Genomic DNA, 117,953 nt, shown 5'->3' with positions numbered 1-117,953 from the left:
CCTTAGCTCTGCTGAGCCCAATTCGCAGGTGGAAAAACTGAGGCACAGAGAACAAGTGATTTGTCCGAGGCCTCCCAGCCAGGATGGGGCAGGCAGTCCTTGGTAAAAGGGTCTTGGGGACATCTATTCTCCCTGACTGCCTTTGGTGCGGAAAAGGAGCCAGGTCCACTTCTGGGCTCCAGATGTGGACACGTGACTAGATCTGGCCACTTAGAGCTTTTTGTCACCCCAGATGCAGCCATTGATTCAAGGTTAGGCATATGACTCTGGCTGACCCAATCATCCTGGGAGTTTGGGGGCTCCCTGGCAGTGAGGATAGGAGCCATCTTGCCACCATGGCAAGGACAGCAGAACAAAGTCCAAAGGATTTTGTTGTGGAGTCCACAGACACCCCCAGCCCTGTGGAGTCAGGCCACCCTGAGAGTCAGGCCAGGGGGAAGGATGGGGGCACTGGAGGGTCCTGAGACAGCTTCCAGGAAGAGAGGACATTGGTGTTGGGGCTTTGATGGATGAAGAGGAGTTCTCCAGATTGCTAAGGAAAGGTATTCTAGGCAGAGGGAATAGCCTGTGCAACCACAGCAGGCAAGAGAGAGTCAGATGTGTCCTCGGCTATCCCAAGGGGTTCTGTGGAGCACAGATGAGGCAGCTACAGCCATGTTTGTTTATTTACCCCTAGGGCTAGGTGCTCCTCCCACCACCAGCCCCCTGAGGGTGGGACTGGGTCTTTTTTGTTGGCAGCTGACACTCCATTAATATTTGTGATGTAGGTGGCCCTTCTTCTGGGAACATGAAGGGTAGGTTGGGTGGGATGGGTAGGGGGATGGTGAATAAGGGGAGGTGGCATCCATGAGGCAGGAGAGTTTGGGGCTGTGTGGAAGTGGCCTCTGGACCCTGGGAGCCACGGTCCAGGCAGTAAGGGCAATTCCTCATCTGTGAACCCCTGATCCCAGGCATGGTGCTCCAGAGGGAGGTAGGTTAGAGCTCAGGGTCTGGACTCCGGGTATCACCTCTTCCTTCCTTTGTGACCCTGGGCTAGTGGCAGCACCTCTCTGAACCTCAGTTTTCTTTTCTGGAACCTGACCTCTCTGTAGGACAGGGTCAGTAATGGACACAGAGAAGGTGCAGCATCTGTGGGGCTGGATAGGGGGCGCTGAGGCAGTGAGGGGGGTGGGGGCAGACTTGTCCAGAACATTCTGTCAGCAGTTCCTGGCTTCTTTGAAAACAGGAAGCCAGCTCTCAGGGGAGCCCCCAGCAGCATTTCCTGAGCCTCCTCGTGATGTGACTCCGTGCTAGTCTGCGTGTGTTTGCAGCCGGCCAGGAAAGAGGAGGGGCCACCAGTGTGCATGTGTGTGTTTGTGTGTCAGCCTTGTCGGTGGAGGCTGACTTCAACCCAGGTGTGAACCCAGAGGTGTGTGCACACATTTTACATATACTTGCATGTAGATTTACACATCTCAGACAATGCAAGAAGCAGACGAGCGCTGGTTGGTGCATTGATAAGTCTGGATTTGGTGTTGGCATGGGTGTCTGTCAGCAGTGGGTAGTGGTGTGTGCTGGCCCGCGTAGGCCTATGACATGGGCTGGTGTGTGCTGTTGGTTGCTGGCAGACAGTGGCCGCCCCCAGGCCTCTGAATCCCCAGGTCTGCCCTGATTCAGCTACTGATGGTCACCCTAGATTCCATCTCTTCTCTGCCCCAAACCCACCATGGCTCCTCTTGGTCCCCAAGGCCCTGCGTGGCCCCTGCAACCACCCCTCATCCTTTCCATCCATCTCCCATTGCTTATCAGCCTCCATCCACCTGCCTTCTTCCTGTCCTTGGAGGCTGCCAAATAGGTTCCTACCTCAGTGCCTTTGCACCTGCTATGTCGACGGGCTAGGCTGCTCTTCCCTCCTCTCCTCTCCTCTCCATCTCTCCGGCCTCAGAATGAATAATGGCCTTGGGTGAGTCACCCACTCCTGCCCCCTGTCCTGCCCCTAGTCCTGACCACAGGCCCCAGCTTTGACCCCTTCCCTCTGCATCCTAAGATGGGTGACCTCCCTCTATAAACCTCAGTTTATACTCCTGTAAACTGGACCGATTTTGGTGTGGCCTCACTTGCCCAGAGTCACCCAGAAAGTGGAAAAGCCTGGATTCAACCCTGGGCTGGCCTGGTCCCAGAGCCTTTGTCCTTGTCCCATCAAATGGGGGAGACACTTGAGGGTCAGAGACAGTCTGGGGTCACTGAGCCACAGGGGCCAGATGGGACCAAATTGTGGCCTCCTGTAAGTCACATTCCTGAGATGCCTGTCTCTTGCTGGCAAGCTTCTACTCAACCTTCAAAATCCCACCTCCAATATCCGTTTTCTCTGACCCAGTCCTGATCCCATGGGCTGAGGGCATCTGTATCTGTCTGTCAGCACCGAGGCCTCTCAGGAGCCCAGCAACACCCAGCCAGAAACACGAGACTGTGTTTCTCACATGCTGCCTTTCTGGAGCTGACCCAGTTGCCCCTGCCAGGCCTGACCCGCCTGCTGGCGTTATTATCCTCAGGACCTGCCGAGCTTGTGGTTTAGAAGGGCAGACAAGACATTTCACTTGACCCAGAGGCCCATGTGGTCTGGAAACTTCCCTGAGCAGGCCCATGGCCCCCCTGGCCTCAGATCACATCAGCTTCATGCCAGCTGATTTCCCTGTGAAACGGACCAGAGACATTCTAAGACCCAGGCAGTGCAGTGAGGTTTCTTGCTGGGGTCTCAGTGTCCCTGCCCCGGGGAAGCCACGGGACGCTGTGAAACAAGGCTTAGATCTCATCCCTTATACACCCTCCCTGAAGCCCATGAGGTCTCATGTGGCCCAGCCCCCACAGCCTCCATCACAAGTTCGGTCCCACCTCAAGGCCTTTGCACATGCTGTTTCTTCTGTCTGGATGGCCCTGCCCTCACTCCCCACAAGGCCTCCACTTTTTCCTCCATCAGGTCTATGTTCAAATGTCTCCTCAGAGGCCCCTCGGCCACCCTGACCAAAGCGGCCTCATTCTCAGCCCTTCCCCTGTGCTTCTAGGATTCATAATTAGGATGTGTTGGTGGGTTCACAGCCATCCTCTGCCTTCCTCTGTAATGGGAGCTCCAAGAGGGCAGAGCCGTAGCACGCAGTGAGTGTGTAATGAATGCACCATAACAAATGAGATTGCGGGAACCAAGAACACGTCTCCCAAAGGCAGTGTCCCAGCCTGACCCCTGGTCCCCAGATCCTTGCCATCTCCTTCCCTCAGAGACTGCTTGGTGCTTGAGTGGCAGGGGGGAGGGTAACAGAAAGCCCTGTTCAGTTATTCATGCACTGGCCTCTCCCATGAAACCTAGAAAGGTCCGTATTCTGGCCACCTCAGCCCACCGCATGGATGGGAAGTCCAAGGCCACGAGTGGTTCTGTCTCTGCGTCCATGCTCTGCTCCAACTCCAGCCATAGCTCCCCATCACCCTCAGGAGAAAGTCCAGCTTTTCAGCTCAGAGTTCATGGTCCTGTCCGAGTGGGGAGAGAGCCTTCCTTTCTCCTTTGCCTAATTTTCAGTCACCCTTTACCTCTCATCTTGGTTGGTTTCCCAATAGTGACTGTTGACACTCTCAGGACACATTAGCTGCTGTCAGAGACCAAATATTCACTGCACGGAGCCGGTCAGCACATCGGACTGAATGTGACTCTTACAAAGTAAAGGGACTCACTGTTTGCACAATACATCCGCATCATGGACCACTGAGTTCATTGCTTGCACCGTGTACAAGTATGAACACCATGGACCTTTGACCACTAACAGGACACTAAGTACAATATAGGTGACAGTGACAGCCTAAGAGCTTAGAGTGGGAATCAACAAACTTTTTCTATAAATGGCCAGATAATTCATATTTGAGGCTTTGTAGCCCGTACAGTCTCTGATTGTAACTATTCAACTCTGCTGGCTTGAAACAGCCACAAATAATACACAAGTGACTGGACATGGCTGCATCCCAATAAAACTTTATTTGTAGATGCTGAAATTTGGATGTCATATAGTTTTACTTCATTTCACAAAATATTCTTCTTTTGGTCTGTTTCAGTCATTTAAAAGTGCAAAAGCCATGACTAGGTTGTGAGCAGAGGTGTAGTTGGCCAGCCCCTGGGTGAGGTAACAAAGTATCAGGATTCATTGTTACAAAGAATTGGAAGGCTGTTTAAATACCTTCCAGGTTGCCCGCTTGCCCACTGAGAAATATTAGGGCAAGTTGATGACTAACAGGGACCACTGACAAGTAACAGGTATCTGGACTCGATGTTTACAAAGTATCAGAACAAAACAAGTGCTGACTGCTGTTGGGGGTCAGGACCTGGGTTGAAGTTAGACCCGGCTGCTGGCCCCGCACAGCACAGACCAGACAGGGTGCTGGTACCCATTCTCCGAATGCTGTTTACCAAGTATCAAGTGACAGGGGCCAGTGGCAGGGTATCGAGTCACAGGGAAATCACACTGAGACTTGGGCACTGTGACAACTCTAGACACCAGCTCTTTACAGTGACATGAGACCGGCTGTTTACAGGGGACTGGCCGCCCTGCTTTCAGGTGCTGGAGTCTAGATGGTCAGTGAGATGGGCTCTCCTGCTGTTGTTCCCAGAAGCCCTGGTCCTGGGACCCCTCTCCTGCGGCTGTCTCCAGCACCAGGAGTGGGAATGAGGAAGGGGCTTCTGACTTAGACCAGGTGGGACCTTTGCTCACTCAAAACACCTATACTCAGTCTTGGGCTCTTTAGAGGCAGAAATTGAGTGCTAAAGGCATTGGGTCCCCTGGTCCAGCTTCTGTCCTCCTTCTGCTCATCCCTGGCTGTGCCACCAATCTGGGCCTCTGCTTCTTTATCTGTAAAATGGGCACAATGACCAATCAGCGTTGCCAGACAAAATACAGGATACCCAGTTAACTTTACATTTCAGATAAACAATGAAAAACAATTGTTTTAGTATATCTCATGCAACATTGCGGATAGACTTATACTGAAAAAAAATGTATTGGTTGTTTATGCGAAATTCAAAGTGAATTGGGGGCCTAGATGTTTATTTGCTAATTCTGACCTCCCCCTAGGCTAAAGCCCCCCCCTGCCCCCCTCCAGGAGGTTGTGAAGATCCTGAGGCCAGGCACAGAGAAAGTACCTGATACCTCGTAGTCCTGGGGTTCACTGTCCTTGTCTTTCCTAGGATGGGAAAACTGGGCTCGAGTAAGTTCTGACAATTGGCTCATAAATGCATCAACTGTCTCTGAGGAACAGGACAAGAATGGCACCATTATTCAAGAATTTCATTAGAACATCAGCAAGAGACTCCAGATCACAGGGGTCCCACGGGAGGGGACAATTCACAGCATGTCCCCAGCACCCAGAGCCTGGTCTGGTATCCTGCAGGGCTCAGTAAAGAGTTGTTGAATGAATGAACGATTGGATTCAATGAATAGTTATTGAATACAGTGATTGATTGATTCCACCACTCTTTATTGAATACTTACTGTACGTACCTGTGCCTGCCCACAGCTTCCCATCAACAAAGGAGGTGATATTAATCCAGTCATCACCATAAATGCAAAATTATAACTTGGACCAGATCTGCCAAAGGGAGACACTCAATGCCAGGACTCCTGCATGCGATCCAGGAGGGCTTCCTGGAGAAGGTGACATTTGACAGAGACCTGGAAGAGGAGATTTGTAGGTACCAACAAGGCACAGCGAGTGCCAGGCAGAAGGCACGCCATGTGCAAAGACCATGGGGTGGGAGGGAACACAATGATTTCAGGGGGTGTCTTCATGCCCCCACCCCCAGCTTCCTTTGATAGTTTGTAGGCTCCAGCAGATAATCAACTAGGCTAAGTTTAGGATATCCAGGGTCGCCTGGCAAGTCAGGCAGGATGTGGCATCCTTAATCGCCGACAGGGGGAGGGAAAAAAAGCCATGGCACATCCTGGGCCCATGTGGGGGTGAGAAGAGCAGTGCCTGGCACCACCTCTACCCTGGAATTTCCCGAGCCACCTGCCTACCTAGTACACTCTCCAGCCCACATTGCTGTGGCCACCTCGGGGGACACAGAGCAGAAGGCGTGGGACGTGGCTGCAGGCTGCTGGGTGGGGTCAGAGAAAACATCTTTGGACTACCCAGCTGGGAACTCTCAGGACCAAGAACCAGAGCTGGGATGGCCACGAGAGCCACCACATAATAATAGCTAACACCTACGAGTGCCCAGCTGAGACTTGATGGGAGAGATCTCATTTAATAGCCATAAAAGTCCCACAAGGCTGTTTCTATAAGTCTCCCCATTTTATAGACAGGGAAACTGAGGTTTAGGGGGATGAAACTGCTGGCTAAGGACTTGTGGTGACCCCAGGATACAGTGGGTCTTAGTCAGTTCGGGCTGCTATGACAAAAATACCAAAAGCTGGGTGTCTTTAACAACAGACATGTATTTCATGTATTTCCACAGTTCTGGAAGCAGGAAGTCGAAGATCAAGACTCCGAGTGTCAGCTGACTGTCTTCTTGCTGTGTCTTCCCATATCGAAAGGGGCATGTGGTCTCTTTCAAAAGAGCATTAATCTCATCATGGGGCTCCACCCTCGTGACCTAAGCACTTCCCAAAGGCCCCACCTCCAAACACCATCACATTGGAATCAGGGTTTCAATTTATGAAATTCTGGGGGACACAAACATTCTATCTCTAGCAACACCCACCTTTTACTTTTGAGGTGAGAAGATGGAGGCCCAGCATCTGGGGCCAAAATGGGGGCCACTGACCCTACTGTTCCATTTGTCTCTAAACTCAGTAGTACTGGCTGCAAAATGGGACTTTGGACAACAGCAGAAGGCCACGGGCAGACCCTCCCCCAGGCTCCTGGGGGATTGTGGCAGGAGTCCCCTGCTCCCTGCCCACTGCATCTGTGACTCACTGTATCCAGTCAGCAAAGACAAATGTTCTCATCCAGTATTCATCACTTACTGTATACCTGGGGTGGAGGGCTGATTGGCTGCAGAGGGTCCCTTGTGGAACTTTCTGAACAATGGGAACATTATATCCAGTTTGATAGTTCAGGACTGGATGCGTCCAACTGTACTCTGTTGTGAGTTATACCCTGACTGACCTGACCTTAAAAAGAGTTCTAGGATATTTTATTTCAACCCTGGGGAAAAGGCAACATAAGAGCAAAATCTAAGTGCTTTATACAAAGTCTTCTGTTTTGGAAACTGGTGCTTTTGGTTGTAGCTCTGGAAGGATGAAAAGGGATATCTTATTCTATACTCTAACATCAGACTGCCTATGGATGTTCTTTTTTTCACTTCAAAAGAAAACACATCTGTATTTTAAATTTTGTAAATATGAACATGCTATATATGAAGCATTATATAAACACAGAAAAAAACATAAAAGCAGTTGATTTAGAAGTGGAGGTAGTACAGCTATCGTAGCTGTGCCTGCAGATGCTGCCTCAGTTTCCCCATCTGTACATGGGGGTGATGACCCCCATGCTATGGGGCTGAAGTGACGACCTGGTGGGATGGCTGGTGCGGTAGGTGCCATCAGGCTGGGATAAGTAAATCCTGGGGTGAAGTTGGTATATTTCGTCCCTTGGCTGTTTATTTGTTTTATGCCGATATAAGTCATTATCCAAATGCTGGGGTTGTTCATTTACAGGGCAGGAGAGTTTCACCGGGGTCACCCAATGAGTAAACAGCTCCATTCAGGCCATGCATGGCTGTCCCTTGACAAGGTCCAGTCCCGGGGCTACTTCTATTCTAGGATAATCTTGGGGGTGGTGAGGAACCCAGGCTTGTGTCCTGACACCCTGGAGTCTGTGGTCACCAATGTTGGACTCAGGGTGACCAATGGGTAACTCATGGCCTGGCAAGGAGACCTGGGGTGGAGGGCATTCTGGGGACACAGTAATGTGGGCCCCAGGTGGGGGATGAATTGGGTGAGGCAAGGAGGCCAGGCCAGGCGGGGCCTGGTGTGTACGACTTTGGCCTCATCTGAAAGTCCAGCCCATTAGCCATTCGTTGAAGGTTCAACAGTGGCTCATCCCACTCTGAGTGGAGGCCTGGGGGTCGGTGCAGGAGTCAGGAGGAGGTCAGAGAGGGGGCCTAGTCCACCCAGGAAAGAGATGGATAGACAGTGGGAGACAGAAGATATGGAAAGACAGGGAGAGACACGGGGAGACAGAGACAGAGAAAGAGAAATAGAGGGTCAAGAGACAGAGGGAGACACAGAAAGACAGGGAGAGAGATAGAGAGATAAGGAGAGACAGAGACAGAGGGGGAGAAATACAGAGAAATAGACAAAGAGGGAGACAGAGACAGAGAGATAGACAGACAGACAGAGAGAGGGGGAGGCAGAGAGGCTCCTGGGCCATTAATCCCACCCCCCACGTCTGGTCCACGAACTCTTTCCTGGCCCCCAAACAGATGGGAACCCCCTCCTGCATACAGGTGGGGAAACTGAGGCCCAGAGTGGCCAACCTGCAGCTCCCAAGGCTGTGACACCGGCAGGGCCCCAAAGGCTGGGGGGGGGTGGGATGAGAAATGATAGGGACCCCAATTCCTGATGGGCTTCCGGGGTGATTTGGGTTTGGGAGCCAGCTTGTCCTGTGAGAAGCATCTGGGGTCTCCGGTGACCCTGGGATTGGCAGGAGCCTAACAAGGTCAGTGCTGCCTGGGTCTCTGTGAATTGGGGACAGCCCATGGGTCACTGTGCTCCACTCAGGGCACATCTGAAATTTTCCATGACACCCAGCATTTTAAAATGACCTCTGTGCTCCTGAGGCTGATCCCAGGCCCGGATGTCCAGGATAGAGGGAAATTTCAGCTCCTCCTGGAGGCCAGCCCAGAGTGGGGGATGCCGAGAAAACTCCGAGAATGTCCTGAGCCTGAGAAGAAGGCGCCAAGCCGCCTCGAGGGGGCGGCTGGGAATTCTGCTTTTGGCAACCCCCCCTGCCATTTTGGGAACACACAGTGCACACACCCACATCTGCCAGCACCCAGGCTGGAATGACCGGAGCAGGGACCATCCCTTCTCACCCCTGGCGGAGGCACTTGCAATACACTGGCCCAGGAGCTGCCTCCCCAGGAGATGCTGGGGGAAGCCCAGACAGGGAGAGTGAGAGGCGGTAGCCTGAGGTTTTAGGGCAACTGCAGTCTCACCCCATTCCCTGAGACTGGGGCACTAGGACTGGCTTTCTCATTGACGTCCTTGCAGAAATAGGCTGGAATCCAAATGATCAGATCTGGAGAAACCCATCATTTGTAGTTCAGGAAAAATCCCTGAACTACAGCTTCCACCAAGAGCAGGAACAGGGAGGACAGGTATGCTCCAAATGAACTTGACACACATTCCAAAACGGGCAGGGGAAGATGCCAGCTGTGTGAAAGTGGGTCCACCCAAAAACCTCAGAAAAAGACTTCATGGTAGAATCAGGAACGCAATGGGAAAGGAATGACCTGGTGAAACAGGAGATCAGATGGAGGCTCCCCGGCTTCAATAAAGAGGAAGAAATGAGGCAGATGGTGTTCTCAGCCCTTCAGGGAAACGGACATGGCTGTATTCATGCCGCAACAGCGATGGTGGATGTACCATATTCATGGAGAGAGAGGTTCAAAGACTGATTCTCCTCATCTGATGTTTTAACACAATACCAATCAAAGACACAACAGACTTTTGTTTTCCCCTGGGACTTGATAAGATGATTCAAAAATTTACCTGGAAGAGCAGAGAGCTGCAAATAGCCAGGACACTTCTGTAGAACAGGGTGGTGTTACCTGTCCTACCAGATATTAGGACCCATTACAAAGACTGTAATTGAGTCAGAGAGATATTAGCACAGTGACAGACACATGGATCAATGGATTGGAATTAAACGCCCACAGACACCAAAGGTGGGTCAGGAATTTTATTCTGAGATGGACAGTGTCTGTCCCAGCAACTGGGATGGGAGACTATTCCATAAAAGGATCTGGGAAGTGTGCGTCCATGTTGAAACCAATTAAATTAGATTCTATGTCCTATCATACACAAAAAACTCAACTCCAACAGGGTAAAAAAGGTTATGTGCAAAAATATAATACATAAAACTTTAATGTCTTGATAGAAAATGTAGGCGATCTTAGGGGTCAACAAGAGCCAATAGGCATCGTCTGTATAAGAAAAGACGGATCAATTTGCATGCATTAAGATTAGGATTTTTTTCGTTCATCAAAAGATACCTTGACAAAAGTTACAAACTAGGGGGAGATATTTGCAATATACTCGACTGACGGAGAAATAGTATCAAAAATCTATAAAGAGCTCCTCTAACTCATGAAGAGCATGAAGAACCTACAGGAGGAAACGCATGTGGTGAGACGATGTTTAGCATCAATTGGAAATAAGGAAGATGCAAATCAAAACACCAGTTAGATGTCATTTGAGTGTTAAATGCTACAAAATCCAACACCAATGTTTTTCAAGTTGTAGATTCACAAGAAACTCACTCACTGCCGGGGAAGGGTGAATGGTTCCAACACTTTAGAAAAGTGTCTGGAGTTCCTGAGCCCATCAGAATCCACAATCCCCCTGAAATCCTCAAAAGTAAAATGTACACCTTGTTCCTCCTGGCCAGAGTGCCCAGTTGTAGGCACTGCCCTCTCCAGGCTGGGATGGGGGGATACAGGAGTGGCTTAAGGCTGCCAGAATAAAGTACCATGAACTGGGTGGCTCAACACAACAAAAATTTATTCTCTCACAGCTCTGGAGGCCACAAGTCCAAGATCAAGGTGTGAGCAGGGCTGGCTCCTTCTGGCGGCTCTGAGGGAGAGTCCCGTCCCAGGCCCCTCTCCCGGCTTCTGGGGAATTCTTAGCATTCCTTGGCTTGTGGCAGCATCACTCCCATCCCTGCTTCTGTCATCACCTGGCCTTCTCTTCTATCTCAGATCTCTTCTTCCTTTCTCTTATCTTAATGACACTTGTCACTGGAGTTAGGACCCTAAATCCAGGATGATCTCACCTCAAGATCCTTACCATAATGACATCTGCAAAGATCCTATTTCCAAACAAGGTCACCGTCACAGGTTCCTGGTGGACATGTTTTTGGAGGACACCACGCAGCCCGCTACAGGGGGACTCTTGATCCTAATCCACGGAGCACCCAGCAGCCTGAGGTTCAAAGGCCACGGTCCTCATGCTGCAACTCTTGTTCTCCTCTGTGTCCCCAGCTCTTGGCAAGGACCTGGCACACAGGTGGAGCAGTGATGTGAGTTAATCCAAACTCCAGACGGCTGGGGTTTAAGTCCTAGGCCCTCAGATCAGTGACTTGACCTCTCTGTGCCGCTGTTTCCTGGCCTAGTAAGTAGAGCTGATAATAACTGCCAGGGGAATTGTGCCCGCCCCCCCAAAGATATGTCTACTCAGAGCCTTAGAACATGACCTTACAGGGTCACTACAGATGTAATTAGTTACAGATCGTGAGACAAGATCATCCTGGATTATGATGATTCTAAATCCAGGGACAGGTATTCCTTATAAGAGAGAGAAAAGGAAACAGACAGGAAGTTGGCCATTTGGAGACAGAGGCAGACGGGAGAGATGCAGCCACAAACCAAGGATGGCTGGCAGCCCCCAGAAACTGGAAGACAGGCCTGGGACAGACTCTCCCTCAGAGCCTCCAGAAGGATCCATCTCTGCCCACACCTTGATTCCAGACTTCTGGTCCCCTGAATTGGGAGAAAAGTTTTTGTTGTTCTAAGCACAAGGTTATGGTCATTTATCACAGCAGCCCCAGGAAAACACACTCACTGCCTTGTAGGACTGTTGGGATGATTAAATGAGGGAACACCTGGTACACAGTAGGCACTTAATATGTGCTCCCCGGGAGAATAAAATGTGCTAAATCAACAAAGCATGAAGTAAGCATCAGCTGTGGATTGAATGAGTGATCAAGGCTGACTGGGGATGAGGGCTCAGGGCAGCTCCTGCCCTAGATCCCAATCGCCCCTGGGCCCCGGGCACCCTCCCTGCCCTGACAGCAGGCTGTTGGCAGATTTCCCTCATGCACAGATACCAACCAGCCCCCAGGCAGTGGCCCCAGCAAACCTCCCTGGGCTGTAGCAGGCAGTTGGAGCCAGCTATTTGCAAACTGAAACCCAGGGCTGCGGCTTTGGCCACCCACTTGTGAAACTGACTGTGCTATTTCGTCCCTGTGAGAAAGTTCTTCAGTGAGGCTGCGTGGGAAAGGGACAGGGAGTGGGGCAGGGGATGAAGGGCAGCCAATTCCATTCCCAGGGGACTTGGGGAATTACCATACCTCTGTGCCTCAGTTTCCTTTTCTGTAATTGGACCTCATGGGAGTGGGGGGAGGGTATCACAAGTTCCTGGTTGGGTAAGTGACTTCACCTCTCTAAGCCTCAGTTTCCCCATCTGTGAACTAGTGGGAAACGTAGTCACCAGAGTGACCAACTGAAGTCATGTCTTTCCTTTGGGAGACACGTGTCAAACCATATCACCCGCCTTGAGAACCTCCCTGGGTGCCCCACTGCTTTTAAGATGAAGACCAAGACCCTCCTGGCAGTCCCCAAGGCCCCATAGGGTGCAGCCCTGCTGCTGTCCCCACGTCATCTCCCTTCACTGCCTCCTCCGAGTCTCAGCCCCAATGCCACCTCTTCCAGGAGGCCCTCCATGGCTATCCAATTTGGAAAGACCCTCTGCCACATCTAGCCATGTGTCCCACATTATTTATACTGTACATCACCTTCCCTGCACCTAGGCCATGACTCCCACTGTCTCAATTGTCCGCAGTGGTGTCCCCAAACCCCCAGTCCAGGGCCTGGCACACAGGAGGCATCTGGTAAATGACTCTTATTATCAGAATGATTATTTTGTGTACATTGATTTGACACTGTTGAGAACAAAATACAGATTCCTGATGGCAGGAAAGGAAGAAAGGGCATGTGGGCGTGTATGACATTTGAGCTGAGTCCTGAACGACGTGGGAGAGATATCTGGGCATCTTGGTAAAACTGGCCCCAGGCGGAGGCATAGCCTGTGCAAAGATCCTGAGGTAGGAGAGTGCTTGACTTGTTGGAGGAGCTTCAAGGAGGTCTGAGTGGAGTGAGCGGACGGCGGGGGAGAAGTAGGAGCAAGACCAGCAGAGCGGGGCCTTGTGGCCAAGGAGAGGACTTTGGCTTTTACCATGAGGGAGGTGGGAGCCACAGAAGGTTCTGGAGAGAGGAAGGATGAATCTGACTCCAGCCACCATGGAGAAAAGAGCATGTGGGGGAAGAGAACGGAAGTGAGGAGACCAAGGAGGTGATACTTGTGCTGGACCAGGTGGTGAGAGGGGATTTGGGAGCAATTTCATTGGTAGATGGGATGGAGGATAGAGAATAGAGTCAAGGACGCTCGTTTGGTCCCATTTCATGGGGCGGATGACAAACTGAGGCTCTGGGGGCAGAGGGATCTGAGTAAAAGTAGAGGCTAAAAGGTCGGGAAGGGAGCCTCAGGCCCCACCCTGAGTCACCAAGCAGGGCGGTCAGCTTCTTTTTGATGCAACCACCATCCTCTATCTCTCTTTGATGTTATCTCTATAATTTCAATCCTTGTTAAAAGTAGAAGACTTGCAACTCACAGTTGATGATAGGCCTGACCCAGCTTCACGCAGACTCATTTGTTCCCCCGGCAACACTGAGACTGGGGCGCCATGTCTGTTTTATAGATGGGGAAACTGAGGCTTGGGGAGGGAAAGTAGTTGTCCAGGTCAAGGAGGTGAGATTCAAACCCTGGAGGTCGGGATCTTGACGAGTTCCTGGGACCGCACTTTGCCTGGGGGGATGTGCGTCATCATATGTCCCACCCTGGAATGTATTAGTCAGTTCCAGGCTTCAGATGGGGGCTGGGATGAGAGCCCCTGGGTGTGCTAAGAATTCCAGTTTCAGTATTTTTGGCCTTACGTTTTGTGGGTCTAGGATGGCATGCCATGTGTTTGTTGATCCATTTGTCCATACATTCCCCCCTTCAGGGCCTTCCTTGTGTGGGGTGTTGTCTCACCTTTGGAGGGTGTGAGTCCAGCAGTTTCATAGAGTCCAAGCTGGGTCAGAGGGAGGTACCCAGAGCTGGGGGTCTCCAGGAGTCTGGGAGGTAGGGGGGCTTTCTCAGCCTGAGAAGCTCTGCAGGTCCCTCGCTGCCCCACCCCCTACCCCCACACACACACCATGATGAAAGCCAGGAAGGGTGGGGACACCATGAGGCTTTCTGACCCCAGAGTCTTCCTGGCCCTGCCTCGGACCTCACCCTCTAGTCCCCTTCTTGGCTGGCACTAGAAAGCCACCAATGCCACTAGGATAAGGCCTGGGTTACCTGCTAGACTGGCCACTGGGAAACCGCTTCCAGGAGGTGGGGTTGTCATTGCCCAGAGCAGAAACACCTGTGCTGACCATTCATAGGCAGGCCGCAAGGCAACTGGAGAGCCCCAGAGCCTGGTGGCCGGACGAGGGGGACCAGTGATGGGTCTTCATGATGCAGTCCTCAGTTTCCCTATCTAAAGACTGCAGCGTAGGGGGAACCCTGTGTCTGGAGACTGTGGGTGTTGAGCTGCTGGACTTCCAGCGTTAGAGAGGGAATCTTATATGGTTTGGGTCTTCCAGGCAGCACGTGAGGGTCCCAGGCTCCTTGGAGCTGGCCCCAGTGGGGACAGTTGTGGGGGAGATTAGAATCTGGACTCGTTGTGGGAGGCCTGGGCCAGACACTGTTCAGTCCTGGGCTGACCTGGCTGGTGCAGGGCTGGTCTGGGAGCTCTTGAGAGGGTTGAGGGAAAGAGAGAGGCAGAGAGAAACAGAGGCAGAGAGAGAGAGAGAGAGAGAGAGAGAGAGAGAGAGAGAGAGAGAGAGAGAAGGAGAGAGAGAAGGAGAGAAAAACAGAGAAACAGGAATGAGAGAAAAGGGGAGCGATGAGACAGAGACACATACAGAGAGACAGTAGAGACAGAAAGACAGATAGGGAGAGAGAGGGGAGGGGCAGTCAGGAAAGACATAGGACCCCACCTAGCAAATTTTGGGGTGCAGGACTAGCCACCTGGTAGGATGGACCAGAGGAGCCCCTGAGTGAAACGAATTTCTGTCCTAAATAAACCATGGCTTTAATATCGAGGATATTAGCAACATCTCCTATGTGGACTCCCTCTCACCTCTCACCTCTCACAACCCTCAAGGAGGGTTAACGATCCTCATTTCTTCCACGAGGAAACCAAGGCTCCGAAACTGTGCAGCTAACTGGAGGCAGAGCCAGGGTCCGTCCTGAAGCTGCCAGAGGGTTGTCGACTGACTATGTGACCTCCCCAACCTGTAAGTACAGGGAGACTTACAGAGGAGAAACCTGCCCCTCCCCTTCCCCCACCCCCACAGTGTGTTTTTTTTTCCCCTCCGCCTGGGTGTTTTTGGTTTCAGCAGGAACCGGGTGCAGGAGCAAGAGCAGGCGGTTCTCACTGGGCAGGGTTGGCCCAGGGCGGGACAGGAGCCAGGAGTGGCTCCACGCCAGAACACAAACAGTGACCTCTGCTGTTGTCCCGACACCAGGACCAGGCAGGTCTAGTTTCCCACTCAGCCCCCGCCCCATGCCTCAGCTTCCCCACCTGGAAAGTGGGGCCCTGCGTGGGTGCTGGGGGCACTTCGCTGGCTTCTGGCCAAAGGGCAGATGGCTCCAGGAGCAGTTTCCCACGTCCCTGCCAAGGTTTCGTGTGCTCCGTTATTAAATATTGATGGAGGCTGCTTGGTGCTGCCCCAAAGCCTCCCGTGGGGGGACAGAGGTGGATGCAGATGCCCCAACCCCAGTGGGGGAGAGTTCGGGGTGGGGCTAGAGAGAGGAGGACAGGATAAGTGCCTGCAGAAACCAGGAAAATTCTTAGCTATGACATCTAAAGCACAAGCGATACATAAGTTGGACTCCATCAAATTTACAACTTTTCTTCCACAAATGACACTCTTAGGAAAATGAAAAGACAACCCGCAGAAAGGGAGAAAATATTTGCAAGTCGTATATCCGACAAGGGATTAATATCCAGAATAGATAAAGAACTCTCACAACTCAATAATAAAAAGATAAAAAACCCAATGTAAAATAAACAAAGGATTCGAATAGACATTTCTCAGAGGATATACCAACGGCTGATTTGCATATGAAAAGGTGCTCAACATCACTAGTCATCAGGGAAACGCAAATCAAGCCACAATGAGATACCACCTCACACCCACTAGGCTGGCTAGACTGAAAAACCAAAAGGAAAACAACTGTGTTGAGGACATGGGGAAATCGGAGCTCTTGTATGCATTGCTGATGGAATGTAACTGTGTAGCCGCTTTGGAAAACAACTGGTGGCTGCTCGATCAGTTAAACATAGAATCACCATATGACCCAGCAGTTCCACTCCTAGGTATAGACCAAGAGAAATGAAAACGTGTTCACATCAAGACTTGTACACAATATTCACAGGAGTACTAATTACAGTCACTAAGAGGTAGAAATATCCCAATTGTCCATCAACGAATGAATGGATTAAATAAATAGTAACACACCCACACAGTGCAATATTACTCAACCATAAAAAGGAATGAAGCACGAACACGCTACAATGTGGATGAACCTAGAAAACATCGTGCTGAATTTCTTTCCCAAAAGAACAGACACAAAATGTGACACAGTGTGTGATCCCATGTGTATGAAATGGTACAACAGACAAATCCACAGAGACAAGAATTAGGTTGGTGGTTGTCAGGGGCTCGGTGATTGGGATGGGAAGTGACTGCTCATGAAGACAGTCTCCTTTGGGGTGATGGAATGTTCTGGAACTAGAAAGAGATGATGATTGCACCACATTGTGAATGTCTTAATGCCACTTACCTGTTTACTTTAAAAGGGTGATTTGTATGGGCTACTTTTTCAAAAAACCACCAAAAAACAAGGAAAGAATGGGTAAAGGTGCCCAAATGGGGGAGGACATTCCTGGCATTTGGGGCCAGGACATGAGAAGGGGCCAGAAATGAAGCATGAGAGGCCAGGTCAGTTCTATGCCATCTCCTGCAGCCCATGGTCCCCAGAGGGCCCTGACACCCTAGCCCCATTCTGGCTTGAGGGCAGAGATAGAGACGATTTCTCTTTTTGACCAAACCCAGAAGCCACCAGAGAGACAGAGGGGGGAGGTATCTGGGGAGGTAAACTGAGGCAGCTTGTCTCCCTGATGAAGACAAGCTTCCTGACTCACGTTGGGAGCCAGGGTGAAAGGGAAAGTCAGCCCAAGACGGAAATAGAGAAGAGGAAGTGAGGAAGGCGCAAGGGCTCTGGAAACGTCACTTTACCCATCTTACAGCTAGAACACTAGGGCCAGCAAAACTGAATCACCTGCTCTGTGCCGAACCACAGCAGGAAGACTCTGGACAAGTCACGAATCCGGTCTCGACTCCTCTGCTCCAGGATACGCCCACCCCCAGACTCAGAATAAACCCATATGACACCAGCCCCATGGGCTGTGACCTCTATCTCTCCCTCACCCATTCCCCCAATCACACCTGCTTCAGGACTTTGCTCTTGCTGTTCTAGCTTCTCTTCACCGTCTTGGCCCTAGCACACCTCTTGCAGGAAGTCCTCCCTCACCCCCATTTTTCACACTTTAACTTGTCACTCTCCTAAGGTATATTATAATTCTGTATGATTACCATCTGCCTTCCCCACCCAACCCAGAGCCCCTCATGATGGGACCTGTGCAGGACAGGGCTTGGCAGGCAGTAGGCGCTCAACACTGACTTCCTGACTCAATGAATGAATGAAGCTGTGAAATGAGGTCTACCTTAATCTTGACTCCTAGAGCTGCTGAGAGGAGCTGAGGAATCAACACTCAGAGGAACCCAGGGTAATGAGTACACAGCAGGCACTCAATAAACACTGGGGCAAGGCTCTGTTAAATAGGGTTGCCTGACCCATTAAGGTAGAGACAGCAACCAGTGCCCCGAACTCCTTCGTATTATACAGACGGGCAAGCAGAGGCCCAGAGAGAAACCTCCTGTGGGCCATTTTCTAGCAGCAGAAACAGAACTCAAATTGGCTTTAACGAAAAGGGAACCTGATGAAAAAAAAAGAAAAGAAAAGAAATCCCAGTGTGGTGGATTTCAGGCATGGCTGAATCCAGGGATTAAGGATCCATCTCTCTCTCTCTGTACTGCTATCCCCCTTGCAGGCTTCTCTTCGAGGAAGGCTCAGCCTTTCCCCATGGAAGCAGGGTGTCCCTTTTCCCATTCACTTCAGCAAGAGTTCCAGGTAAGGCACAATAAATATCTAACTCCTGCTTCTTGGATCCAGGGGGCTATGCCTAGGGGTAAGTGTTTAGCCAACTCTAGGGGCCACCAAACTGCGTCTTGTGCTACTGGGTAGGCCCAAGACCGGGACTGCTGGCATGGGGTCATTTAGCTCCCTGGAGTCTCCATTGTGAGGGGTGGGGATGGAGAGTTCTGGAATTGAGGGGAGTCTGGTCACTCTGGTCTTTTTCATGAGGCTCCTAACCTAGCATCCTCTCCTGTCTGTCCACTTTGCCCTGCCGCTGTCCGGGCCACCTTCTCAGGCTGGAGCCCAGCTCTAAGGTGCTTCCCACCCCGTTTTTAAAAACCTGCCTGTTTTGCAAACTCCGTGGGAGGTGGGCTGGGGCGGAGAGGGCTTGGCCTGGGAGACACGTGGCGCTGCTACCACCTGGTGGCCATGGGGGGAATCCGCGACAACTCATTTAAGGATTGGGGGGGAAAGGCGGGGAAGAGGCAGGAAGCAGCGGATTCAGGGTGTTTATAGGGGTGGGAGACATGGGTCCTGTGCCAGGATTTGGGTGTGAGAAGGAGGGAAGAACCCCAGGTCCTGGCCTGAGCCCATGGAGGACAGCCGACCGACTCCTGGGAGGGGCGGAGGGCGTGGCAGACACAGCCTCACTCTCCCTGGGGTCCCGTCCCTCCCGCTGCCCAGTCCTGACTTTGCAGAGGGATCATCCATCTGTGTCTCGCTCAGAATGGATGTTCTTGGAGGAGCCCAGAAAGGGAGATTGATAAATGCATGTGGAGTGAATGAATGAATGAATTCTCAAGCTCCTATTTGGGGATTTTCAGCAGGAATTCAGGCTTCAACCAGGGGAAAGACACCAAAGAGAAGGCTCATTTATTAAGGCTTAGACCCCCTAACAGCTCTATGAGGAGTCAACATTATCATCACCCCCATCTTACAGGGGAGGAGACTGAGGCTGGGAAGGGGCTATCGTGTCCCCAGGAATGTTAGAGCCCTAGATCCTCTGAACCTGGAAACCTGCAGGGTAGGGGAGAGCTCCCAGACTCCCCATCTAGTGCTGCTGGGATAGAATGCCCAGCTCAGGGTCCTGGGATCAGCTTAGCCTCATTTGGGCCATGCTGCAGTCTATTCCACCCCAACAGGCCAATGACGGTGTTTGTCCCTGCCCAACCTGTCAGGCCCAGCCTGGTGCAGCAGCTTGTTTCATGGCAGTTTCCAAGGTTTCCCTCACAGGACATGTTGCAACAGGTACTGGACAAAGTATGTGTGTGGGGGTGGGGGTGGGGGGGGAGGTGCAATGATGGCAGAGCCTGGGAGGCAGAAATGGGGGTCTGGGTCACTTGGCCGGAGTTTAACTCCCTCCTGTGCTGTGTGGCTTCAGGCGAGCCACTCACCCTCTCTGCACCTTGGTGGTGGTCACATCTATAAAATAGGATATCCATGTACCTCAGACTTCATGTGAGTGTCTGCGTGGAACAGGCTAGGTACGCAATACTCATGTAATCACCAGCCGCCATCATTGCGATCAGCAGTCTTCCTGTTCCCAAGATGAGGTGGATGTTCCCTTCTCTCCCTCAGGCCTCCAGGCCCACATGCTGAGGGCCACTGGGCCTGGGGCTCTGCATTAGGCCTTTTAGGAGCAGTGGCAGTCCAGCTGCCTGGGCAGGGCTGCCCTCCAGACTGTCCTGCTCCCTAGGCCCCAGAGCCCCTGCCTCAGGGTATCCGTATCCTTGCACCTGTCTGCTGTCCTCCAAGGGCAGCTCTGTGTCTAGGGCTGGCTCAGGGACACCCGGAGGCAGCTCCATCTTGTCCTTGAGAGGCCCGGATGTGTCCAGGTCAGGTCCCTCGCCTTTGTCCCAGGGCATGGTCACCACCAGGGCTTCTTCCTCTTCTTCCTCCTCCAGGAAGTCTGCTGGGCTGGTCCACTGCCAAGCCTGCAGAGGGAGGATGAGGCCGAGGCTGTGGGCGGGGCCCTATTTCCCATCCATATAAGGATGGGATGGACCAGGTCCCCACTGGCTAAATTCTCTAAAATCTCGAGACCAATTTGAGGATCCATTGGAAGGACCCCCTCCCGCATTTCTCTTTGGGAAATTGCCCCTGCTTGTCTCTAAGTTGATGTGATCAGGGCTATGACCCTAGCCCAGCCAGTCAGATCACTCCATGCCCCTGGTTTCTGCCACAGGCTCAGGGATGGGCATGTGATCCATGTTGGGCCAATCAGTGATGACCCTGAGAGTTTTGCTCCAGTCATGGAGAAAATAGACATTCTCTTCCATGGGGGAAGGCTGAGCATGACTGGGAGAGATGCCCGTAGAAAGGACAGCAACACAGAGAGATGGATTCCTAGTTCCTGCATCCAACCATGCCTAAAGCTCACCACCCTGGGATTTTTTTCCATCAGATTCCCATTGGGTTGAAGCCACTCTGAGTTCTGTTTCTGCTGCTAGGAAATGGCCCACAGGAGGTTCCTCTTTGGGCCTCTGCTTTCCTGTATGTAAAATAGGACAGGTTTTTGGAGTCCCTACCTTAGTGGGTTGGGGGAGAATAAAACAAGCTAATACATGACCATTACTCAGCAGAGCCTTGGCCCAGAGTATGGACCCAATACACAGGACTTGGGATTAGGAAAAAAAACGTCTTACCTGCTTCCCCTGGCTTCCAGGAAACTCAACAGCAGTGCTGGCATGGGGTGTGGGCAGGGGTGGGCACAGGTGCCGAAAGGCCCTGGGGAGGGAGGCAAGCCGGTCAGAGGAGCAGTGCTTCTGTCTGTTTTTTACTATTTCATTGTTCAGACTTATATTTTTCATCTTCATTAGGTTACAAAGGGAGTGAGGATATGGATTGGGGGAGGGGAGTGCAGGAATCCAACAGACTGGGGGTCACATCTCAGCTCTGCCCCCACTGCTGGATGCCCTGACCATCAGGGCCTCAGTTTCCTCATCTGTAAAATGGGCACAAATCCCTACTTGGTGTGAGCAGTTATTACTATTACTATTATTATCGCTATTGTCAGGGGATCGTGTCAAGGAGAGGGTGCAAGTTACCTGTTCAGGCTGAGGTACACAAGGGCGCCCAGGAGGAGGATGCTCAGGAAGCTCCCCAGAGATATGAGGATAATGGACAAAATGGACAACTGGAAAACCTGGATTTCTTGGGGGCAGGAGAGCTTGGGTTAGGGAAAGGATACCTCCTGCCTCTAGTCAGGGAGGGAGCTGGGTAGGCCAGACCCTCCATCAACTTGCTGCTAAACCTAGCACACCATGGGCCCCACAATGCCTCAGTTTCCTTGTCTGTGAAGTGGGAGACCAGGGGATCCACCTGCCCTGTGACTGCAGGATAAAGGCCTGGAACACAGGAAGTGCTCAGAACTCTGTAGCTCCCCTGGACACAGGGTTGCCCACCCCACACCAAACCGGACTTATTGGTTCATTCTCTTGGGAACAGAATTCATTGCAAGGGCAACAGGCAGGGACCATGGCAGGAACAGGGATCATTTCATCTCTAAATCTCTCACAGCCACACACCCTGACAATGGAACCCACCTCCTTATCTTTGTGTTGAGGATGACGGACACTCATTCATTCATATGCATTCATTCACTTATTCAAAAAACAGTCTCCCTGCTCCCTCCTCTTCTCCAGGAGCCCCCAGTTGGGGGAGGCAGAGCCAGACACAGACACCTCCATGCACTCCCAAGGTGTCAGGTGTGGAGGAGGGGCAGTCACAGTTGTGGGGAACCCAGAAGGAAGCACAGAATGCTTCCTGGAGGAGGGAGCTTTTCGGCTCTGTTTTGAAGGATGAATAAGAGTTTGACAACAAGGAGAACAAACATTCCAGGAGGAGGGGCCCTCATGATCAAGGCCACAGGAGTATGAGAGAAGGTTCAAGGGGGAAACTATAGGAGACAAGGCTGGTGGAGGCAGTAGGAGCAGATCAGGCTGGGACTTTCTCCGGAGGGCAACACATGGAGGGTGGGACTGCTCGTAGATGCAGATGCGGATGGGATGAGGCAGTGCATGCTGCATACATACTCACGCCCTGCCCCTGTCCCGCGCCTCACCCATATGGAAGTGTCGGGGCTGGCTCCAGGCGCCCTTCATTGTTGCCGTGTCTGCTCGCACCTGCACGCTGTAGTTTGCACCAGCCCCTAAGCAACCTCGAAGGATGACCTGGGTCTCTGTGGCATTCACGGACAGCTCTGCAGGGAGGAGGCAGCCATGGGTCCCTGGATCCCCTTCACTCCTAGGAAGCCAGTCTCAGGTGGTGGGTTGTCCCGAGTCCCTCCCAGCTGGGATGTCACACCATGGGAATCAAGTTGCTGATACATCTGAGGGATTGCCATCTATGCGCCTGGCATATCAGGAGCACTTGGCCAATGCCCACGGGGAGTTCTCTGGATGTCTAAAAGGGGCAGTCAAGACCCTTGAGTCCAACTCTCTTGTGTTATTTGGGGAAAACCAGGCCCAGAGAGGGGCAGTGAGGTGCCCAGGGTCACACAGCAAGGTGGAACTCAAGCCTAGACTCCTTCCTCCCCCACATACCAGACACCTGGTTGCTGTCTTTATTTTGGCAGCGAATGACATACTCCGTCAGGACGCCAGGGCAGGTGCTCAGCGGGGACGGCTTCCAGTCCACAGAGACAAAGTCCAGGCCACCTTTACTCACCAACACGTCCTGAGGGATCCCGGCCACAGAGGCTGCAGCCAGTACCATTGCCACAGTCAGCTCTAAAAGCACTGGTTGAACACTTCCAGCCCAGCACTGTCCAGGTAACCTTGGCCACAGAATCCCAGCTCCACCACTCAGGCCCTTTCACTTCCCCTCTTTGAACCTCAGTTTTCTTATCTGTGAAATGGGGCAATGCCTCTCAGGGTATCGTACGAGTCAACTGAGCTGACTCTACGTGTCCAGCTTCTGGCCAAGACCCGACACACAGTAGGTTCCTCTAAATGCTTATTCCATCCTCCTGACCCCCAAGACCACCGCTGAGTCCCCTGAGGATATCCACCTGCAGGCTTGGGTCACTTACCATTGCCCCCAAAGTGGTAAGCAGACAAGAGGGTGTACCATGAGTTGGGCTTCTCTGGGCGTGAAGAGGCGAAGATGATGATGTGGTAACATGTCGTCTGCTGCATTGCCCCAGAAGCTTGGCTCCAGTGGTGGGTTACTGGAAGAATTAGCAAGGGCCAGGCCAGTTAATAGTTTGTGTTCCCACCTCTGCACCATTGCACTGGCTGTGCCATCTGCCAGGAACTCCCAGAGCACTCCTACTCATGCTTCAAAATCCTTGCAACAATGTCCCCTCCTCTATGATCCCTTCCCTATGCCATCCCCAACCCATCCCTACCCTCTCCAACCCAGCCCGTATTCCACGGGGCAGGGGTATCTGTATCCAGCTCTCTCTCCCCAAGCTGGGAGCTCTGTGAGCGACAGGTTGAAGCTGGGGTTTCCCGCAGCCCCGGCCAGGCCCACGGCAAGAAGTGGGAGAATGAGAGCCTGCCTGGGCCATATGGCACTTCCTCTTTTCCTCCAGAGACCTCGTTAATTTGCCACCAGTATCTTGCTAGCTGCCACCTTCCCTGGCGAGGGTGAATGTTTAAGAAACACCCTGGAATGTGAGACTCATTACCCGCCTGGGAATCACCTGCCCAGGGCCTGACACCACAAGTTCCCAGCGGGAGGCTTCAGCTTGCATGGGGGTGGAGGGTCTGAGTCTTGGGCTGTCACCACCTCTTTGTGATTCAAGCAAGTGGCAAGACCTCTCTGGGCCTCAGACACCATGTACAGTCCCTGTAGGTCTGAGCTGACCCAGAACTCTAACAGAGGACGTAGAGTCAGATGGAGGGCAAGTGCCATCATGGTACCCATTCCAGTAGGGTCCTGGTCTTTGGGCGTAGTCAGGGTGCAGTTGGCAGTACTCCCGTCCTGGCCCTGCGGCTGCCACTCAATACAGTACGTCAGACCCGAGGCCTGGGCTGGCCAACGCATAGTGGTCCCACTGGTCCTGACACTGATATTCAGAGCTCTTGGTTCTGGAAGGAGACAGGGAAGCACATCAGGACAGCTGCCTCAGTCTACCCACCGCAAGGCTCTCGTAGCCCCTCTCCACCTCCTCACCCAGCTCTACCCCGTAGGGCCTGGATTGTTTCCCCACACTGAGGGCTGCAGAGTGGGGGACTGGGCACAGAGGGGACCAATGGGTGGTTTGAATGAGTTTACTCCTCCCCCAAACTGACCACAGCTTCCCTGCCAGTACAACCCCATCAATGCTCCCTGGACGGACACAATCCCTTGCTCCAGCGATGCCTGGCCACTCCCGCCCGCCTCACCCCTCAGTGGGCGGCGCCTGACTAGAGCTTAGACTCCGAGGATGCCCCCACTCAGTCCCCGGGGTGCATCTCTCCCATTCCCTAGAACAAGGGCATCTGCAGCCACCTCAGAGAGGTAGGTGCTGCTTCCAATTCTGGAGACAATAACTACCATTTACTGAACACCAACCGTACGCACCAGGCCAGTGCCGAGCACTTTACAGACACCATTTGGCTAGGCAGTGGGACTATGGTCACCCCAATAATACAGAAACTGAGGCTCAGAGAGAGAAAGACACTAGCCCAATGTCATACAGTGAGGCCATGGCCCAAACCAAGCCAGAGGCTGGCAGACTCACTGCTGTGCCACCTTGGCAAGTGGCTTCACCTGTCTGAGCCTCGGTTTTCTCAGCTCTGAAATGGGCATCATCATAGCAGCCCTGCCCTTGCAGGATTGTTGGGTGCCCAGCAGGGCTGGGACCAGGTGAGATGAGCGAGGCACTCATCTCAGGCACCAAATTCAAGGAGGCAAGGAGGAGAACTCAATCATCAAGAGAAACAATGCCTTAATGCAATTTTAAAAAAATCAAATTAATGCAAAAATATGTGATGAGCATTATTCATAATTGCAAAAATGTAGATCAGTGGATAAACAAATAAACAAAATGTGGCCCATCCTCACAATGGAATATTACTCAGTCGTAAAAAGTACTGAGGCACTGACACGCACTACAATATAGATGAACCTCGAAAATATGATGCTGAGTGAGAGAAGCCAGATTCAAAAGGCCACATAGTGTGTGATCCCATTGATATGAAATGTCCAGAATAGGCAAATCCATAGAGACGGAAAGTAGATTAGTGGTTGCCAGGGGCCGGGGAGAGGGGGAGTGGGAAGTGACTGCTAATGGGAATGAAGTTTCATTTGGGGGTGATAGAAATGTTCTGGAATTAGAGATGGTGGTTGAACATTGTGAATTCACTAAATGCCATTGGATTGCACATATTAAAATGGTAAATTTTGCTATGTGAATTTCACCTTGAAAAAAATATATGTGTGTACACAGAGTCAAAAATGTGTACACATTTTAAGAAAGGAAAAAACTACTAAAATTGTGATACTCAATATGTACCAATAATAAAGATAAATACAAGTCACGTGTGACTTCTGCAATTACAAGAGGTGCTCAGCGTGGTTACCATCAGCATCCAGACACTTCTGATTGTGGCAAACTACTGCTTGAGCAATGTTGACCAAAGTGTCCATCTGTATACATTTTTTTTGGCACCCCCGGTACATACAAGGTGTGCTCAAACAATATGGTGAATGTTTAAATTAAAAAAACAATTATTAAAAAACAAACAAACAAAAAAACACACAATTATTACAGTAAAAGACACATTGCCATTAATGCCCTCTCAAAATATTCCCCCTTGCTTGGAACACACTTATCCCACCGTTCTTGCCACTTTCTGAAGCAGTTCTGGAAATCCTCTTTCGTGAGTGTCTTCAGTTGCACTGTTGTGGCTGCCTCAATATCCTGAATCGATTCAAAACGTTCACCTTTTCATGGTCATTTTGACTTTGGGGAAGAGCAAGAAGTCATATGGTGCCAGATCCGGTGAATAACGTGGATGAGGACACACTGTAATGTTTTTATTTGACAGAAATCGCCATACCAGAAGCGTTGTGATCAAAACATATGGTGAATGCTGCTGCCGAGTGCCAGCCAATGGAAAGGCAGGGATCTTCAATACGGGAAGCGGCGCATCAAACCTTAGCAACAGTGTGTGACAAGTTTCAACTTGTTTGGTGCTGTCGGTTGAGTTTGAGCTACGGTTGAGAGAAGTTGTATTTTAAAGTGTGCCGTAAATCATCCTCCATCATGACAACGTTCTGTATCACATATTGCTTCTGGTACATGGCAATTTCTGTTAAATGAAAACATTGCAGTGTGTCCTCATCCACCTTATTCACTGGGTCTGGTACCATACAACTTCTGGCTCTTCCCCAAAGTCAAAATGATTCAGGACATCAAGGCAGCCAAGACAGAGCAACTAAAGACATGAAAGAGGACTTCCAGAACTGCTTCAGAAAGTGGCAAGAATGATGGGATAAGTGTGTTCAAAGCGAGGGACAGTATTTTGAAGGGGATTAATGGCAATGTGTCATTTAATGTAATAAATATTTTTAATTTAAACATTCACCGTAGTTTTGATCACACCTTGTACATATATACATAATTATAAATCTTTTATATTTTATATGTAAATATATGTATATATTTAATATATGTGTATATATATATATATATATATATATATATATAGAACAAAATATCAAGATTTTAAATGAAGATAGGATCAACTCTGTACTTGCGTGATCCTGCCTCACTCGCCACATCCTTTTCCTAGCCCATGTCCCAATAAAACTTTATTTATAAAACAGGCAGTTGGCCTTGGCTGTAGTTTGCAGTGAGGATTTTTCAAAATATTGCATTAAAATGTTATGTATCCTGATTACTGACTTTTGATACACCCCTAAATTAGACAGCCCCTTAAATTTTTGTGCCTCGCCCACTTCCCCCTAGTCTAGCTGAGGCTCAGAGTAGGTGCTCGCCTCTGAGGGGACCTCCCGTAGCCCTCCCCAACTGAAGGAGGCACCTGTGTATGTGTCGGCAGGAATATGCAATGACTGGTTGGGGCCTGGGCCGAAGCGATTACAGGAGAAGACAGCTAGGTCGTAGGCAGCACCCGAGAGGTGAAGCGTTTTTCTGAAGCGCATGGTCTTTGTGGCCTGGGCCTTACAGGGGCAGGACAGCATGTGCAGGTGGAGGTGGTAGGTCACCTCTGCGCCAGACTTGGGCCCACGGCAGCCTTCTGGAAGCTGGAGCTGAGGCCGCTGTCATGAATAGGAGAGATGGTTTATGGGGACCTGAACATGCTCATTGTCCCCACGGGCTGACATCAGGGCACAGCCCATGAACTCAGACTCATCCACAGGCCACAGCCAATGACAGGCACCAAAGATTTTAAAAATAATAAACCCCAGTGCTGGCAAGTGCATGCTCCAGTGCATGTTGGGGTTTTTTAGGGCTGGGCAAGGGGATGGCATAATTTTACCACAATGTAAACAAAAATCTGAAAACAACTCTTGGAGTTATTTCCCAGCAGATAGGCACTTGGGCAGGAGGAGGCCCCGCTGGCAGGGCTAGGGACAAATGCTGACAGTCACCACACCCCTCCCTCCACCTGGGCCACATCTCCACTCCGGAGCTGCCCAGGCTCCAGTTTCCTGTGTCATTCGGGAAAATATCTTCATGACACAGTCACTTTCACCTGTCAACTCCTTGTGCAGCTTGAAAAGAATAAAACCCACCAAACGAATTGGAAAAAGGAAGATTGAGAAATGTTTTCTTTTTAGATTATGGATTCACCCCAACTTACAAAGTGAAACTTTCTCACAGACACCTGTCACTAATTTTCACTGATTTCTCCTGCTGCCTTATTTTGAACACTTGTCACCTTGTTTCTATCGCTTGTTGCCTTAGTTCTACTGAGAGCCAGGAAAAAAGTTTTCCATCTTTGGATCCAGTGACTTCAATTTTTTTCTAATAAAAGGAATTCAAATGAGAGGAAACTTTGGAAGTGAAGGAGCTTCCCTGTAGACGTATTGTGATGGCCCACTGGGGACCTAGCTGGGTCAGTTATGGTGAAGCCAGTGGGTGAACTACGTCATGGTTTTACCCCTGACTCAGGCAACAAATTTTCCTTCTGTGCCTCAGTTTCCTTCTCTGTAAAATGGGTTTAATTAGACTGTACTAATGGGTTGTTTTGGGGACTTCAAAGAAATCATCTCCCATCCAGACCAACACAAATGACCCCTTCCTAGCTTTCCAGCATTCACCAGAGCCCTCCGCCCCACAGTCTGTTCCCCTGATGGTAGCCAGCGGGAGCCTGTGAACACCCGAGTCCAGCCATATCCCTCTTTTGTACACACACCCTCCATGGTTCCCCACCACCTGTAGAGTTAAACCCACAGTCCTTCCTGTCCCTGCACCTCCACGTCTTGTCTCCCTCCATCTCCCGCTTGCACTCCCCAGCTCCAGCCTCTGGCCTCTTTCCCCCCATTCCCAGGCCACGGCACAGCCTTGCCAGATAGGCCCATTACCTGCACCTGCAGGGTCACTCGCCTTGTCCCATTTGAGGCAAGCGGCTCCACCAAGAACCTCACCTCGGGCTGTGGGGGGGTTCCTGCCGTGAGACAGCAAGACAGTGACATTAGAGGGGATGGAGGTGCCCTTCCTCACAACCTCCTTCACACCTTGGGTGGGGCCTGGGGACCATTTCTTCCCTCCCATGAGACACAGGATTCCATGGGTTCTTAAATACTTTTCCAAACCTGAAAACATAGATACGTTCCACAACATGAATATACTTAATGCGATGGAACTGCACACTGAAGAATGGGTCACATGGTGCATTTTATGTTATGCGTTTTTGACCACAATGTAAAGAAAAATCTGAAAACAATTCTTGGAGTTATTTCCCAGCAGATAGGCACTTGGGCAGGAGGAGACCCCCGCTGGCAGGGCTAGGGACAAATGCTGACAGTCACCACACCCCTCCCTCCACCTGGGCCACATCTCCACTCCGGAGCTGCCCAGGCTCCAGTTTCCTGTGTCATTTGGGAAAATATCTTCATGACACAGTCACTTTCACCTGTCAACTCCTTGTGCAGCTTTAAAAGAATAAAACCCACCAAATGAATTGGAAAAAGGACGATTGAGAAATGTTTTCTTTTTAGATTATGGATTCACCCCAATTTACAAAGTGAAACTTCCTCACGGCCACCTGTCACTTATTTTCACTAATTTCTCCTGCTGCCTTATTTTGAACACCTGTCACCCTGTTTCTAACGCTTGTTCCCTTCATTCTAATACCCTCTGTCCCCATTCCCGTGGCTCTGGGCGCTCTCACCAGGGGGGACACACACAGGGCGGCTCCAGCTGCTCCAGGGACTTGCTGAGGCCCCTGGCCTGGGCCGCTGCCGTCGCCGTAGCTGGAATTCCTGCGCTGTGTCTATCTCCAAGGGGCAGAGGCATGACTCTGGGGGGGGGGAAACAGGACAAACATCAGGCCAAGGGGCTGTCCTATACTTGGGGGTGCATAGGGCATGGCACTGGTCACTTAGCTGTTGTGCATTTATTGAGTGCTAACTGTATGCATGCGCGTACTAAGAGCCAACTGTGTGTGGGCCCTGAGGACATGGCAAGAATAGGCCAGGGCATGTCCTCTTGGGGCCTCAAGGATCACTCTCTTCTTCCCCTTTCCCAGGTTTGAGTCACAACAAGGCCATCTTTTGGGATGTGACTTTAGCCTACGGCCTCTCACCCCCAAGCCTTGATTTCCTCACCTGTGAAGTGGGACTAATCCATTACTGAACGACAAGGTGGGACAATGGCTACACAAAGAATTTAGCACTGGCCTGGCACACAGTAGGTGCTCAGTTAATGCAAACTTGCCGCAGCTGTTGCTCTTACCACCGTTGTTCTCACCGAAGTCAGCATCATCCTGACGTTGGCAGTTGCCCTAGGATGAGACCATATTTATATATTGTTTTCCATTTTGGTGTTGAAAAAATCTCGGCTCTTTTGAAATGTTAAGCAATTATTTTACTAAGTGTAACATGGAATCCTGGCCTGGATCCAAGAGCAAAAGGAGGACCTTCTTGGGAAGGCGGGGGGCATCCAATAACCTCTGGAGTTTCGTTCATAGTGATGTATCCTGTTCATCTCAGTTGGGGATATAAGATGTTATTAATACTAAGAGGGAAGCTGGGGGGAAGGTGCTATGGGAGCTCTTTCTATTTCTTTGTAACTCTTCTGAAAATCTAAGGTTATTCCAAAATGAAACATTTATTTAAAAGAATTATTTTCGTAGGCAACATTTATTTTATAATTTCCTAAAAACTGATTTTAGGAGGAAAAACCTGTTTGTAATGTTAGGGATCAAGAGAGCCCAGACCCAACCTGCCCCACGCTCCCCATGTGACCCTAAGAGGTCCTGAGACTCAGTTTCCTCATCTACAAAGGGGGCTGAGAGAGTCTGTGCTTAAGGGACGGGAAATAAAACATACAGAGAGGTCCCATGTGATGGGCCACTGATTACTCTGAACCCATTCACCTGATGGGAAACTGAGACTCAGGGAGGGACCCAACATTTGGAGCAATGGAGGGGCTAAAGCTAAGGCAACTCCCTGCCCTTGTGATGCTGCCAGTCCGAGGGAGGAGGAGATTGGCCGCAATTCAGAGGCTGCGGGTCTCTCCCTCAAACCGGGGACTCCTTAGGGGCTGGGGCAAGGCTGAGGTTTCTTGCAGGTGTAGGCTTATCTGTTTGGGTGGTGGGGGAACAGAGCAGGGAAAAGACAGTAGCTGAAGAATGAATAAAGGTCCAAAGGAGACATACAGATGGCCAGCAGGTACATGAGAAGATGCTCAATATCACCAATCATTAGGGAAACGCAAATCAAAACCACAGTGAGGTACCACCTCACATCTGTTTGAATGGGTATCATCAAAGAGGCAAGCGATGATAAATGCAGGTGAGGATGTGGAGAAAAGGGAATGCTCGCACACTCTTGGTGGGATTGTAAATTTATGCAGCCACTATGGAAAACAGCATGGAGGTTCCTCAGAAAATTAAAAATAGAACTACCTTATGACCCAGTGACTCCACTCCCGGGAATTTATCTGAAGGAAGCAAAAACACTAACTCGAAAAGACATATGTACCTCTATGTTCATTGCAACATTATTTACAATAACTAAGACATGGACACAACCAAGGTGTCCATAGATGGATGAATGGATAAAGAACATGTGATATATGTACATACAATGAAATATTATTCAGCCATAAAAAGAAGGAAATCTTGCTATTTGTAACATCACGGATGAACCTGGAGGGCATTATGCTGAGGTAAGTCAAACTGACAAAGACAAATACCATATGATCTCACTTATATGTGGAATCTAAAAAAACAAAACAAACAAACAAAAATTCATAGATACAGAGAACAGATTCATTGTTGCCAGAGGCAGGGAGTTGGGGTTGGAGGATAGGCAAAATGGGTGAGGGTGGTTAAAAGATACAAACTTCCAGTTATAAATAAATAAGTCATGGGGATGTAACGCACATGGTCACTATAGTTAATAATATTGTGTTGCTATTGAAAGTTGCTACGAGAGTAGACCTTAAAGTTTTCATCACAAGAAAAAAAATCTGTAACTATGTCTGGTGTTGGAAGTTAACTAGACTTATTGTGGTGGTCATTTTGCAATATGTACAAAGATTGAATCATCATATCATACACCTGGAACTAATGTTATATGTCAATTACATCTGAATTTTAAAAAAAAGAAGGGAGGGAGGAAGGAATGGGTGAAAGGGCAGCTTCCTGGAATAGGTGGCCCTTGAGCTGGATCCTGAGGATGGGTTGTATTCACATGTGTTCAGATGGAGAAGGGGGCAAGCAGGTAGAGAGAACTTCATGTGCAAAGGCAAGGAGGCTGGAAATGGGTACGACGGCCATTCCAGGAGGGTGCCAGAGGACACATGAGTCAAGTGAGGGCCCCTAGGTCTGGCTTTGGAGGGAGAGGTCTGTGCCCACTCCGGACCTGGGGAATAAACTCACCAATTTCCACGGGCTGCCGGGTGTCCGGTGCCGGAACTGCAACTCAGCGCCATCCTGGCGGGCTGGGGTCTCCCACTCCATGAGCAGCTGCCCTGCTGACATTGACACCTTGATGTCTCCTGATGGAGGAGGGTCGTATTTAACTGGAAACAAAGATGGGGGTTGGAAGGGGAAGCCGGCATGCGTGTGAGTTTTTGGTCCTGAAAATCCCATGAAATCTGCCCATACCCCTCCCAGCCAGGGTAGGCAACTGAGTCCCCCAAACATGAATCAGGGACACCCTTGCAGGTCCCACGTAAGCCTGGGATTCTATGGGTCAAAGAGTCAAAATTTAGACACAGGATCCTGTTAGTGAAGTGATCTTTAAAACATTAATACTCATCACTGGCAAGGTTGTGGTGACAGGCACTTTTGTCAATTGCTGACAAGAGGGTAATTCATGGATTCTATTTTTCTAAAGGACTATTAGGGAAATCTTACTCATTTTTTAGCCTCACTTCAAGCAACCTGATCTAAGGAGAGACAGCTATCATTCTTTCTGCATCTTCGCATTCCATGCCTGATTCTACCTCAGGGCCTTTGCACTCGCTGTGAAACACACTTCCCCGCCTGGAACACACTTCCCCACCTTTCTTCCTGCTTTATTCATTTTGTCTTTCGGGACTCAGCTTGAGCTGGAGGCCTCCCTTGACCTCCTGGCAGTGTCTCATCATGTATAGTGATCACATCTCGTCTGTCAGCCCCACTTGAATTTGGGTTCCATGAAGGCAGAGGCAAGGCTGGGATTAGGGTGAGGTGTGTGCGGCAAGGTTGTACAAACACAGGGTCAGATCCTGTCTTTATTTAAAATGTTCATATGTTGCTCATCATGGATATTTTTGCATTAATTTTGAATTTTAAAAATATTGCCTTACAATGTTGTTTATATTGACAACTGAGGGATTTTTTGGCACCACCTTAAAATTTTGTACCCAAGGTGGTGCCTCTCTCACTTCACTCTGGTCCTACCCAGCCTTAGGCTGTGACCTCTGTTGACCTTGCCCCTGGCCCCTATGGCTCAGCATGGTACACAGGTAGTGGCTCAATGACTACACACTAAATGCATGTTGTTGACTCATAAAAACAGAGTTTAAAGACACAACAGGGTCCTGGCACCATCGCAGTGTCAGGGACAAACCAGAAGCAATCTGAGTGTCCAGCAGTAGGTGATAGGTAAGGAGACCATGAAAGACTGCCAAGTCACACAACAGTGTCTGATGTGTGAAAAGCTGGAATTTTCAAGCACTTTGCCCAGGGCTAAGAATCCCCCCAGGTCTAGGCTTGGGGACCAGAGACATCTCTGCAAGAGGAAGAGGCAGAGGGGAGGAGAAGGAAAATAGGGTGCTGACCGGAGTTGTAGAGATTCAGGGTAATCTCAGGCGACTTCTCTGTCCGGTTGGTGACCCAGGATTCCACCCAGAGCGTGACAGTGTGGAGCACAGATACACCATCCTGGTCGGAGAACTGCAGCTTGGTGGCTGAGCCTGCAGCGAAGTAGCAGCAGCGCCCAGACTTGAGGCTGAGGGAAGAAGTGGTACTGAATCTGAGGTCCTAGTGGACCCCATAATGTCTCAGCAGCCACAGCAGACAGTGTGCATCACATCCCTGTATCCTTCTTTGCCCCTTTGACTCCCCTTCCCAGCCTAGGGGTTTTTGGGGGATCAGCCTAGGACTGAGCAGCTTGGGAGACCCCAAGTCTTCCAACATGAGTGGCCACAGAGGGAAGGAAGAAATGAATGGATGAATGAATGGATGAATGAATAAGTGAGAGGGTGAGGACGAAGGAAGGACTAGAGGGACCCTGACGGCTGCCCAACCGGGATGTCCACCCATGTTGAACCTCCCACAACACAGACTTCCGCCCTCCCTGCTCACTTGAGAAACCGAGGCTCAGGAAGAGGTAAAGACCAGCCCTGGGCTGTAAAGTCAGGAGTATGGGGTCAGGAGCAACAGCGGCATGGTGGGTGAATGTTTGGGGTCTGAGAAGGGGTCCTCACCAGCACCTCAGGAAGTGGCTGACCCCGGCTGCAGGGCCATCATACTCCCAGGAGCATTCAAAACCGGCATCAAATATACGGTAGCAGCTGAGATCTCTGGGGCCCGAGGCTGAGTCTGGAGGAGATCCTGGAGGTTTGAGGACAGATCAGAATAGGGGAGGAGGCTCCGTGCTGACACATCCTTGGGATGAATCTTCGTGACACTGATGTCATCTGGTGTCACTGCAGCCTGAATGGCTCCCAGGACCCTGCTGTGCCCTTCCCACCTGTCTCTGGCCATCTCCCCTGATCCCCCTGCTGCAGCCACACCAGTCTCCTCATGGGTCCTCAAACACATCAGACTTACTCTGGCCTCAGGGCCTTTGCTCTGCCCTTCCCCCAGATCTTGACATTCTAGTTTCTTCTTCAGTGTCACCTCCCCCACCAGCAGCCAACCGGAAGTAGCCCCCTCCCTCTCCATCCTCCACCCTGCTCTGTGCATATCATGACAGGCAGTGTATGCATTTATTTATCTGTTGTCTACCTCCCGCACGCAGCTGTCACCCTAGGAGGACAGTTGAGCTTACAGCTGATTCCTTCTTGGCTAGGACTACGTGTGCACATAGTAGGTGCTCAGCAAATAGTTCTTGAACAAAAGAATGGAAGATGTGCCTGCTCAGTGGCAGACCCTTAGTAGTGCATTACAAGCCTAAATGTTCCAGCAAGGTCTGCCTGGGGGAGGGGGAATTAAAAATTCAAAATATTTAACAGCTACTTAGCCCCATGTGTTGACTAATCTGAACAGATGCAGACACCATTCCTGTGACCCTCCTAGGGAGAAGGCCAGGCTCAGAGAGGGTGACCGCTCCAGGACATAAGAGCTTGGGTGGGCGCTCCCAAGACCCTAGGTGGGCCCAAATCTTTGTCTGGGCAGGAGGAAACTGAGGGAGGAACCGCTTGGGATTCATCAATCAGAGCCCAGCACAACTCCCCCCCACACACACACACACAGTGGGGAGCTGCCCCCACCTGAGTCTGCATCCGGATATGGTGGGTCCTGAAAACAGCACCTACTGGTACCACAGGCTTCAGCTGTAAAGATAATGAAGAGATAATGACAGTCCCACCTTTCACTGCATGGGGAATGGGGCTCAGCCTGGGGATTGGTAAAGTGACCATCTACCTGCCCACCCACTTTCCCATCTATGCACCCACCTACGCATCCATCCATCCACCCATCCATCCACCCATCCTTGCATGCATGAATCCACCCAGCCAACTATCCATCCATCTACCCACATACCCACCCATCAACCTCTGGGGCTGCTCCTCCACAGCAATCCAGGGTCTACTGAACCCTTCTCTGTCACTGGTCTCCAGCCCTGCCTGACACCCAAAGGCCCTGAAACCTTGTTAATCCCCAGTTTACAGAGAGGAAAACTGAGGCACAGAGAGGCAAAAGGTTACACAGCAGGAACAGCAGAGCTGGGGTGAGAGTCCGAACCCATCCATCCACAGGAAGCGGGGCCCCTTCCACCCAATTCTACAAGATGGAGGGAGAGTATATATATATATAATACTATGTTAGATATATCTATCATATACATATGTGCTCATTATCCCTTCCTTAACGATTTCTCGTTGAACTCTGGGAGGTGGGAAAGGTTCAAAGATCCAGCCCATTCCACATGAGACAAAATCAAGACCAGAAGGGAGATGTCCAAATCTGACCCCAGAAGCCATGATCACTGATTATCCATTTGACAGAGAGAGAAAGACAAGCACAGAGACACAAAACCAACTCAGGAACCGGGTCTGGGGCCCTCCACACACATGCCCCCCAGCAAAAAAAAAAAAAAGCCATAGTGCCAGGATGGGGGACTCACCGCCCTGCTCAGGGAGCAGGAGAAGGAGGAGAGGGACCAGCCTGGCCACCAGCTGCCCCATTGGGTCCACGCAGAGGCCTGTGGCCCCAGACGAACTTCTGAGCTGCCAGTGAGGCCCCAAGTGCCCTGTCCATGCCCCAGAACACGTTGAAACTGAGCAAGAAAGAAGATCAAAGAGATCTAAAAAAAAAAAAAAAAAGTTAGGTTTCATGGCCCCTCCTGGGCAAGTCAAAGTGAAAGAGAAACCCAGGAAGTCAGCTCGGTGGGAGTCATGGCCTCATCTCAGCCACAAATGCACCCATGGGACAAGTCAGACCAAGACCCCAGGTCTGAGGTTCTGCTCTGCTGGCCCCAGACCCAAGCTGGACACCAGGAACCGGCCTCTTGGGTGGCCTGGGGCTCTGTGCTCTTGGATGAGTCTCTAGCCCTCTGAGACTCAGGAGCTCCTTGGATGTCTAAGGTCCCTCTCCCAACAAATTGTTATGAGGTGCTTGCTGTATGCTAAGCTGCACAAAATTCCCACCTCCCCATTTCCCAAACTCCAGCCTCAGGACACCCTGGGTCCTGGCTCCTAAAGAGTCTCCTGGCTTCCTTTAGACTCAAATTAGTCTGATCTCTGTTTCTCAGCCTCTGGGGGTCTCAATGTCTCACCTTCTCTCCCCACTATCAACAAAGGCCCAAAATGTCCATGGAGAAGATTCATGCTACAATGTGGATGAACCTCAAAACCATGATGCTGTGAGAGAAGCCAAATACAAAACACCACATGGTGAAATGTCCAGAACAGGCAAATCCATAGAGACAGAAAGCAGATTAGTGGTTGTTAGGGGCTGAGGGAGGAGGAATGGGGAGGGACTACTCATGAGGATGGGGGTGTCCTTTTGGGTGATGAAATGTTCTGAAACTAGACAGAAGTGCTGATTGCACAACATAGTGAATGTGCTAAATGCCACTGAATTGTACATTTTTAAATGGTTCATTTCATGTTATGCGAGTTTCACCTAAAAAAAAATGTTCCTGGGACTGAGAAGCAGGATGAAGGTCTCTGCTGGGAGAGAGCATCTGGGGAAACTGAGGCCCAGGTGGGTGGGAAGGAGGCCCCTCTTCTGAACAACTGCAGGCTCCCAGTCTCGAAGGGGTAGCTGGGCCACTCAGGGTCAGGCGTTCAGCAGGCCATGAGGTCAGAGCCACAGGAACAAAGAGGTAGTGTTCCAAGCCTGGCACAGTGGGGACGGGGACACTGTGACCCCACACAGAGTGGCCTTCACCAGCAGCACAGCAGAGCCCAGGCCAGGCCAGGGGGTGGACTAGGTTTCGGGTCTGATGTGTGAGGCCTTGGGAAAGGGCAGAGTCAGAGACAGAGATTGAGAGAAACATAAAGAAAGATGGAAGAGTTGGTTGGAGACAGGGACAAACCCATGGCCCCCTCTCAGTGATCATAAGACTTCCCACCCCAGGAGATTCTATCATGTGCCCCATTTCACAGATGGTGAAACTGAGCCCAGAGGCGCCTTGACCACTTGAGGCCTGGGCTGGAGATGAGATGAATTCAAACCCTGAGACAGCCCTCCAGTAGGGCCATGATTTGCCTCTTCAGGAATAAGGCCCCTGCCCCAGGACTACCCCCCACCTCCCACCTCACAAAGGTTGGGTTGGGAGGCCAGGCTTCAGCTTCCCTAGCTGCACAATGAGCTGTAGTGAGGATAAGGACATTGTGGATGCTGCCACTAGAGAGCCAGTCTGATAGTCACTGTTTTGGGAGCCCCCCTCAGTGGCCTCTGCTCTTGTCACACCTCTTTCCCATCCCCCCCAACATCAGAGCAGCTGCTGGAAAAACACTGAAGGAGGGAGAGAGGTAGGGGGGTGTCTCCCTGAGCTAGACATAGATGCCCCCGTCTCCTTGAGGTCAGGGTTGGGTGCAGGGAAGGGCAGAGTCTGGGGGTGTTCCAAAGGGCAGCAGGGAGGGTTGCCCAGAGAAAGGAGCTTTTGATTTATGGAATTACAAGGCTTTCCTGTCGGAAGGCACAGCAGAGGCAAAAGTCAGGGAACATGCTTTGGAGAACACCAAGATGAACATGGCAGAGCTTGGGCTCTGAGAGCAAGATGAAGGTGGTGAGGTGGGTCAGAGCCTTGAGTGCCAGGTGAAGGGCTGGGCTTTCATCCAAGGGCACGGGGGAGCTGTGGTGGGTGTGTGGGCAGGACCCCAGCCACACATGAGGTGGTGTTTCTACTCTTATCAAAATCATAGTCCAAGGCTCACCCTGAGGTTCATCCTGCAGCGGACCTACCCTGTGCAAAGTCTTTGCACACCGACCTCCCTTGCCCCGCCTGCTGCCTATGCCAGGAAGCCCCGCTGGGGCCCTTTTTGGCTCCTCCCAGCTGACCTAGAAGCACAGCCGGGATACACCCTCAGAGCTGCCCCATTTTCAGATGCCCAACAAACTGGGGGGAGGGGGAGTCAGGAAGGATCGGGTTACAGGGCCCCCCCCCCTCTGGAAATCGGAAATCGGAAATGGTGACAGGAGGAACCACAGAACTTCCCCACCCCCTCCGCCTCCGTTTTCTTCCCCAGGAGAGGGAACTTCAGTCTGAGGGCTAAGCTTACTTATCTCTGTGTGGGCAAGAAACCCTGGTGGTCCTGAGGAACATCTGAGGAGGATGTTAAAGGATGAGTAAGAGTTTGCAAGGAGAAAATCTATTCGTTTATTTAACAAACATTAATAGTAAGAACATATTTTATTCATTCAACCAGGACTTTCTGATGCCTGCAGAGAATCATTTTAGGACATTTTAAAGAATACATAGGTTACCAAGGAAAAAATTCATTCATTCTTTCAACAATCACACTCCTTTATGCCCCTTATGGAGACATCTGAGGAGAGTTTTGATAAATGTGTAGAAGTTCACAAGAAAGAAACCTATTTATTCCTTCAATAAAAGTTTTCTGATGCTTCTCAAAGAGAATATGAAGTGGATTTTGAAGGATCCATAGGATTTTGAAGGATCCACCATGGAAAAATTGCATTCATTCAGTCATTCAGTCAGTCAATAGTGCTCCCTGTTGCCCATTGAAGGGATCATTTTGGAAGGAAGTCTCCAGATGAAGCAGAGGCATTTGAGACCTCTCTAGTTACTCCCCTTTCAGTAGCTCTCCATTTGCCCAGCCCAACTACCTCTGATACAGAGAACCTCTCTTTTCCCCAGATTCCAGCCAAAGTCCCAGGGAAGACTCTGATTGGCTGAGCTTGAGTCACATGTTCACCTTGAACCAATCACGGTGGCTGAGATGAATAAAATCTCTAGGTCACATGTCCACCCCAGTCTGGACTACAGGAAACCTTTTAGGCAGAACTAGCCAGAGACAGAATATTTGGTCATTATAGAGCTTCCCATCACCTGGAGTATGCAAGCCACAATCTGAAGTCCGGTTAGTGTAGAGTCACCAGATAAAACACAGGATACCTAGTTAAGTTAGAAATTCAGATAAATAACACGTACATTTTTAGCACAACTGTTTCCCAAGTATTGCACAGGACATATACAGAAAAATTATTCATTGTTTATCTAAAATTAAATTTAACTGGTGGCTGTATTAGCTAGCTAGGGCTGACATAACAAAGTTTCAAAGACTAAGTCGCTTCAACAAAGAGATTTATTTTCTTATAGTTCTGAAGGCTGGAAGTCCAAGATCAAGGTGTTGGCAGGTCTGTTTTCGTCTGGAGTCTCTCTCCGTGGCTTGTAGACATCTGTCTTCTCCCTGTGTCTTTATATGGTCGTCCCTCTGTGCATGTCTGTATCCTAATATCCTCTTCTTATAAAGACACCAGTCATGTTGGATTAGGATACACCCGCATGACCTCATTTTACTTTGATTACCTCTTTAAAGTTCCTGTCTCCAAATACAGTCACATTCTGAGGTCCTTTGGATGAGGATTTCAACATATGAATTTTGGGGGAACACAATTCAGCCCATAACAGAGGCTGTTTTGGAAAACACACTGGTTGTTCTTGAAAAAGTTAAAAAAAAATAGAGTTACCACACAACCCAGGAATTCACTCCTAGGTATATGCCCAGGAGAATGGAAAGCAATATACCCACTACAACTTGTATATGAATGTTTATAGCAGCCAAAACAGCCAAACTAGTCACAACAGCCAAAAAGTGGAAACAACCCAAATGTCCATTAACAGATGAATGCATAAAGAAGTGGTACCTCTATACAGGAATATTATTTGGCGATAAAAAGGAATGAAGTGCTGGCACTTACTACAATGCAGATGACTCTTGAAAACATTATGCTAAGTAAAAGGAGCCAGACACAAAAGGTCACATGTTCTATGATCCCATTTATATGAAATGTCCAGATCAGGCAAATCCATAGAGACAGAAAGCAGATTGGTGGTTGCCAGGGGTTGAGGGAGGGGAAATGGGAAGTGACTGCTCATGGGTACAGAGTTTCTTTTGGGGATGATGAAAATGTTCTGGAATTAGTGATGATGGTTGCGCAACTCTGTGAATATGCTAAAAACCACTGAACTGTACACTTTAAAAGAATTTTATGTATGTGAATTTTATGTCAATTTAAAAATGTTTATGAGAAAAACAAGTTTTACCTGGCACTCTTGTGCTCAATCTGGTCACAGTAACTTGGTGGGAACTACAGGACCTCACAGGCAATTGGAGGGATGACTTTCCCTAGGGACCCCTCCAGCCTGACAGCATGCTCTAACCTCCAGGTCCAACAATGGTGTAGCTGAAGGAATCTGCAGCTGCAGAGATAGTGGGAGTCCCAGCGAAAGAGAATGTGGGTGCCAGCTTGGGACTTTGGGCTTCTCCCAGCCTCAGTTTCCCTTCTGCAAAGTGGGGCTGAACGATTATCATCAGATACCTATGGAAGGTGGTCCTCATGAGGCACTTAGCCAGATACACAATTGGCACTCAGCAAAGGCAGCCATCCTCGAAAAAGAAACTGGCAACTACAGTGGTTGCTTGTTCTTATATAAATACGTAACATTTTACTGGGTCTGGGCTCAGGATTAGGGTAAAGCAAGTGAGGCAGGGTCCTGTCTTTATTTAAAATGTTTATGTTTAGTAGATCATGCATTCTTGCATTAGTTTTGATTTTTAAAACTATTGTGTTAAAGTGTTATTTATCTTGATTACTGAGTTTGGTCGGGGGCACTTAAATTTTTCACGAAAGTGCGTCCCTCACTCACTTCACCCGAGAACCGGCCTTGTTGTGTGTCCTGGACATATAAATTAACCTCTCTGAGCCTCAGTTCCTTCATCTGCAAAATGGGGATGATAATGCTCCCTTCCTTCTTAGAGGATTCATTTAAAAATGTTTACTTCTAGGCTTCGGAGGGGTTGGGGCGGGGCCTGGAAGGGCGGGGCTGGATCGCCCAATTGGGGCGGGGCCTTCCAGGAGGGCTCCCGGGAGGGGCGGGTCAGGTCGCATCAGCTGACTGGATTGGCCAATGGTGGTGCCTGGCATGCTGGGGCGGGGCCGGGGCGGGGCCGGGGCAGGGCCGGCGGCAAGGAATAGCGGGCCATGGACGAGCCGAGCCTCCTGCGGCGCCGCGGGCTCCAGGTGAGGCCCCTGCAAGGGCGCAGCATAGTTGACCTGGCCTGAGGGTGGGGGGCGGGGCCTCGGTGTGCCAGGGGAAACTGAAGCAGAGGGGCGGGCGCTCTTCGGGCGCTCCCTATTGCCCAACCGCTTCTCAAAGTGCTTTTCTTCTGGTGGGAAGGAGGTATGCCCCGTTTGACATATGGGGACACTGAGGCTGCAAGCGCTAGCGTGAGAGAAAGAGGCTGAGGGTTTCACCTTCCCTACCAGCTGCTCTAATCATAATATGAGCAGCCCTTGAGCGCTCACCATATGTTCACCATATGTATTAATCCCATTAGAGTGATACACTAATATTAATTAATGGGTAGTAAAATCTGCCTCGTGCCTTCGCTGCACCACTGCGCCCCTGCCTCAGCTCATCCCTAAAGCGAGCCGGGGAGGTTGGGGCTGTCCAGGCGCCCATTTGTCAGATGAGGGAACTGGTCCGGGAAAGTCACTAAACCGAGGTCGCCCAGCGGGGATTTAACCCAGTGTCTTTAACTAGCTGTCTCAGGGCACCTGCCACTGGTCACTGCCTATGTGGGAGGCGGGCGGCTGGAGGCACCTTTGCTTCCCCGGGCCTCAGTTTCACCATGCGCTCTTAGGGCGCCCCTTTTCTAACTCTGGCTGGTGTTCAGGAAGCTGCGCAGAGGTCGACGTTCCAACCCATGCAGGGGCCTTGTGACCCCCGACTGTAACTCCTTTGACCACTCTGGTAATTAAGAGGATCTAGCCATTTCCCTCTGGGGCTGAGACCACACCCTCACGAAGCCACCAGGTTGCAGTTGGGAAACCTGGAATTTGTCATTGACCCAATAAACATTTATTGAGTGCCAGCTGTGTGCCTGGCTCTGCAGAGGCAGCGGGGTGTTCCCCACCCACTTGAGCCCTCCTTCTAGACCTCCCAGTGGTCAGCTCAGAGGGAAGCTCAGGCACACCTGGAGAGTGCGAGGGAACCAAGCCTTGGGGAAGAGGAGGCAGCGGCTGGTGGTGGGCAGGGGGTAGGTATTTGGAGAAATGAAAGAGGCTGAGGGCAATTAGAACCTAGAAAGGACCGAGGGAAGAGGGTGCTGAGGCTGGCCAGAGACGGGGAAGACGGGTCTTGAACCCTGGCTGCTGTGGAACTGCGAACTCTGCCAAAGGTGATGGGAGTGTGTGTGTGTGTGTGTGTGTGTGTGTGTGTGTGTGTGTGTGTGGTGTTGGGGGCATTCAGGGAGGGCTCCAGCAGAGCTGCAGGGCAGAGATGCCTGAGAGCGTGGCAGGGGATGGGGGCGGAAGGGGAGCCTGGGGATGGAGGCGGAAGGGGAGCCTAAAGGAGGGGATGGGGCAGGGCTGGTGAGCCGTGGGGTGTTGTGAAGGGACAGACCCCGCCTGAAGCCCTGTTAAGACTCCAGCCGCCTCGCCCGCGGCCTCTTAAAATAGAGAAACCGCCTTTGGGTAGGCGAGTGGGGGCGCTGCTGATGTCAGAAGTGGGGATCTGTTCCAGGGGAAGAAGGCACCCATTCCCTGATGATGCCCATGTTACAAAACGGGAAACTGAGTCTCAGAGCAGCATAGCCACTGTCCAGGTGTCACAGCGTGTAGGTGATAGAACCGGGATTTGAATCCAGGCACGTTTTGCTTTCCTTCCAGAGCAACACTGCCCTGACAGGCCGCCATCCAGGGAGGTGGAGGGATGAGGAGGGATAGCCCACATGCGTGAAAGCACAGCATGTGCAAAAAGGCCCAGAGACATGAAACTATATGTGTTTTATGAGGAAACTAGAAGCCATTTCTTAGTGCTAGAGCTGAGTGTGTGAGAGGGGACTGTTTCCAATGCCTTCAACACCGATTTTGAAGAGGTTATACCTCCCTGGAGTGATTGGGAGCTATGGAAGGTGCTGGAGTAAGGGAGGAATGCCCAGGTCTGAGATCTTGAAAGACTCCTCTGGAGATGGTGGGGGGCCAAAGGGGGAACCAGAAGCCAGGGTGACACCTGGAGCAAAAGATCGAATAGGAGACAATGGAAATAATAATGAAATAATAGTAGAATTAGAAATAACTGCTCACATTAACGGGCCCCACACATGTTAAGCACTGTACATTCGTTTAATTCTCCTAAGAGATCGAGAGATCAGTGCTGTTACTAACCTGATTTTTTCAGAGGGGAAACTGAGGCTCAAGAGGGTAAGTAACAGCCTGGAAGTCAGAGAGTTGGAATTCTAACCAGTCTGGCACCTGAGGGTGCAAAGATTTTAAGGGCCTCAGTTTGGGGCATCAGCCACAGACTCCCTTACCTGGGGCGGGGCCGGGGCGGGGCCGGGGCAGGGCCGGCGGCCTGGGGTACCAGTTAATCGTGCTGGGAACACCCCAGCCAATCAGGTAGCAGCCTGCTGATCAGAGCCAATCAGATGTCCTGGAGGTTGATCTTTGCCAAAGGCCAAAGAGTCAATTCATAAAATCTTGGGGAAGCTAGGGGACTCAAGTCAGGTGCTGATTGCCCAGCCCACACAATAATATCCTGGCCAATCTGATTGTGGCAATGTATGGCATGCGATTGGCTGTGGGCTGGGAGGTGGTAAACAGGACTGGCCTGGCCCACTGGTCACCAGTTTGCCAGCCACCAGTTTGTGGGCCACCAGTTTGGATTGGCTGTGGGTCAGGGAAAGAGGTGAGACTGGTCCTTCCTGGTTTGGGTTAAGCTCCGTCTTCTGTGTAGCATTTATAGGAGCCAGTTAACATGAGCTTTTATTATTAACCACGACTATTACTATTATTTTATCATTATTTTCATCACTTCCCACTTGGAAACCACAGAATTTTAAAACACCAGAGCATCTGGGGTACAGAAGGTGGCAAGAACCTGTGTCTGGACTTTGTCTCTGTTGCTGCTAACGAGACTCCCTGGAAGGTCCAACCTGCTTCCTTATGGCCCAGTTCCACTTATTCTCCACCAGTAACCCTTGAGCTTGTGCCATATGGTGCCTGTTGACATGTCTCCCAATTTGCCCCAGCTGAGAAATTTCCAGGGGGCTTGGTGCCCACTGGGCTGAGTCCCATCTCCAACCAACTGTTTCCCATTGGCCTGCTGGCCCAGCCTGATGCCCTTTTCCAGCCCCTTCTTTCCCTCTGGGTCCCCTCTAATGACTCAGTATGGGAATTATGCCCTGCTCTGTCTCCTCCAGACTGGGGGTTCCTCAAGGTGCAGCTGAGGCTTCTGGTGGGGAGGCATCATTGCCAAACCCAGCAAAGCATCAAAGAGGATGCTGTAAATATTATCTTTAAAGGGCGGTTCTAGGGGATCAGGGTCCCCTCCTACGCTCGCCTAGGTGGGAGCCATTCTCTGGGGAACAGCCAGCAAAGAGGGGCCTGAGGGTAGAAGCAGATGGTGCAGGGAGCACAGAGTCCGGGGGCGGTGCCGGGAGAGTTCCATGTAGGCCTGGTCTTACACAGACCCTTTGCAAGAAGGAGGCGAGGGCACGGCCCATCTTCCCTCATCTCTCTCTGCCACTTTACGTCATTTTGTATTTTGGAAGCAAGTTAATATTTGTGGTTAAATTGGTGGTTATTATTAACCTCACAGAATTATTGTTGTGGCTCTGATTTACAGAAGCTGCCCCTGAGCTTGCTCCTTGATTCCTCCCAGGACCCTATGTAACTGGGCCATTTGCCAAATAAGGAAACTGAGGCACAGAGGGGTGAAGTCGCTTGGCAGGGGTCACACAGACCAGATTGGGGGTAGCCGGACTGGGAATCCAGTATTCTCGGGGCTTTGGAAGAAAATGGCTGGGATGGGGAAGCGGGTGTGTGCAGCTGGTACCCTTGGTTCAGAACCCAGCTCCTCCCTGTTTCTCCGGTTAGTAGAAGTTGGGAGTGGGGAGCTGGCATAAGATCCCATTTCAGTTGGAGGGGGCAGAAGGAGACCCTAATGGAGATGGTGGTGATTGCTGGCTGTATGACCGCTTGCCCTGAATAGTAGTGAGTTCTCTGTTCCCAGATGTATTTAAGCAGAGGAAGACCTCAGGGTGACAGGTCAACCTTCTCCCACCTTTAATGGCTCAGTTTCCTGAGCTCAAGGTAGCTGGGGTATCCTGGGGGTGACACCGCACCCCAACAGACTCTCTTCTCCCCCTACGGACTACCCTGCCAACCTTTCCCTTGGGGTTGTCCCGCGCCCGGCAACTTCCGGCCCCCTCCAATTGGCTGCGGGGGCTGGTGATGTCACTGGTTACCATGGCAAACGCCCGGCTCTGGATGTGGGCAGCCCGGAGCCCACCTAGATAAAAATAGTCGTGTGTCCTCCACGCGACCGCCTCTGCGGGCGCGCACGCGTGTGTGTGTGTGTGTGTGTGTGTGTGTGTGTGTGTGTGTGTGTGTGTTAGGGGGCGGGTGTCCAGAAATTTGGATTCTCAGCCTTCTCCCCGCCAGGAGGCGTTAGCGATCGGCTTCTCTCCGAACCTCAGTTTCCCCGCCTGCGAAAAACGGACCTTGCTCCTGGAGCGCAGTAGGCGACTCAGTAAATGTAAAATTTGCCAGGTGTTCTGATAGTCCGCGGAGGCCCTTGCTGAGCGCAACAATAACAACAATAATAATAATGGCTGATCATTATTACCGTGGAAAACCTCCTGATCTCCAAAGTACAGACCAGAGAACATAAGCAGACGGAGTTCAAGTCACTTGCTCAACGTCCCATAGCCAGGAAGGAACAGATAATAGATCTGGACCCAAGTCTGAGTGTCCACAGATTCTAAACTTGTGCTACACAGCCTTTTGAGAATTTAAAATCCCTCTTGGGTGAGCCACATTTGAGGGTGGACTCTGGGGTCATAGTGGACCCCACGCACAGAGCTTTTTTGACTTGCATGCAAGGGCACCCAGGTTTGGGCAGGTCAGCTTGCTGAGCTCTGAAAGGGTCTTCAATAGGGAGTCACTAGTCACTCTCCCCACCAGTGCCCAGAACCTAAACCTGCATAGGCTCTGTGGAGGATGAGGGGGGAATGGCTTTCAGATCTGGAAGGGGCAGAGTGAGGTTGACTCAGGAATCTCTCTTTCCTCAACAGATTATTAGTATTTAGCCACTATTGACATGCTTCTTTATACATATAACTAATTTGTTGTTTTAAATAATGAAGTTATTTTTAATGCAAGTAGGTTATAAGCTGGGCAGGGAGATAGATTGGGAGTCTGGGAGGGCTTCCAGGAAGAAGGGCTGCTTGAGCTGAGACCTGAGGGATGAGCTGCAATTAACTAGCACCAGAGGAGAAGGAGGGTGGGCCTGGCAGAGAACACAACTGGTGCAAAGATCCTGAGGCAGAGCTGAGCCTAGTGTGTGGGGCAAGCGGACAGAAGGCATCTGTTGGAGCAGGGTGAGCATGGGGCCGATATGGAGGTGAGGTGGGTGGAGGGCCAGGGATGAGAAGGATTTGTCTCCCTGGAAATGACCCTTGTTTTCATCTCATTTCAGAAAGAGCTGAGCCTGCCGCGCCGTGGTCGTGGGTGAGTTCACCTGGGGCTGGTGGGCTGGGTGGGGCCCTGTGGTCCTGGGCATGGATATTTCAGCACCAGCCTCCGAATTGTGAATTTTTTCAATAACTACAACAAAGCTTCTCACCATGATCCTGTCCCTGGTGTTTGCAAAGTGCTTCATAAGTGCCTCACTTGGCCTTACCAGAGGATGGGAGGCGCAAGCCAGTTTGCAAATAAGGAAACTGAAGTGCAAAGGGGTTGCCTCACTGGTTCAAGGGCAAGCATCTCAGAAGGGGACAAACTTCTCTGGCATCCAGAGGCTAGACTCTAGAATTCCAACTTAGTAGTATGGAAGCAGCTTGCATGCTTCCCATGACAGGGAGCTCACTGTCTTTCAGTGAACCTGGGTAGAAAATTGTATCCTTCAGGGTCACATACATGTTCCTATAGGTTGGCATTTTGGGATTCCCTGAAGGTTCAAAGAACATTTTATTCAGTGCCTTTCTAGTTATCAGATGGGGAAAACTAAAGCCCAGCGGGGGCGTAGGGTTTTGCCTTGTGCTGGTGGTCTGGAGGTAGGTAAGTGCAGACACTCCCTCTTGGGGGTTGTGTTTGCCTGAGTTGGGGGTGCAAATTTCTTGCCCCTCAGTGAAATCGCTCACTCAACAAGCTGTTTTTTGAGTACCTACTGTGTGCCAGGTCCTGTTCCAGACACAGAGGACACAGGGACAAGTCATTGCTATACCCTGCCCACAGAGCTCAAACTCTCTTGGGGAAAGTGATGGTGAAGTGATGTTATGAGAGATGAAATAGAGACAGATGGCTGGGGGCAGCTTTAGCTCTGAAGATGTGGGCCTCTTGGAGATATTTGAGTCGAGATCTGGAACAGGAGTAAGAGACCAGGGGTAATATCTAAGGGGAACAGCATTCCAGGCAGAGGGAACAGCATGCGCAAAGGTCTTGAGGTGCGAACCAGCTTGGCATTGGAAGAACAGTTTGGAGAAGGGTAGGTGGAGTGAGTGAGCACAAGGGAGGTAGAGGGAGAGGAGCAAGGGGAGGTCCTGGGAGTTGGATGAGAGTTTGAAATCTGATGGTGGGGTATCGGGACAGAGTGACCCCCAAGCCCCGACCATCTGCTGTGTTTGCACTGAGGATAGTGCAGCTGGTGGGGAGGTGTTTGAAGGCCCTGGTAGGGGCGGGGGCTCGGACATTGCCCAGTGGGCACTGTCCCCGACCTTTGCCCAGGCTGGGGGAGGCGTGATGGACAGTGAATCAGTCAACCACGGGGAGGGCAAAGTTCTGGGCCATGGGGCAGGACAGGGACAAAGACTCCCTGAGGGTTGTCTAGTCTCCGCCAGCTGCAGTGTGCCCGACTCGGTATACCTGAGGTTTCAAGCGGGTCAGAGCCACGACCCCAGTCCTTCGGAATCTGGGCTGGAGGGAGGGTGGGGTTCGGGGTGCCCTGTGTGGTCGTGTAGGGACGGCTTCGCGGAGGAGGGGCGAAAGAGGGGCTGACGTTCCTGGCAGAGGGACCCAGTGGAGCACAGGCCTGGAAACGTCGCTGGGGCCTCGCGTGGAAGCTGAGACCTGCCGCCAGAGGTCGCCAACGTTGGGGTTGAGGGATAGGGGCGGAGCGCGCTCGGATTCTGGGTCCCGGAGACCCCTGAGAGCTGGGCGGGAGCAGAGGACGAGAACGGGCGGAACCAGCCGATCGAGCAATGATGCGGGCCGACCAGCGGTGACTGCCCTTCCTTTCCCGCCGTGCAGTCCAAGGGCCTGGGACCCAGTAGCCTCGGCGTCCCTCCCCAAGAGGGGTTGGCACCGGCAGATCCCGCCTCACGCATTCCGACCGCTCCCACTGGGCTGGGCCTGCGCACAGGTGCGGGACTCCGAGTCCCACCCCGAAGCGAAGAGATCCCGCCCCCCTACCGCCCCGCGCCCCCGGCGGCCCAGCCCCGCGCCGCGTCAGCCGCCAGGCGGGCTGTCCCTGCGTTCGCGTCTGTCCGTCTGTCCGATCGCGCCGCGAGAAGGGCTTGGGGGCCACGAAGGGGGCGTCGGTACCCGGCAGCATAGACACAACCCCGGCGTCGGCATGAAGTCCCGCAGGGACAAGCTGCCCATCCCGGCGCTGACTCTCGAGTGAGTGCTTGGCCGGGGAAGGGGACGGTGGTGGGGAGGAGCAGGCTGACAGCCACGCTTCCCCGGCTTCTCTGTTCAAGTCGCCCATAGTGGCACCGCCGCCTCCAAGGAACCCTCCCGGGTCATCGGCCTGGCCCCGCCCTCGAGGCCTGCGCTAGACCCAGAATCCCGGGCCTTGGGCCCCTTCTCCCGGAGGGAACCGCAACCCTGGTCCAGTATCCGGATTCGGCCACACGCAGGGGGCGCTGCCAGGTTCACCGTCCCCGGCCTCTTTCTTTGCAGTCTGTCTCCGAGCAGCCAGAGCCCATCCTTGCTGAGCCCCAGCAGCCCCTGCAGCCCTTGCAGCCCCTCGCTGGGCTTGCACCCCTGGAGGTAAGTGACAGTGCGCCAGGCGGGGCTCAGACCTCACCCTGGTACCCCAGAGCCTTGGAAACTGCCCAGACCCAGCTCTCTCCCCAAGGTACTGTGGGCTTCTGACCTCGCCTCTCTGGGCTTCAGTTTACCCCTCCATAAAATGGCACTATGATAGAGCTGTGATGGGGAAACTCCATTTTCAGTCATAGCCAGCAGATCCCCTATCTGACAGGTGGCCAAGGCGAGGCCAGAACTTGAGCTGTTGCCCAAGGACATCCCGAGACAGGTGCTGGGTTCCCAGCCTTCTCAGGGCCCTTCCTGTAGAATTGGCCTGGCTCCCAGGCTGTGACCTCAGGGATTCTCCCCACACCCAGCTCAATGGGAAAACGCCTCACTCTGAATGTACACAGACACAGACACACACACACACACACACACACACACTGCTGAGAGTCCACCGTTAGAGCCCCATGCACTGGCTTACCAGTCAGGGTGTCCAATGGCTTACCCAGGCAGAAAGGTATAGGCAGAAAAGAACCAGCTTGATTAAGCACTAGGCTTCCGTTCCCGCCTCAACCCTGGGAGGGAGGCACCCTTTCTGACCCCATTTCTTAGCTGAGGAAAATGAGGCTCAGAGAGGAGACACCAGTTCTCCTGGTTCAGTATGTCTACGGGCGAAGCAGCAGGGCCAGCTTGGCCACCAGGGTCTGTTGAGGGTTTGAACCACCCTCTGTGACTGGTGGGGCTCAGGGTCTTGCCCCCATACAGGAGGTAATAACAGGGTTATTATGGGCTCCTTGCACAGCTCGGGCACAAGTTCAGGGAGGGAACAGATGTGAGGGTCAGTGGTGTCTAGAATTTGGTGACCCATCAGTCCTTTACACTTTAGTATAAATGAGCTGCTCAGGTTCCTCCCACAGGCCTTTAATGGGGAGAAGAGAGAACGATTTGGAACCCATACCAGGTGCAACAGGTAGGTTGCACCTTCATTCAGTCAACAAGAACTTACTAGGGACCTACTGTTTGCCAGGTATTAAGGGAATAGCTGTGAACAAGATGAACATAATCAGTCCCTTCCTCACGGGTCTCTCAGGAAGTGGGCAATGAATAAGTGAATGGAAAAACAAGATACTTTCAGACAGGGACCTCCTGGGGGTAGGGAGGTGATGTTTGAGCCGAGGCCTGGGCAGAACTATGGAGAAGAGAGGCACCAGACAAGAGGGAACTGCATGTGTAAAGGTCCTGAGACAGAACTGAGATATTTTTTAAAGCCTCTGGGCTGCATTGCAGGGAAGAAAGGTCTGCTGGGACAGAGGAGAGGAATGGAGGTGGCAGAGGCAGGGAAGTGGCTACAGCAACATCTGGGTAGGAGATGATGGGCCTGGACCAGTCAGGGTGTCCAGTGGGATGCAGGGACTGCTGTAGTCCCCTTTTAGCAAAAGAGGAAACTCAGGATCTCAGTGGCACAAGACCTCAATTATGTTGTCCAGGGGCACATGGAAGAGAATGTCAGGCCAAAACTGACTCTGAGTTCTTGGCCTCAACCCCAGGAGAGTCCAGGATGAGGGGAGGGACCTGTTGAGAGCCCTTAGCCAGTTTTACCAGGAAGAAATGGAGGCAGTTTGGGGCTCTAGCTAAGGCCACTGGGCTCCCTCACTAGCCACCAGGGGGCAGCATAGCAACGTCACCTTGGGCCAGGCAAGGAAATGGGTCCTTGCCGCTCCTACTCCAAGCACCCTAGGAATAAGCCCACATTTGTCCCGTCAGCCTCCAAGTCCCTGTAGGTCCAGCCCCTTTGACTCCTTTGCTTCCTCCCTGTCCATCTCTCCATCATTCACCCTGCTCTAGCCAAGCGGCTTTCTGGACTGCCAGAATGCGAACTGGTCCAGCCACAGCGCCTTTGCACTTGCTACCCCTTCTGCCCAGAGCTCCATTTCCTCCTTTCTTTGTCAAATCTCCACCAAGCCCTCGGATAGGAAGTCTTCCCTGAACACCCCCATACACACACTTAAGAGCCCCTAAGCTCTGGTTACATCCATCTATTTCCCTCATTCGGATCCCATCATGGGTGTGATTTCCATGTTTTCTTGTGTGATCATTGGGTTATTTTTCTCAACCAGAGTTCTGGGAGCCCCTTGAGGGCCAGACCTGGATCTGTCCTGGTCATACTGTATACCCTCAGGGCATATAGCTATATACCTATATACCAGGTGTTCAGTTAATGCTTGTGGCATGGACAAATGGGAAGCAGCTGGGAAGGCACTGCCTGTGGTGGTGGGGAGTTGAAGAAGGTCCTGAGTTGGGCCGTCACAGACAAGGGTGTGACAAGTTGTTTCAAGCAGGAAGAGCACTGTCAGAGAAGTGTTCCCTCTGGGACCTTGAATGCCAAGGATGGGAAGAATTTGGGTTTTCTACCCAGGGTACGGGGAGCCATACAAGATACGGGGCTAGAAGAGGTGTGGACAGCATGTGGGCAGGTGGGAAGGGCTGAGGTAGTCAGACCAATGAGGGGTTGGAGGGGGGTGGTCTGTACATCCACCTGGGCTTATCCATTTACAATCACTAGCAGAAGCAGAGAGGCAAAGCCTGAGTCACAGACAGGGTTGGGATCCAAACCCTAGGAGAAGGATTTACCCAAGAGTGTGTTTTTGCTGTAAAAGCAGTAAAGAGCCATGGAGGTTGTGTGAACAGGGGAGAGACGTGATCTGGTGGGCAGTAGGCTGGCACCAGAGGTTGGTGGCTCAGGCAGCCTTCCACGGGAGGCCTTTGCCATGGCCACAGGCCCTCTGGATTGTCAGCTGCAGCCCTATACTGCAGAGGGGGAAAACTGAGGCCAGATGGGCGTAGGAGAAACAGCTACTGGGGACGCCAGTGCAGTGGGTATTGCCGGGTATGTAGGTGGTACAGAGTTCAGCCGCAGCTGGGGAGGAGGGGCAGCTGCTTTCCTAACTGTGCACACATCGGGGGAGCTCATGGGTACAGTATGTAAGCATACGGTGACACAGACCGTGGTTTCATCCCTACTTGGGTCCCCTAGACCTGGGGGACCTCAAGTTCCCTCTACACAGGAGGCTGGACACGTGAGGGCAGTAGGTGACCCCACCCATCCTCATCTCCACATCTGGACCCTCAGCAAGGCCTGTCCTTTGGAGTCAAAACAAGTTTAGAATCCACCCACTTGTCTTCACAGCCTCACCCTGATCTAAGCCTCAGTGTCCCCTTCCCAGACCCCGTCACAACCCCTCACTAGTCTCCTGCCACTTCCACTCCTGCCTCTGACAGCTCCTGTTTCCGATGGCAGACATGGGCAGGTTTACAGAATCCAGACCACACCTGTCCCCATATCCTCCATGGCTCCCCATGGCTCCTATAGTAAAACTATACTTTCCCTGCAGCCCACAAGGCCTACATGGTCAGGCCTGCTGGCATCTTCCCCTCAGTCCTGTCTCAAGACCTTTGCACCAACCATGCCCTCTGCCTGGGACACTCTTTCTCCATGGCGGGTGCCTCTTCCTTCTCAACATCTCCATTGGCTGCAGTGTTGCCTTCTCAGAGAGGCTGCCCAGCTAAAGTTGTTTTTGCCAGTGTTACTCCTGTTCTTTTGTTTTCCTTGACTTCAGTGATTGAAATTAACTTGTTCATTTAATTGTTTCCCATTTACTGTCTGCCTCCCCAGGAGACTGCGGATCCCTGAGAGGAGGGATTATTTGTGACCTCATTTTCACTGGGTCCCCAGGGTTAGGCACAGGGGCAGACACACAGTAGGTACTCAATCAGTGTGTGATGAGTGAATGAATGGCCAGATCTGAGTGTTTGAGCCCCGGTCTGGGGGACCTGTAGAGCATTCCTGGGGAGGTACCCAGTAGGTATCTGGACCACAGGGCGGGCCATCTGAGGGTGACACTGGACATGGAAGAGACAGAGTAGAGAGTCTGGGAGAGACTTGCGGAGCAAAATTGGTGGCAGGAGGGATGGGCAGGATTAGGGCTACACACTGGACAGCAGCACCCCCTCCACGCATGAGTCTCCCCTTCTCAGATGTGGGGTCTGTGGGATCTGGGTCAGTTCCCAAAGTGTTGTGTGGCCTGTGAAGGGACTGCCCTCAGAGCGACGATGTCCCTGACTTCCTAGGGCTGTCATGAGAGGAGGAAGCATTAATTCACTGCCTACTGTATGAGACATTTCTCCTTCCACAGTGAACACGAGGTACTGTATCCCCAGCCTAGTACCAGTCACTTTCTGTGCCTTCAATTCTATTCCATTTTCACCAGGAACATGTGTAGATGGGGAAACAGAGACCTGGAAGTAGCCTGTTGTTAACATTTACATCTAACTCCTGTAATCCTCTTGTCAGGCCCTTTTTCCTCCCATTTTACTGCTGAAAAGACTGAGGCTTGCGAAGTTAAATCAGGCATCTCATTCCTGACTTAGGAAGGCTGATGACCTTTTCTATCACACAGACAGGCAGAGCGTGTCAGATGCCCTGACTCAGTTTGCTAAACACGCTGTCTGTGCCATCCCAGTACTGGGAGATGCAGAGACCACAAGGATCCCAAGGGCCTGGGGAACACAGCCGAACACAAGAGAAGGCTTCCTGGAGGAGAGGGACGCTGGATTTTGCCGGGCAGGAAGGGCATTCCAAGAAGTGGAGCCAGTGTGGGCGTGGTAGCATGATCCCGGCCAGGCCTCTGGATGGGCCTTGAGTGTCGCACTCAGCAGAAGGGGTTAGAGCCGCCTGAGAAAGGGAAAGGGGGACCGAGATCAGATTTACATTTTAAGGAAAAGGAACCAGGTTCCAAGGCCCAACCTCCAGGTACCACCAACGCCCCGCCCTCACCTCCCACACCCCTGGCAACGCCCGACCCTCCGTCAGCGGCCCTGGCAACACCCCGCCCTCTCAAGAGCACCCGGGGCGGCCCGGCTCGCTTCGGCGCCGCTCGCCCCGCCCCCTCCAGGTCCCGCCTCCGCGCTCGCCTGGGCCGGGTTCTCGGTCGCGCTCCCGAGCGCGCGCTTCCTCCTCTCCCCGCCCCGCCCCCAGCCCCGCGGCGCGCCCCCCACCCCTCCCCGCGCCGCTGGGCTACCCCGGCGGATCCCGCCGCGGAGGTTCGTGCCCTGCCGCCGGCTGCTCCCCCCGCGCCTCCCGGGCCTTGGGTGGCACAAAGGGAAGGAGCAGCATGTCCGACCCCAGCTACTGGACGGCGGTGGCGGCTCCCGGCCACCGGAGCCGCTTGGCCAAGGGCGCGCTGCTGCAGCGCTCCAAGAGGTAGGGGGAACGGCGCGGGGGAAAGGCGCGGCGGCCGGCCGAGTAGACGCGAGTTGCCAGGAATGTGTCCCGGCGGCGTGGTGTGGGCCCCTGTGCGCGGCGGTAGGAGGACGGGGGAGGACTTTCTGGGATCGAGGTATCCCCTAGTTTCCCAGACATCCTTTTTGCGCCCCTCGTTACCCTCACTGGGATGTCTATCGGGGTCGCCGCTAAGGTGTTGAGGAAGTAGCAGGGAATTGAGACAGAGGCAGGATTTAAACCCGGAGCTCGAGGTCTGGGCCAACCTGGGGAGGTGCTTCTTGGAAAACCTGAGGCTGGTCTGTCCCTGGGGCCCAGTCAGCGGAAATCTTGGTTCACAAGCAAATATTTGCTACACGAGGCTGGCGTGCATGTGGGGTGTGAGGAACGCCGATCGCTGGGTTTAACCTAGAGCAAAGCCTGGCCTCTCTTGGGGGTCTCAGTTTCTCCTTTTGAAGAGCAGAGAGGCAACGTGAAGGCTATGGGCTCTACTGGACCTGGGTTCAAGTGAAAGGTCAGGTACTGCCAGGCTGTGTGAACCCAGGCAGTTCATTCACCTCTCTGTGTCTCATTGGGTGTCTCATTGGTGCTGGGTTGTGGCATTCCCAGAGGGGAGCACAGGTAGAGGCCGGGTGATGGAATCTCTAATGCCAAGTCCAAGGGCTTGGACTCTTCTTCAGACTCTGGGGAGCCACAGAGGACTTATGGGCACCTCAGAGGTTGGGTTCAGGAACTTGGCCTTAGACCCCTATTTTCTGTCATATTCTTGTTCTCTGTGGAACCACATGAGTGGTGATTGAATGACTAGGCCACTTCTCAGGGTCCTGGGCCTCCTCCAGGGAGGGCTGAACAAATAGTCAGCACTCAATAGTTGCTCAGGAAATGAACAGATAATGCCCACTTCCCGTTTGACACCTCCAACTTGGCTGTTTTCAAGAAGGCCCTGCCTGAGAGTAAGAGGGAGGTGGCCAAGTGTTTTTCCCAAATGCTGGAAATGACAAATGATGCATTGCGGTGCGAAGGGAAGGGTGTGGGGGTAAGGAACCAGGTGAGGGGCAGGGAGAGGATGTGGGACTGGTAAGTGGAGGGGGGTGGGCAGGAAGTTTTGCAGGAACCTGTGGCTTTCACTTTTGCTTCTGTACCTCAGACTAGAGGACAATCCCTGTGGTTGTTGACATCTGTAGCCTCAGTTGCCCCCACTGGGAAATAGGTGCAGCTGGTCTCCCCCACCTCCAGACTTGTTGGCATTGACAAATGGTGACTTAATTCACTGAGGAGACCATGGCTTGCGAGCACTGTCAGGAGAAAAATAACAGTACACATACCTGCCACCATGTACCCCCGCTGGTCTGAAGCTGAGCCCTGGTATATGGGTTTCATCAAATCTTTCCAGCCCCTTTCAAGGCATGCAGATGGGGCAACTGAGGCTCAGAAGGGCAGCTGTGGGTAGGCTGTTCTCCCTTCTCCCGCTCCCACCGCCTGTCTTGTCGCCTGAGTTGGAGGGTGACCATGCTCTCCCACACTTTGGCCTGCACTGCCTTCTGCCTGGGACACTGTTCCTGGCCCTGTGAGGCCCAAGGTTTCCTCTCCCTCCCTGCATCGTGTGCTGTGGCTGAGCCGCGTTGGCGGATGGGGTGTGTGGGCTGATGCACTTGCAGAGCAAGAGCAAGCAGAGCCGTTGCTGGGTGACTGCTCTGGGGGGTGGGGAGGGAGGGGGACAATGTTGCTCCCAACTTCCCTCTGCCAGGATGGGGGCTGGGGCCGAGGCACCAATGGGCACTGCCTGGGCAGGGGGCTGATGGCTAGAAGGAGCTGGGATGGAGGGAAGGAGGGAAACACTTTGGCAGAACTGGAGACAGGACTCAACTGTGCAAGATGCTGATGTTAGGGTTTTTAAGGGTCAGACTGGCATTTCGGGGGACCTTGGGGAGGGACATTGCCAAGAGACTTCGGCAGTGGCCCTGGAAAAGGGTGCGCGGAATGGGGTAGGGGATACCTCAACCCACCTGCAGGCTGCAGGGTCCTCTCCACCCTCTTCCTTATTTGCCAGAGCTCCTGGCAATGGCCACGCATGGGTAAAGGTGTGAGGGTGGGACTGTGAATACTGACGCCTGACAAGGCAGGGTAGGGGCTCCTGACTGTTCACAGCGACCACCAGGAGGCCAGCAGCACTTCATGCCACCACGGATAATATAACAACAATAGCAGGAGATTTAATAATAGTAATATGTGTCCAATATGACTCCCACTGGGCCTCAAAGGCTGGGCAAAGGAAGGGCCATGGGGGGGTCCCGCTGGAGGCAGAGTGGGAGTGGTCGTGCCCAGCTTCCTATCCTGCCCCAAAGCTGGCCTCACAGGTGCTCCTGCCTGGGCACGTGGTCCCCTGAGCCCAGAGGCCTGGGCCAGCACCTGACCTTGTCCCCACCTCCCCCCATAGCTGCCGCAGTGGGAACCGCAAGAGCCTTGTAGTGGGGACGCCCTCACCGACCCTTTCCAGGCCGCTGTCGCCCCTCTCAGTCCCAACTGGTGAGCATGAGCTTGGGAGCAAGTGGGCGGGTGCTGTGTCCTGTCTCCGGCCCCGATGACTCAGTTTCTCCTGGCCTCCTTCTCAGCAGGCAACAGCCCCCTGGATAGTCCCCGGAACTTCTCAGCGGCATCAGCTGTCAACTTCCCCTTTGCCCGGAGGTTAGTGGTCCCTGGTTTGGAAGGGGATGGTGTCCTCTTGACTGGTGAGGGGACAAGCAGGGGGCATGTACTTAGTGGACCTGCCTCCTCACTGGCCTTTTCCCCTCCCCTGACCCCTGCCCTGCCGTGATCCCTCCCTCTGGCTTCTGCCCCTGACTCGGCCTTCTGCAGCCACATCCCTCGCACAGACAGGTAATTTCAATGAGCCCTGGGGAGCAAGAGGGATCACCACCAGGTCTAAGAATCATTAATTCACTGAAAGTCATTCATTCACTTAACAAGAGTTGTGTGCCAGGCATTTAAATGTCACTTATTCATTCAATATTTATTGCTTGCCTGCTGTATTCCACGTGCTAGGGGACTGAGGAAGGGGGAGCTGGACTTTGGCCCTTGGGAAATCCTCAGTCTGGTAGAGGGGGCCAGCAATATACCCCAGCGGCTGTAACTCAGAGAGGTGGCAGCTTCAATTGGGGGGCACACTGGCAGTTGGAGTCAGGGAGGACTTCCCAGAGGAGGTGTCTGAAGGATGAGGAAGAAACACGCAGTGGACTTGCTCACCCTGAATCACTGTTCCCAGCCTTATAGAGGATCCTTCCTCTAATAGAGCCAGAATCTATATCTGTCCTTGGGCCCCACAAACCACAGGGGCTAAGCCTTCCTTCCGACTCGTCTGGTTCTCCTCTCCAGGGCTGACGGCAGAAGATGGTCCCTTGCATCCCTCCCGTCTTCTGGCTATGGAACCAACACACCCAGCTCTACCGTCTCGGTACCCACAGTCCCACTTTGGTGGGCAAACAGGCGGGTGCGAGGTTGGAGGGAAACACGCCTTTGGTTTTTTCAAGGGGTCAGATAGTTATGCAGTCAGTAAACATCCTCACTGCTCTCTCTGTGCCCCATTCTGGGTAATGTGGGGGGTCCCTGAGAGGTTCTAGCCTTAGCTCCAGGAGCTCCCAGTCTGGGTTACACAGATATCCTTAGCCTGTGGGGTCAGGGCCTAGCCATCGGGGGGGGGGTCTTAGGGCTGCCAATGGGGAGGGCTTTGGTTTTGAGGGATGCATAGGAGCCAGGCAGGTGAGGGTTACCATCAGGTGACCAGCTGGCAGCCTGGGCCTTGAAGAATAACACTGGGGGTTCTGGCTTTGGCACTGACCCTGAACCTGTGGCCCTGATAACCCCCTCCTGCCAGTCAAGCTCATCCTCCCGGGAGCGTCTCCACCAGCTTCCTTTCCAGCCTACGCCAGACGAACTGCATTTCCTGTCCAAGCATTTCCGCAGCTCAGAGAGTGTGGTTGACGAGGAGGTTGGACACCGCTCACCCCGCCTTCGGCCCCGCTCCCGAAGCCTCAGGTGGGCCTTGACCTCTGGCCGCTGCCCCAGCCACTCCCTGGGCTGGCTTTGGGATTCACACCATGGCTCGTCCTCTTCCTCTGGCCCTGACCCTGCCGGAGCCTGGCTTAGTCCCCTTCCCCTGGGCTGGGTCTCAGGTCCCATGCCACAGGCTGACCGGTCCTCCCCTTCCCCCCCTTTAGTCCAGGACGCACAACAGGCACCTTTGACAATGAGATCGTCATGATGAATCATGTGTACCGGGAGAGGTTCCCCAAGGTAAGCCTCGCCATGTGTCCGGACTGACCCCAACGCCCCTCCCTGTTGCTGTCCCTCTCTGGGTGACAGACAGGCACTCTCTGTCTTCTTGGCTATATCGCCACATCTGTCCATTTCTATTTTTCCCTCTGGGTCTCAAATCCCCCTCTACTCCCGAGCCCTCCAACCCCATTGGCTCCATCATCACATCCCCTCTCTGTCCTCAACTGTCTCCCCTGCTCCAATCTGCACGTGCTGCTCCCCAGCCCCATTCAGTGACCAGGTCGCCCATCTCCACCCAGGCCACAGCCCAGATGGAGGGTCGTCTGCAGGAGTTCCTCACGGCCTTCACGCCTGGTGCTCGGCTGGCACTGGCCGACGGCGTCCTGGGCTTCATCCACCACCAGATTATCGAGCTGGCCCGCGACTGCCTGGCCAAATCTGGAGAGGCGCTTGTCACTTCCCGCTACTTCCTGGAGATGCAAGAGAAGCTGGAGAGGCTTCTGCAGGATGTACGTGTGAAAGCTGGGGGCTGGGGATCCCTGGGAGGGGCAGAGCAGGGCCCAGGGCCTCTGGGTGATGTCCCACCAACCTGCCCGCAGGCCCATGAGCGCTCGGACAGTGAGGAGGTGAGCTTCATCGTCCAGCTGGTCCGCAAGCTGCTAATCATCATCTCACGGCCAGCAAGGCTCCTGGAGTGCCTGGTGAGTCTTCACGCACAGCCGGATATAGGGGCCCAGCAGAGCTGAGATCAGGCCCCAGAGCTACAAGACACTAGTTCCCATCGCATAAGACATGGAGAGGGGCACAGGGTGCTGCCAGGTTGGGGTGGGCTTCCTGGAGGAGGGGCCAGGAGCTAAGACCCCAGGGACAAGTTGGAGCCACTGGTCAGAGTACTCCAAGACAGAGGGCACAGCATGTGCAAAGGCCTGGAGGTAGGACCAAGCCTTGGCTGACCAGGCCTCTGCACCCCCAGGAGTTCGACCCTGAGGAGTTTTACCACCTGCTGGAGGCTGCCGAGGGCCAGGCCCGTGAGGGCCACGGCATCAAGACAGACCTGCCACAGTACATCATCGGGCAGCTGGGCCTGGCTAAGGACCCCCTTGAGGGTGAGCTGGGGTGGGGCAGGGTGGAAAGGAGAGACTAACGAGAGGCTGGGGTAGAGTTATACTATCCTCGTGTCTCTGTGTCCTGCCCTCAGCCCCCTGTGGGGCCCCCTGTGGGGAGAGTGCCTGGGATTTCGGGGTCAGGCGGCTGCACATTGGACCCCCTGACCGGCCTCAGTGTCCTCAACTGCCAAGTTTAGGTGGGCCAGGGCACCAGGGGACCACCACTGGCAATGGCATTCCTATCGTCCTGCAAATTCACAAAGCCCATTCCCAGTTTCATCTGACTGTGGCCTCAGAGGTGAACTCGGAGCCAGATCCACCCTCAGGCAAGAACTTCTCCAAACAACCAGGACAGGGGAACCAAAACAGGGCTCAAGGGGAGCATAGAACTTGGAACAGCCTGGTCTGGGGATGGTCGAGGAGGCTCTGGGAAGAGGTGGTGTTGAAGCTGAGGATGGAGAGGTGACCAGGTGGAGATCTGGGGGCAGGGGAGAACCAGGCAGGGGTATGACAGAGGCCCTGAGGTGGGACCATGTCTGGCGTGTCAGAAGAGCAGCAAGGAGGGGGTGCGGCTGAGGAGCAGAGGAAAGAGGGGAGCTGGGGGGAGGCGAGGGGGTCATCAGGGCCTGGCCGCAGTGGCCAGTGGTCACCGAGCGAGCATCATTGCTGTGTTAACCCTGGGACCGGGCTGCTATCATCCCCATTTCAAGCCGGAGAGACTGAGATTCTGGGCAGATGAGACTGAGCAGGGAATCAGACACAGGGGTGCCCAAGGCCATACCACTCTTGGATTGGCCCTGTGGCTGCGGCCATCCTCCTGTCTGTCCAGTGAAGATAACGCGGGTGGTGCTGGGGGTGGGTCTGGTGTCAAAGGATACAGGAAATGGCCAGACAGGTGACGGCTGAGGCTGTGGGGGCTGATCACCGACCCAGCATCCTACGGGGCCCACTGAGAGTGGGAGGGGCTACATTTGAACCTGGGCCTCCCTCACCCCTGAGGTTCCACCATCCCATCCCAGCCTAGCTCTGGGACCATGAGACATTCTTCAATGCCACTGTCATGGCTCATGTCCAGGGACCAGTCACTGAGGCCACTCCTCTGCCAAGCCCTGGGACTGCACTGGAGGGGGCGCCCACAGAGTCGTACCCTGAGCTGGGTGGTTATTAGGATCCCGTGTCACAGCTTGTGTTCACAGGCCAAGGCTTAGAGCCAGGGTTTGATAAAAGCTGAGTAACTGGAGCCTGGGCTACCCACTGGCCCTTCTCGATGGTTCCTCAGTTGTTGCTTAGTCCCGCCTCCTAGGTTTGGCTGAGACCTGGACACAGTATGGGCTCCTTGTCAATGTTATGAGAGTTGGTCAGGAGAAGCTCCATGTCCCCAGTCCTAGATGGACCCTGGAGGCCTCAGGAAATCTTTGGATGATGGAGGGGCAGGTGGTGAAGGCCCCATTCAAGGCTCCTTCCCCGTCTTGCAGATATGGTGCCTCTGAGTCACCTCAATGACAGAGGACAGACCCCAGCACCTGAGTCCCTGGAGGTGAGGTGCAGAGCTTTGGGGCCCCCCACCTGTCTTGTTCTTCTCAGAGCAGACCAAGCAGCCATATGAGGGGCTGGGTTTGCAGAAGTTTTGCATGCAGTAGGTGCTTAATAAATTCCTGACTTGGGAGGAAGGTGGGGGGAGGGAGACTGCTTTGCCATGAAGGTTGGGCATGGCAGGGCTGGAGGGGACGCTGGAAAGGTATTTTGGAGGATGTGTACAAGTTTTCTGGGAAGAGGGCATGACTTGAGCAAAAGCTTAGAAACTCTGACACTGAGTTGGAGAAGCTTGGGTGGGGGAGAAAGTAGCATCAGATACAAGGACTTGGGGGCTGGACGAGCCGAGCCCGCTTCTCGGGGGATCAGGACCCTGAGCCCTTTTTGCCCCCCAGAGCCGTATCCTGGTCAGCCCGTCACGGAGGAAGCCGTGTGAGAGCGACTTCGAGACCATCAAGCTCATTAGCAACGGGGCCTACGGGTGAGTCCTCGGGTCCCACATAGACCCGTTTCTCAGATGCCAGCAGGGATGACTGACGCCCAGGCAGCCCCTAAGTGTGCAGACAACTGCAGAGGAATGTGGCAGAGTATGGCCTTGTTACAGGTGTTCACTATCCAGGCCCTTACCTGCCCCAGGTATAGGGGGGTTCTGAACAGGGAAAAAGAGGACCACACGGTGGCAGGAGCATGCAGTGAGCATTATTTGTCACTTTGACAGGTTTGTGGGGGTGGGGGGGAGTGGGATGGTTGGGAGAGGTGTCCTTGACAGCATGAAATTGTCAGAGGGGGATGGGAGGGGGCCAGCAGCATAGTGGAGGGTCTCTGGGTCAGAGAGCCCCAAAGGTCAGCAGCAGCATGTGTGGGCTCCTTATAGCTCTAGCGTGTATCTGGCTGGGAGCAGTGGGGTGCAGTTTCACTGGGTACACAAAGCAAGCAGACTCTAACTGGCTAAAAAATCTGTATATTTGGAGTATATTTAAAGTACTTTGAGTTTAGTGTAGGCTTTTGAGCTAATGGGTCTCCGCCTGCTGTGAATAAGTAAACAATCTGAGGGCCAATATACTGGGGCCACGTGTAGTTCATTTATAGGACACCAGGGAGGGCGACTTAAACTCAGTACCTACTTTGGGAACGGGGCCAGGTATGGATAAATGTGTCCCAGGTGGAGGGCGCAGCACTGGCTAAAGCCTGCAGGTTGGATCCTGGGCCTGCCAGGGCCTTGAGCTCAGGCCTCAGTGAGCCCTCCCGCTCCCGCTCCCCCAGGGCCGTCTACCTGGTGCGGCACCGGGACACACGGCAGCGCTTCGCTATCAAGAAGATCAATAAGCAGAACCTGATCCTCCGTAACCAGATCCAGCAGGTCTTTGTGGAGCGCGACATCCTCACCTTCGCTGAGAACCCCTTTGTGGTCAGCATGTTCTGTTCCTTTGAGACCCGGCGCCACCTCTGCATGGTCATGGAATATGTGGAAGGTGCGGTCTCGGGGGTCTCTTGCCTCTAGCGCCGGGGAGCTCACCCCCTACTTGGGAGAATGTCCCTCTTTAGGCCAGGCTGGGGTCTGCTCTGTCCTCTAGGGTCCCAGCCTGCCTTGGGGCCCGTCAGTCTGGGATGCGGTGGTCGGGGCTGGGGCCGCCCAAAGAAGAGTGGGAGGCTGGAGGATAGGGTCCTAGGCAGGGGGAACTGGTGAGCATCAGCCTGGAGGGTGGAAGTAAGAGCAGGGAAGGACGGGGTGGACGGAGCGTCCAGGGTGAGGAGCTGCAGGTTCGAGTGTGCAGTTTAGGAAAGACTGGGGCCTTCAGGTAAGTGCAGGGACAGGCGTTTACCAGGGTGCTGTCAGGCAAGGACAGGGAGCATGCACTCTGGAGTCACCAGCTGCGTATAGGGAAGGGACCAGGTATGTACAGAGCCGCCACCCTGCCAAGGAAAAATAGGCTGGGAGTCAGGGTTGCCCCTCTCCCACCGCCTGCCTGGTTTACCACCCCGATTCAGGACTGACCCACTAGGGACCCTGCGGACCAGGCCAGGAGGGTGTGGAGGCATGGGGTGTGGCTGCTGAGCCCACAGCCACTGAGAACGTCTCCCCCTTGCAGGGGGCGACTGCGCCACGCTCCTGAAGAACATGGGCCCTCTGCCTGTGGACATGGCCCGCATGTATTTTGCGGAAACGGTGCTGGCGCTCGAATACCTGCACAACTACGGCATTGTACACCGGGACCTCAAGCCTGACAAGTGAGAGGCGGGGCCACGAGGGGGTGGGGCCCAGAGGCTTGGGGGCAGGGCCTGGCCAGCGGTGTGGGAGTGCGGCCTGGTTCTGCTCAGCAGCCGGTGTCTATCTGGCTTCTGTTGGCGTCAGGGGGCCCCTACTGGCAGAAAGGCAGGGAGCTTGCACATGTTGAGCAGTGACTTAATAGGTACTTGCTGTATGCAGGGAAAGGACTGCCCTGATGGAGGTGCGGCCCGTCACGGAGAGGGAAGGTACACTTAGGATGCACCAGCTACATGGGGACTGATCGTGCGCTCTCAGAGCTGCTGCCACACAAGGGGAAAGAACATGCCCTGCTGAGGCACCAGCTATAGAGAGGGAACAGGAACATGCATGTTGCAAGACCTTATATTTGAAGAAAGCAACTGTGCATGTCTTGGACATATGTTGTGTGTTAGTGTGGGAAAGAAAGGAAAAAATGTTTATTGAGAGCCTTGGGATGTTTATTTTATTCTAGCATCTAGGAAGCACCTACTGTGTGCTAGGTCTTCTATGGGTGACTGGGAAACACAAGCATGCATGTGAATAATCCTTTATGCTTTGTAACCTCTACATAATTTTCAAAGCACTCTCCCCTGCATTAATTGAGCACCTGCTGTGTACAAAGGAAAGAGCCACCCCTATATTGAGTCTGGATATGAGGCCAGAACCACATGTTTCTCAGGTACTTGGCTACATGGAGGTGTGAACGTAAATGTGAAGATCCTTGTGTGTTTTCAGGGCATTTTGTAGTTTGCTTAGGAAACAAAACAAATGTGTATTTAGCACCTGCTGTATACCTGGGCCTGTGCTTGCTGCCTTAAGGACTCTGTGCCCAGCAGGCCTCTCTATGATCATCCCAGGGTGGGGTAGGGTCTTCCGAGTGTCTCAGGTCAGACCCCAAGGCAGTCCCTGCCCCTTTCAGGACCCTCGTCTGCAAGATGGGGTGGGAAGGTACCCAGTCTTGAAGGGTTGAGGAAGGAATAGACACACATAGTAGGTGCTCAACAAAAATATTTCTTTTTCACTTTGGAAGATTTCAAATACACTCCAAAATCAAGAGAAGGTATGTTAGTTCCCTCAGCTATCATAATAAAATACTACAGACTGGATCACTTAACACATTGCGTATGGATCACGAGAATCTTCACGAGGGATTTTTTTTTTTTTTTATTAACTATTTTCCAAACATGTTCCAATTTAATAGCCCTTTGTAGGGACAAAAATTAAAATAGTTTATATATTTTTACATAGAAAATACATCTTGTTAATCCTTTCTAAAATAAGTACTTTCTTTCATCTCTTAGTTGTTTTGTTTGGTTTTAACCACATAGTGACTTGTTCCATTTCTTTGATTTTTTTTATTTTTATTAAATTTATTGGGGTGACAATTGTTAGTAAAATTACATAGATTTCAGGTGTACAATTCTGTATTACATCATCTATAAATCCCATTGTGTGTTCATCACCCAGAGTCAGTTCTCCTTGAGGGATTTAAACCCCACCATACGCAACGTGTTAAACAACAGAAATTTATTCTCAGTCTGGGGGCTGGAAGTTTCCGGTCAAGGTATCAGCAGGGCCGCATTCTCTCTGAACACACCAGGGAGGGATTCATTCTAGGTCTCTCTCCCAGCTTCTGGTAGTTCCTTGGCTAGTGGCAGTGTCACTCCAGTATTTGTATGGCCTCCTCCCTCTGTGCATGTCTGTGTCCAAATTTCTCCTTTTTATAAAGACACCAGTCATTGGACTGGGGGCCACCCTGTTCCAGTGTGACCTTATCTTAAGTAATCACATGTCCAGCAACCTTGTCTCCAAATAAGGTCCTATTTGTAGTTACTGGGGGTTAGGGCTTGAACATGTGGATTTGGGGGAGACACAGTTCAGCTCATAATGGAAGGGTACAGTGCCCCATGCCCCTACTCAGGTTCCACATCCACCAACACTTGCCCGATCCTGTTTCCTCCCTGTCCTCGCCGTCCCTGCCCCGCCCACCCCACTGGATGATTCGAAGGAAATCCCAGCATCGTATCATTTCATTTATAAGAAGGAAAATATTTTTAAATAGCGGATATAGTCAATGTTCAATAAATGAACGTTTTTTTAGGTAGGTGTGCCTGTAGGAGCTCAGGAAATGTTGGTTGTCTTAACAGTGGTGGCTTTAGGTCTGCTACACGGCCTCCGTGTTAGAAGGTGTGGCTATACCTGGTAGCTATTGTTTTTCCCACAACTGGTGTACACAGTAGTTGCTCAAGAAACACCCCTTATTTTAAAAAAGCAGCAGGTGCACAGAATTGTTTCTTTATAGAGGCGAGGTACACAGTAGGTGCCAAAGACACGGCTCATCCAACAACTTGGATATACACAGTGCATTTTCTAGAAATTTGTTTTTAAGCAGCAGAGGTGTGTGAAAATATGACTTTATAAAGATAGAGCATGTGAATCTATCACTTAGCAAATCATTTATATATTTAAGCAAGAAAACTTAAAACAGCAGCGTACATGGTAGGTGTGCAAGTTTAATGGATGCACTTCTGAGATACACAGAAATATTTCTGTATACAACAGGTGCTCAAGATATGTTCATTTTTCAACTTGGGATGTCAGCAACGGGTGCTTGCACAATGTTACAGTAATGGACATAGTGCAAAAATACACTGTATATCCCCCCCCAGCAGGTGATCAGGAGATGTTTTAATGCAGTTGGGAGATGCTGTGATTCTGACAAATTTTTTTTACGCAGTCGAGTATATAGTAGGTACTCAATAGCAACACGAGATACACGCGGTAGGTGCATAGAGATGTTTGCCAAATGTGTAATATTTCCCAAGACCCATTGGTTCTTGTGATAATGTGGCTGTGCAATGGAAGTGCCTTCCACTCCCCTGGGTGGCGGGGGTCTGGCCTGCCCAGAGTGGAGCCAAGTTCAAGGGCAGCAGGAAGTACCAAGTGCCGGGGCCCCCAGCCCTGAGCGTGCTGCCTGCCCGCCCACAGCCTGCTCATCACCTCGCTTGGCCACATCAAGCTGACCGACTTCGGCCTGTCCAAGATCGGGCTCATGAGCATGGCCACCAACCTCTACGAGGGCCACATCGAGAAGGACACCAGGGAGTTCGTGGATAAGCAGGTGGGCGGGTGGGCAGGAGCCCTGGGTGCTGGGCCCCCTTTGTCTGGAACCTGGCAAGACTCGGCTACGAAAAGGAGAAATGAAAACGCCCCCTGTAATTCTACCCACCCCTTATTCCCAGCCTGGCCCCGGCCTCTCAGGTTCTCCTGAGGACCCTCCCAAGCTGGGGGCTGCCTTCAGTTTCCCTGTTCTGCCTGGCCCAGGTGTGCGGGACCCCGGAGTACATCGCGCCCGAGGTGATCTTCCGCCAGGGCTACGGCAAGCCGGTGGACTGGTGGGCCATGGGCATCATCCTCTACGAGTTCCTGGTGGGCTGCGTGCCCTTCTTTGGCGATACCCCTGAGGAACTCTTTGGCCAGGTGGTCAGTGGTGCGTTCTCCATCCTCTGTCACCCCAGGTTTGAGTCTCGGCCACACGGGGGCTCTTCCCTAGCTACACTAGCGAGGGGAGCAGCCCCATGTGTGGATAGGGCACCTACGATATGCCTGGCCAAAGTTGGGCACTGGGGAGATGAGCAGGGGCAAAATAGACAGCCCTTGTGGTGCCCATGGTCCAGCAGGCAAGACAGACAGTGAGATACAGAAGCAAATTTTGGAGGAGTTAGAAGCCAAAAATGCCAAGAAGAAGTAGACCGAAGGGAGGGGGCATGGTGCTGGGGGCGCTGCATTAAATAGCAAGTTGTGGAGGCCTCCGAGATGACTTGTGAGCAAAGACCTGAAGGAGTGAGGGGGAGCCACAGACAGAGAAGAGGGGAAGGTGCTCTGGACAGAGGGTGCAGCCAGAGCAAAGGCTGTGAGGTGGGACAGATTCTGGTGTGTGAAAGGAGCAAGGGAGGCTAATGGCTTGGAGCACAGTGAGTGAGGGGCAGTAGTGGGAGGTGCTTGGCAGGACTATCCCCACCCCCCTCACTCCCTCCCCTCATTGTAGATGAGATCCTGTGGCCAGAGGGGGAGGAGGCCCTTCCAGCTGATGCCCAAGACCTCATCACCAGGCTGCTCCGGCAGAACCCACTGGACCGTCTGGGCACTGGTATGTATGGGGCCTGCGGCAAACAAAAGCTCTACTTGAAAGGCTGCATGAAGAAGGGGAACTTGGGGTTGGGGTTTTGAAAGATGCACAGGCGTTTGCCAGGCATTAACTTAAGACCTTGAAGGAAGAGCAGGTAGCTGGGTCTGGTACAGACCGGGGACACTGAGGCTGAGTGAGTATGTGTGCCTGTAAGATCACCAAGACTGTGTCCTAAGGTCCTCAAAGGCCCAGCCCCATGGTTCCCACTGTCCCAGTTTTCCCAGCCACTTAATGAATGGTTAAGGAACTATTTGATACGTGCAGCCAGCCATTACCATGGCCACTGCAGGTCATGTTCATGATGAAACTTGGCCATGGGAGAGAATGGTTGGGGCTGAGGTTGTGGAACCTTCACAGTCAGCTCTGCTCCATGGAAGCACTTGGAAAGGGCCCAGGAAGGAAGCCCTTCTAAGTCTCGGGGATTTCTGCGGATGGTGGGATCTCAACATCCAGGAGAGGGAAGAGCAGGGCCTGGGTTTGAGCCCTAGCTCAATTCTCTGGGCTCTTCAGTGGCTGCTGGCTTCCCCTCCCATCTTTCTGGTTCTGTGTTAGCCAAGTTTTGGTCCCCCATGGGCCCAGGGGGCCACGGGAGTGGGGACCCACAGAACTCTGCTGGGCGTGTCTGCAGGCGGCACCCATGAGGTGAAGCAGCACCCCTTCTTCTGGACATTGGACTGGGCTGGTCTCCTGCGACACAAGGCCGAGTTTGTGCCACAGCTCGAAGCTGAGGATGACACCAGCTACTTCGATAGTGAGTGGGGGTTCTGGGAGGGGAGGGTTGTCTGCTAGGGTCTCCGCCCAAGCTCGGCGCCTCACTCTGGACCTTGAATTTGACTTCTGGAGCTTTCTGAGAAGCTAGGGCAGGTCTGCCCTCCCCGCCTCCGCTGGGATTTCTTGTACTTCTGGGTTCACGATGCACGGTACCCCCTCAAATTGCAGGAGGGGAAACCAAGGCACTGAGTGTGGCAGACCCTTGCCTGGGGTCTTCTAGCATGTTCCACCTCCCAGCATGGAGCCCTGTATCACACAGGAGGGTGGGGCGCCTTGCTGAGCTTTTGTGGAGGGGTCCCCTCAGATACTTCTGTGGGTTCTCCTCACTCAGGGTTCTGGGCAAACACAGCAAAGGCCCTCATTGTCCAGCGTCTCCTCCAGAACTTGTTGTGTGGTCTTGGGCATGTCAGAGGTCCTCTCTGAGGGTCTGTTTCCTCTTCTGTAAAGTGAGGGACATACTTTATGTTTCAAGTACACAATTTTCCTAATTCTGGGTATCCTGTTTCAAGAGTAAGAATACTAAGGCTCAAACACAAAAATTCCCAGCAATGGTCCCAAAGCATTTAGGGACATGGCTGGGATGGATTCTCAGATACTCACTCTGCTGCCCAAGCCTCTTATAGTCCCTAAATGCAGTGGGTGTGGTCCCACCTCACAGCCTTCGGCCTTTGCCCTGGTGGTGGCTCTTGCCACACTTGCCCTCCCCCATTACCCCCCCCTACCCACACACCCCCACCCTCACAGCCACCTCACATGGCTGCATGTGCCTCTCATCCCGCAGCGCGATCAGAACGGTACCGGCATCTGGGCTCTGAGGATGATGAGACGAACGATGAGGAGTCGTCCACAGAGATCCCCCAGTTCTCCTCCTGCTCCCACCGGTTTAGTAAGGTGGGGGCCGGGCTCTGGATACAACTAGTGCTCAGGAAATATCAGGAGATGTTTTAGTTATTTGCCAGTTGTTTTATCGTGGTAAAAAACACACAACATAAACTATACTGCACTAACCATTGTAGAGTGTACAATTCAGTGACATTTAGCACTTTTAAACAATATTGTGCCATCTTCACCAGCATCATTCTGGAACAGTTCTATCACCCCCAAGGGAGACCTTGTCAACCTCATTAGCAGTCACTCCCCATTCCCCCTCCCCCAGCCCCTGACAACTACCAGTCTGCTTTCTGTCCCTATGGATTTGCCTCTTCTGAACATTTCATATAGATGGCATCCCATACTAGATGGGCTTTTATGTCTGGCTTTTCTCACTCAGCATGTTTTCTAGGTGCATCGTGTTACAGCGTGTGTTAGCACTTCATTCCTTCTTGCGGCCGAGTAACAATTCCATCATGTGGATGGACCGCACGTGTTTATCCTTCATCAGCTAGCTGATGGACATTTGGGCTGTTGCCACTTGTTGGCTATTGTAACTGGAACTCCTATGCTGGGTGTCATTTTATAGCTTCGCAAGCTGACGTTAAGTTCCTTCCTTTGTTTATAATTGGATGAAAAAACCCTCTGCACTACTTGTGGGCCTGGGCAGGGTATCGTAGTCAGCGACAGAAACCCTGGCTGTGGGCCCCTGGTGGCTGGGCCCCTCTGAGCCTCCGTTTCTCACCTGTACAGTAGGCTACAGACTCTGCTATCTTTAGGCACATGCTGAGTAAGGATTTCAGGAAGTGAATCACAGGGAAGCGGGTGGGTTGGCCTTCCTCCCCCAGCCCAGTGCATGTAGGAAGCGGGTGCGGCTTCTGTCTCCGTTGTTATTACTGTTATTTTTTATTACTTCCCAGGTCTACAGCAGCTCTGAGTTCCTAGCTGTGCAACCTACCCCTACCTTTGCTGAACGGAGCTTTAGTGAGGACCGGGAAGAAGGGTGGGAACGCAGTGAGGGGGAGTATGGCCACCGGCAGAGCACTGACGTCCGGTAGGTGGACTGGGCAGTATAAGCAGATCCAGCCTCCAAGCCTGCTAGGAGGTGGAGCCACAAAATCTAACATTGGAAAGAGCTTCCCAGTGGCCCAGTAGAAAAGGGTGAAACATATTGGCCAACCTGTCACTCCCTTTGGCTTTGCATTCCTAACCACACCCAACATAAAACAGCCATGCACCATCACACTGTTTGGCTTCTGCTCAACTGTTCCTTCTGTCCAGAATACCCTCTGCTCATGAACTTCTATTCATCTTTCAAAGTCCAGACTCAACAGAAATAATCAATGTCAGCTAGAGGATGGACATTGGAAGCTGGGTTTTAAAAGATGAATAATAATTCTCCGGATAGACACAGAGAACAGAGCAAGCAGAGAGAACTCACACTCTATTTACACATTTCCCTGACTCTAGGCTGAGAGTTAAGTTGTGGCTACTGGGGATGACTGGGTGTCCTGGAGTGAGGGCACTTAGCAAGTGTGACTTGGGCTCTTCCCTTTCAGGCTGAGGTCCTGGACGTCCTCCAGTTCCTCCTGCCACTCATCCTCTTCCCAGCCTGAGCGGGGACCCAGCCCATCTCTCCTGAGCACCATCAGCCTGGACACGATGCCCAAGTTTGCCTTCTCATCAGAGGATGAGGGAGCCAGCCTCGGCCCTGTGGGCCCCAAGAAGCCCGTCTTCATTCTGGGAGAGCCTGACCCACCCCCAGCCACCACCCCAGTGATGCCCAAGTCCTCCAGCCTCTCTGGTAGGTGGTGTCCAGGGTGGGAGGGGTGGTATCGTGGAAAGTGTCCCAGGGGAAGGGCTATTTGAGATGGATTTTGAGGATGAGTTGGAGTTCTAAAGGGAACATTGACTTTTCTAATAAAGTCTTTAAGATAGGAAAGGCCAGGGCTCTAGAGAGGCTTTAGGCCTCAGCTTGGCCCCCAAGGAGCCACCAGCTTCATTGGGTCAGGATGGGACTAGAGAGACGGACAGGGCTGAGGGCTTCCAAGAGAGTAGCTAGGGGTCTAATGGGTGGGGAGAAGGCTTCCTGGAGTAGGGGAATTGAAGAGTGGAGCTTTCCAGGGAGAGCGATGTAGGAAGGTTTTGCAGGAAGAAGGAACTGCCTGGACAAAGGCCAGGAGGCTGGACTGTGTCCACGCCGACCTTGCCTCCTGAGGACGGAGGGGCCGAGTGGTGAGATGGGAGTGCCAGACTGACCCCCTCACCCTGTAAACCCCTAGCCGATCCTGCCGCCCTCAGCCATGCACGTCTACGGAGTAACAGCACTGGTGCGCGACAGTCCACACCCAGGGCCTTGGATGCCGGCCGGGGTCGCCGCCTTGGGGGCCCACGAGAACCAGCCCCTGAGAAGTCTAGGGCTTCCCCCAGTGGGGGCCGGGTGCCCAAGTCGGCCTCAGTGTCTGCCCTGTCACTCATCATCACCACTGGTAACGCCCATGGCCCAGCCTCATCTCTGCTTAACTTAACCATGGGTGGGGTCATGTCCATTTTAACCACGAGGTGGGGTCTGCTTTGGCTGGGGTGTCTAGAGCTGGAAGGGGTCCTTCAAGGTCATGTTGGGCCTGAGCCCCAGAAAAGGGGAAGGAGTTGGGCGCAAGGAGATCTTGGGAACTGGCGTGCCTAGCACAGAGCACTATATGTGCAAAGGTCCGGCAGGGGGACCACACTTGGGGCATTGGAGCAGCAGTGAAGCAGCTGGAGTGGTTGGCGCGGTGGGAGGGGAAGGTGCCCTATGGGGAGGCGCATGAGGGAGTGACCCCTCCCCCGAACCTTCATTCCTGCAGATGATGGCAGTGGTGGCCCCCTCATGAGCCCCCTGTCCCCACGCTCATTGTCCTCAAACCCGTCGTCCCGTGACTCATCTCCCAGCCGAGACCCGTCCCCTGTGTGTGGCAGCCTGCGGCCCCCCATTATCATCCACAGCTCCGGCAAGAAGTACGGCTTCAGCCTGCGGGCCATCCGCGTCTACATGGGCGACAGTGACATCTACACTGTACACCATGTCGTCTGGGTAAGCTGGCCTGGGGAGGAGGGGGTGAAGGGGGCAGCCTGACCTGGTCTGAGGCTGGCTCTGGCCTGGTGAGGTGTGTTTTCTAGTCTGAGGTTTGGGGGCCCAGGGCAGGGAGCTCGTGCCCTCTGGGCCTCCACCATCAGTTATGGGAAGGGGTTTGGGCAAGAGGGACAAGGCCGGATAGAGACCCTAAATGGGCATGAAGCTTATGCCCCCTGCTGGCAGGCGCACAGTGGGTGAGTTGTCCTTCGGCCCCCAGCCCAGGGCTCTGCCCATCCTCTCCCCTCTGGTCAGTCTCTGAACAGCACCCAAGGTCAGGGAAACTGAGTCAGCATGAGTGGCAGCAGCTTGATGGGGTCTCCTGCTGTTGGACCCTCGCCTGGCTGCTGACCTTGCCATTTCCCCCCAGAGCGTGGAGGAGGGGAGCCCCGCCCAGGAGGCAGGACTGCAAGCCGGAGACCTCATCACGCATATCAATGGGGAGTCTGTCCTGGGGCTGGTACACATGGACGTCGTGGAGCTGCTGCTGAAGGTGCCACTTCCACTGCCCGCCCTCAGTGCTCCCAGGACCCCACCCCTGCCCTCCCTCTGGGCTTCCAGGACCCCCCACACTCCCTCTTGGCCTCTGCTGCTGATTCTCCATGGGTCTCCCCTCTACCCACACTGTTCCACACTCATGCCAACTCCAGGCCTTGCACCCCTCTCCCCTCAGCCTAGAATGTGCTTCTTTCTTTGGCCCCTAACAGCACCCCTCAGAGCCACTCCCCCAGGAAACCCTTCCTGATCTTGTGGGGTCTGTACCATCTGTGCCTCCCTCCCACCAGGAGTCCTTGGGGGCTGAGACCTGAGGGTGGGGAGACAGGTTATTGGATGGGTACACAGATGGTGGGCGTGTATCTTTGACCCAGTGAGTGGGGAGTCATTAGGTGACACCTGGATAGATAGGATTTGGGGTTTTGAAGGGTGAATAGGATGTAGGTGGGTGGGGGCTCATGGGATGGAAACACAGGGGCATCCCCTCACCATCGTGCCTACAGAGCAGCAACAAGATTGCCCTCCGGACCACGGCCCTGGAGAACACATCCATCAAGGTGGGCCCCGCCCGGAAGAATGTAACCAAGGGCCGCATGGCACGCAGGAGCAAACGGAGCCGCCGACGGGAGACACAGGACCGGTGAGCAGCCAGGGAGTGTGGAAGGGGGACCTTTCTAATCTGGGGTGGGGGGCCTCTAAGGGTGGGATCCTGAAGCACGCTGGGTTTTCACCCACAGGCGGAAGTCACTCTTCAAGAAGATCTCAAAACAGTCCTCCGTGCTACACACCAGCCGCAGCTTTTCCTCCGGCCTCCACCACTCCCTGTCATCCAACGAGAGCCTCCCAGGCTCGCCCACCCACAGCCTCTCCCCCAGCCCCACCACACCCTGCCGCAGCCCAGCTCCTGATGCCCCAGCAGGTGGGTGCACCCAGGCCTGCCCAGGAAGAGAGCAGGCAGATGGGAGGATAGAATGACGCTATGTAAGAAACAGATGACCACAGATGACTGGAAGGGCTTTTCCAGTTGTCTGGAGTCTAAGAGACAAACTGGGGGCGAGGGGGCTGGGGGGCAGAGACAGGTACAGGGAAAGGGAAGGGTATGCCCAGCAGAGGGGGAGCATCATGAGCAAAGGGTTCTAGACAGGCGGGATGGGAAAGCTGAAGAGGGGCCGTTGGGGGGTGGATCAAGCCCAAGAGCTGAGATTCAACTGGTGGGGAGGGGGCCGTGGGGAGCTATGGACGTTGTGTGAGCCAGAGAGGGCATGGCAAGATTGTTCTGGGGCAGGAAAGGATGGTGACTTGGTCCAACACTGAGGTCCTCCAGTCTGTGAGACAGGCTGCGGCAACCCAGAGGAGAGGCAAGGAAGGCCTCTTGGAGGACCGCCGGGCTACTCCCTCCCCCCCCGGGAACCCCAGCTGCTGTCTCTCCCTCTGGCCCACCCTGACCTTGTAAAGCAAGTGGGATCTGTGCCATTTCTTCCTTCCTCACACCAGGGGTCCTCTGGGACGGAGGCCTGGGAGTGGGGAGGTGAGCTTAGGTGAGGAGGCAGGGCCCTTGTTGGATACCTTTGGGGACCCAGGAGTGGATGGCTCATTGGATGGAAGGATGGACTGTGAATGGGTATCTTTGGCCCAATGAGTGGTGGGTTACTAGGTGAGAAGTGGGCGAATCAAAGCTAGGGCTTTCAGATGAACAGTAGTTCACCACATCTAAGCTAAGGGAACAGCCTGTGCAAACAGGAAGCAGGAAAAGCAGGCATGATAGGTGGCCACAGGGAACAATGTGGGCTTTGGCAGGTGCAGTCAGTCCCAAGGCCCCACTTCGAGGCTGGGGACATGAGGCCGGTGGCCCTGACCTTCTCTTGTCACCCACAGACACTGCATCCCCACCCAGTGCATCTCCGAACTCCAGCAGCCCTGCCTCTCCAGCCACTGCTAGCCACACCCGCCCCAGTTCCCTTCACGGCCTGGCTGCCAAGCTAGGGCCACCCCGTCCCAAGGCTGGCCGCCGCAAGTCCACCAGCAGCATCCCGCCCTCCCCGCTGGCCTGCCCACCCGTGCCTGCACCCCCACCCCGCTCACCGTCACCCCTGCCGGGGCACCCGCCCACACCTGCCTGGTCCCCAAGTTTGCGCCGGGGCCAGTCAGTTGACAAGCTGGGTGCAGGGGAGCGGCTGGACGGGGAGCCGGGTCGTCGCAGCCGCGGGCCAGACTCTGAGCTGGTGGTCATGCGACGGCTGCATCTGTCTGAGCGCCGAGACTCCTTCAAGAAGCAGGAGGCTGTGCAGGAGGTGAGCTTTGACGAGCCGCCAGAGGAGGCTGCTGGGTTACCTGCTGTGGTGCCGCAGATTGCAGTGGAGGGTGCCGAGGCTGTACCTGGAGCCCTGGGACCCGCAGCGAAGGACTGATCCTACCTGGCCTCCCCCTGGCCTGGAAGTCATGTGGTTTTTAGTGTGCAAGGTTTTTTGTCAAATGGCACCTGGATGAAGACTGAGCCACTAGCTTGTGTCACCCAGAAGGCAGGAAGCCATCATGGTCCTTGCTGGAAGGTGGAGTCAAGCGCCTCCCTTGTGTTCTGGTACCGATACGTCAGTGGCTATAAGGCAGGAACGGGAGGTGATGGTGGCACTGTAAATAGCAGCAAATCCCTGCGACTAATTTATTACTTTTTATAAGCGATGGCCAGACAGAGCTGCCCGTGACAGCAGCTGCCCAGGGTCTGCCCCATGCAGACCCTGCCCCCAGGGTTCTAAAGGAAGCACTTTGGACAAGTCACGTGTGTTCGTATTTTCTTGTTGTTCTGTACTTTTAAAGTTTTCTGTGTGTTACTTGATCCCATCCTTGACCCAAGACCCACCGATTTGAAGGGTTGCAGCCCAGCTCAATTGTCTGGGCCCAGTTTGGATGTGACCCAGAGAATCTGTAATTGATTCCCTTCCACCACAAAACAAAGTCATCTTCATGATGGACTGGATGCTGATGGCTGCTTCCCACCATGGTAGCCTCCATGCGTAGTCCACCCTGGCTAGAGTCTGCCTCCAGTCCTGTGGGCTTAGGGGATATGGAAACTGGGGCTTTGCTAGATGAATAGGAGTTCACCTGATCTACACAAAGGATCACCCACTCCACAGGTTGACACTAATGCCCCAGGAGGCAGAGGCCTCAAAGGGCACTGCCAGGGCAGGAGAAGAATATCCCCCTTGGACAAGATTTCACATATTTGATGCCCACCAGGGTTAGCTGTGGACCATCATGTGTCTGCAATACATCACGGTTCCCTCGATATGTTAGAGCCTCCCTGGGATGAAATTCGAGTGAGAAAACCCAACGGGGGTGGGAGGAGAGGCAGTGAGGCCCGAGTTTGAATCTTGGCTTCACTATTTGGCTCTGGGAAAATGGCTTTCCCACTCTGTGCCTGAGTTTCCTTATGTTTACAAAACTAATCCCAATGACGATTAAGCACTTACTGTGTGCCAAGCGCTTTTACTTGTGGCTTCTCCCTCAGCTGGCCTTGAGAAGCCTGGAGGTGGTGTCGTCACCCCCATTTTACAGACAAATAGCTGAGACCTGGTGTGGGTGGAGAGTCGTGCAGCCAGGCCTTCTTGTGGGCCTTTTCAAGGGCACTTGAATGCAGAGTCTGGTATCAGATACAGTTGACTCCAGCCAGCCTGTGATGTTATGTGAACCACAGGGGCATCTCAGAGCCTCCGTTTCCCATTTAGAGGTGGCTGGCAAGATTGCTGTGCCCCACATGGTAATGGCACTTTCCAAATACTGCAGCCCTATCTGTATCCCCCCCGCCCAGGCCCAGCATTGCCTGGTGTTGGAGCTAGACCAAGGCTATGCATGACTTGCTCCCTTCTTCCATCCCGGAGCTGACAGTGAATAAAATCCACATTGACAAACAGGAGGTCCAATGTCTGGATTTGTGAAGGTGACGAGAGCGGGGTGAAAACAGACCCTCGGCTGAAAGTCATTTGAAATGGGTTTTGAAGGCTGCACAGGAGTTCATCACTGAGATTCTCCCTGATGCTTTTTCTGGTCCTGGCCTCCTGCTGGCCTTCTCTCTATGAGTACCCATCCTTGGCTCTACCCTTAAAAGCTTCATCCAGACACCCATCTGGGGCTCTGGGCTGTGTTAATAAAAAATTGATAAACCATTTTTGTGTCCTTTCTATACCAGCTTGGGCTGTGTCCCTAAAAGTTCCCGGGTCCCCACCCGAACCTAGCCCAGACCGAGCGTTCTGTTACTTCCGGAGTTCTAGTTAGTGTCAGAAACCTTTGGCCACGCCCCCATTTCTGAGTGTCTTCGGCTATTTCCGGAAACAGTCGTCTGCATCTGGTCCCGAGTTGGGCGTGTTCTAGCAGTGGCAGGGCTGGAGTTCTTTCAGCTGCTTCCGGACGCTCAGGGCTGCCATGGAAACGCCTTCAACCCTGGCTCCTCGGCCATATGTTTCTGTGATAGCCTCTTTTCTACTCCGCCGCTTTCTGTTCCTTGAGTTCGGGGCCGCCTCACCCGCCCTCCGGAACCGTCCATTCTTCGGCAATTTCCGTCTCTGCGTTTGAACTCCTAGGGCCTTATTTGGAACCAAGCACACTCGGTTCCTTCCACAAACTCTTCTCAGTCTCGGGGCTCAGCCTCTGTTCCGCCAGTCGTGCTGGAGCACGCTCGGCCATTTCCGGAATCGCTCGGGTGTCTCTAATCTCAACGAGCCCAGCCGAGCCTAGCCGACTGCAGCCTCGGGAGTCATTCGTCCAACCCGATTGTGCTCGGCTATTTCCGGAAATGATCGGCTATCTCCGGGGCACCCTCTACAGTACAGTCCCGCGGGGGTACGTTTGGCTCTTTCCGGAAGCATTCATACGTCCCTAGGCTCCGCCTTGGCCTCGCTTCGTCCTCGCCGCCCGAACACGTTCGGCTATTTCCGCCGGGGGCGGGCCCGGCTGTTCGGAACGGCGGTGGCGGCGGCGGCGGCGACGGCCGCAGTGGAGCCACCGGTGGGGCTCTGCTCGGCGTGACGGCGGCCGCGGCGGCGGCGGCGGCGGCGGCCACAACCAGGTAGGTCCCTGCCGGCTGGCGGGGCTGGGGATGCGCGCAAATGCAGGGAGCCTAAGTATAGTGTGGGGACCGGGGGCCGCGGGGGGGGGGGCGGGCCACAGAGAGCAGGAGGCCTCGGTCTCTACCTGGCAGCCGTGCAGCCGCCCCGGAAGGTGGGAGCAGACCTCCAGGCAGAGATAAGGTGCTGGAGCCGCGGCCCGGAATGGAGGGAGGCCCTGCTGGGAGTGGGGCGCCGATCAGAAATGAGGAGTGCCCAGGCATTGTGTGGGCATAGTGGGGTGCTAGGGTCGGGGGTCGGCTGCACTTCCGGTCCCTGGACTGGGCTGCGGGGTCCACGCAGGCCGAGTGCACGTCTGAACACGCGTGAGCGCACAGGCCCTGAATCTAGTCATCGAGCCCCCAGCCAGGCCTGGCTACGCCAACTAGCTTCTTGGATTGGGGAGTGCTGGGTCCCCGGCCTGCGCACCGGGCATGTGCAAACGTGTGCAGGCGGTTTCCTGGACATCTCCTCTCTGGACCTCAGTTTCCCCACCTGTAGAATGTGGAGCCTCTGCTCCCTGCTCGGACACCTCCTGGGGCTTCCTGTGGTGTTTTGGGCGGCAGTAAAGCTCCAGTCCAACCCTCTGCCTGGCACTCGAGGCCCTGTGCGGTTAGTGGCTTTCTTAGAGCCGCCCTGAACTCTTGGCAATCAACTTTCCGCTGTCAAGCCTTTGCATGTGGCCAGTGCCCCCTCCTGTCTTTAGAGAGAACCTGCCCTCTAGAAAAGCATTCCCCCACCTCAGCATCTTCAGAGGACTGAACCTGCAGAGCTGAGATTGGAAATGTGTGTGTGCTGGGCTCTGCCTCCCTGAGACTGGGGGCTCCTGGGGGGTGGTCATCACTCTGCAAACAGCAGCCTCCCCCTTGGAAGCTGCACTGCCCTCCTGCCATTCACCCATCTCCCTGGAGCTAAGGTCCCCTCTGCCTCCCACCAACCCCTTCATGTTCTGAGCGCCCACGGTGGGCCCCCATGCTGAGTCTGCCAGGACCTCTGCTCACCCCTCCCCTGCAGAGATCAGAGATCCTTTTGCTTGGACTCACCCTTAGGACTCTGCCTGTATAGGTGAGCTCTGCCAGGAACTCCTGCTGCCTCCTCCTGTGCTCAGCTGGCCCGACCCCCCCTCATGGCTCCCACAGCACCCTGAGTGTCCCATATTGCCCTGCCTGCTCTGGGTCTAACTATCTGGCTGCTGCCTCTTCTCATTCATCCTGGGCCTTGAAGTTGAACAGATCTGGGTTTTTGAGTCCCAGCTTCCTAGCCCAAGAAAGACCTCACTGCCCTGAACCTCAGTTTCCCCATCTCTAACAGACCTTGTTTACCAAGTGAACATGCAGTATGCCTGGGGCAGGTACCCCAAGGGAGGGCTATTATTGCACCCACTTTACAGCTAGAGAAACAGACCCAGAGAGAGGCAGGCACTGGCTCTTGGTGACCCAATGAGTCAAGGGATTCCAACCTGGGATCTGTCTCTAAGTTGAGGGTGGGAGGAATCCCACCTGGCTTATGCTGCTCTACCATCTCCTCCTAGGTCAGCGTCCCCTGCTGAGCATGGTGACAGCCTGTGCCCTCGGCCCCCTCGTCTGGCGCAGCCGGAAGAGCCGCCAGTCTCGGGCGCCGATGGCCCCCCACATAAGGGAGTGAGTGGCCTGGCCTGACCTGGCCCTGCAGATCGAGTGGAAACACAGCAGCTGAGTGACCAGAAACCACGCTGCTGACCCCCTCCCACCAGTTGACGAATGGTGGATGGAGCAACGAGTGACCCTTTTCAGGGTCATGGAATAATGGCAGGAAGCCAGGTGTGAGCGTCCCCTGTAACTTCTTGGTGGAAACAGAGGTCTAAGTGCTTCAAGCCAACCCACTGGACCCTCCCGGCCCACCCCAGCTGATGGGGCCACTTGGGCCCTGAGCAGCTGCCTGACCTTCCAGATCACCCCCCAGCCCACCATGGCTGGCGCTGAGGGCTTCCAGTACCGTGCACTGTACCCGTTCCGCCGGGAGCGGCCAGAAGACCTGGAGCTACTGCCAGGTGACATACTGGTGGTAAGCCGGGCAGCCCTGCAGGTGCTGGGTGTGGCCGAGGGCAGTGAGCGCTGCCCACAGAATGTGGGCTGGATGCCTGGCCTCAACGAGCGCACGAGGCAGCGTGGCGATTTTCCGGGCACCTACGTTGAGTTCCTGGGGCCTGTGGCCCTGGCTCGGCCTGGCCCTCGCCCCCGCGGCCCTCGCCCACTGCCAGCCAGGCCCCGAGAAGGGCCCCCGGAGCCAGGTGAGCAGCATGCAGGGTCCCTGTTGAGGGTGGGCATGGTCCCCTCAGACCCTCAGTTTCCTCATCTTTCCAGTGAGGCAATGAAGAGGAAACTTCCAGGGGAGGAGAATAAGGACATTTGGTCAGTTGACAAGTGTCAGCCGTACTGCTGTCAAGGGCTGGGCGGTTCACAGTCCTGGGAATATGGGGTGGATACAGGCCTGATCCTGCCTTCATGGGCCGTCTGGTTCCAGAAGTGACAAGAATGTGATTAGGTGACAACAAAGGCTATGCAGAAGGAGTTGGGGGTGAAGGGTTCCAGGTAGCAGGCCCACCAGGGTAGAGGCTGTCAGGTGGGAATGTAATGGGTTCAGGGAACAGCTGGTGGGCAGGGTGGAATGAGGAAGGGGAAGTTTCCAGGGGCCATACTTTGGGACATCATGGGATTAATTTTGAAGACAATGGGGAGTGTTCAGTAGGATTCAGAGGCTCAGTGTAGCTTCATTCTGTGGTTTGCAGACAGGGTCCCTTGAGGCAACCCCTTTATTACTGATTTTACCCGGTTTCCAAAATGAAGGGAGCCGTGAAGTTCAGAAAGGGTGGGACACTCAGTCGAGGCCGTGCAGCATGGTTCTGTCTGAGGACCCCACAGCCTCCCCAAAGACCTTCAGCCATCCCCCCTTCCAAGGGGTGTGTTGGAAATGGAGACTCCAGGACACTGAGCATACTTTGAAATTGCTGTATGCTGGGCAGGGGGCGTTGGTTTTAGCCAGGGAAACAGGCTCAGGTTGTGGGGAAGACGCTGTAAGTGTTGAGTACTGGGCGTGGTCTGCTCCAACCTCACAGCAGCCCAGGGAGGCCCATGTACAGACGAGAAGACCAAGGCACAAGGGGGTCAGACCCCTCATTCAGGACCACCCAGTGAAGGCCAAGGCCATGGGAGGCACCGTGGCTCTGACCAATGACCTGCCTGGTTTTGTGCCAGAGAAACACTAATGCCCACAGTGTCCCCCAGCCTGGGGCAGAATGGGGGCCACCAAGGCAGTGTGGCGCTGGCTTGGGCCTTGCAGCATCTGGTGTCTCTAGGGCCTGGGCCTGCGTCCTGCCTTGGCCTGGGAGGAGCAGGAGGCAGCCCCATCCGGGCTCCCAGCCAAAATCTGCCTCTCTCCCTGGTAACAGCCGCCTCCCTCTGCCTGGCCTGGGTCCAGCCTCCACACACATCCCCACTCAGGGCGGCAGCCCCGCCCTCCAAATCTTCAGGGCTGGGTGGCATCGGCCAGGGGCTAACCCTCTCCAGGCCTCAGTTTCTTCATCTGGAAATGTGGAGGCTCCGTCCCTTGGTGCCTTTAGGCCCTGCCCCTCCGGGACTCTGGGACCACCAGGGAGTATGCTGTAGCTGCCTGCATTTCCTCCATTCCACCCCACACAGGGGTGCAGCCCCCGAGTGTTGCCTGGGCCTCTTCCTGGCTGTCCACCCATGGGGAGGTTGCTGCCTCTCTGAGCCTCAGTTCCTTATCCATAAAATAGGGTGACACCTGTTCTGACAGAACCTCCCTCCCCGTTTTCACAAACTGGTCGCAAACAAGTTCCAGAGTCAAGTTTCAGAACCGTGGCTGCCTACCTCCTCTCCCCTCGTACTTTCTTTCTTTCTTTTTTTTTTCATTTTCAGTGCAGTTGGGCCTTTCTCCAGCTAGAGGCACCACCTGGCCCATCACTCAGGGAGGCCCCGCAGGCCCCAGCTTGCTCCTGCTGTGTGCCAGGGCGTCGCGCCGAGGGCCAGAGCCGCATCCAATGGTGGCGATGCAGGCAGAGCTTCTGAACACAAAGGGCCTGGTGGGGCGGGAAACTCAGGGCCTGCTGAGGCTGGGCCAGGGAGGGCCCCTAGCACCTCCTGGGAAGGGTTTCAGCATTCAGCAAAAGGGGCAAGATAACATTTTCAAGCAAAAATAACTTAGAAAGTGGAGGAAGCTCCTCAGAGTGAGGTGTTCCGGCCTCGTCAGGGATATTTTCCTTTTCTTCTTTCTCAACCACTTTGTCGTTCCCACTAAGAAGAAAAAGATGATACAAGTTTCTCTGTGGAGGAAACTGAGGCACAGAGCAGGCAGGCCCTGTGCCTGAGGTTGCACAGCCATCAGTGGCAGAGGCCGACACCTGCTGTATGAGTTTCCTGGGGCTGCTGTAATGAACTCCCACAAACCAGGTGGCTTCAAACCATAGGACTTTATTCTCTCACAGTTTGGGAAGTCAGAGGTCAGAGGTCCAAGATCAAGTATCAGCAGGGCTGCACTCCCTGTGGGGAGGACCCTTCCTGCCTCTTCCAGCTTCTGGTGGTTCCAGGCATCCTTGGCTTGTGTCCACATCATCCCAGTATCTGTCTCTTTTGTTCCATGGTTTCTCTTCTTTTTTTTTTTTTTAATGTATTGGGATGACAGTTGTTAGTAAAATTACATAGATTTCAGGTGTACAATTCTGTAATACATCATCTATAAATCCCATTGTGTGTGCACCAACCAGAGTCAGTTCTCCGTCCATCACCATATATTTGATCCCCCTTACCCTCATCTCCCACCCCCCACCCCGGTTTCTCTTCTTATAAAGACACCAGTCACTGCATTTAGGGCCTTACATCCAAGATCTCAACTTGAAATCCTTCCCTTAAGTATATCTGCAAAGACCCTATTTCCAAATGAGGTCACAGTCACAGGTACCAGGGATTGGGATGTGGACATGGTTTGCAGGGGACCCTCATCAACCCACCGCACCCGATCTGAAGCGGTTGGCTCATCTCCTAACTCACAAAATTGTTTCCCCCTAACTCAGCCCTCCCAGTCCCACTTGCAGGGCTTCTGGCTTCCCCCGGGTGGTGGTCCAGATGCCAAGCCCTTGCCTGAGCTGGACCCTGCCTTCAGATGCCCCAGCTGAGATGCAGCAGGCCAAGAGAGAGGCTAGGGTCCTTTCAGGGACGCCGCCAACATGTTGTCCTCTCCTGCCAGGTCTCACCCTCCCCGACCTGCCTGATCAGTTCTCCCCACCTGACGTGGCTCCCCCTCTCCTGGTGAAGCTTGTGGAAGCCATTGAGCGGACAGGTGAGCCTTGGCCGGGCTGCAACCCCTGGATTCTGCTTGTTTACCTCTGGTGATGGGCAAGTCATCTCACAGAGCTGCTGGGCTCACTCTGCATGGGAGGAAGCTGGCCCCGATACTCTGGGCCTCCGTGTTGAACTAGGGAGGGACTAACTCCCAGGGGAAGATGGGACTGTGAACACCAGACCCACCATTGCATGTGCTGTCATCTCCCTCTCCTCCCCCTGCTCTTATCTCTGGTAGGTTGAGTAGCCACCCCAGACCCCATATGGGGTCAGGGCAGCATTTGACAGCTGGCCCACCCTTTCCCTTCCCCCCGCCCCAGGGCTAGACAGCGAATCCCTCTACAGGCCTGAGCTGCCAGCCCAGCGCACAGGTGAGGGGGAGCTTCCACGGGCAGGGGTGGGGCGGGTGACCGGGACAGCCCCCGCCACGCAGCCCTCCTGCATCCGCAGACTGGTCCCTGAGTGAGGTGGAGCAGTGGGATGCGGCGGCCCTGGCGGATGGCATCAAGGGCTTCCTACTGGCTCTTCCCGCGCCCCTCGTGACGCCGGAGGCCGCGGCCGAGGCTCGCCGGGCCCTGCATGGTGAGCCTGGTGTGGAACCTGAGATGGGAAGGGGGCCAGGGCTCGCGGGTGCCGGCTCACCCTGCCCGGCCTTCTGTCCCCAGAGGCCGTGGGACCTGTTGGGCCGGCACTGGAGCCCCCGACCCTGCCGCTGCACCGCGCACTCACACTGCGCTTCCTGATCCAGCACCTGGGCCGGATGGCCCGGCGCGCCCCAGCCCCGGGCCCCGCGGTGCGAGCCCTGGGCACTGCCTTCGGGCCACTGCTGCTGCTACACGCACCGCCTCCCTCGCCGCCACCGCCAGGGGGCGCACCCGACGGGTGAGCAGCCGGTACTTAAGGGAGCGGGGCTTTAGATGGAGGAAAGGTCAGAGGCTTGGGTGGGGGTAGGATAGGTAGCAGGCTAGAGCTGTTGTGATGAGGGTGGCTAGGAAAGATAACAAAGAGTGAACCTGGGCTCCAGGAAGGCCCCATCCCAGCAGTGGTTGGTGCCTGCACCTTCGCTTCTGCTCCCCCTACCCCAGGTGCTGGACTCTCGTTCCGTTCTTGTATGAGCATTTATTGAGCGCTTACAGCATACATACCGGTAGCAGCAGTTGGCCTCCCACACCTGCCCGCGTCATCAGCCCTTCTTACCAGCTTTCATGTGTACCCCCCAGGTGTGCAAACACATGCAGGACCATGTGCACACCGGCGGCAGACAGCCCTACCCAGTGCTTACTGCTCTCCCCTCCCCCAGGTCTGAGCCCTCCCCCGATTTCCCAGCTCTGTTGGTGGAGAAGTTGCTTCAGGAGCACCTGGAGGAACAGGAGGTCGCACCCCCAGGTGACCGCCCCCCACCTTTGTATTATTACCCTCTCATTGTTGGCGGGCCATGAGTGCTGACTCAGGGCCCCGCAGCGTCAGCAGGCTCAGTTGCAGTGGGAGTTGACCACAGTAAAGAGTTGGTGCTCAATGTGCATTTGTTTTCCTGTCTCCCAGCTCTGCCGCCCAAACCACCTAAGGCAAAGCCGGCTCCTACAGGGCTGGCCAATGAGGGGAGCCCACCCTCCCTACAGGATGCTGAGTGGTACTGGGGTGACATCTCCAGGTAGGGTTGTGGGGTAGGGCCACATGGTGGCTAGGGCCTGAAGGGCAGGGTCTTGGGCAGCCCTAATCCTGGGTGTCCCTACAGGGAGGAGGTGAACGAGAAACTCCGGGACACGCCTGATGGCACCTTCCTGGTTCGAGATGCCTCCAGCAAGATCCAGGGGGAGTACACCCTGACTCTCAGGTAGGGGCCTATCCCCTGTGGGATGACAGTTGTGAGAGGCGGGAGGAGGACATGTGTGGTGTCAGGGCCAGGAGACCTAGGTGTCACACTGGGGGTCCCACTGGGTACTGACACCCTCTCTTATCCATCCCTAGGAAAGGCGGGAACAACAAGTTGATCAAAGTCTTCCACCGTGATGGGCACTATGGCTTCTCAGAGCCACTCACCTTCTGCTCTGTCGTGGACCTCATCACCCACTACCGCCATGAGTCTCTGGCCCAGTACAATGCCAAACTGGACACGCGGCTCCTATACCCCGTGTCCAAGTACCAGCAGGTCTGGGGCCTTGGCAGGAGCTGGGGAGGGCGGCCTCGGGCCTCCGTTAACCAGCAGGTGGCTTTGCTGATTACACTGGGTGTCCTCAGGACCAGATCGTCAAGGAGGACAGTGTGGAGGCAGTGGGTGCCCAGCTCAAAGTCTACCACCAGCAATACCAGGACAAGAGCCGCGAGTATGACCAGCTCTACGAGGAGTACACACGTACCTCTCAGGTACCTCGGGCCTGTACACACAGGGAGATCAAGGCACAGAGGGGCAGTGGCAAGGCCACAGGGACAGACAATCACTTCCAGGTCACAGAGCAGGCACTTGTAGCGCTGGGGACGGCCCTAAAAACATAGAAATAAATGTACAGGGTTTAAAAAACAAAAACAGATGACAAGGTACCAACCAGCCTCTCAGGAGCAGCCAGGCCAGGAGCTGGGAGGAGCCTATGAGTCTCTCAGGACCTAAGTTTCCCCATTTGTAAACTGGAGCCCTGGGTCTTAATTCGTTCTCCATCCCCTTCAACCTGGAGGGTATTCGCAGTGATGACGATAACCTGACGAGGGGCGAAACAGTCAGTAGGTCATGGTAAAGAGCAGCGTCTTCTAAAACAGGGAAGGGGAGGTTTTATCATTGGGCCTGTGTTGATAAACTCCTTTTGCAAGTGGAAACACAACTTACTCAGATCGAATGTCTGTCACAGTCTAGGAATGGCTCGGTCTCCCCTGGGGTCCCCGAGGGAGTTCTTTCTTGTCCCCTTTTTACTGATAGGTCAGCTGAGGCTCTAAGTGGACAAGATGCCTGTCTGGGATCAGTTAGGTACATCATGACCTTGGACATGACTTAGGCCCCCTGAGCCTCAATTTCCCTGGTAACAGTTCTGAATTTGTAGGAGGTTATTGGCAGGTTTTGTGAGATGCTGTGTGGGAAGTGCTCAGTACAGCATCTGCCTCGAGAAGGAGCCCTGTGAACTGGAGCATCTAGATTTCCCCTTAACTCTCAGCAAGGCTAACAAGTCCAGGTATTTGTAAGGTGCCCAAGGGAGGTTATAAAGGAGGAGTAGGTTTGCAGAGTGGGGGGTTGAAGGTTGACGAGGAGTTCGTTTGGGGCAGCAGGAGCTAGAGAAATGACATGCCTGGTGAATGGAACTGCTTGAGCAAAGTGTCCATATCGGAATTGGGATCTGTCGTCACCCTCATGAGGGAATTGGCGGGGAGTCCCAGGAGGCGCTAAGATTCACCCCCTCCTCCAGGAACTGCAGATGAAGCGCACCGCAATTGAGGCCTTCAATGAAACCATCAAGATCTTTGAAGAACAGGGCCAGACGCAAGAGAAGTGCAGCAAGGAATATCTAGAGCGCTTCCGTCGTGAGGGCAATGAGAAAGAGATGCAGAGGTGAGTCTGGCTCCTCTGCCTTGCCCTACCCCAACCTATCTGGTGCAGTGCAAGCCGGGAAAGAAAGGAAATAGAGGGGACAGTGGGAGGGAGGATCAGTTAAAATGGACTTTGAAGGATGAATAGGAGCTGGCCAGAAAGAGAAATCACGGAAACCGCATATGCAAAGGCTTAGAGGCTGGGAACCATCCAAGGCCTCTGAGCCGCTCCTCCCCCAGGATCCTCCTGAACTCCGAGCGGCTCAAGTCTCGCATCGCCGAGATCCATGAGAGCCGCACAAAGCTGGAGCAGGAGCTGCGGGCACAGGCCTTGGACAACAGGGAGATTGACAAGCGCATGAACAGCCTGAAGCCAGACCTCATGCAGCTGCGCAAGATCCGAGACCAGTACCTGGTGTAAGTGCCCTGCGCTTGCTTGCAGCCCCATCGTGAAGACCTCAGCAAGGGCTCCCCTCCCTCCCGGACCTTAGATGCTTATGTGCACCTGCTGGATGCCAGGTACTTGTGCTGAGCAACTGTGCACATATTAGCTCATTTTGTCTTCTCCAAGTCCTTTGTAAAGTTTCCCCTTTCCAGCTGGGGAAACTGAGGAGCAGAACAGACAACTGCCCTGTGTGAAGGCCAACAGCACTGCCGTGCAGCCCCTGAGACTGAGCCTCTAGTGGTTATAGAAGATCCTGCCTGGGTAGCATGTTCTGAGGGCTCAATACGCGTTAACAGAAACAATACGTAGGCAGTTTCCTGGCGGAGCCCGCCAGGTGGCGCCCCACCTCACGCCCAAGCTGCCCTTGGCCAAGTCAAAGCTGACCCCTTGTGGCAACCGGCAGTATCACACCCAAACCTACCCTCTTAGGTCAGCCCTTTCCTCCAGCCAGGCTGGACTGACCCCCTGTGGGTTCTCCTTGTCTCTGCTGCACAACCCACCTTTCCCCTTCCTCCCAGGTGGCTCACCCAGAAAGGGGCCCGGCAGAAGAAAATCAACGAGTGGCTGGGGATCAAAAATGAGACTGAGGAGTGAGTGATTACCTGGAGTGGGGCAGGGAGGGCTTTCCAGAAGAAGGGCTGTTTTGGGTGGGATTTGAAGAATGAGTAGGAGTTCATCAAGGAGGGAGCGTTGTCCAGGTGGCAGGGGGGACTCAGGCTGGCGGGTAAGTGACCAGGTCTCCTTCCTGCCTCCCCCATAGTCAGTACTCACTGATGGAGGACGAGGACGACCTACCTCACCATGAGGAACGCACCTGGTATGTGGGCAAGATCAACCGCACGCAGGCTGAGGAAATGCTGAGTGGCAAGCGGGATGGCACCTTCCTCATCCGTGAGAGCAGTCAGCGGGGCTGCTATGCCTGCTCTGTGGTGTGAGTGCCTGTGGGGGAGGGGTGGGGAGGCCGCATGTTCCTTCCAAGAGTCTTATTGAGCACCTACTATGTGCTAGGCCTTGGGAAGACAGCTGGGAAGAAGACCCTTCCCCCTGGCTGCCACAGAGAGAAGGGGTTACGGGGGACAGGGGAGGAAGGTGGGCCAGTGTCCTGGCTGGAAATGGAGGGTCTGGACCAGGTCAGGGTCTGGGAATTGAGGGAGCGGCTGGGAGAGCCCGTGGGGGCCCTCCTGACCAGCCGTTTGCCCATCCCATAGGGTGGACGGCGACACTAAGCACTGCGTCATCTACCGCACGGCCACCGGCTTGGGCTTTGCGGAGCCCTACAACCTGTACGGGTCCCTGAAGGAGCTGGTGCTGCACTACCAACACACCTCCCTCGTGCAACACAATGACGCGCTCACCGTCACGCTGGCCCACCCCGTGCGCGCCCCTGGCCCTGGCCCCCCGCCCGCCCGCTGCGCACCGACAGGGACGGAGCAGAGCTACCTGGGCCCCAGCAACTGAGCCCATGGGCTCCATCTTTCTGTCTCTGATCTCTTTCAGGTTCTGTCCATCTGTCTCTCTTCTTTGTGAATCTCTTTCTGTCTTGATCTCTTTTTCTCTCCATTTCTTTGCAACTCTGTTTCTCTCCATCATCTCTCCTCTCTGTTTGCTTGTCTGTCTTTTGCTTTCTCTGAATCTCTCTGTTAACTCTCTTTCTATCCCCATCTGTCCTATCTCTCTTGGTCTCTGTCCCTCTAAGTCTCTTTCAAGGGGCCTGCCTCCTCCACTTCATGCCCCTTTCCCCCACAGGCACTGCCCGCCCCACAACTCTGGCTGCCCCTGCAGGTCTCCGGGGTCCCCAAAGCCCCACCTGTCTGCACCTGCCATGTTTACAGAGGCCCCCTGGGCTGCTAAGCCCCAGCCTGGGCGCCCTGATTTTTAAGCCATAGACCTGGGGTTGGGGCAGGAAGGAACTTCACTGGACTGCTTCCAGGATCCTTGGCCGTGACATGAGGGGCCGGGCAGGACCCGCCCCACAGACCCCAACTTCCCTTCCAAACCCTGAAGTGAAACCTGTCATGGGTTATCCCCATGATGGGGCTGCTACCAAGAAGCTGCCCCGGAAAAGAAAGTGATTAAAAATAACCTCAAAAGCTGGCCCTACCCAGCCCCCGCTGGCCTCCCGGGAATCGAGGCTGCCGCCATGCTGCTGGCGCAGGTGTGATGCACCGCTGCCTGCAGCGCCTCCGCTCAGTACAGTTTCATGGCTTCTCCTCGATCATGTTGGATTCTGTTTCCTTCACTGTAAAGCCCATTTCCTCTCCTCTTTTGGGACGAGAGCCCCGGTTTTCTATGCTGCCGCGGACACCCTCCTGCCTGCCTGGCTAGGCGGGAAGGCAGGTTTTGTATGGTACGTTGATACTAATGTGAATATAAAACATTGAACTCGGTGGATGCTTCTGTTGTCAGTGGGGCTTCTCTATGGCCACGGTGCTGGGGGCCTTGACATTCATGGGGTCACACAGATGGGCTTGAGTTTAACTCAGGATGCCAGTGAGGATGACAACCCCTGCTCCCCAGTTTAGTTGCTCATGTCCAGAGAAGTTGAGAAACCTGCCCAAGGTCACACAGAGGCTCAAACCCTGAGCTCTGTCTCACACCCTTGCCTGTTCGAGGGACCCCACCCAATTCAGCTCCTTACCACCACCACCCAAGCTGACTCCCTAGGTTTGAGGCCCAGCACTCAAGCCACCAGCTGTGCCCTCTGATGTGCAGTTTCCTCATTGCCAGATGGGGCCCAGTCATGACTTCTCCCATGCCACCCAGAGGGGTCCTCCATGTTCTTGATGCCCTTAGGACCAGCCCCTCTCTGCTGACTCCTCTGACCCTTTCACACCTATCCCTGACACTCAGGCTGCCAGGTCCCAGGGGATACTGGGCTGGGTCCTCCGTGTCTTTGACCTAGACTGTTCACCATCCCCTACCTCTGAGATCCCTTTCCTTTGGCCCTCCCCACACCATGTAGCACCGGTCAGGGTCCAACATACGTGGGGCATCCAGGCCACCAACCTGGTTCGCCCACTGGGCTCTCTGAGTCACAGGAACTGCCTGCCTGACCTCAGATACCGCTCCTCCCCCCCCCCCAGCCTTCCCAGGTACTGTCCCTGTTCTGTGCCCAGTCAGGAGGTACCACATAACTGCAACCTAAATGTTCTCTCCTCTGTCATTCATCCACTGCATGGGCACTCACAGAATAAAGGTGACCGCAGTCCCCTGACCCCAGCTGGTTGAACTTAGGGGTGAAAGGTAGCAGCCCAGGACGCCTCTGGCCAGTGCCTACGCTCAACTGTCAGCTGGGTTTTCCTTCGGAAAGTCACCACCCCTTTCCAATCCTGAATTTCCTCTTACCAAGTGGGGTCAATAGTTGCTACCTAGGCCCCCAACTAAATGTCTCTGAGAGTCCTATGATCAAATGGGTGGGTTACATGTATGAATCCATCCGGAATTGTAGCAATTATATTTATTATTTCTTTCATCCTACCCTGCACAGGGAGAGCTCTCCACTAGCTCCCAAAGCTTTGTTTCTTTGATTTGCAGAGGATTCAGGAAGGAAATGGATTTTGTGAAGGGTCCAGAGGGATGGTGTGGGGGGATCATCCAGCCCTGTGGACTTGAGGGAAAGCTGGGCTCCCAAACTGCTGTTGAGTGTGGATGCTCAGGCTGGGCCTTCCTCAGACTGGAGGGTGACATGGGCTGTGGTGCTGGGGATTCAGCTGTGTTCTGGTCCAGGTGTGGCCATTTCCTCCTGTGGGATCCAATCCTGTGTCCCGCCTGGCATTTGAGGTCCTGCAAAGTGTGGGGGTCTTGGTGATTCCCCCAACACCCTCATCCTCCAAGCTTTATCCAGGCTCTTCTGTCTGCGGGCACTGCCAGGCTCACAGCCCAGCTGCACCACCCCCACCCCCCGCCTGGAGCAATTCAACCTCTGCCTCTAAGCCCTCCATGTGACTTCATTCCCCAACCCTCGCTGTTCTCCCATTTTACAGACTGATAAACAGACTCCATCACTTGAGGTACCCGGCACAGTCCTGGAGCCAACCGGGTCTGGCTGACTCTGCTGGTTTAGCTCCTACACGGTCACCCCCAACCCCTTCCCCCTCCCCATGGACCTAGTACAGGCTTCTGGTAATTACTGCTCCAACCCCTGGCTTCTCTCCCCCCAAGGGAGCACGCTGGGGGCCGGGGTGTACCCCTCCCCAGCCTGGAACGGTCGGAAAGAAGATTCTCCAGCTTTCCTCTCTCCCCTCCCCCACAGGCAGGGGTTGGGGGCCAAGAGAAGTGAGCGCCCTTCCCTCTCTGGCTTCTGCTTTCTGGGCCAGCTGTGGCCAAGCCTGAGTCAGCCCTGCGGGACCAAGCGTCCCGGCTGGGGAGCAGAGAGGGGGCGGGGGCGAGGGGCAGGCGAGTTGGGTTGGGAATGAGTGGCGTCCCCGGCCAGGCCAGGGGGACCGGGCCGGGCTGTGCAGTCGGTGCCCACACCCAGACGGGAATCGCCCCGTTAGTGCACGGAGTCCCCAAGCTAGAGACGGGGGCTAGATCACCCTGACCGCCCTAAAGGTGTCGGTGGCGCGAGACCCTTCCGTCTCCTTTGGTCTCTGTGTCTCTGTCTCTGAAGTACCTGCTTCGCGTCCTCTCCAGGCGCTCTGGTCCCAGCCTCACATGACTGGGCGGGGCTGATTGCTGGGACGAGGTGTGTGTCGGGGGAGGTACCTCTGAACCGCCCGGCGGCCGGGTGATTGCTGGCCCAGCACCGGGTGGGGGTGAGGGAGTTGGAAAAGGAGACCCAGAGAGAGAAGTGCCAACACCCAGAGACGCTAGCCAGCCCCGAAGGACGTGAGCCAGGGAGGCGGGTCCGGCCTGGGGGCAGGGCCACCGCGCGGTTAAAGGCCGCTTCCTCCCCCCCGGCGCTGCTCCCGCCGTCGCCCCGGTACCCACCCCAGGATGACTTGGTCTCCACTCCTGCCGTTCCTACCGGCGCTGCTGCTGCTGATCCCCACGGCGGCAGGTACATCCCCGCTGGATACGCGCCCCGAGGGGGCGGCCCCCTGCAAGGTACGACCCGCGCCGCGGCGGGCGGGCCGGTGGGGACCACGCCGCGCGGGCAGGCGGCTCATACTCTTTCCCAGACCTAACCAAGGCTGCCGGGGGTCTGGAGGGAACGCGCGCTGTTGGTTCCAGAACCTCCCCTGTGTAACCCCAGGCACTGTGGCCACAGTCTCGGATTCCTTTCGCTTTCCCATTTGGGGCTAAGACGCTCGGCTATTCCCACCACGTCCCCACCCGCCCCGCCCGAGGGTGCATTTGAGACCTACTGTGTACCTCTGGGGTGGGAATCGGGGTCTCCTCTTGGAGGTCAGGGAAAGACCAGACAAGCCTGCCCCTGGCACCTGCTCCCATTAGGGTGCCCTTTAGCCAGGGAAGAACTTGAGTGTTTCTTTGAGGAGCAACCACAGGCCCCAGAGACTGAAAGACTTGCTCACAGATTTGGGTGCCTGCCACCCCTCAGCTGAAGCCGGAAGTCAGCACTTATTAGGTGCCACCTCCTCAGTGGGCTTGGGTGGGGTTCACGTGAGCCTGTTGAGAGGAAGAGGAGTCAGCACTGGTGTAAGGCCAAGGCTTTGGGCATGAAGTGGCAACAAATGAGCACGCATTAGTCTCCTGTGGTATGCACCTCCCAAGAAGGCAGGACTGAGGTCAGGGACCAGAAATGTGTTTGCCCTGAATCCTTACTCTATACAGTTCCCCTGATCCAGGAGTTTCACCTCACCTGGAGGAAAGCAAGAGCTGTGTCTAAATTAAGTGCCTACTGTTTGCAAGTCTGTCACATGTTTTGCTGACAAATTCAGGGACTCGGTAAAGCCTCAGAGTCAGGAGTGCGGGATAGAGCACCACCTACTATTTGTGGCCCCCTCTCTACAAGCGAACCAAGCAGGGCTGCCCTCACTTCACACCCCTTCCTCCTGCACAGGCCGGTGACCTGTGCCTAAAGGTGCCCCTCCAGAAGTTCAACTCCCCACCTGTCAATGTGAGCCTCTACTACGAGGCACTGTGCCCTGGCTGCCGGTATTTCCTGGTCCGAGAGCTCTTCCCGACGTGGCTGATGGTCCTGGAGATCCTCAATGTCACACTGGTGCCCTATGGAAATGCCAAGGTACTTGGGCAGCTGGGAAACTGAGGAACGGGCCACGGTTTGGGGGCACCCAGCAGACTGGCTAGCATCCACCCCATTGCCTTGCAGGAACAGAATGTCAGTGGCAAGTGGGAGTTCACGTGCCAGCACGGGGAAGAGGAGTGCAAGTTTAACAAGGTCGAAGTAAGTGGCCCCAGGGTCCCTCGTGGGGGCCGGGAAAGCTGCAGGTGGTAAGGAGGGTGAAATCCAGGCTCAGAGGGGATTGGAACCAGCTCCATCTCCTGCCCATGTGCCTCCATTTAATCACGACTTCATTCACTGCTTCATTAGTGGACCCCTGTGATTATTCCCAGAGTGGTCTTGGGGTGCTCTGGGCCCCCCTCACATCCTTGCTTGCCCATCCCCACCCCCAGGCCTGCCTGTTGGACCAGCTGGAGAAGAATGCGGCTTTCCTGACCATTGTCTGCATAGAGGAACTGGATGACATGGAGAACAATCTGAAGCCAGTGAGTGACGCCTCTTACTTGGCCTGGATGTGGGGACCCTGGCCTTCCCTGACCCCAGACAGACCTAGGTTGAAATCCTGGCCCTGACTGTATAGCCCCAGGAAAACGCTCTTCCCCTCATAGACTCAATCTCTGAATCAAGGAAAGGAAAATCTTTTGGGGAAGGTGTGGGTAGATGTGGGGGGGGGGGTTTCTCTAGGAGGAGCCACTGAACTGGGCTCAGATGAGCAGGGACACATAATGATCCTCCTCTGGGGTGTGGGGGTGACAGGACAGGCCTGTCTGCCTCCTTGGACAATTAGAAAAACTCCCAAAGGAGTGACTCATCTGCCCTGATCATTTAATCATTCATCAAACATTTGGGCCACCCAGGAGGCCTCATCCTGAGACATCCCCAAACCCTTCAGAGCCACAGTGGGGCTGGAGGAGGGCAGAGGAGGGAGCCCTCAGGAGATGCTGAGGAAGCTGGAGGATAGGTGTCCCTGGTGGAGGGAACAGCACTGATGGAAGCTCTGAGGAAAATGTAGGGCTCAGGAGCTGGTCATATGGGAGGTAGGAGCAGCCCGAGCCCCTGCCTCAGGAGCCTCCGCTCAGGCATCTATGAAGCACCTGCTGCCTCACTGTGTCCCCAACTGTCCCCTGTTGCCAGTGAGGCATCAGAAAGTTTGCTTGGGGGACCAGTAGGGGGTTATTGGGGAGATAGCAGGGAGGAAGTTGAGGCTCACTGGCCTCCCTCTGCCCTCAGTGCCTGCAGCTCTATGCCCCAAAAGTGTCCTCCGACACCATCATGGAATGTGCACTGGGGGACCGTGGCATGCAGCTCTTGCACATGAATGCCCAGCTTACGGATGCTCTGCAGCCACCCCACGAGTATGTTCCTTGGGTCGTCGTCAATGGGGTAAGAACCCTTGTAGCCCTCAGCTCAGCCTCTGGACAGGGACCAGGGTGATGGATGTGCCCACCAGTCTGGGACGCAGAAGGCACTGGCCATTTGCAGCCCCTTCTGGGCCAGGCAGGGGTTGGTCAGGGCAGGTAGCACTTGTGACCTCCTGTCTTGCTTTGTGCAGAAACCCTTGGAAGATATGAGCCAGCTCCTAACCCTCGTGTGTGAGTTGTACCAGGTAAGCTGGACGGGCAACAGAGGGATTCAGCGGGTGGGATAGGGTCTCCTTTCAGGATCCCAACTCATGGCTGTCTCCTCCAGGGTGAGAAACCAGATGTCTGCCCACTCCTGGCCAGATCCCGCAGGGACGTCTGCCTCAAGTGACAGCCGTTGCCCTTGGAGGGAACTGATGGAGGAAGATAGAGATCCCATCTGCCCCCATTTTTTTCTGATATCAGCTCAGCAGCTATGGCTTGTCATCTGGATAACATGCATTCTGTGAAGCCCAAACAACATTTTGCCCCAAGATCAAGAATCTTGCCTTAGTGAGAATGGTGCTACTGTGAAACTAGTTTAATAAACCCTTCTGGATGTTGTGACATCTATCTCTTCATTTCCCCAACTCCCCAGCCCCTGGCAACCGCCATTCTTCTGTTTCTGAATTTGATTTTTTTTAGATTTCACATATAAGTGAGATCGATCATCCAGTATTTGTCCTTCTCTGTCTTATTTCACTCAGCGTAATGTTCTCCAGGTTCCTCCATGTTGTCCCAAATAGCAGGATTTCCTTCCTTTTCTATAGCTGAATAATATTTACCTTGTCCTTTTTGTTAAAAAGAATCTCAGAGAAAGACCTTCCTCAGCAGGCCTCATTGAGTTTGCCCTGATAATTTACACAGGAACAGCAGGTGTTCAGTTTGCTTTGAGGGAAGTTTCTGTAAGGACTCTCAGGTTTGACTTTGAAAAGCCTCTATCAACAGAAACAGACTCATAAATACAGAGAACAAATTGATAGTTGCCAGATGGGAGGTGGATTGCGGGGGCTGGATGAAAAAAGTGAAGGGATTAAGAAGTAAAAATCGGTGTTTATAAAACAGTCACGGGGAAGTCAAGTGCAGCATAGCATAGGGAACATAGTCAATAATATTGTAATAACTGTATGGTGCCAGGTGGGTACTAGGCTTATCAGAATCAATTCATAAATGATAGAAATGACTAACCACTGTGCTGTATACCTGAAACTAATATAAAATATTATTGAATGTCAACTGTAATTGAAAAATAATTAAATAAATAAAATTTAAAAAAGAAAAGCCTTTATCATTGGCTAACTCGAAGTGAGAAACTCCACTAAATTTCACCTACAGTATCTATGCCTCTTAGCAAATTGCTCTCTTCTTGCTGTCCCCAAAAGACTCTAAGGGTCTGGTGGGCCAGGACTGACCTGGAAGACTGCCTTTAAGTCCAGTATGAGCCAGTTTTCCTGTGAGGACTCTGTAAACACTGGCTCCCAAAAATGAAACTTGGTTTCTTGAACATGGTTGTTGACAAAGTTTACCTGACTCAGTCCCATGAATCATAATTTGACTTTTTAACCATGTTGGAGGTTTTTCACCAAGATGCAGTAAAATCTAAAGTCTGAGGTACTTTACCAGGCTGAGGTACTTGACAGCAATAGGCAGTGCTGAAGGATACCTGTCCCCCAAAAAGATAAAGTCATGACTCATACAGATATAAAAATGAACACATGTTAAAAATTAGTGTTAACTCATTATTAATGATCACTGGTCAGGTGTTACCATTTCAAAGGGGATCCAAAGAACAGACAAATCAGGAATATTAAAATGAACGTGGTAAGGCAAAAAATAATTGCAGGGGAGTTTCCGCTTGGCAGAATTCATTTGCATGTCTATAGGCAAAAATTATTTTTTTGCTGTTATCAGTTATAACTACAGAGTTTATAAAAAGTTCCCATAGAAGCAGAACCAGAAAATCCTGAAAGGGGTCCTGTAATACAGGGCAAATTTTTTTTTCTTTTTTTGGTAAAGTGCCATATAATAAATAGTTTAGTTTTTGTAGGCCATAGTTTTTGTTGCAACTACTCATTGTAGTGAAAGAGTAAATGATACAGAAACAAATGGACATGGCTATGTTCCAACAAAGCTTTATTTAAGGACACAGACTTGAATTTCATAGAATTTTCACATCCCTCAGATTATTTTGTTTTTTCTTGACCAATGAAAAACTGTAAGAAACACTCTTAGCTAGTGGGCCTCACAAAAACAGGCAGTTGACAGGATTTGGCCCATTGTTTCTGTAGTTTGTGACACCCTGTTCCTAGAGGTGATGCATAGGTTTCCGTTGAAATTCACATTTTCCCTATAGGAACGCAGGAAGTAACATGGGAATATAATTATTTGAGCAGTAGCAGAGTTGCTGTGAAATAAGTTAATGTACATTGTGTGCCAAGAACAATGCCTATCATTATTATTATTATTATTATTATTATTATTCTGGAACTGAGGTCAGGTGCCCAGCTAAAGTCAGGATCAAAATCAATGTCTGGACTTGGCTCTGACGGGACTGTGCGCAGGGGAACTGTAGCCCCGCCCCCACTTCTGTGAGTTTTTGTGGGATTATGCTTGCACCCCGGTAGCTGTCACGGCCACAGGTCGGACTCCTCTCAGTAATTCCGCGAAAATTTGGAAATCTGGTGTACTTGTAGTTGGTGTTCACGTAGGGTAGAAAACAGCTGGGGAAAACAACCTTCAACTGGGGAAAACAACCTGAGCCACATCCCCTGGTCAATAAGCAACAACGAGGGGACAGAGTCATAATCGCAGGAGGGATCAGTGGGCCCAGGGAAATCTTCTAAAGTTGCGCATGCACATTAGTTAACAGAGCTGTCCTATAGTTAACTTTTCCTCACTATCACTAAAATACGCTCCCTTAGGCGGAGATTTAAGATGCTAATAAGACCTGCGATGCATGAAGCAGCAGGTAGGTACACGGCGCAGGCGCAGTGCAGGACCCACCTCAACATACTTTGGGGTGGGAAAGGGGAGGGGTGGCCCCTAATCCCAAGAGCCTATAAAACCGCTGTACCTGTAAATCTGAGGGAGCCACATTCATTCTCTTTCCGAGCGTGTTCTCTGGGTGCACCAAGCTCTCGCTTTAATAAACCTTTCTGCAAAACTGTTTCGCCCACCCTCTTGATTTCTATCCTGAGAGGGGCAAGGACCCCCACGACAATAACATTCCTGGCTACCTTAGAGGGGACTCATTTTCCAGACTTTTCCGTGCTAAACGTCTCGCTCTTTGGACTCGGTGAGTCATTTTACCCCGGCCTCTCGGAACTTGATTTCTCCTCCCTCAATTCTTTCCATATCTCTGACTTTTCTTTCTTTCCCCCTCTTCCGGTCAGCCAGATCCTGGTTCCTGTGCCTTGGAGTCTTGGTTTCACTTCCCCTTTCCCTTGACTATCCGGACGTCCTGGTTAACTTCTGAGGCCCTGTTGTTAGGGTGCACACTCTTTGCCTAGGTAAGAAGGGGTGTCCCCCTTAGAGACCCAGTGCTTGCTTCTGTAGTGGCCCTACCCCTGGTCTGGCTTTGATCTAGCCATATATCTCTGTTCCCCACCTTTCTCATTCCCTCCCTCCGGCGGCTTTCAAGTCGTCTGATTATTTTTCTTGATTACTGACTTCTTTCTGGGGTTGAGATTTTTGCAATCTGTGTATTCGACTTTCACGACACAACTCTGGTCATCTGTTTTACATTCATTATCCCTGGAACTCTTCCAAGTCCTGGCAGAGGCTTTTGTTGTTGATCCCCCCACACACACCCCCACCAACTCTTTCGTTTGTCTCATCAGACATCTTTTGACTTGTTTTCACGACTTCATCCGGTACAAAAGTTTCAAGAAACCTTTGGGGTCCCTCATCTTTCTCTGGCAAAGTGCCGTGGGCCAGCATTACTTAGGTGTCCTAACTCTTTCTACCTCCACAGATTTCATCTGCCCCTTTGGGAACAAACTCTTTGGGACCAGGGACGATTCAACAAATTTTAAGTGCTAAACGTAGGGGAGTCCACCTGCCTCTTGGTCCACTTATAATTGGACATCAACTCTCTGTTCAGAAACTTGGCAGAATTAAGTCTTACAAGATTTTTCTCTCAGTAACTTTCAGGTTTTTACAGATATAACCAGAAACATAAACAGCCACTATTGCCTGAGGCTGAAATAACTGAAGGGGGGGAGGAGAAAGGTACTTTTAAAAACACAAGCAGCTAATCTCACAAGATGGACACCCCCCTTTGCCCAACCTCCCTAAAACTGTCAAGGACAAATGGAAAATCTTAAGTCCTCTCTACAATTATTAATAATTTTGTCTATGTGTATGATCTCTGATGTCTGTGTTTGTCTGTGTTTTATATATGATATAGTATTTTTGCCTCTGGATGGTATTACTCGTTTATAATGTTTAATTGGCTTGAAAACATTAAGCACTTACATAAATAAATAAATAAATAAATAAATAAATAAATAAATAGAAACTGACCCAAGTACTTTTCAGAATCATGTGATCTAGGAAAATATTTGATACTAAGGCTGGCTGAAGCTTTAGTTAAATGGACATGACTTTTAGAGTTATTGACATTAAATATGGCATCTTTTGTTTCACCCAGGTTTAGAAAATAAACTCTTATTACCTTTGTTACAAAATTTGTCAGGAAAATAGCTTGGTTAATAATTGACTTTGAAATCTCATAGTTATTTAAAAATAAAGATATAGCAAAAATAAAAGGTTGTTAATAAAACTTTTCAGTAATAATAATGTTATATTTTCATGCTTAAACGTGGTTTCCCAAATTCTTTTGGTAACTTGAAACCTTAGAGTTTTACTAAGTTAAGTGATAAAAATTATTGAATGTCTAGATATTTCAAAATAACATAAAATGCTAAAACATTAATTATTAGATAAGTCTGAGTTCACTTACTTTTGGCTCCGCCCCCCTCTTATTCCACCTCCCCACCCCCCACTCTTTCTCAGTGGACACGCTCCTACGCATAGGACATGCTGGTTTTATAAGCCTTGCTCTCCCTGAGACTGAGGCAGTCTGCTCGCTGCTCTTGGCAGCACCGTGGCAGCCCAGCTCCAGGGAGAGCTGTTGTTCACGATCGTAGCTGTAGAGGGCGCAGCTCACTGGGCCATGTGGGAATCGAACTGGCGACCTCGGTGCTCCAACCACCTGAGCCACCAGGCCGGCCCTACTTTTGGGTTTTTATTTCAGAAAAGCTGAAAGATAAATTAGAAGCTGTTGGTGAATATGTCTTGTACTTTATTAAAAATGTTTCTAAAAAATTGTAAATATATTGCCAACAAAAGCCTATATGCTTCTAGAGTTTATGAAATATATTCATAAGTTTGCCAATCTGAAGAGTACTAGTTGCTTACTTGTTAGTAATCAAGGTTTCTAAGAGTTAAAAATTCTAATTAAGATGGAAAGAAACTATCTATTTTTGGTAATAAAGGAATAAGGTATATACTTTTTTTTTTAAGATTTTATTGGGGAAGGGGAACAGGACTTTATTGGGGAACAGTGTGTACTTCCAGGCCTTTTTTCTAAGTCAAGTTGTTGTCCTTTCAATGTTAGTTGTGGAGGGTGCCGTTCAGCTTCAAGTTGTTATCCTTTCAGTCTTAGCTGTGGAGGGCGCAGCTCAGCTCCAGGTCCAGTTGCCGTTGCTAGTTGCAGGGGGCACAGCCCACCATCCATTGTGGGAGTCAAGGAATTGAACTGGCAACCTTGTGGTTGAGAGCCCACTGGCCCATGTGGGAATCGAACAGGCAGCCTTCGGAGTTAGGAGCATGGAGCTCCAACCCCCTGAGCCACCAGGCTGCCCCCCCCATATGGAGCTCCAACCCCCTGAGCCACCAGGCTTCCCCCCCCATATGGAGCTCCAACCCCCTGAGCCACTGGGCTGGCCCCCCCGATATGAACTTTTTGATCAAGTATGTTTGACAAACTTCCCAAGATTCAAAATTTAAAGGGAGTCATTTTCTTGAGATTTTTAAGAACTTTGGAGTTTTTCAGAAGGATCCCTAAAACACCTCAAAGACCTGTTTCATCTCTTTATAAAACAACAAAAACAACAACAATAATAATAATAATTAGGCCTATTAAATACGTTAAATGACATGGTAAGCATTGCCAAATAAATGATACTTAACCTTTGATTACATTAGATAGCTATGTTAATATAAATGTTAGAAAATTTACAGTTTTTCTGTCACTGAAAGTTATGACATTTATCATGTCCTTTAAATGTAAACGCCCAGTAACGAATCAAAACATTGCCCACAGAGACTGAAGAAAAAGTGGACTTTTTAAAAATGTGAACTGCTATATAAGTTTCCTTGCCAAAATTTATAAAAGAGCTACAGGTTTTATAAAACTACTAAATGACTGTATGTGAAAAATAAGATATATATTTTTGGTAAAGAAAGGTATGAGACAGAGATATGCTGTTGTTGAAAAAATTTTCATATATAGTTAAACTAATACTGGAACAGATAACTGAGTCAATTACATTATTTATATGTATATATATGTGTAAACTCTCACTAGATCTTTAACTATGTCATTTTTAAGTATTTAGTCATTTGCAGACAATTATTGTTTTTACCATGATGTTTCATCTTCAGAAAAGTTCATGAGGGAAAAAAAAAACCTGAAACTCTAAGATACAAAATTTCAGAGACTCAACAAATCCATATGTGACTGAATTTAAAGGTAACGACTCTTGGATGTTTAATGCCTTGTGATATCAGCCCCAATAAAGGTACCAGATTTAAAAGAATACTTTCCTTGGACAGGTATTGCAATGACCACCACAGCAATATTAGATTATAAAATTGCTCTTGACTATATCCTAGCTAAGCAAGATGGGGTTTGCTCTGTTGTACTTGGATAAAGCACCTCTGGTAAACTAGAGTTGAAACTAGATAAAATCTGGGCACAAGCCAAATGAGTATAAATACAGATAACTGCCCTCAGCCTTTAAGTATTGTCTCTTGGTTCAGATCTAGTCTTTAAATTGGACTTAACATTTTGTTTGTTAAGGGGAAAAACAAACAAACAGAAACACTAAGAAACCTTCCAACCTGTGCAAAGGTACCAAAAGGAATCCAGTTGGTGTATTCTGGATATAGGTGGAAAAACTAGTACAAATATAAATACAAATTTGAAAAAAAAAAACCCAAAAAAACGATGATGGCCTCTGTGCTGGCACTCTCATTGCTTAAATGTGGCCTACGGCTGCTAGAAGACTACTTTCCCTCCTAAGTGGGACATGAATTACTGGGAATCCAGGAGGGACTGACGTTAGCATGACATACTCAAAATGAGCCATCCTGACAACGGAAGACCAATGCTGCCTTTAAAAACTGATTAGTGGCGTTCTGAAGATTAATGAGCAATGCTTTCAAAGCAAGATCTTGATCAAAAGGAAGAAACTAAACAATAACATAAAAGGAGCCACTTTAAAATGGAGCCAGAGCTGCCATGCCAGAGGAACTACCTTGCACGTCTTATGCCTCAAACCTTAGAATATGACAATAGGGTAAAACCATCCATAGACTGGGCCTAGACAACCTTGTTCAAAAAAGAAAAGGGGGGGGGCCTTGCCGGTTAGCTTAATTGGTTAGAGCGCGGTGCTCTTAAACAACAAGGTTGCCAGTTCGATCCCTATATGGGCCACTGTGAGCTGCACCCTTCACAACTAGATCGAAACAACTACTTGACTGAAAGCTGATGGGTCCTGGAAAAACACTTTAAAAAAAACAAAACTGTTTGCAAGGATGAAATGTGGCTATATATCTTAACTGGCTCTCTGAATCCTTTAGAAAATATACTAACATATACCCAAAGTCTGATGAGGGCCAGACACTCCTGGATATACATTTCATAACTCAGGTTGTGCCAAATATTCAGAAGAAGCTCCAGAAGTTGGAAGCGGGACCCTAGACCCCGCAGGCTGCTTTGGTGTCAGAAGCCTTCAAGGTTTTTAATAGTCAGGACTGGTCGGAGAAGGCTAAAAAGAGCAAGAGAGGAAAAAAAGGGGAGAAAAAAAAAAGGAAGGGATAAATATTGGCTGCAATAACCTGGAGACCACCTCAAAGTGACCCCAGACAATAGAGAACTTTCAGGCCAGGATGCACCCACACACACACACCCCAGATGGTGCCATTGCGACTGAGGCACAATCAATGTGCATACTGCAAAAAGAAGGGACCTCTTAAGTCCTTCCCCCTCATGGCTAGCCTCTGGGTTGAGAAAACCACTTCCTCCAACTGAGGAGGCCAGAGCACTTGACCGGCTCCAGTTCCAGAAAGATCCATTGCCATCATAACAGCGGAGCCTCGGTCACCCTCAATATGCCAGGTAGAAAAAGTACATTTTGTTAGATATTGGAGCCGCCTACTCTGTCCAGCCCATTGGGCCTCTCTAATACTAACTGCACAGTGACGGGAATAGAGGGCCAGCCTAAGGTAAGACAATTTACTTTTCCTTTATTTATGATACTGGGTCTAAGATTATAACTCCTTTCCTAAATGTTCCTGAGTGTCCCATTCCTTTAACTGGCCACAAGTTATTGTCTAAATTGGGAGCCTCTCCAATGGAACAAAACTGGTTAGCAGGCTTATGAGAATGTAAGAGGCTGAATTAGGACGAGCCCCTACTTTGGGGCTTCCAGATTTAAAAAAAAAAAAAAGCCTTTTTCCCTTTATGTACACAAAAGACTAGGCCAATCTTCTAACCCAAAGATTGGGAGCTGTGCAGAGACCAGTGTCCTATTTTTCAAAACAACTGGACCTATGGCCCAAGGATGGCCTCAGAGCCATAGTGGCCATGGCCCTCACAGTCAGGGAGGCCCCCAAACTGACTTTGGGACAACCTCTCAAAGTCTTTACACCTCATCAGATCCAGGACATGTTAGAAGTAAAGGGACATCCTGGCTAACTGGAGGGAAGCTTACTCAATACCAGGCTCTATTGCTAGAGACTCTGGACCTTACTTTAAGGGCATGTCAGACTTTAAACCCTGCCACTGTGCTTCCCTCAGCTACAAGCAAAGTCTTAGAACACACTTATGTAAAAACCCTAATTGAATGGACCTACAAGATACCCCTTTGGGAAACCCAGATGAGGAGTGGTTGACAGATGGCAGCAGTTTTGTAAAAAAAAAAAAAAAAAAAAAAAAAAAAAATATATATATATATATATATATATATATATATATATATATATATATATATATATATATATATATATATATATATCTCAAAAAACAAAATATGCAGGGCCGGCCCGGTGGCTCAGGCGGTTAGAGCTCCATGCTCCTAACTCCGAAAGCTGCCAGTTCGATTCCCACATGGGCCAGGGGCTCTCAACCACAAGGCTGCCGGTTCAACTCCTCGAGTCCCACAAGGGATGGTGGGCAGTGCCCCCTGCAACTAAAATTGAACACAGCACCTTGAGCTGAGCTGCCTCCCGGATGGCTTGGTTGGTTGGAGCACGGGTTCTCAACCACAAGGTGGCCGGTTTTGACTCCCGCAAGGGATGGTGGGCTGCGCCCCCTGCAACTAGACCTGCAACTGAGCTGCACCCTCCACAACTAAGACCGAAAGGACAACAACTTGAAGCTGAACGGCACCCTCCACAACTAAGATTGAAAGGACAACAACTTGACTTGGAAAAAAGGCCTGGAAGTACACACTGTTCCCCAATAAAGTCCTGTTCCCCTGCCCCAATAAAATCTTTAAAAAAAAAATATGCTGTTGTCGGTCTAAACTGGATTATAGAGGCAAAAGCACTTCCTCCAAGCATAAGAAGCCCTCCAGGGCCTTCAAACTTCCTTAAATTCACTGGCAAATGTAGTCTTTGACAATAGACCAGCTATCTGCTGGCGGAGCAGGGGGTGTAATCTGCGCTGTCTTTAATAAAACCTGCTACACTTATATTAACAACTCAGGGAGAGTCAAAACAAGTATATAGACCTGTCGATAAGCCAACATCCAGGCTACATCGCTATAACCAAGACAGAATCCTAACAGAATCTGGTCGATGGTTAAGAGCGCCATCTACAGCCTTATTTGGTTTTTACCCATTTTAAGGCCTTTAATAATTATCCTACTATTGCTGCTCTTTGGTCCTTGTCTATTTAACCTCCTTGTCAAGTTTGTTTCTTCCAGCCTTCACCAGTTTCATGAAACACGTGCAAGGGTTCCAGCCAATCCTGACCAATGAAATACCAGGCTCAGGAGCGTATCCAGCCTTGGATCAGGTTGCCAGAGATTTCTACTTCTCCTGGGTTTAGGGTCCTGACAAAGTCCCTCTATCAGCACGAAGTAGTTTCAGATAAGACCTTCGACCCAACCCCTTTAAGATTAAGAAGAATAAAAATCTCTTAGTGGGGAATATAGTCTGTGGTCACATAATGTAGTCATGCAGAACCTTGACTCACATCCCCTAGCCAATAAATAACAATGAGCGGACAGAACCATAATCGCAGAAGAGATAAGCGGGCCCAGGGAAAGTTGCTAAAATCACGCTTGCACATTAGTTAAAAGAGCAGTCCTATAATTAACTTTTCCTCATTATGATAATAAGAAATACTCCCCTAGGCAGAGATTTAGGATGCTAATGAGACCTGCGATGCATGAAGTAGCAGGTAGGTACACAGCGCAGGTGCAGTGCAGGATCCACCTCAACATACTTTGGGGAAGGGAAAGGAAAGGAGTGTCCCCTAATACCATGAACCTATAAAACCACTGAATCTGTAAACCTGAGGGAGCCACATCCATTCTCTTTCTGAGTGAGCTCCCTTGGTGCATCAAGCTTTCGCTTTAATAAATCTTTCTCTCTGCAAAACCGTTTCACTCTTGGTTTCTGTTCTGACAGTGGCGAGGACCCCTGCACAGGAAACATACTAGAGAAGTGTGCTAACTTGCTAAGATTGGCCATTTCAACGTGGGAGGCGGGACGACAGGCATAATGGTGGTCTGACATTGGCCACTGAGCTGGTAAGAAAATGGCCATGGCTACCCATAGGCTGGCGCAGAAAGAGGCGAGGAAGCATGGGCGGGACTTCAGCAACTGGCATGCGTGGTGTAGTGTGACGCTTACTTGTGATTGGCCCATAACGTCGGTGTGTAGCTTTGTTCAGTGATTGGCCGAAAGATAGGATGCCGGTTTTTTATAATTGGCTAATGCCTCTTGGGGGTGGGCAAAGTGGAGAGCCAAGCGGTCAGCGATTGGCCAACACCGCGCGGGACGGACATTTCGGGCGCGGCGGGGACGCATGACTAGTAGGCGCTGGCCCGGTGCCCCGGCGCGCGGATTCCTGGTCCTGGCACGCGATGGCGTCGGGCAGTGGGCGCTGGCTGCGCGGCCTGTGGGCAGCGGGGCAGCCACTGTTCCAAGGCCGTGCGCTGCTCGTCACCAACACGCTGGGCTGCGGCGTTCTTATGGCGACCGGGGACGGCGTGCGCCAGTCCTGGGAGATCCGCTCCCGGCCCGGCCAGAAGTTCGACCCGCGGCGTTCAGGTGAGTTGACGGGCGCTGTTGGCCCTTAACCCCGGAGAACCTTTGACCCTGACCTCGGATTTGAAGACCCCTAGACCAGATCCGCGGGCCTGACCCCTAACCTGTAGCTTTAGTGTTCGGCAGGACCCTGGATCTCCGCGTGCACCCTAGAACCTAACAGCCGCCCCCGGGTCTCCCCTCTCACTCGTGTTTATAACCTGTCCTCCTCCCACCCCAGATCTCTGTCCTATTCCTTCTCCGGGTCTCCATCTCGTCCTAGCCCGGGTCTCTGTCCTCTCCCTTATCTTGGGTTTCTCTACACTCCCACCCTCTGAGTCGTCCCCTCCCATACCAACGTTTTCTGTCTATTCCAATCCTGTGGGTCTCGTCACCACCCACCCCCTCGGGCGCTTCCCTCCCTCCTGCACTGAGGGACCGAGCACTGAGCTCGGGAGGCTGCACCCGGAGTAGTCTGGGAGCATTCTGGCCCCAAAGTTCCCTTCCCGCTGTGCCTCGGTTTTCTCCTCTGGAAACCAGGGCAAAGGTAGAACACCCTCGCAGGATGAAGGGTTGAGGTGAGATGTAAAAGGAGCCCTGGAATAGTGCCTGGCGGTGGATCTGGTAATGGAAGAATATCTGGGTGGGCTCTGGGAGGGTGTCAGGCTTACCCAGGTCTTAGCCAGGGAGGGAGTGGATTGAGGGGTTTGCTGGACTTACGTGGCCCCCCTGATTCTTGCATTACCCTCAGCGAGCATGTTTGCGGTGGGCTGCAGCATGGGTCCCTTCCTGCACTACTGGTACCTCTGGCTGGACCACCTGCTCCCTGCGTCTGGCCTCCGTGGCCTTCCAAACATCCTCAGGAAGGTCCTTGTGGACCAGCTGGTGGCCTCTCCCATGCTGGGTGTCTGGTACTTCTTGGGTAAGGAGCCCGATGAGCTTGGGCTTTACAAACCCTCATAGATTGGGAGGGACAAAGCCAGACTTGTATTAAGAAGGATGCAGAGGTACATTTCTGATGTACCTCCTGTGTGGGTGGCCCTGGACTGGAGTGTGGGTCACAGTGGTGACAGGAGAGACCCAGTGGGGCAGGTGTAGGTGTGAATGGCAGAATCACAGACAACGGTTCTAAATGTAGGAGGGATGAGGAGAGTGTCTGTCTGATGGGACTGCCCCGGACGGTTGTTGGGAGGGCTTCCTAAAGGAGAGGAACTTAGCTGAGACTTGAAATAGGAACCAGCAGCCAGAGAAGCAGAACAGCCCATGCAAAGGCCCTAAGGCTGAAGGAAGAGGGGCTGAGTGAGACTAGGGTTTGATGGCGTGCAGTCATCCCAGTTTTTAGCCCTGGGAAGAAAGTTGCTCATTTCCCATCCCCCAGGACTGGTAATAATAAAACAGCCTCAGCCTTAGGAAGGGTGTGTCTCCATCCTTCCTGGTATGTGTTTATTTGTAGTCTGTCTCCCTCACTGGGACCTACTTGCTCAGTGTTGTTTCCTCACACCGGCCACCCTACTGTACCGCTCTTCCTACTGCCAAGCTTTTAAATGTCCTGGTTCCTCAGCTTGGGAGACTGTCCCTCAGGGTCCCGCCCACTTCATTATTGGGACTCACCAGCCTCTGACACTCTCATTTCCTTCCCAGGTCTTGGCTGCCTAGAGGGCCAGACCCTGGACCAGAGCTGCCAGGAGCTGCGGGACAAATTCTGGGAATTCTACAAGGTAGGCGTACTCTCCCAAACGCCTCCCATCCTGTTCATTCCCCTCTCCCTTCCATCTATCCTGCCCCACACCTTGCAGCCATCAGGCCCCACCCAGGTCCCTTTGGCCCATCCCTTGCCGTACTCTGAACCTCCCCACAGGCTGACTGGTGCGTGTGGCCCGCTGCGCAGCTGGTGAACTTCCTCTTCGTGCCCCCCCAATTCCGAGTCACCTACATCAACGGACTGACACTGGGCTGGGACACATACCTCTCCTACCTGAAGTACCGGTGAGCGCAGTGGGTGGATCAGGTTCCCAGGGGACTCCTCAGGGGCCACACATGTGAGCCCCACATGGCAGTATAGCTACCCTCCAGCGTGGGAGCCTCCTGTGCTCTTGACAACCTGCACCCTGGAGTGGGTGGGTGGGGAGCTGATCACCAACAGGATGAATACCGAGCCCCTCTCAGCTATCTGATGGGACCTTGGCCAGGTCCCTGCCACATCTTTCCAGTGAGGCTGACCTCAGCCCCCAGTCAAGTGGAGGAGGGCTCCGTGAAGAGGAGCCTGAAGGACCAATGCAGCATGTGGCCAGACCCTCTTGTGAGGACAGATCCCAGGTACCCTAACGCCACCTGGCTGAGTGCCCCTGGGCATCATGCAGACTGAGCTACCCTGCCTCCCAACCGGATGCCAGACTGGGCATGACCACCAGCTGACCACCAGCCTGGGCAGTAAGGGGAATGGGCGCCTGAAACAGGCCAGGCTAGGGTCCTAGGCCAAGTCCCAGCCCCACCCCCGTTCCTGGGCATCTGGCTGGGATACCCCTTCCAAGCCTACTACCAGGCCTCAATTTCCCCATCTGGAACATAGCCATGAAGCTGGGTAGTCATCCCCCAGCCCTTCTCACCCAGAGCCTCAGGGACTAGGATATCCCATCCTCAGCACTGGGCCCCAGCTACCCAGTCAGTCCCAAGCCCCAACCCCTCAGCACTACTGTGGACTGGGCTCTGGGCCCTGGAACCAAGGTGGGGACATCACCCATCCCCTCAGAGCAGGGTCTGGCCTGGAGTTGGCCCCCAGGATCTGGAGCCTTAGGCAGGGCTAGGCAGCGCCAGTGTCATGCTCTGGTCACGAACTGTGGAAACGATTAAATTCTATCTGTAATTGAAAGTCTTGTGGATGACCACGCCAGTGCTGGAAGGTGGCACTCATAGGGACACAGCATTGTCCATTTGCTTTATTGGGTGTGTGTAGTGTTGTCATGACATCTCCTGGGGGACTGGGGGCACATTTGACACTCATGACATCAGATAGGTCTGGTGGTGGGGATGGGGGGTCCTAGGGTGCTGAGTACCCACAGCAGCCTCCCCTCCAAGAAAAAAGGTACAACCTTGGGGGTCCAGGAGCCAGGCGGGCCATTGCCCAGTTCCGACCCACCCTGTGGTCCATGCTGAGACTCCACTATGGCCTCAGCCCCCCATGTCACAGCCAAGGGTCTGGCAGGCTTGGCTACCTCCCATCATCCAGTCACCCTGCCCTCGGGTATCATCTGGTCCCTCTTTAAAAACCGAGAACTATTGATGGGGGGTGAATTTTTAAAAAGGTGAGGTCTGGAGAGGAGGGTGAGTGGTAAGTTCGAGGGGCCACGCCACGCCACGCCACGGCAGAGCGGGGGACAGGGCTATATGTACAGGGGTGAGGTGCCGAGCCCCCAGTGGACATCTCCAATAAATAAATAAATAAATAAATAGCTACAATAATAAATAAGGGTGATGGGCTAAATCGGGGGCAGGGGTCTCGCGCCCACAGCCGGGGGTGGGGGGCATCCAGGTCAGGCCTGGGGGAGGACAGGGGGTGGGGTGGGGAGGCAGGGCTGGGGACCAGGATGGGCCAGCTAGCTCTCAACAAGCGCAGTCCTGGTGTGGAGGCGCCTGCTGGTCCGTGAGCTGTGGGCCCTGCTTGGCGCCTGTAACCGCGGGGTCGGCCGTGTCCAGCGACTCAGACATCTTCTCGCAGATGACATCTACCAGGCGCTCAAAGGTCTGCTTGACGTTAATGTTGTCCTTGGCGCTTGCCTCAAAGAATTCGAACCCTACGGTCAGGGAGGGGAGGGGTGAGACCCTGGGCCCCCCCACTCCCAGAGACGATCCTCTGAGGCCAGAAATACCCGGCGATTCCCAGTGCTGACCATACCAGAAAGGCACTGGCAGGCCCCATGGGGAAGTAACAGTGAACTGAGTCAGCCCTGTATTTCTTGCACTCCTTTCTTGACCCTAAAACTGTCTTCTTACTGTCCCTAGGGCCCTGGCAAGATCCACTCCTCTCTTCCCCACCACTCAGCCCAGCCCCATGCACTGACCCTGGTGGCATCTGACACTCAGATCTGGCCATGCCCCCCCCCCCCCCCCCCCCGCCCCCTTCACACTCATTCCTTGTTGCCCTCAGAATAGTCCCAGCTCTTCACAGGGTCAGGCCTTACGTGATCAGCCACCCAGTGAGCCTCATGTTGCAGCTATGTAAGACTATTTGCCAACATTCATAGGCTCTTTGCCCAAACTGTTTCTTCTCCCTGAAGGACCACCCTTTCTTCAAGTACCAGGTACAGTGTCTCCCCCATCCAAGAAGCCTTACTTATGCCAGGCAAAGCCTGGCTCTCCGCTGGACTCCCCCCAGCCCAGGTCCTTTTCTCTCTACCCCCACTAAACTGGAGGCCTTTTGTGGGCCCAACAACACCCAACACAAAGTTGGGCAGTGAGGATATCAGAATGAATCAATAACTTCCTGCAGAGTGAATTATACACATCCATCAAGGTCCACCTTGCAGAAAATATAAATAGTCTAGATTGGAATCCAGGCCCCATCCCGGCTTTGCTGAGAGACCGTGCGTGTGTCCCCTCCTCTCTCAGGGCCTCAGTGTCCCTCTTCTAGCCGGTAGGTGTCTAGCCCCACTGGGCACTCACCAAGGTGGTCGGCCAGCTGCCGGCCGCGTTCCGATGACACCACCCGCTCATCCTCCATGTCACACTTGTTCCCCACCAGCAGCACCTGGGCATTGTCCCAAGAGTAGGTCTTGATCTGGGTCGACCTGGAGGAGGGGGCCACAGGGGCAGGTTAGGGCTTGGAGGATCCGAGCTCCACTTCCTCACCCCACTCATTATTCCTTGAACACAGCAGGTTCAGTTCTTCCTCCAGCCTCTGTCCTGCCAAGAGCACTCTCTGTGTCTCCGCTCCAGCAGTTCCCTGATTTGGAAACCCCACTTTTCCAGCAGCCTCCCATCCTTCCCAGATCTCTGTCTCTGGAGAGAAGAATTTCTCCTTCAGCAAAATCAGAACTTTTCTTAAAATTTATGATTCTTTTTAGGCAGAAAATGTAAATGTTTATGCCCTTTAACCTGTGCAAACTGTCCTTATATTTTCTGCACCCCCCTCTAGATTTTTTTCTATGTTTCTAGTTTCATTTTTCCACCTGAAATCCTTTTCTTCCCGTTATTTTTGAGCCAATGACACCGTGTTTTAATGATTATAGATTGATAGCAGGTCTGGGACCCCAATATTGTCATTTACATTTCTACCCGGAGGCTGGGGCTCCCTCATCAGCCTTTGCCCCAGGCTTTGCCCCAAGCCCAGCTCAGAACACAGTCTGAGAGGGGGTAGGTGTGTGCTCACCAGTCTTGCACAGCATTGAAGGACTCCTCGTTGGTGATGTCGTACATGAGGATGAAGCCCATGGCACCCCGGTAGTAGGCTGTGGTGATAGTTCGGTACCGTTCTTGCCCCGCCGTGTCCTATGGAAGAGGAGAAGGATGAGAGAGGACACACGTAAGCTCCACAGAGTGGAAACGAGCTCTGCGATTGTCCAGTCCAGCCCCCCTAAGGCCCAGAGAGAAGTAGGGGCTTCCCCCAGAGACACGGGAAGTCAGGAAGAGCCAGCCAGCTGCCTGCACTGAGAACTGGTGCTCAGTCATCCTACAGAGCTCAGTACCTGCAGAATTGTTCCCTCTCATCAATACACGTGTATAGGACACTGCCCTTGGCCACACCCTGCACTGGGCACTGGGGACACAGCTGTAAACAAAGTGGACAAAAATCACTGCCCCTGTGGAACTGACAGCTCAGTGCAGGAAACAGACAATAAACGTGAAAAGAAAAAAATACTCTGTCGGAGGGCAATAAGGATTAAGGAGGAAAATAAAGCCTGACTGGCATGGGCAGTGTAGGAGACATGTGGAGATCAGGGGAAGGACAACCCAGGCAAAAGGCACAGCCAGAGCAAAGATGCTGATGTGGGACCGCCTACTATGTTTGAGGAACAATAAGGAGGCTAAGGTGATGATGGAGGAAGACAGACCAGGGGGAAAATATCACAAGGATACACCAGGCAGCGTCTCCTAGGCCCAGGGAGAGATGCGGCTTTACCCTGCATGAAATGGGAGCCCTGGGAGGGCTGGGAACTAACAGGCTCCCTCAGGCCTCTGTGTGGTTGGGAGAGGTGTTTGGGGGAGGTAGCCAGGCAACCCTAGGGGAGGTACCTGTGCCTCTACCTGGCAATGAGTTTGGGGACCAAGATCTGGTGAAACCTCAGACATATGGAAGAACTTGCAGATGGGGGAAGTGAGGCACCAAGCCCATTCATGCTCCTGCCAATATCGAGGTAGGAGAGGACCCAGCGTTGTCTCCTCCCCCAGCCCTGGAGAGCACTGATTAGGCTCTGATGGAGGAGCAGGGGTGCTCTCTTCTGTGCCTCTGGCATATAGTAGGCACCTGATACATGCCCAGTGTATGAATGAATGAATCTAGACAAGAATGAGATGGGCAAAGCTAGGGCTGCTTTTCTGGGAAGGGAGCATGATGGAGCTGGGAGTTCCCCAGCTGGACCCACCCAGATCTGCAGCTTGATCCTCTTGTCATTGCGGTAGATGGTCTTGACCTTGAAGTCAATGCCCACAGTGCTGACGAAAGCGGGCGTGAAGGAGTCGTCTGCATAGCGGAAAAGGAAGGAGGTCTTGCCCACGCTGCTGTTGCCAATGATGAGGATCTTGAACATGTAATCGAAGTTCTGGTCCGAGGACTCCTTCTGCCCATAGCGCGAGTCTGTGGCTGACGCCATCTAAAGGTGCAGGGCACAGGCTAATGTGAAGGGTCCCCTGCCATTCCCAGGCTCAGGATGTAGAGAACACCGGAGCCACAGAGAGGGACTAGCATGCTGAGATTACCTTCATCCCACCAGAAGCCCCAGTACTAACTGTGAAGCCCAAGGCAGAGGGCGGGGCATGACCTTGAAAGGTGGGGGTGAGGGGTTCAGGAAGGAGCTCAAAGCAATGGGGATGGGGACACCCCTGCAGCCCCCTCCAGCAGGCCTGCACCCCAGATCCAGCTGTAACCCTAAACCCTACGACTGCCGCCAGGACCTACCATCAATCATTTGTTTCTCAGAACCGAGAGCCAGTGCACGTGCAGACTCGTACACACGTGGATGGTCCACGAGGGGATACACAGACGTCTGCAGCCCCTCTTCCCCCAGGCCCCCAGGCTGGCAGAGCTCAATCTGAGGCAGCTGCATCACATGATAGGGGCGGAGCGTGCGCACGCTCACGTGCACACAGCAGGGCACACACCCGTACAGGCGAGTGCACATATGAGGGTCGAATAGACGGCGCACAGGACAGAGACGCAGACACCTGTCTGCACACTGACACGCATATACAAATGTGGAAACCTACCCGTGCGCACGGCGCCCTCCACCCATGCAGGCGTGTACACGTCACCCACACGGTCAAGTATCCCCGTGCACATATGCACACGACTGTGCACGCACACACACAATCCACGCGTTTCCCTCCACACGCGTGCAGCAGGCACACACTTGGGTCAGTCCCTATGGGGTTATACGAACATACCCAGGAACACACGCAAGGGTACACAAAGACCGGCCGGCACAGGAGAGCGCGCACACGCGTGTGCACACCCCGCGCACGCGCACGCACAGCTTCCCGCAAGGCACTCGCCTCCCCTCCCCCTCCGCCGCAGAGCCGGGGGTGGGGGGGTACGGGGGGTGAGAATCGGACAAGTGGGGGAGCCAGAGCCCTATCTTTCCCCAGGCCCGCGACCACCGCATCCTTCCCCCCTTTAATACCCCCAACCTCGTCTCCCACCCCCGCCAGCCCACCAGTCAAATGAAGGTTATTTAGGTGCTCCCAGCGGGAGCGCACCGGGCCGCCCGGGAGCTCACCTTGCCTTGCACCGATGCGGTGGTGACTCTAGCGGCAGCGACTTTTTTGGCAGCAGAGTCTAGCCCCAATGAGCTGATGTGGGGCTGCGCGGCAGCGGCGGCAGTGGCAGCGGCTCAGGCCCCTGCAGTCCGCGGTGACGTCCTGCAAAGAGCGGGGCGGGGCCTCACATGCAGATACAGCCGTGACACCACCCTGGGGCGGAGCCGCGCATGGAGATATGGCCCACTGATGCCCGCAGAACCAGGAGGGGCGGGGCTCCCACGCAGATTGACGCACAAATAGAGCGGGGTCCAGCGTGCGTATCCAGTAACGGGTGGGAACGTTGCAGGAGGGGGAGGATAGCTTTCCGGCTCCGCCTCTCCTCAGTGTCATGGAGGCGGGGCTGCGCGTCATTCTCTCACTGGCTTAAGCACTCGAGCGACGGGCCGAGTAGCCAATCAAAAATTATCACCTTCCTCCTTGTGTCCAATGGTGGCTCCCTAGTGACTGAAGGGACGAGAGGCTGAGGCTGAGGCTGAGCCGGGATCTTCAGGGGGCGTTCCCCTTCCCCGCCCCCGCCTGTTCAGGTTGGACACTCCGGTGTCCCCCACTCAAACCAGAATTCTGTGACCTATTCCCAGTTTCAGAAAAGAGGAACAGAGGTCGAGAGCTGCTCCATGACCCCTATTTATGGGGCTCAAAATAAATACGTACAAAAAGAAGAAAAAGAAGAAATAAGGGTCTATAGAAACCAATTTCTGAGCTATAAAACCCCCAAAATGGGCCGGGCTGGTAGATGCACCACCCTGTTTCTGAGATGAAAGAAGAGATAGCCATCAAGAGGGCAACCACTCCCCACCAATTCCCAGAAAAGAAGGAAAGGAGCTGATGGACGCTCCAAGAACCCCTCCCTTCCCTGCGCCCCATTTTCCACAAAAAAAAATTCAAAGAAAAGGCGGAACAACGACAGAGAAACGACCTGTCGCCTGACACCCGGAAACAGGGAGCGTGACAGCGATACCTAGAGACCTAACAATAAAGATGCAAGGCTAAAAGAGAATTCAACGCTCCCTGGTTCCTGAATTAAAGACAGGGCCGCCGAAACCCCCCTCCTCCATCCTGGGGAAACAAGACTCAAAGAGGAGATTTTGGGGGTTGAGATTCTCCAGCGTTTTTTCCCAAAAATCTTGAGTAGGAAAAGTCAGAATCGCGGTGGGAGAACGAGACCCTGGCTCCTCTACCAGGTCCCTGCCCCCCAACTCCCTCCGGTCCCCAGAGTACGCGTGGTCCCAGGAGAATCCTGATCCCTCTGATTGCGCCCCAAGAGGAAACGGGGGGGGGGAGGGGCTCGTCGTGTTTATAAAAAGTCTGCCAGCTGCAGAGGCGCGGAAGAGACCAGAATAACTGCACTTGGAGGCCGTCCCTCCAACCCACGCCTGCTCCCAGCGCCTGGAAATGTGAGGTCGTCCCTCCCTCTGCTTGCATTTTTTCTAAGGGTAACATTTTTGTCCCTCTTCCCCATTCGGACTATAAAAGTACCACGAACCCACTGCGAAGAATTGGGGAAATTCAGAAAAACATAAAAAATAAAAATAAATCCACCCCAGTCTCTCCCCAAGGGGAGACTGGCAGTTGAATTCCAGCTCTGGGTGGGGCTCCGGGCACAGCTGGTGGAGGATCAGGACGTACAGGACCGCTTGCTTCCCTGACCTCCCAAATGCTTGCTTTGGGCTTCCCGGCACCCACAAATACCTGTTTTTCCCCCGTGTGGGTGGCACTCGGAAATACCTGTTTTTTCCCCCAGGGGATCATTTCCGGGGGGAACCCACAGCAATGTGCACCAGCTTCTACCCAGAGGAACTTGTATTTTAACATCAAAAGAATTCAAGGCCTTTACTGCTAAAAATCAGCATTCAGCTCTGGAATTAGGGATGGCTGCATGGAGGGGGGGCTGCATGGTTTGGGGGTCTTCTGTGTGGCAGGCGGGAAGGGGAGGAGGGGGGTGGACAGAGCCAGGTCGGAGAAGGGCCCCAAACCCTCCCAGGTCCTGTCCTACTCAAAGTAAAGTCCAGAATCCTTCCCATAGCCCAGGTCCCACAAGGTCCGCACCAGCTACCTCCCATCTCATCTTTCTCCTCCAGTCAGACACTCCTTCCTCTGGTTCCAGATGCGATCCTGCCTCAGAGCCCTTGCACCTGCTGTTCCCTCTGCCTGGAGCACTGCTTCCCCAGCTCTCTCTGGTCCTGGCTCTCTCATCCCCTTCAGGTCTCCGATCAACACCCACCTTCTTCAGTTTCACCCTGTCACCTCCTATCACATCACCATATTTCTCCTTCCTGACACATCAGAAATGATTAAGTTTTTATCCATTAGCCATCTGAGAGCTCTGAGAGCACCTAGACCTATGACACAGTAGGTATCCTGTGATGATATGACACGAATGAATGAATGAATGAATGAATGAATGATTGGAGAGAGGGTGACTTTGACCAGGGAATTTAGGGAGGACCTCTCTGAAGAAATGACATTTGAGCAGGAACCTGAAGGAGGAGAAGGAGCCGGCCACAGGGAGAGTGGGGAAACCGTGCTCCAAACAGAGGGATCAGCAAATGCAACGACCCTGAATCTTACTAAACAAGCTCAAGGGACGGCCCCTCTCCAGTTCTGTGAGCAGGTGGCACAGGCAACATTTTCTCCCTTAACAGAGGGCAGACTGAAGTCTTGAGAGTCACCCTACCATTTCACAAGGGCTGGAAGTTCCAAGGCTTCTTGAAGACCTTCTTCCACCCTCCTTTTTGAGTCTAGGGTGAGCCACAAAGCCAAGAACCCCAAACAGAATACAGGAGACCTGGAACATGTGAGTGACTTCGGTGTCTACATCAGTAAAATGGGAGAAGAAAGAAGCAGAATTAATTTACACTTTGAGC

The 117,953-nt window shown here is 53.0% G+C and overlaps 6 protein-coding genes and 3 long non-coding RNA genes across 31 annotated transcripts; 5 read left to right on the top strand and 4 right to left on the bottom strand.

The window, feature by feature from the left end:
• Positions 1-4,014: 4,014 nt before the first annotated feature.
• On the bottom strand, positions 4,015-16,681 carry LOC141572691 (uncharacterized). The gene is made up of 4 exons (XR_012498056.2): positions 15,191-16,681; positions 11,028-11,235; positions 5,514-5,684; positions 4,015-4,865 (listed from the first exon to the last, which is right to left on the bottom strand). It is a non-coding gene; the product is annotated as an uncharacterized LOC141572691 (long non-coding RNA).
• Positions 16,682-19,158: 2,477 nt separating this feature from the next.
• IL12RB1 (interleukin 12 receptor subunit beta 1) lies at positions 19,159-37,004 on the bottom strand. 5 transcript variants are annotated; one of them, XM_019737077.3, is made up of 17 exons: positions 36,867-37,004; positions 36,216-36,395; positions 35,359-35,421; positions 34,351-34,477; positions 33,703-33,872; positions 32,315-32,457; positions 30,163-30,211; positions 29,600-29,728; positions 28,791-28,873; positions 27,284-27,521; positions 24,176-24,343; positions 23,341-23,478; positions 22,853-23,008; positions 22,372-22,509; positions 21,356-21,461; positions 20,954-21,035; positions 19,159-20,242 (listed from the first exon to the last, which is right to left on the bottom strand). In XM_019737077.3, the coding sequence occupies exons 1-17, from the start codon at positions 36,916-36,918 to the stop codon at positions 19,883-19,885; spliced, it is 2,382 nt and encodes a 793-aa protein (XP_019592636.3). In that variant the 5' UTR covers positions 36,919-37,004; the 3' UTR covers positions 19,159-19,882. The 5 variants fall into 5 exon arrangements, with proteins under 5 accessions (XP_019592636.3, XP_019592638.3, XP_019592640.3 ...); XM_074337895.2 differs by having other exon boundaries at positions 20,107-20,242; positions 21,356-21,453; XM_019737079.3 differs by lacking the exon at positions 22,853-23,008.
• Positions 37,005-41,702: 4,698 nt separating this feature from the next.
• On the top strand, positions 41,703-77,799 carry MAST3 (microtubule associated serine/threonine kinase 3). Of its 18 annotated transcripts, none has more exons than XM_074337884.2 (29): positions 41,753-41,806; positions 47,268-47,299; positions 49,691-49,780; positions 57,481-57,569; positions 57,659-57,728; positions 57,900-57,920; positions 58,416-58,494; positions 58,915-59,075; positions 59,258-59,333; positions 59,615-59,824; positions 59,915-60,016; positions 60,289-60,421; positions 61,897-61,958; positions 62,350-62,435; positions 63,218-63,426; positions 64,045-64,183; positions 67,191-67,323; positions 67,527-67,692; positions 68,251-68,352; positions 69,020-69,142; positions 69,944-70,053; positions 70,953-71,086; positions 71,592-71,836; positions 72,315-72,521; positions 72,879-73,105; positions 73,515-73,637; positions 74,143-74,279; positions 74,377-74,558; positions 75,515-77,799. In XM_074337884.2, exons 1-29 carry the CDS (start codon positions 41,768-41,770, stop codon positions 76,045-76,047), a joined length of 4,020 nt encoding a protein of 1,339 aa, XP_074193985.2. In that variant the 5' UTR covers positions 41,753-41,767; the 3' UTR covers positions 76,048-77,799. The 18 variants fall into 18 exon arrangements, with proteins under 18 accessions (XP_074193989.2, XP_019592364.3, XP_074193990.2 ...); XM_019736803.3 differs by having other exon boundaries at positions 57,656-57,728; XM_074337888.2 differs by lacking the exon at positions 49,691-49,780 and having other exon boundaries at positions 41,703-41,806.
• A 749-nt stretch (positions 77,800-78,548) lies between these two features.
• Positions 78,549-90,413, top strand: PIK3R2 (phosphoinositide-3-kinase regulatory subunit 2). The gene is made up of 16 exons (XM_074337894.2): positions 78,549-78,698; positions 80,267-81,004; positions 83,977-84,069; positions 84,392-84,442; positions 84,522-84,653; positions 84,737-84,953; positions 85,372-85,457; positions 85,614-85,722; positions 85,807-85,905; positions 86,040-86,220; positions 86,310-86,435; positions 87,461-87,603; positions 87,822-87,998; positions 88,545-88,616; positions 88,787-88,957; positions 89,235-90,413. The coding sequence occupies exons 2-16, from the start codon at positions 80,683-80,685 to the stop codon at positions 89,482-89,484; spliced, it is 2,229 nt and encodes a 742-aa protein (XP_074193995.2). The 5' UTR covers positions 78,549-78,698; positions 80,267-80,682; the 3' UTR covers positions 89,485-90,413.
• Positions 90,414-91,468: 1,055 nt separating this feature from the next.
• Positions 91,469-92,777, bottom strand: LOC141572690 (uncharacterized). Its single transcript, XR_012498055.1, has 2 exons — positions 92,639-92,777; positions 91,469-91,809 (listed from the first exon to the last, which is right to left on the bottom strand). It is a non-coding gene; the product is annotated as an uncharacterized LOC141572690 (long non-coding RNA).
• IFI30 (IFI30 lysosomal thiol reductase) lies at positions 92,740-96,138 on the top strand. The gene is made up of 7 exons (XM_019737087.2): positions 92,740-93,072; positions 93,989-94,171; positions 94,259-94,333; positions 94,564-94,656; positions 95,402-95,554; positions 95,724-95,777; positions 95,861-96,138. Exons 1-7 carry the CDS (start codon positions 92,962-92,964, stop codon positions 95,921-95,923), a joined length of 732 nt encoding a protein of 243 aa, XP_019592646.1. The 5' UTR covers positions 92,740-92,961; the 3' UTR covers positions 95,924-96,138.
• Positions 96,139-98,513: 2,375 nt separating this feature from the next.
• On the top strand, positions 98,514-103,386 carry LOC148755239 (uncharacterized). The gene is made up of 2 exons (XR_016019008.1): positions 98,514-98,866; positions 98,964-103,386. It is a non-coding gene; the product is annotated as an uncharacterized LOC148755239 (long non-coding RNA).
• Positions 103,387-106,556: 3,170 nt separating this feature from the next.
• Positions 106,557-109,987, top strand: MPV17L2 (MPV17 mitochondrial inner membrane protein like 2). The gene is made up of 5 exons (XM_019736947.3): positions 106,557-107,142; positions 107,870-108,040; positions 108,760-108,836; positions 108,977-109,104; positions 109,308-109,987. Exons 1-5 carry the CDS (start codon positions 106,956-106,958, stop codon positions 109,441-109,443), a joined length of 699 nt encoding a protein of 232 aa, XP_019592506.2. The 5' UTR covers positions 106,557-106,955; the 3' UTR covers positions 109,444-109,987.
• A 52-nt stretch (positions 109,988-110,039) lies between these two features.
• On the bottom strand, positions 110,040-115,206 carry RAB3A (RAB3A, member RAS oncogene family). 2 transcript variants are annotated; one of them, XM_019736950.3, is made up of 5 exons: positions 115,047-115,206; positions 113,697-113,924; positions 112,484-112,602; positions 111,778-111,902; positions 110,040-110,909 (listed from the first exon to the last, which is right to left on the bottom strand). In XM_019736950.3, exons 2-5 carry the CDS (start codon positions 113,922-113,924, stop codon positions 110,719-110,721), a joined length of 663 nt encoding a protein of 220 aa, XP_019592509.1. In that variant the 5' UTR covers positions 115,047-115,206; the 3' UTR covers positions 110,040-110,718. The 2 variants fall into 2 exon arrangements, with proteins under 2 accessions (XP_019592509.1, XP_088648511.1); XM_088792385.1 differs by lacking the exon at positions 115,047-115,206 and adding an exon at positions 114,230-114,380.
• Between the last annotated feature and the right edge of the window lie 2,747 nt (positions 115,207-117,953).

Source organism: Rhinolophus sinicus, chromosome 15 (assembly GCF_057876585.1).
Source record: "Rhinolophus sinicus isolate RSI-liver-muscle chromosome 15, RSI-T2T, whole genome shotgun sequence".
NCBI lineage: Eukaryota > Metazoa > Chordata > Mammalia > Chiroptera > Rhinolophidae > Rhinolophus > Rhinolophus sinicus.
This window is presented reverse-complemented; position numbering and strand designations above follow the sequence as displayed.

Coding starts and splice junctions, on each gene's coding strand:
- IL12RB1 (XM_019737077.3), bottom strand. CDS start 36,918: ATGAATCTTCTCCATGGACATTTTGGGCCTTTGTTGATAGTGGGGAGA. Junction 34,478..35,358: donor ATATCCGGATGCAGACTCAG/GTGGGGGCAGCT, acceptor TCAAACCTCCAG/GATCTCCTCCAGACTCAGCC. Junction 27,522..28,790: donor GAGTGACCCTGCAGGTGCAG/GTAATGGGCCTA, acceptor TATTCATGACAG/CGGCCTCAGCTCCAGCTTCC.
- MAST3 (XM_019736803.3), top strand. CDS start 41,768: ATGGACGAGCCGAGCCTCCTGCGGCGCCGCGGGCTCCAG. Junction 47,300..49,690: donor CTGCCGCGCCGTGGTCGTGG/GTGAGTTCACCT, acceptor CTTTCTTTGCAG/TCTGTCTCCGAGCAGCCAGA. Junction 59,825..59,914: donor TGGAGAGGCTTCTGCAGGAT/GTACGTGTGAAA, acceptor ACCTGCCCGCAG/GCCCATGAGCGCTCGGACAG.
- PIK3R2 (XM_074337894.2), top strand. CDS start 80,683: ATGGCTGGCGCTGAGGGCTTCCAGTACCGTGCACTGTACCCGTTCCGC. Junction 81,005..83,976: donor AGAAGGGCCCCCGGAGCCAG/GTGAGCAGCATG, acceptor CTCTCCTGCCAG/GTCTCACCCTCCCCGACCTG. Junction 88,958..89,234: donor TGCTATGCCTGCTCTGTGGT/GTGAGTGCCTGT, acceptor CCCATCCCATAG/GGTGGACGGCGACACTAAGC.
- IFI30 (XM_019737087.2), top strand. CDS start 92,962: ATGACTTGGTCTCCACTCCTGCCGTTCCTACCGGCGCTGCTGCTGCTG. Junction 93,073..93,988: donor AGGGGGCGGCCCCCTGCAAG/GTACGACCCGCG, acceptor CCTCCTGCACAG/GCCGGTGACCTGTGCCTAAA. Junction 94,172..94,258: donor TGCCCTATGGAAATGCCAAG/GTACTTGGGCAG, acceptor ATTGCCTTGCAG/GAACAGAATGTCAGTGGCAA.
- MPV17L2 (XM_019736947.3), top strand. CDS start 106,956: ATGGCGTCGGGCAGTGGGCGCTGGCTGCGCGGCCTGTGGGCAGCGGGG. Junction 108,837..108,976: donor AATTCTGGGAATTCTACAAG/GTAGGCGTACTC, acceptor ACCTCCCCACAG/GCTGACTGGTGCGTGTGGCC. Junction 109,105..109,307: donor CTCTCCTACCTGAAGTACCG/GTGAGCGCAGTG, acceptor GACCTTGGCCAG/GTCCCTGCCACATCTTTCCA.
- RAB3A (XM_088792385.1), bottom strand. Junction 112,603..113,696: donor GGATCAAGCTGCAGATCTGG/GTGGGTCCAGCT, acceptor CCTCTTCCATAG/GACACGGCGGGGCAAGAACG. Junction 111,903..112,483: donor TTCAATGCTGTGCAAGACTG/GTGAGCACACAC, acceptor CCCCTCCTCCAG/GTCGACCCAGATCAAGACCT.